At 42.4% G+C, this 144,179-nt stretch overlaps 1 protein-coding gene and 1 long non-coding RNA gene across 5 annotated transcripts; both read left to right on the top strand.

Moving 5' to 3' along the window:
* The first annotated feature begins 65,242 nt into the window (after positions 1-65,242).
* ONECUT1 (one cut homeobox 1) lies at positions 65,243-109,124 on the top strand. 4 transcript variants are annotated; one of them, XM_004755391.2, is made up of 2 exons: positions 65,243-66,820; positions 102,056-109,124. In XM_004755391.2, the coding sequence occupies exons 1-2, from the start codon at positions 65,716-65,718 to the stop codon at positions 102,346-102,348; spliced, it is 1,398 nt and encodes a 465-aa protein (XP_004755448.1). In that variant the 5' UTR covers positions 65,243-65,715; the 3' UTR covers positions 102,349-109,124. The 4 variants fall into 4 exon arrangements, with proteins under 4 accessions (XP_004755448.1, XP_012913116.1, XP_004755452.1 ...); XM_013057662.2 differs by lacking the exon at positions 102,056-109,124 and adding an exon at positions 86,096-87,102; XM_004755395.2 differs by lacking the exon at positions 102,056-109,124 and adding an exon at positions 74,689-76,067.
* Positions 109,125-117,852: 8,728 nt separating this feature from the next.
* On the top strand, positions 117,853-142,012 carry LOC106006086. Its single transcript, XR_001179958.2, has 3 exons — positions 117,853-117,915; positions 118,341-118,536; positions 141,887-142,012. It is a non-coding gene; the product is annotated as an uncharacterized LOC106006086 (long non-coding RNA).
* The last annotated feature ends 2,167 nt before the right edge of the window (positions 142,013-144,179 follow it).

Genomic DNA, 144,179 nt, shown 5'->3' with positions numbered 1-144,179 from the left:
CCATCAATATGCTGCCTACAAGAAACTCATTTTAGACCTGAAGACACCTCCAGATTTAAAGTGAGGGGATGGAAAACAATTTACCATGTTAATGGACATCAGAAGAAAGCTGAGGTGGCAAATCCTTATATTAGATCAATTAGATTTTAAGCCAAAGACTATAATAAGAGATGATGAAGGAAACTATATCATACTCTAAGGGTCTGTCCACCAAGAAGAACTAACAATTTTAAATATCTATGCCCCTAACATGGGAGCAGCCAACTATATAAACCAATTAATAACAAAATCAAAGAAACACATCGACAATAATACATTAACAGTAGGGGATTTTACACTCCCCTCACTGAACTGGACAGATCATCCAAGCAAAAGATCAACAAGGAAATGACACACTGGACCAGATGGACATCACAGATATATTCAGAACATTTTATCCCAAAGCAACAGAATACACATTCTTCTCTAGTGCACACGGAACATTCTCCAGAATAGATCATATCCTCGGTCCTAAATCAGGCCTCAGCCAGTATCAAAGGATTGGGATCATTCCCTGCATATTTTCAGACTACAGTGCTCTGAACCTGAAACTCAATCACAAGAGGAAATTTGGAAAGAACCAAATACATGGAGACTAAACAGCATCCTTCTAAAGAATGAATGGGTCAACCGGAAATTAAAGAAGAATTGAAAAAATTCATGGAAACAAATGATAATGAAAACAAAAGAGTTCAAATTCTGTAGGACACAGCAAAGGCAGTCCTGAGAGGAAAATATATAGCGATACAAGCCTTTCTCAAGAAACAAGAAAGGCCTCAAGTACACAACCCAAACCTACACATAAAGAAGCTGGAGAAAGAACAAGAAAGAAACCCTAAACCCAGCAGGAGAAGAGAAATCATAAAGATCACAGCAGAAATCAATGAAATAGAAACCAAAAAAAAACAATAGAACAAATCAAAGAAACTAGGAGCTGGTTCTTTGAAAGAATCAATAAGATTGATAAACCCCTGGCCAGACTTATCAAAAAGAAAAGAGAAAGGACCCAAACAAATAAAATCATGAATGAAAGAGGAGAGATCACAACCAACACCAAAGAAATACAAACTATTATAAGAACATACTATGAGCAACTCTACGCCAACAAATTTGACAATCTGGAAGAAATGGATGCATTCCTAGAGACATATAAACTACCAGAACAGAACCAGGAAGAAATAGAAAACCTGAACAGACCCATAACCAGTAAGGAGATTGAAACAGTCATCAAAAATCTCCAAACAAACAAAAGCCCAGGCCCAGACGGCTTCCCAGGGGAATTCTACAAAACATTTAAAGAAGAATTAATGCCTATTCTCCTGAAACTGTTCCAAAAAATAGAAATGGAAGGAAAATTTCCAAACTCATTTTATGAAACCAGCATCACCTTGATCCCCAAACCAGACAAGGATCCCATCAAAAAAGAGACCACAGACCAATATCCTTGATGAACACAGATGCGAAAATTTTCACCAAAATACTAGCCAGTAGGATCCAACGGTACATTAAAAGGATTATTCATCACAACCAAATGGGATTTATTCCAGGGCTGCAAGTTTGGTTCAACATCCACAAACCAATCAATGTGATACACATTAATAAAGGAAAGAACAAGAACCATATGATACTCTCAATAGTGCTGAAAAAGCATTTGACAAAGTACAGTGTCCCTTCCTGATCAAAACTCTTCAAAGTGTAGGGATAGAGGGCACATACCTCAATATCATCAAAGCCATCTATGAAAAACCCACCGCATGGGGCGCCTGGGTGGCTCAGTGGGTAAAGCCGCTGCCCTCGGCTCAGGTCATGATCTCAGGGTCCTGGGATTGAGTCCCGCATCGGGCTCTCTGCTCAGCAGGGAGCCTGCTTCCTCCTCTCTCTCTCTGCCTGCCTTTCTGCCTACTTGTGATCTCTCTGTCAAATAAATAAATAAAATCTTAAAAAAAAAAAAAAAAGAAAGAAAGAAAAACCCACCGCAAATATCATTCTCAATAGAGAAAAACTGAAAGTTTTTCTGCTAAGGTCAGGGACACGGCAGGGCTGTCCATTATCACCACTGCTACTCAACATAGTACTAGAAGTCCTAGCCTCAGCAGTCAGACAACAAAAAGAAATTAAAGGCATCCAAATTGGCAAAGAAGTCAAACTATCACTCTTTGCAGATGATATGATACTATATGTGGAAAACCCAAAAGGCTCCACTCCAAAACTGCTAGAACTTGTACAGGAATTCAGTAAAGTGTCAGGATATAAAATCAATGCACAGAAATCAGTTGCATTTCTTTACACCAACAAGAAGACAGAAGAAAGAGAAATTAAGGAGTCCATCCCATTTACAATTGCATCCAAAACCATAAGATACCTAGGAATAAACCTAACCAAAAAGGCAAAGAATCTATACTCAGAAAACTATAAAGTACTCATGAAAGAAATTGAGGAAGACACAAAGAAATGGAAAAATGTTCCATGCTCCTGGATTGGAAGAACAAATATTGTGAAAATGTCTATGGTACCTAAAGCAATCTACACATTTAATGCAATCCCCATCAAAATCCCATCCATTTTTTTTTTCAAAGAAATGGAACAAATAATTCTAAAATTTATATGGAACCAGAAAAGACCTCAAATAGCCAAAGGAATATTGAAAAAGAAAACCAAAGGTGGTGGCATCACAATTCTGGACTTCAAGCTTTATTACAAAGCTGTCGTCATCAAGACAGTATGGTACTGGCACAAAAACAGACACATAGATCAATGGAACAGAATAGAGAGCCCAGAAATAGACCCTCAACTCTTTTTGACAAAGCAGGAAAGAATGTCCAATGGAAAAAAAGAAGTCTCTTCAACAAATGGTGTTGGGAAAATTGGACAGCCACATGCAGAAAAATGAAATTGGACCATTTCCTTACACCACACACAAAAATAGACTCAAAATGGATGAAGGACCTCAATGTGAGAAAGGAATCCATCAAAATCCTAGAGGAGAACACAGGCAGCAACCTCTTCAACCTCAGCCACAGAAACATCTTCCTAGGAACATCGCCAAAGGGAAAGGAAGCAAGGGCAAAAATGAACTATTGGGATTTCATCAAAATCAAAAGCTTTTGCACAGCAAATAAAACAGTTAACAAAACCAAAAGACAACTGACAGAATGGGGGAAGATATTTGCAAACAACATATCAGATAAAGGGCTATTATCCAAAATCTATAAAGAGTTTAGCAAACTCAACACCCAAAGAACAAATAATCCAATCAAGAAATGGACAGAGGACATGGACAGACATTTCTGCAAAGAAGACATCCAGATGGCCAACAGACACATGAAAAAATGCTCCACATCACTCGGCATCAGGGAAATACAAATCAAAACCAATCATTAACGAGCCAGGAAATGACAGATGCTGGCGAGGATGCGGAGAAAGGGGAACCCTCCTACACTGTTGGTGGGAATGCAAACTGGTGCAACCACTCTGGAAAACAGCACGGAGGTTCCTCAAAAAGTTGAAAATAGAGCTATCCTATGACCCAGCAATTGCACTACTAGGTATTTACCCTAAAAATACAAAGGTAGTGATCCAAAGGGGTACATGTACCCAAATATTTATAGCAGCAATGTCCACAATAGCCAAACTATGGAAAGAACCTAGATGTCCATCAACAGATGAATGGACAAAGAAGATGTGAGATATATATATAGATATATATCTATAGATATATATAGACACACACACACACACACACACACACACACACACACTATGGAGCCATCAAAAGAAATGAAATCTTGCCATTTGCAACGACGTGGATGGAACTAGAGGGTATTATGCTGAGTCAATCAGAGAAAGGCAATTATCATATGATCTCCCTGATATGAGGAAGTGGAGAGGCAATGTAGGGGACTTAGGGGGTAAGAAAGGAATAAATGAAACAAGATGGGAATGGGAGGGAGACCAACCATAAGAGACTCTTAATCTCACAAAACAAACTGAGGGTTGCTGTGGGGAGGGGGGTTGGGAAAGGGTGGTGGGGTTATGGACATTGGGGAGGGTATGTGCTATGGTGAGTGCTGTGAAGTGTGTAAACCTGGCGATTCACAGACCTGTACCCCTCAGGATAAAAATACATTATGTTTATAAAAAAATAAAAAAAATTTTTTTAAAGTGTAAAATCCAGTGCAGTGTATAATGTGTAGAAACCATGTTTAAAAGACATTTTGGGGACAACCAGAACAATGTGAATATGTCTAATATTAGAGAATTATTGTTAATTTTGTTGTGTGTAATAATGATATTATGAATGCGTAGAAATACAGTTGTCATCTGGCAGAGATGCATATATGCAGATTAAATGATATGATGAGTGAGATTTTCTTTAAATTACTCCATTAAAAATACAGGAGAGACCTGTACACCTGAAACAATACATTATATTTTTTAAAGGATTTTATTTATTTATTTGACACAGAGAGAGAGAGATCACAAGTAGGTAGAGCGGCAGGCAGAGAGAAAGGGGGAAGCAGGTTCCCCGCTGAGCAGAGAGCCTGATGCAGGGCTCCATCCAAAGGACCCTGAGACCTTGACCTGAGCCAAAGGCGGAGGCTTAACCCACTGAGCTACCCAGACACCCCAATACTTTGTATGTTAATTTTTAAAAAGTCTCTAAGGCTTTATAGCCTTCTTCTTTCACATCTTTTCAAAATAAAAATTTGGCCTTTTCAAAAAAAAAGGCAGGAGAGAGACTGTTTTCAAAATATTGAAAACGGATGATAAGAATATAGATTTTTTTCTACTTACAGTTTTCTCTACTGTTATATTTAAAATTCTCCTTAATAAATACATTTAAGTAAAGAGAATAAGAAAAAGCATCCCCAGGTGATTCTTATGCACCCTAAAGTTCTGCTTTCTGGGTAGTCCTGGGACAAATGGATTATAAAAAAACAGAAATCAATTCAATATTTCAGAAGCCTTCTAACAGTTAAATATATCTGACTCTGGGGGTATTCAGGGAAAGGTCTGGGATAAAAGAAGCTGCAGAGAGATTTTCTTCATTGTTTTGAAAGCTGAGCAATGTCTCTACTGGCCAATAACGTATGCACTCCAATGCTTTCCTCTCATCACTCCTGGCCATCCTGATGTCCAAGGCACATGAAGATTGCCAAGTTCCAGTCACTTGTCCCCACTCTACATAGTTAAAATTCCCAGGTTACAGAATCTCTAATCCCCAGCCCTGCATATGCTGAAGACTCATGAAATCTTTGATAGGACTTCCCATACCACCTGCTTTGAACTTTTAAAGTAGCTGGTGCCAAACAAAGTCAGTGCACCATTCACCTGAACATCTCTCCAGCCAGTAATTTGAAATATTTGACAGGTCTTGCAAATAACCACTTGCTCAGGGCAAGAAACTATTTATTAGGGGCACATAGAAGAGGATATTAATTTCACTTATTGTGCTGCATGTATGTGTCCCTGGAGGGCAAGAAGAGATGTGGTTTAAAAACAACAACAACAAACAAACAAAGCTATTGTGAGCTAAGAGAAAACTACAATTTTTTAAGTAGCTAATTTAAGATTCTAGTCTATTTGAATTTCACAAATTCAAGTGCTAATTATGTAGCTTTCCATTTCAAAGAATGACTTGGAATTGTGAGAGATTTTAAATAACAAAGAAAAATAAGTAATGTCCATTTGTCACCACAGCACTCATGCTGGAGACAGGCTAATGAAGTTGGCTTGTAGAGTGTCGTTTATACTTTGCTCTTAAAGTTATCTGGAGCATTTTATTTCCTTCATTTTTTCTAGCACTTTCACTTGTAATAATCACCTTTGCAAGTAGTGGCACAATTGAACATAGATATGTACTCCTTGTTTCAATTCAGAATCCCACACACACAGTTCTTCAGTGACTTTTCCAATCAGCCATATCCATGATAGCTACGTAGTAAGGGTGCCAACCTACAGTTATTTTCTTCTGCAAATTAATGGTGTTGCATGTCTCTGTTAAAGTAAGTGTGTTTGACTTTTCTATTAAGGTATATTATCCTAAATGGGCTGTCATTCAGATTGCCCTCATTAGAAATTCAAAACTCCAGGTTCATCAGGAAATAGATTTAGAATGGCTAATAATGTTACAAAGCTGCCAACCTTTATTCATAAGAAAAATTAGCTCTGTGTTATTTCGGGAATTATCTCTTCCTTTCTCCTCACACAAAACTTGCTCAAATTCAGGCTCTCCCCGCATCTAGCCTACACAAAAGCCTTCCCTCTTCATTACCACCTACCTCTATGGGCCTACACGTAATGTACACACGTGAGCATGCACACACACACACACAAACACAGAGCTTTGCTCTTCACTCTGACATACAAAGCCCCAAACCAGCACTATTCCTCACTCCCATTCTCCCACCAGCACCCCCACTACCTCCACCAAAATGATGTCTAAACCACAACACACACCTGCTGTGCTCTGAACAGATTTAGCATATCCCTTTCCACTCCTCCCTGCTTAGAGACCCTTAGCCCACATCTGCACCCATCTATCAATTACTCAATACTTTGTTCAAATCTTCCATTTCTAGGAGGAATTCTCATGTCTTCCAAATATAATTAATCTTTTCCTCTTAGATTCATTCTTCCAATTCTGCTTACACTATTCTTATAGCATACCGACAGCCTATATTATTTTATAATTACCCAGGTATATATCTTCTTTTTCAACAGAACATGAACCCTGGGAGACAGAAACATGTCATATTCACCTCTGCCTCCCAGGCAACACCTAGCACATGGTAGCTATTCCACACATTTTGGGGTTACAGTAAAGTGCTAGGCAGCCATTCAAAAAAGATATGAAACCATGACCAAGATATAATATTAATTAAAAAGCAAAAGGAGAAAAATGTTTATACCATACTTCCATTAATATAAAATGAAATCAGATGTGGATAGAGGCATATACAGAAAAAATAGATAGATTGGTCTCGGCTATATCTTTCAAGAGATACACGTGCACATACAATTGATAAAGTGATTGCCATTGAGGAGGCAGCAGATACATAGGGTCAGTGGTGGGACAGAGCCTTACTTTCTCTGTGTACCATTTTATACTGCTTGAATTTTATTACTATTGCATATATTACCTTGTGCATATATTATCCACATTACTTATTCAAAGATAACAATTCAATTCAATTCAATTGAAAGTAATAAAATAAATGTTTGATTTTAATTGAAGCTGAACTGAACAGCCCTGAAATTAATAATAGAACAGGCTGGAGTAGTCAAATTACCCATTCCCAATGAGTTCAGCATTCAGAGAGAGAATTTTATTCCTCTAATTATATGGTGATCTAATGCCAAGTTGAATTCATTAGTTTTAAGAATAGTAATAATAATGAATATGCTTATAAAATTAATAGATCAGATACAATTTTTTATGTTGAGAAATTTTTTCCAAAAGTGTTTAAATTCCATGAACTTAGAAAATCAATTCACTAATAATGTGAGCTCTCAGCAATCATTTTTTTACCCAGTATTATTATTGAAAAATATTGCCAAATATCAAAAGTTGAAACTGCAGTAAATATTTCATTAAATCTTATAACTGAATAAATTATATTGGTAAATCCTTGTTGGAAATGTATGCATAGAAGACATAAAAACTGCCCTTAGAGTTCACAGTATGATATAGCCCGAGAAAGCCTTCTCCATGAAGAACTGTGACATGGTGTTTATAGTGAAGATGTTCCCAGACTGGGCTGTGTGGCCGGGTTTGCACAGATCTGTTTCCTCTTCTAGTTTACTCCATGCATTTAAAGTACCCCCTCTATCATACCAAGTCAAAATACCATGGTTCCCTCTTAGTTAACTTTTATATCCTTCCTTCCTTCATGACCTGTTAGCAAATACATGAACATTCAAAGGAAGATCAGAAAAAATTAAAAGAAATCCTTCCACACCATGCATGGACTGCCAGGTGCCTTTTTCACCCTCTCTGGTGGAAAGACCTTGCTCCAGACCTCAAGGTTTCATTGCTTTCATCATTATCTTAGCCTCTGGAGCTACAAATGTTACACATGGCTGTTAAATTATCCTGCCATCTTTAAGATCCTCTTTTAAAGAGTCACCTGTGATGTATGAGCAGCACTGAAACCCCACTCCTGGAGGCTTTCAGTGGAATGTCGGGGGCAGAATGGAGACCCAAGGTGGCTATGGCAGATCCTGGGGGATACTAATGAGGAGCAGGGCCAATGCTCAAGAGAAGCACTACTTATTATTAAGACATTAGCCCCAGAGGGCACCATGCCAATTTCAAGAAGCAACCCATCTGGCATGCCTACTCAGCTATGAAAGACCTGGAAACTCAGGAGAAAATATCTGCCTACACACCTCATTTCCAGCACTGCCCAGAAAAACACTTATCAAAGCAACAACTCAGGCACTGCTAGTCAGTATGGTGATCTTAAGTGTTATTGCTAATGATAGACATGACTGCCATTACTCCCTATAACCAATGTAGTTATTATAGAGGGCATATACTAAACATACTATTATAGAATTCATTATAACAATAATAAACTATTGTCATATATTTTTTCACCATTGATTGTATCCTAGTCTAGTATATGGCAGGTGCCTGATGTTTGTTGACTCTAATTGAGTATTATATACAATATGATAGATAATATTTTATTTCTAAGTAAAAAAAAATTCTATTTATGACTCCTATATGTTTTTATTTGCAGATTATTATCATTTACTTGACAATTTTTTTAAAAGAAGACAGAGAAGTCAGAGATGGACTGTACCAGATGAAAGACACGAGGAGTAGAAGGGGCCTTTCTCAGCAGCTGTGTAAGGTTAGTCTCTAGCTGCCTTGCTATCCTTCCCATAATCTGTTCTCTCTGGAAAAAATCTGAGGAGCATTCCTCTCCTTTAGACAAGAAACCTTATAATACTTCAGCTTCTCTCTCTTTTCTTTAGTGCACATCTCTTCTATTTGTCCTCTGGTTCAGAACAGACTCTGACTTGCTTGTAGAAAGTATTTGGAACCATTCTCCTCTGAATCAGGAAAAGACATCAGCAGTGCCCTTCAAGTTTCAGGCTCCAAGTGTACACTGCTAGTTGGCAAGAATATTAGTATAAGCCTTTTGAAGAGCAATTTGGCAATGTAGTAGCAAGAACTCTAGAATCATACAACCCATTTGGCCCAATAATTCACCTTCTGGAAAGCCAACCTAAGGAAATCATCTAAAATGCATAAAAGCTTTCTAGTCAAATTTATTCAAAGCTTTATCGACAACAGTGAAAATCTGGATACAACCTGAATTTCTAAAAATAGCAGAATGTTTTATTCTACTTACATGGTGGAACATTATATGACCATTAAAAATTATTTATGAAAAGCATGTAACAAGGAGAAATCCTTATACTTAATTATAGGTGGAAAAGTATGTGTTTATAAGATGTTCTTAATTATATAAAAATATATGCACAAAAATAAGGGACTCAGGGCACCTGGATGGCTCAGTCGGTTGGGCATTCGACTCTTGGATTTGACTCAGGTCATGATCTCAGGGTCATGAGATTGAGCCCCATGTTTGTTCTTCACTCAGCAGAGAGTCTGCTTGAGGATTCTCTCTCTTTCTCTCTGTCTCTGTCTCTCTCTCTCTCCCCACCTTCCTTCCTCCTTCCCTTTCTCCGCCTCACCCCACCCACTCTCCCACTCTTTCTCTCTCTCTCAAATAAATAAGTCTTAGAAGGGGGAGGCTCAATTTCAGTCAGGGAAGTGAAAATAAAAATTACAATGGGATAGCATTTCACACCATTAGGTCCACAGAATTAAAGGTCTGACAATAGTAAGTGTTGATGGAGCTGTGGAACAAGAACCAGTACCATAAATTGGCAGTAACTAGTAAAACTGAAGAATTTCCTCTCCTAGGTATATACCCAAAAGAAACTTTCTGAATGAACATAATGAGATAACCACTGAAAATTTTACTTTTTGTAATAGTGAAACATGAAAACAACTTACTAATTATTAATAAGAGAATGGATGAATAAATGGTAGTCAGTCATACAGAGAAGTACTGTATAGCAATGATTTTAGAAGAACTAGAGACATCAACATACATAATTCTCACAATTATAATATTAAGATCACACACAAATTGTAGAAAAAGTAATTATGAAAATCTTAAAAACATGCAAAGCAATATTTTATATTACTTAATGATAAATGTATATAAATATAATAATATAAAGAGATGCAGTATAACAGTTATCTCTTAAGGATAGGGAAAGAAACATGACAGAAAAAGAGCACAAGGGGACAGATGAATGTTTTATTTCTTAAGCAGAATAGTGGGTACCAGATTGGCTTTATAATTTTTGCATCTTTTGGTATATCTTAAATTGTTCAAAACAATTTTAAAATATGTGATAAATACATGACACAAAAGAGGAGAGAATTAACTACAGCCAATCAATACAGTGGCTACCTCTATGGTATAATAGAGATGAGATTCTTTTTTTTTCCTCCACTTTTCACTATTGCTAAGCAAGTATAACCTGGAAAATAAGAAATTTATTTACAAACAAAGAGGCGCTAATCAGAGCCAGAAACTGTCTATAGACACCATCGGCATATAGAGACGTGTAACCAACATGACAGTGAGATCCTTTCTAGATCCCAATTGGTAAGCCCCTTTCCTCAGAGTGATCCCTGTGCTCAGTCAGCTTGTATTGACTGGGCCCAGAACACCACAACCATTTACTGCAGTTCCTGTGAGTTCAGTTCAATTAGTCACACATATATGGAAGACCTACAGTGTTCCTGTCACAGTAAAGAAGCTTTGTCTGGTCTATTCCCTGTGTCTACCCGTCCTGGACAAAAGGCCCAGTTCTGGCCACTACCAACCTGCCCCACATGCCTTCCAAAACTAATCAGACCCTCTCCTGTCCTGAGTTAGAACCTAGTGAGTTGGAATGTTCTTTACTCTACCTAGTGATATAGAGCATGTAAAGACACACATAGGACTCCATCTCCTATCACCCTACTCTGGGCTCTTTCTCCATGTTCCATTGTTTATGCTGGAGCCATACTGTTTCATATAGATCCAGAGTTTGCCAACCTTAACCTCATAATATGACTCAACTCTACTTCCTATGGAATAGCCAAAGATTTTGAGCCTTACTTGATCTAAAACCACTTACTCACCCTTCCAGAACCCAGCCACCACCACCCCACCATTCACTACCATTTGTTTAAGACAGTGATTCTTGGGGCTAATATTAGGAAAGGAACTCAGTCCTCAGTTCAGGGGTTTCCAAAGGAAACCACAGAGGAGGAAGGGGCTTTTACTGGGAGCTGCAAGTGCTTAATGAAGAAGGTCTTCAAGATTAAAAGTCAATATAATAACAAAATGCCTGTCTTTGAATTTTTACCACAATAGCTAAAGTTTTTCTACCCAACATACATGTATTTTTTATGATGGGTGGGGAAATGGGCATTTTCATACACTGATAGAAAGGATAAATCTATACATTTAGTGTAGGAACTTTTTTTTTTAATTTATTTATTTTCAGCATAACAGTATCATTATTTTTGCACCACACCCAGTGCTGCATGCAATCCGTGCCCTCTATAATACCCACCACCTGGTTCCCCCAACCTCTCACCCCCCGCCACTTCAAACCCCTCGGATTGTTTTTCAGAGCCCATAGTCTCTCATGATTCACCTCCCCTTCCAATTTACCCCAACCCCCTTTTCTCTAACCCCCCTTGTCCCCCATGCTTTTTGTTATGCTCCACAAATAAGTGAAACCATATGATGATTGACTCTCTCTGCTTGACTTATTTCACTCAACAGAATCTCTTCCAGTCCCGTCCATGTTGCTACAAAAGTTGGGTATTCATCCTTTCTCCACATCCCCTCCAACACATGTTGTTTCCTGTCTTGCTAATTTTGGCCATTCTAACTGGTGATATCTCAATGTAGTTTTAATTTGAATCTCCCTGAGGGCTAATGATGACGAACATTTTTTCATGTGTCTGATGGCCATTTGTATGTCTTTATTGGAGAAGTGTCTGTCCATATCTTTTCTGCCCATTTTTTGATATGATTGTCTGTTTTGTGTGTTGAGTTTGAGGAGTTCATTATAGATCCTATGACCCTTCAATTGCACTCCTGGGTATTTACCCCAAAGATACAGATGTAGTGAAAAGAAGGGCCATCTGTACCCCAATGTTTATAGCAGCAATGGCCACGGTCGCCAAACTGTGGAAAGAACCAAGATGCCCTTCAATGGACGAATGGATAAGGAAGATATGGTCCATATACACTCTGGAGTATAGTGTAGGAACATTTTGATAAATCTGTTTGTTTGTTTATTTTAGGAAGGGAGAGATTAGGTGAAGGACAGAGCGAGATGGAGAGAGAGAATCTTAAGCAGGCTCCACACCCAGTACAGAGCACAACACAGAGTTGGATCCCACAACACTGAGATCATGACCTGAGCTGAAATCAGTTAGAGGCCCAGACGCCCCTGGATAAATCTATTTTAAAAGTTGTCAGTGGGGCACCTGGGTGGCTCAGTGGGTAAAAGCCGCTGCCTTTGGCTCGGGTCATGGTCTCAGGGTCCTGGGATCGAGTCCCACATCAGGCTCTCTGCTCAGCAGGGAGCCTGCTTCCTCCTCTCTCTCTCTCTCTCTCTCTGCCTGCCTCTCCATCTACTTGTGATCTCTCTCTGTCAAATAAATAAATAAATAAATAAAAATTTTTGAAAAAATAAATAAATAAAAAGTTGTCAGTGTGCATACTCTTTAACCCTGCAATTCCACTGCTAGGAACAGACACAGACACATACCCACACACAAAAACATATACAAACTCACAAGGCTATGAGCTGCAGTACTGCTTACAATAGCAAAAATATATTTTTATAAAAAACTAAGTATCTATGCTTTAATTTTAGCTATATAAATTATATCTTATCTATACAATGGAATATTTCACAGCCCTGACAAAATTAGGTAAACCTTGTTGAAGTGGAATAGAAATATGTCTAAAATATATTATCAAATGAAACAAAAAAAGGACAGTAGTACATGATGTGTACTCTATTTCTGAAATCTTTATAAAGCTACCATCTGTCTATACTTCTGGTGAGCACAGCATAAGTTATAGAGATGTTGAATCATTATATTGTACACCTGAAACTAATGTAACATTGCATATCAACTGTACTCAAATAAAAATCTTAATAAATAAAAATAAAAATAAATTTTAAAAAGTAAAACATCAAATGAAATTAAAAAGCATATGCCTGCCCACACATGGGGAACTTTAAAAGATTTTTAATGTACAAAAGACTACATGAGAAACTGTTGAAAATGTTCCTTTTCTTACGAATAAATAAATAAATAATTTTTAAAAAGGGGGTGCCTGGGTGGCTCAATGGGTTAAACATCTGCCTTCAGCTCAGCTCATGATCCTAGGGTCTTGGGATCAAGTTCCCATCAGGCTCTCTGCTCCACAGGGAGCTTGCTTCTCCCTCTGCCTCTCTCTCATGAATAAATAAATAATTTTTTTTAAAAAAAGAAAGAAAATGGTTTCTGACAGTGAAGAGTATATGTAGAGTTTTGTCTTTCATTTCATACCCTGTTGTCCTCTGAATTAATGTGTGCATACATTAATGTCAGCTATATTGTTTTTATTTTAAATAAATTTCCTTGACTTGTTGGAAATAAGTAGCTATAATTGTATTTTTCAAATGTGCACATAGGTATACATTTATACATATATATGTGCATATATATGTATGTATGTGTATATGTACATATATATGATGAAACAAAAGAAGCATTACTGGTTCTGTACTAATAGAGACATATAAATACTATACAGCATTATTGTGAACATTAAATGAAACTGACTTTAAAATCTTGAAAATATAATTCTCTTTCTTAAACACTCTTTCCACTTCCATTCCTCCACCTCCATACATTTTATTTGTGCTTTTAATTAGTAGCACAAAATGTTTCTAGTGAATAATATAAAGCCCAGTCCACCTACTACAAATTTCAAATAAATCATCCAAATTAATCTCATCTCACTTAGAATGTTTCCTTCATGACCTCACAAGATATCTATTATTATGGAGGGCTCTTGAAGAATAAGAGTATTCAAAACAATTGATGACTAAGAAGGAAGGCAGTCACAGGAGGAAGAAATAATAGTTAGGCAAGAAGGTGAAAAACTGAAAAGAAAAGCTAGGCAAAACAGGAAAGCATTTCTGTGTCTGCAGGAGAGAAGTAAATGTGATTACAAGGGAAGGGATGTTTCTTTGTAACTGACATTTGGCAGGAAAGACATTAAGATATGACAGAGTTTGAATAGACTGTATTTGAAAAGGTAAAATCATAAAACTGTGAGAAACTCCAAGAGATTCCCCAGGGTCTTGAAAAGAATGGCAGTTATTTGAGGATAAAAGATACTGAAAACATAGGAAGCAAAATTAAACATCATAAGAATATAAATCTATATCCAGTAAAAAGCAATATTAGTTAAAAATGGGCAAAAACAAATGCCTGTCTGCAGGTTTTTTTTTTTAATTTTATTTATTTATTTGACAGAGATCACAAGTAGGCAGAGAAGCAGGCAGAGAGAGAGAGGAGGAAGCAGGCTCCCCGCTAAGCAGAGAGCCCAATGTGGGGCTCTATCCCAGGACCCTGGGATCATGACCTGAGCCGAAGGCAGAGGCTTTAACCCACTGAGCCACCCAGGTGCCCCATGTCTGCAATATTTTTAAAGCTGTCTTAGAATAAGGATAATATGCTGATGCACACACACATACACAAAGTACAGTGACTAGTCATCCCAATTTGCCTGGAACTAAAAGTCTAGGATGCAGGACTTTCAGTGCTGGAAACCAGAATAGTCCCAGGCAAACTGGGAACAAATGGGTCACCCTACCACATTTAGGTAGACAAGATAGCTGGACAGTTGATAGATAGATAGATAGATGGTAGATAGAGGTAGGGAATATGTCTTACATATAAAGTCTCTGAAACATGTGGTGGAGCTTTACCAAAAGAATTTATTGCTCTGGCTCCCATTATTTTTTAAGACTTTATTTTTTAGAACAGTTTAAGATTCACAGCAAAATTGAATGAAAGATACAGAGATTTCCCATATGCTCCCTGCCCCCACACAAGATCCCCAACTAGAGTGGTACATTTGTTACAGCTGAAGAACCTACACTGATGTATCATTATCATCCAAAGTCCATAGTTTACCACCACTCTGGGAGGTGAACATTCTATCTGTTCGGACAAATGTATACTGAAGTGTATCCGTTATTATAGTAACATACAGAGCTATATCACTACCCTAAAAATATACTATGCTCCACCTGTTCATCCTTCTCTCCTCCTGAACTTCTGGCCTTTTTACTGTCTATGTAGTTTTGCCTTTTTGAGAATATCCTACAGTTGGGATCCTATATTATGCAGACTTTTCATATTGGCTTCTTTCCCCTGGTAATATGCATTTAAGTTTCCTCTATGTCTTTTTATGGTTTGATAGCTCATTTCTTTTTAGTGCGGAATAATATTCCATTATCCAGATGTATCAAATTTGATTTACCCATTCATCTACTGAAGGATATCTCAGTTGATTCCAAGTGTCAACCATTATGAATGAAACTGCTATAAACATGTGTGTGCAAGTTTTTGTATGGACATAAGTTTTAACCCTTTCAGGTAACTACCAAGGAGAATGACTGCTGGATCATATGAGAGTATGTTTAGCTTTTTAAGAAACTGCCAAACTCACAAAAACAGACACATAGATGAATGGAACAAAAATAGAGACTCCAGAAATGGACCCTTAACTCTATGGTCAACTAATCTTTGACAAATCAGGAAAAAATATCCAATGGAAAAAGGACAGTCTCTTCAATAAGTGGTGCTGGGAAAATTGGACAGTAACATGCAGAAGAATGAATCCAGACCACTCTCTTATGCCATACAAAAACATAAAGTCAAAATGGATGAAAAACCTCAATGTGAGACAGGAATGCATGAAAATCCTAGAGGAGAACATGGGCACTAACCTCTTCAACATCGGCCACAGCCTCTTCTTTCAAGACATGTCTCCAAAGGCAAGGGAAACAAAAGGAAAAATGAACTTCTGGGACTTCATCAAGATATAAACCTCCTGCACAGCTAAGGAAACAGTCAACAACACTAAGAGGCAACCCACAGAATGGGAGAAGATATTTGTAAATGACATTACAGATAAAGGACTATATCCAGTATCTACAAAGAACTTCTCAAACTCAGCACTCAAAAAACAAATAACCCAGTCAAAAAGTGGACAGAAGACATGAATAGACACTTCTCCAAAGAAGACATACAAATGGCTAGCAGACATGTGAAAAAAATACTCAATAGCATTAACCATCAGGGAACAATAATACAAATCAAAACCACAATGAGGATACCACATTACACCAGTTAGAATGGCAAAAACTACACAAACAACAAATGTCAGCAGGGATGTGGAGAAAGGGGAGCCCTCTTACACTGTTGGTGGGAATGCAAGCTGGTACAGCCACTCTGGAAAACAGTATGGAGGTTCCTCAAAATGTTAAAAAATAGAGCTACCCTACAACCCAGCAATTGCACTATGAGGTATTTACCCCAAAGATAAAGATATAGTCAAAAGAAGGACCACATGCAACCCAATGTTCATAGCTGTAATGTCTACAATAGCCAAACTGTGGAAGGAACCAAGAGGCCCTTCAACAGACAAAAGGATAAAGAAGATGTGGTCCATATATGCAATGGAATATTATTGAGCCATCAGAAAGGATAGATATCCAACATTTGCATCAACATGGATGAAACTGGAGGGGATTATAGTAAATAAAGTAAGTCAAGCAGAGAAAGACAATTATCATAAGACAATTTCACTCAAAGCAATAGCACAGAGGACCATAGGGGAAGGGAGAGAAATCTGAAGGGGTGGAAATCAGAGAGGGAGATGAACCATGAGAGACTGTGGACCCCAGGAAATGAACTGAGGGTCTCAGAACGCAGGAGACTTGGGGGATGAGGTACCTGGGCGATGCGTATTAAGGAAGTCATGTGCACTGGTGTTATACCTAACTAATGAATCATTGAACACTACATCAAAAACTAATGATGTACTATACAGTGGCTAACTGCATATAATAATTTTTTTTAAAAAAAAGGAAAGAAAGAAACTGCCAAACTGTCTTCCAAGTGGCTGTGCCATTTCAGATTACGATTAGCAATGAATGAGAGAGTTGTTATTGCTCTACATCCTCTTCAGCATTTGATTTTGCCAGTGTTCCAGATTTTGGCCATTCTAATGAATGTGTAGTAGTATCTCATTGTTGTGGGGTTTTTTTTAAGATTTTATTTATGTATTTGTCAGAGAGAGAAAGAGAGCACAAGCAGGGGGAGAGGCAGGCAGAGGGAGAAGCAGGCTCCATGCTGAGCAAGGAGCCTGATATGAGACTTGATCCTAGGACCCTGGAATCATGACCTGAGCCAAAGGCAGACACTTAACTGACTGAAACACCCAGGCTTCCCACTCATTGTTGTTTCAGTTTGCATTTCCCTGATGACATATGATGTAGAATATATTTTCATATGCTTATTTGTCATCTGTTACATCATCTTTGGTGAAGTGTCTGTCAAGGTCTTTATCCATTTTTTTACCAGGTTGTTCGTTTTCTTATTATTGAGTTTCTTTGTATATTTTGGATAATAGCCTTTTATCAGATGTGCATTTTGCAAATATTTTCTCTCAGTCTGTCTTACCTTCTCATTCTCTTGACACTGTCTTTCACAGAGCAGAAGTTTTCATTTTTTTTTAAAGATTTTATTTATTTATTTGACAGAGAGAAATCACAAGTAGACGGAGAGGCAGGTAGAGAGAGAGGAAGGGAAGCAGGCTCCCTGCTGAGCAGAGAGCCCGATGCGGGACTCGATCCCAGGACCCTGAGATCATGACCTGAGCCGAAGGCAGCGGCTTAACCCACTGAGCCACCCAGGCGCCCCAGAAGTTTTCATTTTAATGAAGTCCAGCTTATCAATGATTTCTTTCTTGCATCAGTCTTTGGTGGTGTATCTAAAAAGGCAGCACTACACCCAAAGTCATCTAGGTTTCCTCCTATATTATCTTCAAGGGGGTTTATAGCTTTCTATTCTATAGTAGTATATATTTAGGTCTATGACAGATTTTGAATTAATTTTTATGAAGGGTGTAAGGTCTGTGTCTAGATTCATTTTTTTTTGCATGTGGATGTCCAGTCCTTAACAGGACCATTTGTCAAAAAAACTATCTTTGCTCCCTTGTACTGCTTTTGCTTCTTTGTCAAACACCATTGACTGTATTTATGGGGATCTGTTTCTGGACTCTTTATTCTGTTCCATTAATCTATTTCTTATTTTTTCACCAATATTACACTATCTTTATAGGCTTGAAGTAATGTAGTCTTAGTCCTCCAACTTTGTTCTTTGTCAGTATTGTGTTGCCTATTCTGAGTCTTTTGCCTTGCCATTAAACTTCGGAATCAGTTTGTGATTATCCACAAAACAATTTGCTGGGATTTTGATTGGGATTGCAATGAACATATAGATCAAGTTGGGAAGAACTAACATCTTGACAGTGCTGAATCTTTCTAACCACAAATATGGACTATCTGTCCATTTTTTTAGTGTTTTTTTTTTTTTAATTCATCAGGGTTTCATAGTTTTCCTCTTACAGGTCTTATACATATTTTGTTAGATTTAAAAGTAAGTATCCCCGCATCGGGCTCTCTGCTCAGCAGGGAGCCTGCTTCCCTTCCCTCTCTCTCTCTCTCTCTGCCTGCCTCTCCATCTACTTGTGATTTCTCTCTGTAAAATAAATAAATAAAATCTTAAAAAAAAATAAGTATTTCAGTTTGGGGGTTCTAATTAGTTTTAATAAAAGCAATAGAAGTTCACCTCAGTCACTCCTTAGGTCACTCCATTTCTGGCCCCTTAAAGCAAAATGCTATGATTTAGTGAAATTCTGCGTACTCTGCATCCAGAAGAAACATCTTCTAACATGCCAATCAAGATGATTATAGCTGAGCTAATTTAAGATCTGTTTCCATCCAACTTGATAACAGGTTATACCTGATATTTCATAATATTCTTAGATTTTCTTTTTAACTTAGCAGGGCGATTTCTGGAATATGAGAATTATCAGCGTTCATTCACTTATTCAACAAATATTTACTAGGCCTCTAGAGTCTGCTACGTTGTTAGTGTAATGCAACTAAAACTGTTCTCAAAGCCTTTTCTCTAGCCCTACCCTACCAGAGAAAATACTACATTTTCCAGCCCAATTTCACCTCCTCACCAGTCCAAAAGAGGAAAGATTGATCTACATAATAAGGATTTGGGATGTGAAGTGGGAGGGAACAGCACTGAGCTGGACTTAGGAGGCTATTTGAGATAAATTGTAGAGCAAAATGGCCTATAGCAGCTGAAGATTGTGAAGAAATGGGTGGGAAAGGAGTAAAGATTTTAAGAAATGTTCCAGTGGACTATATATGTGAATCTTTTCCATATTTTTTAGAACTACAAAAAAAGGATTTGAGCTATTCTGAACAAGTTTTTGGTTACTAGACTGTTTATTTCTCAGACCCCAAGAATGAGACACATGGGTGCTTGCTCTGTAAGGATTATAGCAGACATAAATACACTTGTGATTCTCAGGGGAAGTAAAAAACTAAGCTGTGTACTGCTATTCCCATGAATAAAAGTTTTCCCATCTGAAAGCTTTGTATCCACTTAAACTTCTCACCTCGTGAATTCCATCATATCCTTTGCCACATTATTTCCATGTTGTAAGCAATGTGATGAAATAAAGTATTACTTGTTTGCATTTTATTGCTGGTTTACATAAAAGGCATTGTGTAAGATGATTGAAGCCCAAATATTTTAAGACCGCAGTGGATATGTGTATGTTTAGGGAGATTAGCTCATCAATGTATCAAGCCACAAGTACACAGGCATTTCAAGTAAATGATTTCCACACAAGTACAAATACTGAAGAGAAATAGTTGAAATGTAAATTGCAGGTTTTACTGATTTTGCATTGACATGGGAAATTTTGCAAGAACAATAGATAGCAAAAGCATTAATGATATAATGGCATTTAAAACAGAAAAATAAGTCTATAATCTAAAAAAACTGTTTACAACTTTTTCACATCAGCAAATTAAATGGATAGACACAAATATGCTCAAATTTTCACAATTTATAATTGCAATCATAAGAATTTAATAATACATATCTGCATAGATTTAAAGATGAGCAGAAGAAATGGAAACTTAGAGATTAGTACAACTCCTTCATTTTAAAAAAGGAAAACTGAGGTCCTGAGAAACTAAGCAACTCCTCTAAAGCCACACAATTCCAGAGGTGAAAGTAGTACTTGGACCCACATCTTACAGCTCAAAATCTATGTTTCACTGTAATATGCTGCAGCTTCACAACACCTGCAATATATTTTTCTAAATGATTATCTACATTCACCTTAGACATTTTTATTATAAGAGTAATTTCTTCATGGTGGAAGTTAAACCAGAGTCTAATTGTTTTATTCTGATAGAAAAAGATAATGACATATCAACTGAAAGTGCATTTTGTCAAAGATAATCTAACTGTGTCTAAGAAAATCTTTTGATGAAGTACTGACAGAGTTCTAAAAAGAAATTAAATCTTTTTTTTTTGTAAGATTTTTATGTATTTAACAGACAGATCACAAGTAGGCAGAGAGGCAGGCAGAGAGAGCGAGGAGGAGGAGGCAGGCTCCCTGCTGAGCAAAGAGCCCAATATGAGGCTCGATCCCAGGCCCCTGGGATCATGACCTGAGCCAAAGGCAGAGGCTTTAACCACTGAGCCACCCAGACGCCCCAAGAAATTAAAATCTTAAGAGGATCTGATAGCATATAAAATTATAAAATTATAAAATCAGAATAAGAAAACCTTTTTGGAAATGCGATAAATTCCAAAAGCCATAAAGAAAAATTAATAAAATTTACTTACATAAAAATGTAAAAAAGACTACTAATGAAACTATTTTTTACATATCAGACCGATAAAGACCATTAAGTTTAAAGAACTATATTTAATTGAAAAGAATGCAGGGCAATCTTTTCAGTAATTTTGATAAGAATGTAAATAATAGGGGCACATTCTTTTTTCTTTAAAAAAAAAGAATGTAAATAATAGTAACCTCTTTTAAGTAAAAATTGACAATTTTCTCGGGGCACCTGGATGGCTCAGTTAAGCATCTGCCTTCAGCTCAGATCATGATCCCAATGTCTTGAGATCAAGCACCACACTGGGCTCCCAGCTCAGCAGCGAGCCTACTTCTCCCTATCCTCTGCTGCTCCCTCTGCTTGTGCTCTCTGTTTCTCTCTGTCAAATAAAGAAATAAATAAAATCTGTTTTTAAAAATTGACAATATCTCAAATTCAATATATTTATAACATTTAACAACAAAATTTTTTAAGTTTCAACTTGATAAAGAGTGTCTAAAATAAACGTACAGCTAATGTACTTAATAGTGGAAGACTGAATCCTTCCTCCATAAGCTCAAGAATAAGGTAAAGATGCCAACTCTCACCACTCTCATTCAACATAGTGCTGGCAGTATAATAGGGTATGAAAAACAGTATAAAAATACAGGTTAGGCCCTGATATGAGGAAGTGGTGATGCAACATGGGGGCTTAAGTGGGTAGGAGAAGAATAAATGAAACAAGATGGGATTGGGAGGGAGACAAACCATAAGTGACTCTTAATCTCACAAAACAAACTGAGGGTTGCTGGGGGGAGGGGGTGTGGGAGAAGGGGGTGGGATTATGGACATTGGGGAGGGTATGTGCTTTGGTGAGTGCTGTGAAGTGTGTAAACCTGGTGATTCACAGACCTGTACCCCTGGGGATAAAAATATATGTTTATAAAAAATAAAAAATGTAAAAAAAAATACAGGTTAGGAAGAGAGAAATAAATCTCCCCCAATTTATACCTGACATAATTGTCTAGATAGAAAATCCAGGGAATGAATATATATAGAGAGAGATAGATATCAATATATCTATATATCGATATCTATAGTGAATCCAGGGAATGAATATATAGAGAGAGATATCGATGTATCATATAGATATATCGATATCTATAGATATTGATATATAGATATATCAATATCTGTAGATATCGATATATAGATCTATATATCTATATATAGATCTATATATTCATTCCCTGGATTTTCTATATATAGATATATATAGAGAGAGAATATATATATATCAATATATCGATATCTATATCAAGATATATATATTCATTCATATATATATTCATTCCCTGGATTTTCAATATCTATCTATATATCTAGATTATATTTTCTAGATAGAAAATATAATATATATAATATATATAATGAATATATATATTCATTCCCTATAGATTCATATCTATATCGAGATATATATATTCATTCATATATATATTCATTCCCTGAATTTTCAATATCTATCTATATATATAGATATATATTTTCTAGATAGAAAATCCAGGGAATGAATATATCTATATATATCTAGAAAATATAATATATATAATGAATATATATATTCATTCCCTGGATTTTCTATCTAGAAAATATAATATATATAATGAATATATATATTCATTCCCTGGATTTTCTATCTAGAAATTATAATATATATAAAATATATATAATTTTTTAGGATTTTACTTCTTCATTTGACAGACAGAGATCACAAGTAGTCAGAGAGGCAGGCAGAGAGAGAGGAAGGGAAACAGGCTCCCTGCTGAGCAGAGAGCCCAATGTGAGGCTCGACCTTGAGATCATGACCTAAGCTGAAGGCAGGGGCTTTAACCCCACTGAGCCACCCAGGCTCCCCAGGAATATATATTTTTAAAAGAAAAACCTGAAACTATTAAGTGAGTTCAGCAAGGTCAGAGGATTCAAGGTCAACAAATAAAAATACTCTGAAGAACACAATAACTGAAATTTAAAATACACCAGAGGGAATAAATACTAAACTAAAGAAGAACAGGTCAGCAGCCTGTGGGTCAGAGTAATGTAAACCAATGAAGCCAAACTAGCCAGAGAAAAAGCATAATAAAAAATGAGAATAGATAACGGGAACTCAACACCACCATCCAATGTAATAACATTTGTATTATAGGGATCCTAAAAGGAGAAAAGAGAGAAAGGGGGCAGAAGATGCATTTGAAGAGTTAATAGTTGAAAACTACAAATCTGGGGAAAGAAACAGAAATCCAGATCAGGAGGCACAGAAATCTCCCAACAAAATGAACCCAAAGACGTCCAAACCAAGACACATATTAATTAAAATGGCAAAAAGTAGTGCTAAAGAGAGACTTTTAAAAGCAGCAAGGGAAAAGAAAACACTTAAAAGGGAAACCCTGTAAGATTATCGGCTGATTTTTTAACAGAAACATTGCTGGCCAGAAGGGCATGGCAATATATTCAAAATGCTAAAAGAAAAAAAACCTGCAACCAAAAATACCATATCCAGCAAGGCTATTATTCAGAATGGAAGGAAAGAGGAAGGGTTTCTCAGACAAACAAAAGTAAAAGGAACACATCACCACTAAACCAGTCTTACAAGAAATGTTAAAAGGGACTGAGTAAAAAGGAAAGACCATAAGCAAGAGTAAGAAAAGTAGGAAGTACAAAAGCAGTAAAATTAAGTATATCTATAAAAATTAGTCAAGAGATTCACAAAATAAAAGGATGTAAAGTATGACACCATATACCTACAATGGGGGAGGAGGAGGTGGGGTAAAAATTTAGTGCTTTTACAATGGATTCAAACTTAAGCAACCATCAACTTAATATATACTGCTATATGCATAAGATATCATATGTAAACCTCATGGTAACCACAAATCAAAATAGATATGCAAAAAAAAAAAAAAAGAAAGAAAGAAAAAGTAATCCAAGTATATCACTAAAAAAAGCTAGCAAATCTTGAGAGAAGAGAGCAAGAGAAGAAAGGAAAACAGAAGAATTATAAAAACAATCATAAAACAAGTAACGAAATAGCAAAAGTACATACCATCAATAATTACTTTAAATGGAAATGGCTTAAATGCTCCAATCAAAGACATAAGGTGACAGAAGGGATTGAAAAAAAAAAAAATCTCATTTCAGACCTAAAAACACATGCAGATTGAAAGTGAAGGGATGAAAAAGCATTAGCATGAAAAGGAAAGTGAAAAGAAAACCAGGGTAGGAATATTTTTATCAGACTAAATAGACTTTAAGAAAAGATTATAGGGGCACCTGGCTGGCTCATTCAGTTAGGCATCTGTTTTCAGCTTAGGTCAGGATCTCCAGATCCTGGGATTGAGCCCCACCTCAGGCTCCCTGCTGAGTGGGGAGTCTGCTTCTCCCTCTCCTTCTTCAACCCTCTCCCCACTTGTGCATTCTCTCTTTCTCAAATAAATAAATAAAAATATTTTTAAAAATAAAAATTTTAAAAGATTATAATAAGTGATAAAAGTGGGACACCTGGGTGGTCAGGTTTGTTAAGCAGCTGCCTTCAGCCCAGGTCATGATCCCAGTGTCCTGGGATTGAGCCCTGCATTGGATTCTCTGCTCATCAGGAGCCTCCTTCTCCATCTCCCTCTGTTTGGCACTCCCCCTGCTTGTTCTCTGTCCCTCTCTCTGTGTCAAATAAATAAATATAATATTTAAAAAAAAAGAAACAAGAGATAAAGGAGGACCCTGTATAATCATAAAGGGACAGCCAAGCAAGCCAAACAAGAAGATAAAACAATTGTTAATATTAATGCAGCCAACATGGGAGCACCAAAAACATTAGGGAAGGAATCAATACAGTAATAGTAGGAGGCATTCATACCCCACTTGATCAATAGATAGATCATTCAAACACAAAATCAACAAAGAAACAGTGGCTTTGAATTGGACCAGTAAGATCTTACCTATATGTTCAGAACTTTTCATTCTAAAACAGTGGAATACACATTCTTTTCAAGTGCACATGAAACATTCTTCAGAATAGATTGCATATTTGGCCACAAAATAAGTCTCAGCAAATTCACAAAGATCAAAGTCATACCGTGCATCTTTTCTGACACAACACTATGAAACCAGAAATCAACAACAACAAAAAAATCTGGAAACCACACAAATACATGGAAGTTAAATAACATGCTACTAAGCAATGAATGGGTCAACTAAGAAATCAAAGAAGAACTTCAAAAATATATGGTGACAAATGAAAATGAAGTACAAATTTCCAAAATCTTCGGGAGACAGCAAAAGCTGCTCTAAGAGGGAAGTCTATAGCAACACAGCCCTACCTTAAAAAGCAAGAAAAATTTCACATAAAAAAATTAACCTTATACGGGCACCTGGGTGGCTCTATTGGTTGAGTGTCTGCCTCCAGCTCAGGTCATGATCTCAGGATCCTGGGATCGAGCCCTGCACAGAGCTCCCTGCTCAGCAGGGAGTCTGCTTCTTCCTCTCCCTCTGCCTCTCCCTGCCCCCCTCCCCTCATGCTGTCTCTCTCTCTCTCAAATAAATAAATTAAATATGTTTTAAAATTAACCATACACCTCAAGGAGATAAAAAAGAACAAACAAAACCCCAAACCAGCAGAAGGAAGGAAATAATAAAGATTAGAGCTGAAATAAAAACTAAATAAACAATAGAACAAGTCAGTGAAACCAGAGCTGGTTCTTGAAAAGATCACCAAAATTGATAAACCTCAAACAAACTCATTTAAAAAAAAAGAGAGCGAGGACTCAAACTAAATCAGGAATACAGAGGAGAAATAACTGACACCACAGAAATACCAAGTGTTAGAATACTATGAAAAATTGTATCTCCAATAGGCTGAACAACCTAGAAGAAATGGATAAATTCCTAGAAACATATACTCTACTGAAACTGAAGCAGGAAGAAATAGAGAATTTGAACAGACTGATTACCAACAATGAAATTGGATCAGTAATCAAAAGCTCCCAACAAACAAAAGTCCAGAATTAGATGGTTTCACAGGTGAATTCTACCAAATATTCATAGAAGAGCTAATACCAATTCTTCTCAAGCTATTCCAAAAAATAGAAGAGAAAGAAAAGTTTGCAAAATCATTCTATGAGGCCAACATTACCCTAATACCAAAACTAGATAAAGACAAGACCAAAAAAAGAAAACTACAGGCCAATATCTCTAATAATCTTAGATGCAAAAATCCTCAAGAAAATTAGCAAACCAAATTCAATGACACAGTTTAAAAATCAGTCACAATGAAGTAGTAGAATGCATTCCTTGGATGCAAGGGTGATTCAATATTCCCAGATCAATGAATGTGATATATAACATCAACAAGAGAAAGCATAAAAACCATATATTTCAATAGATGCAGCAAAAACATTTGACAGAGTACAACATCAATTCATGATGGAAACCATCAACAAAGTAGGTTTAGAGGGAACATACCTCGATATAATAAAGGCCATATATGAAAAACCCACAGCTAACATTCATTCAATGGTGAAAACTGAGAGTGTTTCCCTTTGGATCAAAAAAAGACAAGGATGGGGCACCTGGGTGGCTCAGTGGGTTAAGCTGCTGCCTTCGGCTCGGGTCATGATCTCAGGGTCCTGGGATCGAGTCCTGCATCGGGCTCTCTGCTCGGCAGGGAGCCTGCTTTCCTCTCTCTCTCTCTGCCTGCCTCTCCATCTACTTGTGATTTCTCTCTGTCAAATAAATAAATAAAATCTTAAAAAAAAAAAAAAAAACAAGGATGTCCACACTCACCACTTTTATTCAACAGTACTGGAAGTCCTAGTCACAGCAATCAGAAAGAAAAAGAAGTAAAAGACATTCAAATTGGTAAGGAAAAAGTAAAACTTTCACTATTTGCAAAGGACATGATAATATATACAGAAAACCCTTAAGACTCCACCAAAAACTACTGGAACTAATAGAAGAATTCAGTAAAGTCTCAGGATGCAAAATCAATATAAAGAAATCCATTGCATTTCAAAACACTAATAATGAAGTAGCAGTAAGAGAAATTAAGAAAATAATCCCATTTCCAATTGCACCAAAAATAACAAAATACCTAAGAATAAACATAACCAAGGAGTTGAAAGACATGTACTCTGAGAACTATAAAACACCAATAAAAGAAATGAAGATGACACAAATAAATGGAAATATATTCCATGTTCATGGAATAGAAGAACAAATGTCTATAGTATGCAAAGCAATCTACATATTTAATGCAATCCTTATCAAAATACCAACAACATTTTTTTCACAGAATTAAAACAAATAATTCTAAAATGTGTACAGAACCACAAAAGACTCCAAATAGTCAAAGCAATCTTGAAAATAGTACAAAATGGGAAGCATCACAATCACAGATTGCAAGATATACTACAAAGGTCTAATAATCAAAATAATATGCTAATGGCACAAAAACAGACACATAGATCAGTAGAACAGAATAGAGAACCAAGAAATAAACTCAAGATTATATGGTCAATCTTCAGCAAAGGAGGCAAAAATATGCGTGGGAAAAAGACAGTCTCTCCAACAAATGGTGTTGGGAAAACTGGACAGCTACATGCAAAAGAATAAAACTGAACTACTTTCTTAAACCATACACAATAAACTCAAAATGGATGAAGGATCTAAAGGTGAGACCTGAAACCATAAACATCCTAAAAGAGAACACAAGCAGTGATTTGTCTGGCATCAGCCATGGTAACCTTTTTCTAGATATGTCTCCTGAGGCAAGGGAAATAAAAGGAAAAATAAACAATTAAAACTACATCAAAATAAAATGCTTCTTCACACAAAGGAAACAATCAGGAAAACTAAGACAACCTACTGATTGGGAGAAGACATTTGCAAATCACAAGTCCAATAAAGGGATAGTATTAAAAATATATGAAGATCTTACACAACTCAAAACCATAAAAGCAAATAATCCAAGTTAAAAATGAACAGGACATGAACAAATATTTCTCCAAAGATATCTAGATAGCCAACAGAAACATGAAAAGATGCTCAGTATTATCCATCATCACAAAAATGCAAATCAAAACCACAATGAGGTATTACCTCACACCTATCAGAATGGTGAAAATCAAAAACACAAGAAACAACAAGTGTTGTGAGGATGTGGAGAGAAAGGAACCCTCTTGCACTTTTGGTAAGAATGCAAACTGATGCAGCCATTGTGGAAAACAATATGGAGGTTCCTCAAAAAGTTGAAAATAGAACTACCCTACCATCCAGTAATCACACTACTAGTTATTTACAAAAAAAAAAAAAAAATTCAAAGGAATACATGCACCCCTATGTTTATTGCAGCATTATTTACAATAGCCAAATCATGGGAATAGCCCAACTGTCTGTTGATAGATCCATGGATAAAGAATTTATAGTGTATATATAAATATAATGTGTGTATATATATACACACATATATAGGTATACACACACACATATATGTGATGAATATTATTCAGCCATAAAAAAGAATGAAATCTTGTCATTTGCAACAACATGGATGGATCTAGAAAGTATAATGCTAAGCCAAAATAAGTCAGTCAGAATGACAAATACCAAAGATTTCACTCATATGTGGAATTTAAGGAATAAAACAAAGGGAAAAAAGAGAGAGAGAAACCAAAAAACAGATTCTTTTTTTTTTTTTTTAAGATTTATTTATTTAAGGGGCACCTGGGTGTCTCAGTGGGTTAAGCCTCTGCTTTCGGCTCAGGTCATGATCTCAGGGTCCTGGGATCGAGCCCCACCCACCAGGCTCTCTGCTCAGCAGGGCGCCTGCTTCCCCCCTCTGCCTGCCCCTCTGCCAACTTGTGATTGCTCTGTCGAATAAATAAATAAAATATTTTTTAAAATTTATTTATTTAAGGTGTCTGGGTGGCTCTGATGGTTAAGCATCTGCCTTCAGCTCAGGTTGTGATCTCCAGGTCCTGGCATTGAGTCCCATATCAGGCTCCCTACTCAGCAGGGAGTCTCCTTCTACCTCTGTCTCTCCCCACTGTTTGTGCTTTCTCAAATAATAAATAAAATCTTTTTTTAAATTTATTTATTTATTTATTTTAGGAAGAGAGCACTTGAGCAAGTGCTCAGAGGAAAGGAGCAGAAGGGGAGAGAGAGACAAACTTTAGCAGGCTCTGCACTGAGCTCTGAGCCCAATTCAGGGCTCAATCTCATGATCTTGAGATCACAATCTTGAAATCATGACTGGATCCAAAACCAAGACTCATTTGCTCAAGCGACTGCAGCACCCAGGTGTCACCAGGCTCTTAACCATAGAGAACAAACTGATAGTTACCAGAAGGGTGTTGGGGGAATAGATGGGTGAAATAGGTAAAGGGTATCAGAATGTACTTGTCCTGATAAGCACTGCGTGATGTATAGAATTATTGTTGAATCACTGTATTCTACATCTGCAACTAATATAACACTGTATGTTAACTATACTGGAATTAAAATAGAAATAAAAAGAGAATAAAATTTTGCCATTTGCAACAACATGGACATATCTAAAGAGTATATTGCAAAATGAAATATATCAGTCAGGAAAAGATGAGTATCATATGATTTCACTTACATATGTAATTTGGGAAACAAAACAAATGAACAAAGAAAAACAAGAAACAAATAGAAAACAGACTCTTAAATATATAAGAGAACAAACTGGTAGTTACCAGAGGGGAGGTGGGTGGGGGAAGGGTGAAATAGGTAAAGGGAATTAGGAGCACACTTATCAGGATGAGCACTGAGTAATGTATACAATTGCTATATTGTACATGTGAAACTAATATAACACTGTATATTAAATATGCTGGAATTAAACATTTTTATATCTTTTAAAATAAAAAATGATACATAATATTAAATATTAAGAGTATATGTTATAATTTTAGATGTAACTCATATTCTTAACACTGTAAGAAAAAAAGCCTTGTTTTTAAATATAGTCACAAATTGTTATGTTGTGGGTAATTCATGAAATGTTTGTACCCTAGGTAGAATAATCCGTTGTTTTCTGATTCTAATGTTCATTTTGCCCAGCATGTCTGAATGATAAATATAGCTCCTTTTCTCTCTGTGTGGGAAAAAAATCAATCACATATCTATATTTCACATATTCACAATAGCCAAGATATTAAAACAACCTAAGTGTCCAGCAACAGATGACTGGATAATGAAGATTTTGTATTTATATATACAAGGGAATATTATTCAGCCATGTGAAAGAAGGAAACCCTGTCATTTGTGACAACATGGATAGATCTTAAGGGTATCATGCTAACTGATATAAGCCAAACAGAGAAAGACAAATACTGTATGGTATCACTTACATGTGGAATCTAAAACAAAGGTTGGGGGGTGATGTACCTGGATGGCTCAGAGGGTTAAGCATTTGCCTTCAGCTCAGGTCATGATCTCAGGGTCCTAGAATGGAACCACATCAGGTTCCCTGCTCAGTGAGGAGCCAGCTTCTCCCTCTCCCTCTGATACTCCCCCTGCTTCTCTTTCTCTCTTTTGCTATGTTAAGTAAATAAATAAAATCTTTAAAATAAATAAATTAAATTTAAAAATCCAGGGTGCCTGGGTGGCTCAGTGGGTTAAGCCTCTGCCTTCGGCTCAGGTCATGATCTCAGGGTCCTGGGATCGAGTCCCACATCAGGCTCTCTGCTCAGCAGAGAGCCTGCTTCCTCCTCTCTCTCTCTCTCTCTCTCTCTCTCTACCTGCCTCTCTGCCTACTTGTGATCTCTCTCTGTCAAATGGATGAGTAAAATCTTTAAAAAAAAAAAATCCAAGTCACAGAAACAGAGGTGAAGGGTGCAATAAATAGGGAGAGTTTGGGGAATGGGTTGTAGGGTTATGGACATTGCGGAGGGTATGTGCTATAATGAGTGCTGTGAAATGTGTAAACCTGGCGATTCACAGACCTGTACCCCTGGGGCTAATAATACATTACATGTTTATAAAAAATTTTTAAAAACTTAAAAAAATAAAATAAATTTAAAAATAAGGAGAATTTGGTCATATGATACAAACTTCTCATAGTAAGTTTAAAAAAAAAAGCCTGAGGATTTAATGTATAAGTTGATGACTATAGTTGATAACACTGTATTATATAATTGAAATTTAATAATTAATGTACATGTTTGTGTATGTATGTGGTGATGGATGTGTTAATTAGATGGGAGTAATCCTTTCACACTCTATATGTATATCAAATTATTGTGCTGTACACTTCAAATATCTTACAGTTTTATTTGTTAATTATACCTCAATAAAGCTGAAAAGAAAGAAATGCCATAGTTATGAATTGGAAGACTCAACAAAGTAAAGATGTCAATTCTCCCCAAGTTGTATACAAGTTAATGCAATTACTTTAATAATCCTAACAAGATTTTGAGATTAAGATAGATAAAGACAAGTTTATTCTAAAATTGTTATGGAAGAGGGGCGCCTGGGTGGCTCAGTGGGTTAAGCCTCTGCCTTTGGCTCAGGTCATGATCTCAGGGTTCTGAGATCGAGCCTCACATTGGGCTCTCTGCTCAGTGGGAAACCTGATTCCCTCTCTCTACCTGCCTCTCTGCCTACTTGTGATCTCTCTCTGTCAAATAAATTAAAAATAAATAAATAAATTGTAATAATAATAAAAAAATAAAATACATATGGAAGAACACAGGCCCTAAAATAGTTTCTTTAAAATCTTAACAAGGGCGGGGGCGCCTGGGTGGCTCACTGGGTTAAGGCCTCTGCCTTTGGTTCGGGTCATGGTCCCAGTGTCCTGGGATCGAGCCCCACATCGGGCTCTCTGCTCAGCTCTCTGCTCCTCTCTCTCTCTCTGCCTGCCTCTCTGCCTACTTGTGATCTCTGTCAAATAAGTAAATAAAATCGTTTAAAATAAATAAATAAATAAAATCTAAACAAGGGGCACCTGGGTGGTTCAGTCTGTTGAACATCAAACTCTTCCTTTCCGTTCCAGTTATGATTTTAGGATGCTGAGATTGAGCCCTACTTCGGGCTCCACACTTAGTGGGGAGTCTGCTTGAGATTCTTTCCCTATGCCCCTCCCCTGGTACTCACTCTCTCTCTCTCACAAGTAAGTAAATAATTTTTTTTAATCTTGGAAAAGAAGAATATCATGGGAGAAACTATCCTACCCAATATTAAGACTAACTATATAGCTACTATAATCAAAACAATATGGTATTAGCTGAGGAACAGTACATAGATCAATGAAACAGAATAAAGAACTCAGAAAGACCCAAACAAATATACCCAACTGTTATCTTTTTATATTTCTTTGGCATTCTAACTATGGACAAGGTACATATCATGTGTTCTTTTTAAATTTTTTCTGAAGTACAATTCGTACATCTTAAAATTTATCTTTACATAGTGTGCAAGTCAGTGATTTCTACTGTTTTCAAAAGTTATGTAACCATCACCACTATCTAATTCCAGAATATTTTCATCACCCCAAAAATAAACTCCATAGCCTCCCCAACCCCTCCTACCCCCAGCCTGGAAACCACTAATCTATAGTCTGTCTCTGTGGATTTGTGTATTCTGAACTTTTCATATAAATGGAATCACACAATATGTGACCTTTTGTTTCTGGCTTCTTTGACTTAGCCTACTGCTTCCAAGATTCACCCATGCTGTACTATGTATCTGTGCTTCATTCCTTTTTATTGCTGAATGATAAACCATTGTATAGATATTTTATTTATCCACTACTTAGTTGATAGACATTTGAATTGTTTCTACTTTTTTGCTATTATGAAAAATGCTGCTCCAAACATTCATGTATGAATTTTTTGTGGACATGTGTTTTCAGTTCTTTTGAATAGATAACATAGAATGAAATTGCTGGGTCATGTGTTAACTCTATGCTTGACTCTTTCATGGACCGCCAAACTATTTTCCAAAGGAGCTATACCATTTTGCATTCCCTCCAGCAATGTTTATGAGGGTTCCAATTTCTCCACATGCTCTTCAACACTAGTCCATTTTTTTAAATTATAGCCATCCCAGTGAGTGAAGTGGTGTCTCTTTGCGTTTGGAATTTACTATTCCTTAATGACTGATAATGCTGAAGATTTTTTCATGTGCTTTCTGGGCATTTGTGTATCTTCTTTGGAGAAATGTCTATTTAAGTCCTTTGCCCATTTATTTCAGAAGTAGAATAACCCACACTTGAAGACCAATTAATGTCAGAAGAAAAGAAAAAAAGGAAGGAATTTAAGGTATATATCCTATTTGTTTGAGTAATATGAAATTGCCATTTTTGTAAGTCAAAAATTATTGAAATTCACCAATTTAAAAGTTACAAATAAGAAACTCAGCAAACAGTTATTTTATAAAAACAAAATATGGCAACCAGATGAAAGAGCTTATTCTGGAGTGAAGATAATAATTTTTATTAAACAAAAGAAGTGAAGGATTAATTTCCTATTTTCAAAAGACAGCCTTATAGAGATACTTTGTCAAATGTAAGAGGGAGTGTTCTCTAGCTCCTTTCTTTTAAATCATAGATGGCCTCAATAAAGAGCAAAGGATAAACTTCAAACCCAAGAATACGTCTTTCAGAACCCAAAGACCTGTATTCAGTGATTGCCTTTGTTCTCCTTCCTCCTAGACAAAAAGTTAAATTCCATTCCTCATCAACCCTTGCAGTTAGGTGGCTGACACTGGAATGCAGGTCAAAGTTAAAGTCATTACTGGACATGGCCCATGAGACCTCCATGGGTAGCCTTTATTACCATCCCGCCTCCCAAAACAATGCGCAGCCTCCATAAGAGGGCACCAAGACAGAAGGGGCATATATTCCTTAGTGACCACAGTGAAGGCTCCTCATCAACCAGGAACATCCATATTTCTTGAACAAGAAATAAATATTTATTAGGACAAGCCATTAAAATTTTTTAGGTTAGTTTTTTATCGCAGATGGTCTACTCTAGCTAATAAAAGCTCTTTTATTTAAAAGATTTTATTTATTTATTTAACAGACAGGGATCACAAGTAGGCAGAGAGGCAGGCAGAGAGAGGGAGGGGGAAACAGGCTCCCTGCCCAGCAGAGATCCCAATAGGATAAATACCCAGAAGCAGGATTGCTACATTCTATTTTTAATTCTTTGAGCAACCGTTTTTCATTGCAGATGGACCATTTTTGCATCCCTACCAACAGTGTACAAGAAATCCAAATTTTCCATAATCTTTCCAACACTTCTCTTTTGATTTTTATATAATAGCCACCCAAACAGGTGTAAGGTGATAGATAGCTCATGGTTTTGGTTTGCATTTCCCTGATGGTTAGTAATATTGAGCATCTTTTCGTATACTTGTTGGCCATTTGTCTGTCTTCTTTGGAGAAATATCTGCTTAAATTTTTGGCCTATTTTTAATGTTTTACTATTAAGTTGTATCAGTTCCTTATATATTTTGGAAATGAACCCCTTATAAGATATGGTTTGCAAGTATTTTCTCCCATTCCATAAGTTGTCTTTTCATTCCTGTGATTGTCTTTTTTTGTTGTTTTGGCTTTCTAGTTTGATATAGCATTACTTGTTTATTTTTGCTTTTACCTGTGTTTTTGGTATCTTATCCATGAAAATAATTGTGATGCTCAGAGTCATGAAGATGTCCCCTATGTTTTCTTCTAGGAGTTATACAGTTTCAGGTTTTATATTTATATCTTTAATCCATTTTGAGTTGATTTTTGTGTAAGTGTTAAGAGTCCAGTTTCATTCTTTTGCATGTGGATATACGATTTTCCCAGAGCCATTCATCCAAGAGACTATCTTTTACCCATTGCATATTCTTAGCACCCTTGTCAGACATCAGTAAACCATATAAACATTGATTTATTTCTGAGATATCTATCCTGTTCCTCTGGTCTACATATCTGTCTTTAGGTCATTACCATTTTATCTTATTTACTATAACATACATTGAAATCAGGAAGTGTGATACCTTCAGCTTTGCACTTCTTTTTCAGGACAGATTTGGCTATTTACAGTCTTCTGTGGTTCCATATGATTTCTAGAATTTTTTTTTTGTCTTTCTGAAAAGAAATGCCATTGTGGTTTTGATAGGGATGCATTAAATCACAGATTGCTTTGAGTAATATGGATGTTTTAAGACTATTAAGTCTTCAAAAAAGAAAAGGAATATTGTCTTCCTATCCATGAACATAGGATGTCTTTGCATTTATTTGTGTCTTTAATTTCTTTCATCAGTATTTTGTAGTTTTCTGTATATAATTCCTTCATTTCTTTGGCTTAGTTTATTCCTAAGTATTTTATTCTTTTGATGCTATTCTAAATCAGATTGTTTTACTAATCTCAGTTCTTTTCCATTCATTTGTTTTTAGTGTATAGAGACATAGCTGATTTTTATATGTTGACTTTACATTCTACAACTTTACTGAATGTATTTATTAGTTTTAACAGGTTTCATTTGATGGAGTCTTCAGGGTTTTCTGCATATAAGATCATATCATCTGCAAACCGGGACAATTTTACTTCTTCCATTCCAGTTTGGATGCCTTTTATTTCTTTTTCTAGCCTAATTGTTCTGGCTAGGACTTCCAGTACTATGTATGTTGAATAGAAGTGGTAAGAGTGCACATCCTTTTCCTACTCCTGATATATATATGTATTTTTTTTTTTTTAGATTTTATTTACTTACTTGACACACAGAGAGAGAGATCCCAAGTAGGCAGAGAGGCAGGCAGAGAGAGAGGGGGAAGCAGGCTCCCTGCTGAGCAGAAAGCCCGATGTGGGGCTCAATCCCAGGACCCTGGAATCATGACCTGAGCCGAAGGCTTTAACCCACTGAGCCACCCAGGTGCCCCCCTACTCCTGATCTTACTGGAAAATTTTTCAGTTTTTCACCATTGAGTATGATGTTAGCTATTGGCTTTTTATAAATAACCTTTATTTTGTTAAGGCAATTCCCTCTACTCCTAGTTTGTTGAGAGTTTTTATCATAAAAGGGTGTTGAATATTATCAAATGCTTTATCAATGCATATCGATTGAAATGGTCATGTAATTTTTACCCTTTATTCTGTTAATACGATGTATCCCATTAATTGAGTTTCATATGTTGAACCATCCTTGCATTCCAGGGCTAAATCCCTTTTGGCCATGATATATGATCCTTTTAATATGCCATTAAATTCAGGTTGTTAGTATTTTGTTGAAGATTTTTACATCTACATTTAAAAGATGTCTAGTCACCAAATATCATATGTGGGGAAAGGGTTCCTCCCATATTTCCAACAGGCAATTATTGGATACTAGCTGGGTATCCTACAATTCAAATCAATTCTAATATATACCCAAAGATACTGTCAGATCCCACAGGTGTTTAGGCCTAAAAAACTGTCCCCTCCAACTTCAGATGCCAGTCATAAGTTACCTGTACTTCTGACCAACAGATTATAAATCTGCAGTTCCCATAACCCTCACCTTAGCAGATTAATTTGCTAGAGTGGCTCACAGAACTCAAAGAAACATATTACTGTCTATGTCAGCAGTTTATTAGAAAAGGATACAACTCAGGAGCCGATGAGAGAGATTAAGATAGATCAAGGTATGGAGAAACAATGTGGAGTTTCCGTATCACTCCCCTTGAACCTCCATGTGTTCACCAGCCCAGGACTTCTCCTAACCCTCTTTTTGGAGGCTTATGGAGGCTTATTATGGCATAATTCATTAACTCATTGGTCATGGTCATTGGTTCAACCTCTAGCCCCTTACCCTCACTGGAGGATAGGGCACTATAGGAACTAAAAGTCCCAACCCTCTAATCATCTAGTTAATTCTCCATCCTTAATAAGGATAAGCAAGCCCCCATCCTTAGATGAGATCTGCAAGTCGCCTCATTAACATAACAAAAGATACCTGTACAATTCTCATCACTTAGGAATTCCAAGGGTTTCTGGAACTCTGTGTTAGAAATGGGGACTAAGACTAAATATGTTTCTTATTATAAATCCCAATATCACAAAGTCCATCAGAGATATTTGGCCTATAGTCTTCTTTCTTTTGGGCTTTTTGTGTTTTGTTTTGTTTTTTTTTTAAGATTTTATTTATTTATTTGACAGAGAAAGACAGCAAGAGAGAGAACACAAGCAGGGGAAGTGGGAGAGGGAGAAGCAGTCTTCACACAGCACAGGGAGCCTTATGCAGGGCTCGATCCCACGAGGATCATGACCCGAGCCAAAGGCAGACGCCCAACAACTGAGCCACCCAGGTACTACTTCTTTGGGGTTTTTGTCTGATTTTTATATAGGGGTAATGTTAGTCTTGTAAAATGAGTTTGGAAGTATTCCTTTGGAAGAGTTTGAGAAAAATTGACATTCAAAAGTTCCATTTTTCAAAAAAAAGACTGTCTCTTCAACAAATCGTATTAGGAAAATTGGACAGCCACATGCAGAATGAAACTGGACCATTTCCTTACAACACACATGAAAATAGACTAAAAATGGGTGAAGGACCTCAATGTAAGAAAGGACTCCATCAAAATCCTTGAGGAGAACATAAGCAGCAACCTCTTTGACCTCAGCCGCAGCAACTTCTTCCTAGAAACATCACCAAAGGCAAGGGAAGCAAGGGCAAAAATGAACTATTGGGACTTCATCAAGATCAAAAGCTTTTGCACAGCAAAGGAAACAGTTAACAAAACCAAAAGACAACTGACAGAATGGGAGAAGATATTTGGAAACAACATATCAGATAAGGGGCTAGAATCCAAAATCTACAAAGAACTTATCAAACTGAACACCCAAAGGACAAATAATCCAATCAAGAAATGGGCAGAAGACATGAACAGACATTTCTGCAAAGAAGACATCCAGATGGCCAACAGACACACGAAAAAGTGCTCCACATCACTCAGCATCAGGGAAATACAAATCAAAACCACAATGAGATACCACCTCACACCAGTCAGAATGGCTAAAATTAACAAGCCAGGAAATGACAGATGCTGGCGAGAATGCGGAGAAAAGGGAACCCTCCTACACTGTTGGTGGAAATGCAAGCTGGTGCAACCACTCTGGAAAACAGTATGGAGGTTCCTCAAAAAGTTGAAAATAGAGCTACCCTAAACCCAGCAATCACACTATTTACCCTAAAGATACAATTGTAGTGATCCAAAGGGGCATGTGCACCCAAATGTTTATAGCAGCAATGTCCACAATAGCCAAATTACGCAAAGAACCTAGATGTCCATCAACAGATGAGTGGAAAAAGAAGATTTGGTATATATATATATATATATATATATATATATATATATTTTTATATATGATGGAATACTATGTCACCATCAAAAGAAATGAAATCTTGCCGTTTGGGATGACATGGATGGAACTAGAGGATGTATTACGCTTAGCAAAATAAGTCAATCTGAGAAAGACAATTATTTGATCTCCCTGATATGAGGAATTTGAGAGGCAATGTAGGGGGTTTGGGTGGGTAGGAAAGGAATAAATGAAACTAGATGGAATCGGGAGGGAGACAAACCTGAGAGGCTCTTAATCTCACAAAACAAACTGAGGATTGCCGGGGGAAGGGGGTAGGGAGAGGGTGGTTGGGTTATGGACATTGGGGAAGGTATGTGCTATGGTGAGTGCTGTGAAGTTTGTAAACCTGGCGATTCACAGACCTGTACCCCTGGGGCTAATAATACATTATATGTTAATAAAAAAAATTTTAATAAACTTTTTTAATTAGATAGACAGGGATCACAAGTAGTCAGAGAGGCAGGCAGAGAGAGAGGAGGAAGCAGGCTCCCCACCGAGCAGAGAGCCCGATGCTGGGCTTGATCCCAGGACCCTGAGACCATGACCTGAGCTAAAGGCAGAGGCTTTAACCCACTGAGCCACCCAGGTGCCCCTTAAATAAATTTTTTAAAAAGTTCCATTTTTCTTCCTCTCCATAGCCATGACCTTAGTTCAAACCATCATCTCACCTGAAGCTGCAACATCTTCCTCAACTTCCACTTCTAATTTCAACCTCTATTATTCATTGCCCATACAGCAGCCACAGGAATTTTTTAAAACATGAATTAGATCAGGTCACTCTATTAAAAACTCTTTGATTACTTCCAGTTGCATTTGGAATACGATGCAGATGTCTTTAACATTTGACCCCAAAGGCCTTTTATAGTCCAGTCTGTGACCAAGTCTCCAATCTTGTCTGGTGCCACTGTAGCACTCAACTACTATTCTTTTACTATCAAATTAGTCCATCTTAGCAACATATATTTCAACTTTGTTGGAGTCAGCAGAGGAAAGGTGGCATACCATCTATATCAGCAAACAAAATAAATGATTATCCTGATACTATCTCTGTCCTTTTTCTTTCACATTTAACATTTCCATTGCCTTATTTGTACCTCTCAAATAAAATTTAAAAAAAATAAATAAATAGAGGCACCTGGGTAGCTCAGTTGGTTCAGCATCCAACTCTTGATTTCAGCTCAAGTTGTATTCTCAGGGTTGTGAGATCAAGCCCTACATTAGGCTTCACATTCATCAGAGAGTCCACTTCTCTCTCTTTCTCTCTCTCTCCCTCTCCCTCTGCCCCCTCACACTCTGCCTCTCTGTCAAATAAATCTTTTTTTAAAAAATGAATAAATAGAAATAATTTTTAAAAGTTTAAATTTGAAACAAGTAGGAAAATACTATTGTTCTTCTTTGACCTTAACTTAAATGTGAAATAAATGTTTATGAACTTCAGTCTATAATTCATCCTGCAGAGTAATATTAAGGCAACATCAAATATGCACCCCATATTTCAAAAAGTCTTAAGAACTAGAATGTTACATCTCTAACATTTATACTTAAAGAATCATGTTTTAAACATCTGCATCATTTTCTGTCTCTGAAAATTATGCTATGATTCCAACTCAGATTATCTCTATAGAGCAAAATGGCATTTGTATTGTCACTATGACAAAAAGAAAAAAGTCTTGAAGTATATAGTGTTAATAAGGGATTATCACTAATTTTCTAATGTCAAAAATCTAGTTAGGGATCTTTGATATTTCTTTTCTTTTTAAAGATTTTATGGATTTATTTATTTGAGAGAGAATGAGGGAGAGAGAGAGAAGTGGGAAGGACAGAGGGAGGAGCAGACTCTCCACTGAGCAGGGAGCCCGATGTGAAGCTTGATCCTAGGAACTCCAGAACCACGACCCAAGCTGAAGGCATATGCTTAACCGACTGAGCCACCCAGGCATCCCAGCATCTCTGATATTTCAAAACAAAACTAAAAACTCAGAAAAACATGGAATATCTTTATCAATATGGTTCAAGATTTATTTTTTTTGAATGAGAAAATTTTTAAATGAGAGTTTTTCATTATATGTACTCACTTGTTAGTAATCACAGATTTTCCTAAGAATGAGGAGAAAATATGTTAATTTAAAAAAAAAGAATGAGGAGACTTAAATTACCTAGGGAAGCTGAAAATACTGGTTATGGTTATGCATGCCTACTTAAGGTCAACACAAAGAGTACTAAACAATGCTTTCCCATTGCTTCTATTTTTTTTTAAGATTTTATTTATTTATTTGACAGGCAGAGATCACAAGTAGGCAGAGAGGCAGGTGGAGGGGGGAAGCAGGCTCCCTACTGAGCAGAGAGCCTGATGGGATGCAGGCTTGATGTGGCTCTATCCCAGGACCCTGAGATCATGACCTGAGCCAAAGGCAGAGGCTTAATGCACTGAGCCACCCAGGGACCCCTCCCATTGCTTTTAGAGATGAATTCTTTACCCACACTAATTCATATCCAAATTTTTTTATAAAATGGAGATGCTCCAGTTTGAGTAGGGTTAAAAACCCATAGCTCTACCTGCAGAGCCTCTCCTTTATGCCAGTTTTCCTAAGAAGAACCTAGAGTTTATAGATTTCAGCTTTAAACCCTCAGAAGTTGCTGGAATTTTACTTTTAGTCCTATTGAAAATGATGGATTTTATACCACAAATTTAAGAAGCACGTAGTTTGATTTTATTTCTGACTTGAAGTGTTATTTCTATTTCTATTCCTATTTCAAATTGCCTATTGCTTTTTCTCTCATGTTTCGCTCTGTATTTATTCTGCTTCCAAACACTACACTTGCAGTCACTATGAGTTTTGAACTTTTTAAAAGCAAAGGGGAAGGAACATATATTTTAAGGAATAGATTCAGTATTCTCAATATATCAATAGTTTTTTTTTAGGATCTTTAGGTCAGGTGAGCCACAGGACACTAGCCATTGTGGGGTACCTGGGAGGCTCAGACAGTTAAGCATCTGCCTTTGATTCAGGTCATGATCTCAGGTCCTGGGATCGAGACCTGTGTTAGGCTCCCTGTTCAGTGGGGAGCCTGCTTCCCCCTCTGCCTCTGCTCCTGCCCCAGCTTGTGCTCTCTCTCTCTCTCAAATAAATAAAATCTTTAAAAAAAAATAGACATGGGCTCGGTAATACCAAGAAAAGTCAGTAGTTTGAAGCCAAATGCTCCTGTGCTGAAGTAGAAACAATAACAGAAAAGGCATGTGGACACAGACTTCTACAGACCTAGGGATTTTGCTATTTGTATCAATAAATCTGAATGGAAGTGAGTATATCACAACAGAAAAAATCTCTAAGTTTCAAAGGAGACAGGAATAGATAAGTCAAACTTAAGCACAAGAGAAATTCTTAATTGCATGCCTTGTAGACAATGTCATTTAGGACAGCTTCTCACTAACCAATGTTTCATTCTTTTCAGTAGATGCATAAGTCTCCATCCTTTTAAGCCCCACCTGGATGCAGGCCTTCTTCCAGGACCAGTACATGTCAACCTGGGTAAGCAGACATTTCGTGTAGCATGGGTATAAGAAAGTATTGCTCAATCCAAGTAAACCAAGTACCCCCTAAATGAACAAAGATCTTGTTATGTTTCCTTCACTATTCTGATGTAAAACTAATTAATATAATTTACTCATCTACATATTTCATAAGGCTTCAATAGTAATGTAAAGAAATAAAAATAAGGCAATTTGCCATTTAAGAATATATATTTTAAAATGTGGGGCTGGGATGCCTGGGTGGCTCAGTTGGTTGGACGACTGCCTTCAGCTCAGGTCATGATCCCAGAGTCCCAGGATCGAATCCCACATCGGTCTCCCAGCTCCATGGGGAGTCTGCTTCTCCCTCTGACCTTCTCCTCGCTCATTCTCTCTCTCACTGTCTCTCTCTCTCAAATAAATAAATAAAATCTTTTAAAAAATAATAATAAAATAAAATGTGGGGCTCCTGGGTGGCTCAGTGGGTTAAGTGTCTGCCTTCAGCTCAGGTAGTGATCCCAGGGTCCTGGAATCAAGCCCCCGAGTCAGGCTTCCTGCTCAGCAGGGAGTCTGCTTCTCCCTTTCCCTCTGCACTACCCCCCTTGCTCTCTCAAATAAATAAGTAAAAACTTTTTAAATGAATATATATTTCAAAACATAAATGCTCAGGGGCACCTCAGTGGCTTAGTTAAGCATCTGACTCTTGATTTTGGCTCAGGTCATTATCTTAGGGTTGTGAGTTTGAGCCCTGCAGCAAATTCCACACTTCCAGGTGGAAAAGAAAGATTCTCTTTCTCTCTCTACCTCTGCCCCTCCCTCTCCCTCCCCTCTATATAATGAAATAAATGAAAATAAATCAACAAAAATAATGTAAATGCTCAGAGATGAGTTCCTTGAAGACTAATGAAATAATTGGAAACTTAAACTATCAATAATGAATAAGTCTGAGTTAATATATATAAGAAAGCCATTTCATATGAGAAACAGACAATAATAATAAGAGAAAACATATGAATAGGAAAACATAGAATAAATACTAGTCTTAGGAAAAGTAATAAGAAATCAAAAACAGGGGTGCCTGGGTGGCTCAGTCTGTTAAAAATCTGCCTTCGGCTCAGGTCATGATCTTGGGGTTATAGGATCGAGTCCCGCATCTGGTTCCTTGCTCAGTGGGGAGCCTGCTTCTCCCTCTCTTCCCCGCTTATGCTCTGTGTCACTACCTCTGTCTCTCTCTCTCTCTCTCTCTCAAATAAATAAAATTATAAAAAAGAGGGGCACCTGGGTGGCTCAGTGGGTCAAGCCTCTGCCTTCAGCTCGGGTCATGATCTCAGGGTCCTGAGACAGAGCCCCGCATCGGGCTCTCTGCTTGGCAGGGAGACTGCTTCCTCCTCTCTCTCTCTGCCTGCTTCTCTCCCTACTTGTGATCTCTCTCTGTCCAACAAATAAATCTTTAAAAAAATATATTTTAAAAAATTATAAAAAAGAAATCAAAACATATTTGCATAGCAATAGGACAAAAAGGGAAATAAGCACTATTATCATAGTGAAGAAAATAAGGAAGTATATTTTTCGATTGACAAATAATAATAATTCATGCCAGGATTATCAGATTTTAGAACCTACTTTCTAAATCTGTGTAGGTTGTATCACTTAGAAATACATTCAGCTGCTATTAACACATCTGAAATAACCTTGACTTAAGTAAGATAAAGGCCTATTTCTCTCATGAAAGAAATCCAGAGATACAGAGTTAAGGGCTGGAATGATGACCCCATGATCCTCAGGAACCAGGATCCTTCTACCTTTTTGCCACAGCATCTTTAACACATAGCTCTTACCCTCAAAAATGCCTCATAGTTTCAAGATGATCACTGCAGCTCCAACCATCAAGTCTGTGATCCAGACATCAGGAAAAAGACACAAAATCAAACGTCAAACATCCCAGGTGATTTAGCTTCCTTTAAAGTACTTTTCTGAAAGTCTTACCATAAGACACCTTCCCCACTTAGCTCTTCCTTTTCTGCAAGAGAGATCTGAAGGTACAGTTGAATATAGGGGTACATTGTTATACCCGATGTTATAGGAATTTCATTACTAAAGAAGAGGAGGGAGGCTCCTGGGTGGCTCAGTTAGTTAAGCATCTGCCTTCAGCTCAGGTCATGATCCCAGAGTCCTGGGATCAAGCCTGGCTTCAGGCTCCCTGCTGAGGGTGGGGGTCTGCTCCTTTCTCTCCTTCTGCCCCATCCCTCTGTTCATGAACCCTCTCTCTCTCTCTCTCTCTCTCTGTGTGTGTGTGTGTGTGTGTGTGTCTCACTTGTTCTCCCTTTAATAAATAAATAAAATCTTAAAAAGTAAAAAAATAAAGAGGAAGAACTTTGGGAGGAAGACTAAAGAGATGTCTAAAGAGGAACTTCAGGAAATTTAAGATGTGAAATGCTGTATAAAAAAAGGTCAGTGCAGGTTTTAAGACGCTTCCAAGAAGACAGATAATGAAGATCCACTTTATTCCTCAAAGGTTTTTTGAGTTGCTTTGTGTTTTATTTGAATATGACCAGCTCCATGGCCAATGAAGACAAACTTCCAGTTCAGGAACAATGGTTATCCCCCCCAAAACATGCAAATCAAGTTCAATAGAAAACAAGATTCAAAGGTAAAGCTATGGGGTACTTACAATATTACTTACAAAATTAACCAAAAATAATAGGAAATAGAAAAATAGTTACATTTACACTCCTCAGATAAATTTGATACTAAGATTTCTCTGTGTTAAAAGAAATGGAAATTTGGGAAATTATTTAATGAATTCAGGCTTTATACACACTTTATATGAGTATTATGAGTATTAATTTTGTCTTGGTTTGCTGTTTTTGTCATTTTCTTTAAAGATTTTTTTACTTATTTATTTGACAGACAGAGATCACAAGTAGGCAGAGAGGAGGGCAGAGAGAGAGGAGGAAGCAGGCTCCCTGCTGAGAGAGCCCATATAGGGCTTAATCCCAGGACCCTGGGATCATGACCTGAGCTGAAGGCAGAGGATTTCAACCACTGAGCCACCCAGGTGCCCCTGTTTTTGTCATTTTTGTATTGGCCTTCCTGTCCCCAGTCTCCTTATTCTGCCACCAGTTATTTTCCTAAGCAATAAATCGGATCATCTCATTTGCCTGAATAAAAATTTCATTTGGTTCCCTGTTGAGTAAATTATAAAATCCAAGACCAACTTGGCAACAGGGCCCCTCACAGGCCCCTACTGTCTTTCTTCTTGAGCTGTGTACCATTATGCCTACCAGGCTGAGCATTTGGACTGTGCAACCTTAGCACAAATTATTTCTCTTTGCCTCTGTGTCCCCTACATCCTCATCTTCACCTGCTCAACTCCATCTCCTCTTGAGCTTGAGAGTTTGCCTCCTTGGGTAAAGCCTTCAGTGACAAAACTCCCTGCCCCAAGCAACTACCCATCCTCTCTACTCTCACTGCTTTCTTCAGATCTCTAAAATAGCATCTAGATATCACAACAACCACTTTGTTTCCTCTTGACTCCTATTCCCAGCAAGGTGCCTGGCACACAGTGGGCAGTGGATGGCTGAGCAAACACTACATTTTTGAAACTGCCAATCACTTTCTACCCTATTTCTAAGAGTTTCACGCACAATTCATTGTAGCTTTCTTCCAGCAGGCCCAGTGCCATGACTCAGGAGGCCTAAGAAGTGGATAATGAGAGTACTCTAAGCCCATACCAAGCACTCCCCTAGAAGGAATGATGTCCTCAAGAACTAACACTCTTGGACACACCTCTGGGAACCATTGGTCAAAAACATTCCCCATGGGTACCTCAAAATAAAATAAAATAAAATAAAATTTTTAAATGGGGAGGAGCGTCTGGGTGGCTCAGTAGTTGGGCATCTGCCTTGGGCTCAGGTCATGATCTCAGGATTCTGGCATTGAGCCTGTGGCAGGCTCTTTGCTCAATGGGACTCTGCTTCTGGCTCTCTCTCTCTCTCTGCTCCCCCACCCCCAACTCTCTCTCTTTCACTCTCTCAAATAAATAAATAAAATCTTCAAAAAATAATAATAAAATGTTGGGGAAGGGGGGGTAGATATGCAGAAACATTTCCCTTTCTATTTTATAGAGCTTCACACAGTGTGGAAAGAAAAAATGAGAAAGGAAGACCCAGAGAGCAAGGGAGTGGAAAAGAAGCACAAAGGGGAAAGAGTGAGTTAGCTAATGTCAGACTGCTATGTTGTCTGGGTTATACTTTGTACTACCCTGGTACTTAGGGAGTCATCTTCAGCCAGTCTGTGTCCTTTTACATTGATCTTTCTAAGCCTAACCAAAAATAAAAAGGAAAATTTGGGGGGCGCCTGGGTGGCTCAGTGGTTTAAGCCTCTGCCTTCAGCTCAGGTCATGATCTCAGGGTCCTGGGATGGAGCCCCACATCGGGTTCTCTGCTCAGCAGGGAGCCTGCTTCCCCCTCTCTCTCTGCCTGCCTCTCTGCCTACTTGTGATCTCTCTCTATCAAATAAATAAATAAATAAATATTTAAAAAAAAAGGAAAATGTGGTTTGTACAAAAAGCCAAAATGATGTGATTTTACTAGGATATTTACTTTATCAAAATAAATACCTATAATAATAATAATAATAATAAATGTCTATATTACAATAGGTAGTATTTATTTTGTGCTAGCAAATAACAGTTCAGGGTTTCTATTATCTCTGCCACCAGCAACATTTAACAAGCCAATTCCATTTTCTCCTCAGACTCTTTGAGAAATATTATCAGAATAAGATGGCTTATCTTTCTAACATTTCAAGTTTAAATTGTTTGAAGATTCTCTTCCTTTCTTCAGCTGTTTACCCTCAGTGTTCAGCATCTGCAGAATCAGACCCCAGAGTTAGATTAGTCCAGAGAGTTTCTAATTTCGTGAACTCTCTAGTCTGGCTTGATTCCTGCCCCCTTGGGATATGCAAGGCTGCTTCTGGAGTCTTTCTAAACACACATGGACTGTTGTGTAAGGACATTTCAGTGATCAGAGTTTATGACTCAGAGCTTTTAAAAGTCCGAATTCTGGTATCTGTTTTACACTGCCTGCTGGACAGGGTTTCCGCCTCCTGCTTCTCTCCACTTCACATTGTAGAAACTAGATCCAATAACTGATGAGACAAACATTTGCAAATATTGTGTTACATTATGATAACAAGGTATTTTAAAGAAGACAATAATAAATAAAAGGGACAGAAAGGTTAATGAATATTTGGAAATCATTTATGAATTAACCAATATCAACTATCTACTATAAGCCACAAAATTTCACATTCTTCCATTTAATCTTTAAAGTAATCCTGTGTCATAGACATTAATTACATCCACATTAAAAGAGAAAACTGAGACTCAGAAGGGTTAAATCCAAGAGTCCCACTGCTAGTAACTATCACAGGATTTGAACTTAGATCATTTGACTCCTGGTTCAGAATTCTTTTCACTGCACTACTCTGTAGAAAAGAGTAGTATATTCTCTTGTTTGAAATTTGTCATCCATTGTCTGTGATCCACCTTATAATGTAAGTCTTACTAAAATAAGTTTTTATTATAGTACAATCGCAAAAAATTATATTGTCTAGAAAAATAAAATTGAGACGTTGTACATATTCTTAGGATCATCTCACTTAAGCAACAACTGAGAAAGGTGGGATCTATAGAGACTTGATACTATTCCCAGGTTCCTTTACAAACAGGAATAAACCTCTGTCTAATGCAGACTACTCAGTGCTCCCTCCTTTTGAACTAAATGGGGCCATTTTACCGAGGAAGCTGCTAATATGGCATCAAGCTATTAATGGGAAAAGCATTTACTTTAGATTAAGAACAGTGTAAAGCAGAGCGGAGGCCCACTATGACTGGCTATTAGGGATGTTAATTAAATATTTATAATGTCTAAATTAGCATAGTGAAAGCTCAATTCATCAATTTGTTCTGGTCTGTTTGTAAGGGGAAAAAAATAACTCCAAATGCCCCTGAAGAAAGATGCTTTGTGAGTCAATAGGAAGATGACTGAACAATTTATTATGATTGTGGTAAACTTTTTATTTTGATTTTATTTAAAGTTACTTGTTGCAGCACCTTACCTTAAAGACCATTTACCACAGTCAATATGCTGGAGCGCCATGCATTATTCATTGTTATCCAATGAAAAATTTGCTAAGGTGCTTCAGTGCTGAATGTCTGATTGATTAATTGATTTCTTGATAGTAACTTCCAAAAAGTAGGGGCTGGGGTTTAACATTGAGAACTGGGGCTGGAAGCCAGAAGCCCTGGATCCTTCCTCCATTACTAACAAGCTTTCTGAAGGACCTAGTTTTCCAAGCTTTGAAATGATATCTTGCTAATAGAGTTGTTTTCAGGCTTCATGGTTAATAATTGAGAGGAATAGTTGGATCTTCCACTGAGAATGGTTAAGTATGTGGCTGCTTTTCCTTCTGTCTAGTGTCAGGAAGCCAATAATATTAACACCCAAATGCCCACAGCCTGTGAATGCTTAATGAATGTATTTTCTGAATTCCATTAGCTTTAAAAAAAATTTTTTTTTGCCACATCTTATTATGGGAAAGTCCCAAAAGGGAAAGGCCAACTGTCCAGCCTATTTTCAACTGTAGATGAGACTGACTGGATTGGAGACTTTTCATCACCAACACTTTAAATGGAGTTGTCTGTCGTTGTGTAAAGCTCATCACCATTCACACGTTTGGATAAACATTATTATGGGAGAAAAGTCTGGAGTTTTTACAAACATGTTCTCCCCACACCAGACCAGCGGTTTCATGATCACACTTAAAGAATGTATTTTTTACCCAAAACTAAAAATTTTAAAATAAATCTTTATAAAGATGTTTTAGTTTGTCTTGGCTGTAAGAATCTGTTTTCCCTTCTATCTTGTAGGTTTTCTTTTCCCATAGAGAAGCGACCAGAAATACAGTTTGACCGCTCTTTATATGGGTGCATCTGATCCCTCTCTTTTCTTTCCTCCTTCAGACAAGCTGGCATTCCCTAGAGGGAGAGCTGGCGTGAAAGGGTTAAAGGTTCTCTGGTCAAAATGACCCAACAGAAGGAGCCCGGCCCAGAGCTGAAATCTAAGTGCTAATGACCGCTGCCCTTCACCCGGCTGCTGTCCACCGGCCGGACCTGCGGCCGGGCGGGGGCCAGGGCTGAGAGAGGGCACAATGTTCTGCATTTAACATTTGAACTTCTCCTATGCAAGGCAGCAGGCCGTTTTGTCCTGGGGTCGCTGACCCTGACTCCCCCATCAGCTGCCCTGAAACCTTAATTGAATGACAGATGGTCATCTTCGAGGTCGCCAGAAGCTGCGTGCTGCCAGCCGCGCGGGGGCTGCGGCCCCAGGCCCCAGCGGTCCTGCCCCGACTCTGCCAGCAAGGGGCGGGCGGCAGAAGCAGCAGGCGCCTTGCGGAACACAAACCCTGCCCACGGGCACGGCGGGATAGGTGGGACTGGCCGCGCTCCGGGAGGAAACCAAGGCCTCAAAGGCCCGCGCGGGGCAGGGAGTAAATCGCCCGAGGCTCAGCCAGCCTTGCAGGCCGAACGCCCACGCTAGGCCTACAGCAGGGCGCTCCCGCCCGCAGACGGAAGGCTGGTCCAGCTTAGGGCCCTGGGAAGCGACCACGGGGACAACACCGTTTTCTATGCGGGAAGGCCCAGGTTCCAACATCCTAGGGGCCCCGAGCGTCAAGGTCTGGAGCCTGTGAGGCCTAAGGCCAACAAACCAGTGTCCAAACGCAGGACGCTCATCTCTAGGCCTGACCCGCCCTCCAGGGCCCGCAAGGAGACGAGGAAAAGGCCAGATCCCGCGCAGCCAGCCCTGCCGCAACCTGCCTGCCCTGAGCCGCCAGGAGCACCTTCGCGCTAGAGCCGTTCCTAGCAGGAAACCACCGGAGCCTCGCTGTGTCTGCTGTCCCCCAGCCTCCCAAGCTAATACCTGCGCCCTGGAATCTCAAAATCACCCCACTGCGGGGGCTTTCAGGACTCCAGGGTAAAAGACGGGCACCCAAAAAGGCGCCCGGAGGCACCACGTCTAGCCGCGCTGCCTCAGCAGCCTGCCCGCGCCGTAGTGTCTTTTTTTTTTTTTTTTTTTTTAAATAAAAGCTGCGAGTCCTACAATTACTAGGATTACAGTGAGCGGGTATTGATCTGCAGCCGGCATTGTAGGATCAAGCAGGCGGGCGGAGGCAGACATCTCCGCCCCCACCCCTCGCAGCCACCTAGTCCTGCAAAGCGCTAAAAAAACGTTTCTAAATGTTTGATTTCAGACGCACCAACAACACCTGCTGCAAAAGAATGACCTTCCCCCCTTCTCCTACCCGCCGGAGCGGCCACACCTCCTCCCCTCCACCCGTGGGCCTCCGAGCCCGGAGCCAGCTACGCTGCCAACCTCAGCCCTTTTTTTTCTTTCTTTCTTTCTTTCTTTTCTTTTCTTTTAATTACTGAAGGGAAATATACACATAAGCAAAAAAAAAAAAAAGGCCTCCCCGGCAGGCGCGAGAGGGGGTGGTGAGGAGGCCAGCGAAGGCGGTAATGCAACCCTAATGCACAGATAGCTGACATCAACTTCCGTCAGGCAGCTCCTGAAGATCGAACCTTTCGATTGTAACTGGGACAATTTGCATAGTGATTCCCTTTCAGAGCTTTCCCAGGTCCATAACAAGCCCAGGCAGCTATTCAAATGCAAGTTGCAACCCCAAATGCGAGGCTGGCCTGACCTAAAAGAGCCATCCGGCTGCTGGGAGAAGCGAGACCTGTGCTCTGGTTCTTATCCTTCTCTGTTCTTCCTTTTTCTTCCTCTTCTCCGGTTCCTGATTTAGCTGGGAGCTGTTTATTTATGGCTGCAAATGTGTATGTGCGAGGGAGAGGGAGAATTGATCTTTGCCTGGATTTAAAGATGGAGCCGAAGGCGCTGGAGGGAATTTGGGTTTGTGCGTCTGACTCAGACCCTGCGCGCCAAAGGGGGCCGCTTGGCACCGAGCCCGAGGTCTTTCTTTCTGGCACCCCTCACCTCGCGACCCTGCAGGAATCCGCGGGCCCAGGAGCAGCCTGGCTGACCCACCTGCCCCGGGCCAGGCTGTCAAGAAAGGCTTCATGGAGGGGGCCAACACGTCCCCGTCTTTAAAATGAGCACAATAAAAGGTATCACCTGCGACATGTGCGGATTATTTTTTTCTTGGTGTTCACTGACGCGGGAGCGGGATGGGGCGGCTTATAGTTCTCGCGGAGGGGGGAATCAGGGGGCCTGAAATTAGGCTTCCCAGTTTCCCGGTTTCTTTCACATTTGAAATTATGCAGATTGACTCTCGCTTCCCTCCCTCCTAGGGGGCAAATCCTCCAACACGAACCTGATCGCTTGTCACAGAAGCAACTTGCCATGAAATCCGCTAATGCGCCGCGACTCGCCCACCGGGGTAAGCCAGTCTCACAGGCGCGTGCGGGGGGAGGGGGCTGGGTAGGCCGGAGCTGGGGCTCCAGGGGCCGGGCCGTGCCGGTCCGCTGCTGAGCTTGTAGCCACACAAACAGGGTGGGAGCCGAGGGCGGAGGGCAGAAGCCGCGTCACGGCCCGGGAGCCAAGCGGGGGCGCCCCCCTCCCGCCTGCCATCCCAGCCACTGCCGCTAACGGGTCCTCCTGGCGAGTTTAAAGTAGCAAATGAGGGCTGGGAGGAGGCCTCCCAAGCAGGGTGTAAATATCCCGGCGTGCCCAGCTGGGTGGCCGGTAAGCGAGCGCGTGTCTGCGGCTTGTGCGCGGTTCTGCGAAGCAGCGAACGGCTGCAGAACCGCACCTGCACTGGTGCGCGTTATGGAACTGCGGCCAGTGGAATTCACAAACCGGGGGCAAATCCCCCGAATGGAACTTGTCTACACTTCCCTAGACTGCTTCCCGCTTTCTGGATCTCCCAGGTTGCTCGGTTGTCCCTCCAAAACCAGTCCAAACCTGCTAACGATGATCACAGGCCACTGTTCTTGCAGCACTGACCATTATCTCCGTGGCAGAACCAGCTCCTCTGGTCAGAGAGCAAAAAACGGCAGCTAAATTTGTGTCTTTTCTTTCTTTCGCTTTCTTTCTCTCTGTCTCTCCGTCTCTCTCTCTCTATTTTTAAGTGATGAGAAAATGTAGGCTTCTTAAACCCACAGAAGCAGCCAAACACACATTTGCCAACATTTGCCAATGTTCTCTGCTTATATTGGTTCTGCTGCTGGAAGCCCTCTGTCTATGAGCTTTTTCGTTGTACTTGTTTTACGCAGAGCACTAGGGATATTTTTCTCATTTTTAAAGTCTTTGTTTCTTAAAAAAATATATAGAATGCTTTCCTGATCGTTTCACAATAGGTTTCTTAAAGACCAGATAGGTAGGGGGAGTGTTTGGAATTGAATGGTGAAGAAAAGCAGACTGGAAGATACAAATAAACCCAGTGCAAATTGAAAACAAATTGAACAGATGAAATGATTATGAAAGAAGATGAGGGAATTAACTAGTCTGGAAAGAGCGAGTTTGGGGTCTGAAGTGTCCAGATTTAATGACCATAGGTAACAAATCAAAAAGAATTAAATCTATGCCTTTGCCTGTGTGTGCACCACCAAAGAACACAGGTCCTCCTGGGTATCTTGGTCAAGTGCAGGTTTATTTTGAGACATTTCAAGGGACAGGTCAGTTTGGGGATGTTTCCCAGTTTTTCAGCAAACTATAACCAATTAGGCGACCTTTAGTTCTGGTGGAAAACAATTTAAAATTTATTTCTGTCTGTAGAAAAAAAGTGAAAATTTTAATGCCCTGATAGTTAATAAATTACATGTTTCTAAGGAGTTAATTTGATATAAATAACCTAATCTTCAGTGAGCACAGAGGGAGGAACTTAAAGGCCTTGGCTACAGGAAACCTCTCTGGTGGTGATGGAGCTTTGTGTGTCTGAGGGGAGTGTGAGGAGGCTCTGAACCTAGCTTTGGGTTTGTTGCATCCCTCTCCCTCTCTTAAAACAGTAACTCAAGATGTAAGTAAAAGTGTTTTCATTTTTTATTGATCCTGCTAACATCTTTCATTATCCAGCATGTAGCCACAGCAAATTATTGCTCATTTGATACCGAGAATTCTATTGACCATCGCTTTCATTGGAGAGAATTCTAACTACTCTGCCGCTTTATAGTCAGTCAGAGCTAAGGCTGAGGACATTCCTCTGCTAAAACTGAAGTAAATTGAGCCCTCTGCCTCCAGGAATTGATGGAGATGTGTTCATTACATTGGGCCACGTGAACATGCATAGAAATCTGCTTTTTACTCTGCCGACCTTGCCCCCATTCATGCAAAAGGTCGGCCCCTTTGGAACTGATCTGCCGACTTGGAGAGCTAGGCATTCGTTTGCCTCTCCTGGATCCCTTCTGGCAACTTCCTTCCATCTCTGACCAGGGTTGGGGTGATGGAAATGATGCAGAGGAAGCATGCTCCCCTGGTCGATCCTGTGCTCAAAATCAGCCCAATTTGGACCCACCTACAGAAATCATTAAACCTCCCCGTTCCCCCCCCCCCCCGCCAAAAAAAAAGAAGCCTCATAAAAATATCTGGATGAGTGACTTTGTGGTCTGGATATTATTTCCTAAATTAAACTGACCCCCACACACACACACACCAAGACCCCACCTCATCAGAGAGGGCCAAGTCAGGGAGGTGGGAGCTCTGAGATCAGCCTCTGTTCTCTTTTACTGTTGGCAATGGGCGTCTAGAGGAGAATGTAAAGAGAAGGCAAATCCTGCTCTCACGCCAGCAGCGGTACAAGTGGAAGCTGGAGCCTAGTGAAGGTCTGACCTTTGACCCTCAAACCCGCAGCTCTGGGGCTCTCAATGCTGGAGAGGGAGCCCAGTCGCGAAAAGAGGTTGGAGAGAAGGACGGGGAAGGGAAAGAAGTCGAGTTTGTTGGTGGCTGATTCTGCCTTGACACAGGAAGGAGCTGGAGCTACCACACAGCAGAAGCCACCCGACGCCCCAACCCTCGGTACGCTTTCCTCCTCCGTAACGCTGCTCCTCAGACCCCGCCCGGTCAGGACGCACGCGCCCTCGCCTCTTCCCTTTGGACGTCTCCGGGAAAGGTGCCCTACTTAAGGGTGCGCTGGCCGGGCGGGGCAGGAGCAGAAAGCGACATCGAGCCGGACACCGGGAGAAGGCTGAGCGGGTGGGGCTCGACTTCTAGCCCGGTGACAGCGCCCAGCCCGGACTGTCAGATTTCCAAGGAACACGCAATCCACATCCGCTTCACCTTAAGCCCTCGACCCCAAGAAGAGGCCAGAAGACCTTGGAGAAGCCATGTTCCCGAGGACTTCGTAGAAGAGATGGTTGGGTTGTGTTTCATTTCCGCAACCTCTAGGAGATAAGTCCTCTCGGTTCCAGAACAAAGGAGAGCCAATTAAAGACTTTAACAAACGCATCCGCGGTCTGTGCAGCCGATGAAACAGCGCCAGCTCCAAATCCGAAGGCGCATGGAACTCTAAGGGACCAGGCTTGGTATTTTCCTAATGGTGCTAAGTGCGCGTTAAGCTATTCGCACTCTCTCGCAGGCGGCGCTCCATGAACCCTAGCGCAGTTGGGAGCCACTTTGTTCTAGAACAAGGCAGTGAACGAGTGGGAGCGTGCTCTGGGCACGCTGGTCTCTGACCCAGCAGCAGCTGAGAGACGAGGGTAGATTCTAACTCGGCTACCGGGGATGAGGGGCTGGGGGAGGGAAGTTTAAGCCGAGATTCACATAGTGGATTTTTTTTTTTTTTTTGCATTTTCTTTTTGTTTTTAACGTAGCTAAATAACCCTCCCGCGTTGGTATAACCAAAACACGCCCAACAGAATCGTGTTCCTCGTATGCGCACACCACACCGCCGGCCACATTTGGAGAATCCAGCCCACAGAGGTTTCCAAAACCCCATTTTCCTGATTGCAGCCCAGACTCTGGAAACCCACAAGCCTTCATCGGAAGGGAGCCTGATTCCGGCCAAGCAGAGGGTCAGGCACACACACTCTCCAACCTATACATGCACACAGGACCAGAGGCTGCGCTTACTGGGATGGAAGATCCAGGGTGGCTGGATGGTGATCTGGGAGGCTGTGACTGAGTGAAAGCAGTGTCATCCTTAGAGTTATTTAAGAAAACAAGACCTGGGACCTGGATTTGAGTTAAAGAAGTTAGGGGCATGGGACACTTGGCCCAGCATTTCTTTGGATTCAAGTGGAACTGAGAACTGAGGAAGCCCAGAGCATTGCTGCAAACTGGCGATTAGGAAATATATTATCCTTGCACATACAGCTGCACATATCTTCTCCGATGACGAACTCATCCCTGAGCAGGGGGGGTCTCTGGCACCGTCACTGAGCGTCACAGCTGCCCTTTCGGCCTCTTCCAGGTTTTGCCAGGCAAATGCAATGCGCAGAACTCCATAGTAAATTATTTTGTTCAGCTCTCTGTCTTTTTATGAAAATAAAAGGCAACACTTTGTCATTTTTAATCATATAAGCAGACAATAAACCTAATTTCGTTATTGATTTTTTTTTCCAGAATCAAGTGATTTTGTGCAGTGTCTGTTGTGTTTCCTTTCCAAGGAATGGCCGCTTGCTTGCTGGTAGATTGTGTGGGTATAACGCTAAGTCTATGCAGCCCTCCTGGCGATTATCTGAAACATGCAGTTGATTGTGGACTTTAAAGCTGGGTAGCTGAGAAGCATCTCTTCCTGGATGGCAGGAAGTTTGGTTTTTGTCTAATTATCTAGATAATGGTTTCAACTGGGCTGCCCCTAGAGCCCTGGGATAGATTTAAGGTTCTCATCTGTGCTTTCCGGAGTTTTGGCCTCAGAGATTCACTTTGTTAGTGGTGGTGGTTGTTTTTGTTTTTTCCAAAAAAAAAAAAAAAAGTCAAATAAATAAAAGTAAAAACAACAACCCAAGATTCTTACTACTGTCAGGGGCCCAGAAGGCACTGTGAGGAGCATTGGCAAGGGGAACATACTCTCCCTATTTGCGAAGTTTCAAGTCTGGGAAAGGAATGCCACCTGAGCTTTGGACCACTGCAAAGACTCAGCTGAAAGTGTCAGGGCATGCCAGTTACACCTAAAGGGCCTAGAGAGTGTTCCCTCCGCATCCTGAGCTCACTTGCCTTTTTCCTTTTTCAAAAACAAGATTATTTGATGTCAGAGCAGTTGGCACCTTTTTGGGAAAGTCTTAAGGCACAGAGAGGTGAGCCAGGCCTCCGCCTAACTATAGAAGAAGGAGAAGGAAGGAAATGAGGGGAGAAAGCTGCAGAGAAGAAAATAATAAGAAGTGGAGAGGGAAGAAAAAAGAAAAGGAAGGGAGGAGAAAAATTTTTAAAAGGTGGAGAGAAAAGAATAGAAGAAGGAAAAGGGAAAAGAAATAAAGGAAATGGGAGAAGTAGAAAAGATGGTGAAGGGCAGGAAGGAAGAAAAAAGGAGGAAAAACAATTTAAAAGAACAAAGAAAAAAAAATTACCCCATCCTTCAAAGGGAAACTATCATTGACCTGGAACATATAGTCAGCTCCAGGTGGCTCCTACCCCCTCCTGAAATGGAGAACAAATTACAGTCTCAAGCATAGATTAAAAGCCCCCCAACTTCCTACTCGAACCCAAAAGACTAAACTCAGGACCGCGATGTGAGGGGCGACCCACCCACTACCCTAGCATCTTCTGCTATAAGGAGACCCCTATAATCTGCTGGGAGGGGTCGTCCTTTCCTCCCAAATCCCCACCCCGCCCCTCCTCCGCCTCCGCTTCAAGGGCCTCAGACCCAGCCAGTGGGAGGGAACCTGGCGGCCCTATGCCCCCCACAGGGGGTGGAACCTCGGGCCTGCGAGTGACCCTCGGGCTTTGACCTTTCCAGCCGTCCTCCCGGGTCAGTATTTAACCTTTCGCTCCCGGGTTCCTGGCCCTCGGCTGGGGAGAAAGGGAAAGTGGGTCGATATTTGGGACCAGCGGGGAGGAGGGGGGCGGCGCCTAGGCCGAATTACTCGTGGATGAGGCCCAAACCAGAGCGCTAGCTCCTCTCCCAACGCTTATGAACGAGCCTCCAGGATCCCGCGCTTGCCGGGCGCTGAATGCCAAGGCCCAGTTACACCCGGTGCCTGGTAAAGAGCCTGCTGAGGCACGGAGGAGGAGAATGGGCGTTATTCCCAGTTTTCTTTCCCTGTTTAAGCAGTTTCTCTTTATCCAACCTACTTCCCTCTCAGACAAGAGCCCCTGTTCGCATTTTGGGGATCCGGAGACACTTAGCCGGTTGTACTGGAGGCGACAATGCGGAATCAGACTTCTGAGCCCCCTCAAGCCTCCTCTCTGGCAGTGGGTGCCAAGAAGATCAGTGAAGAAATCGGCCAAAGTCTGGGCTGCCGGGCTCCAACGAAAGCTTCACTGTCCCCTCTGGGAAAGCAGACGTCAGCCTAGCTCCTGCTCCATTCCACTAACTTCCAAAAGCGCCCGCAACCAGAGCCCCAGAGGGCTCTCCCGGCGAGGATGGGGGAAGGTGGGCAGCAAACCGGAGGCTACAGAGGCCAGCGGAGCGCTCCCCACCCTCACCTCCCCGAGGCTTGGGGTTTTCGCGGTCTCCCCAGCTGGAGCCGCGGCCGCCAGGAGCCAGAGCGTTAGGTTCAAATGCATCAAGACTCTGAAGTCATTTATCCGGTTTCATAAATAATTTTCTTATTACACTTAAGCCCGATTCCTGCCCCCTTCCCATTTTTATTGCGGGGTTTCAGCGGCTAAAAAGTTTCTAAGTCGTGTGGGCCGTTGTTTTCCTTTTTCCATCATTAACATCATTAATATACGCTATCAATAACCCTGTCGTTCGGAGCCGAGTTTCACGGTATTGATCCACGCAGCTATTCATCTCTGCCATGCAAGACACGGAATAATTTTCGCATTACAGTAGCTTGGATTTGCTTTTAATTCATATTTAAAGCTGCAACCGGCTCGGTGGAGCGCTCTGCGAAAGACTAGAGGCGCCTAATTAATAATAAGTTAGAAACGAAGGAAGGCACTGGCGAATAAATAATTAATACAGACATCTATGTCTCTTTGAATATTGCTCCTTTAAAAATTTAGACTTACCAGGACCATACTGTAAGTCTGCAATTTATATTATGGGGATGATTTAAGAAAGCTATTTTTTTTCCTTGAAATACAATACTAAATTATTTACAGTGTTTTGCAAACCTAAGTTCCTTCATTAGCTAGTCCCTCCGGTTTGTTCCTTCCAGGTAGAAAACACCCTTAAAAAATAATAATAATAAGCACTGTAAGAATCATTTAAAAAATCTCCCAACAAAAACCGCTGGCTGCGATTAGCTGCGAGTGTCAAGGGTGGGGGCATATTGGCCTGGAGAGTCAGGTATGGACTCTAGTTCTCCAAGGAGTTGGGAGTTGCCATATAGGGGATTTGTTAGGGAAGGTAACAAAATCCAAAGTACTGAGCAGCGACTTTGGGCATCTGCTGGTGCCCATAGGGACAGAGTTTTAAGTAAACTCAGTCCTCAAAGAGCCTATGGAAGGGAGGAGGCTGGGATTTGGAATGTTCCTGGTTCTCCCCCAGTGTAAAATGATAATAATAACAATAATAATATCGGGATTTCTAGGGAAAGATTATTAAAATACAGGACTGGGTTGCAGGTTAGCCAGGAACTACAAAATGTGAGGAGAATCTACAAAATACAAATGGGTAGAAATGACTGAAAATTGGACACAGTTCTTGTGTGAGAGAGACTAGGATTTGTTTGCAATATTGTTAGCAATATTGATTTTTTTTGTTTCTTGGATTAATGTATGTTAAACAGAAAAATACAGGCATTAGTCAAGTACATTATAATCATCTATTGTTGAGAGCAAAATTTCTTCCCCAGGTGAGTGCCAGAGACTTGAGAGGCAGTTGTAGGGACCTCAAGACACTGAGGCTTAGGTTGGGGCAGCCAGAGCCACCAGGGGCTGGCAGTGTGGGGAGAAGGAGGCAGCTTTACCTCCAGCCCACTCTTCTCTCCCTTTTAGAATTACAGCTTTGTATTTAACAAACCCACTACCCAGATGTGTCAGGCTTGACCTCTCTGCTGGGTTAAATGATGATTAGAGAAGATGAGAGGTGGAGGTATTCTTGGCCACCCGGGTCCCCTCAAATTCCTCACCTCCCCCTCATATCTTCCCCACAGCCTCCTAGCCCCACCTCCAGGTGTCTCAGCCTGGTACCCATGGGTACAACACTCTCAGGTCTTGACCCAGGGCTATGGGTTCCCACATCCCAGCACCTGGCAGCCTGAGGTCTGGCAGGCTGGGTGGTGGGGGGTGGGAGGGAGGTCCCTGCACAAATACATGCAGGCACACACAGGTTAGAAAGACACATGAGGTGGAGAGGGAGACACAGGAGCAGCTATTGACAAGCACCTACAGACCTTCCCAACACGGACCCCTGGACCTTGAGTGTCCACAGGCTCAGAGAAGCACACCTCAGAGAGAGGACGCATACACATACACACACACACACACACACACACACACACACACACACAATCCCTTGGGAAGCCACCCCTCGAAGGACCTGCTTCCTCGCCCGGCTTTGGTAGGTTGGGACCCAGGGCTGTGTTCTCAGCTTTCCTTCTCAATGCCTCTCCCAGGCCCTGGGTCACCACATTGATGTGGCAAGATCTTGAGAGGCACGCAGGCCCCCGACGCACAGGTGAAGGTCTTTGTGGAACTCCAGTGAAGCTAAAAGGCAGGGAGGATCAAAGGGGGACGAGAAAGTGAGCTTCAGGATTAAAGGGCAAAGTTCCGAGGGAAATATTTCCGGGCACCTGAGACTTCATAATTCTGTGCCTGGATGGCACTCGGGCCAAAGGCAGACGCGCTCGCCCACAGCACAAGAATTCCCATACTCTGAAGATGGGTTCCCATGCCAGTCACGGAGTGATGGGATCAGGAAGCCGAGACCAGCAAGGCCGACAGGGCCAGATGGGCAAGAAAAGAAAGAACGTGGAAAGTATAAAGGGGAAAAGAGAGACGCAGGAAGGGAGGAAAAGAGGAGACTAGAGAAAACAAAGGACTCGTCGGGGGGCCCAGCAGACAGTGGAGAGAAGCACAAGCAAGGGGTGGGGAGCCCAGAATACCGGCGTTTCATTTTTAAATCTTCTAGGTGTCTGCGGGTCAAATAAAGACAAGGGCAGTAACGATTATTCTGTTAAATCTATGGTACTTGACTGCGCAAACACTAATTGATTAGACACCAAAATGATTTGTTTAAAGAGTTTTCCTTCCCAAGTGCAGCTGTTCTCGGGCCCTGGTGGAGGTTATCCTGTGAGGCTGCGGAAAAGCCCGCCAAGCAGGCTGTATGCCTGACCGCAGAACCCGCAATCTACACGGGGTAGGGGTGGCTGGTCCAAGCCTCTCCTGCCTCAGATGTGTGGCTGGGCCGAGACCCGCAACTTTTGCCTTTTCTGTTCTTCAGGGCTGGAGGATGGAGCGCCCCGAGGCTCTCGTGAACCGACTTTGCCCTCTGCCTGCCTCTCTTTGCTCCGAGTTTTGCCCACTTCGGGCTGCTTTGATCTATCTGCACCGTAAGGGATCCTTCTCCCTTGCTCTCGTCCTCCCTAGCCACTGGCCCTTGTACCTTCTACCCTGGTGTGGCTAATCCAGAACGGAGCCCCAGACGGGTGAGACCGAAGAGAAGCCTCAACCATCGCCCCAGAACTGAAAAAATTCATCGCTCCTCCACAGCCATTATAGGTCTCCTTTGTAATATACTTCAACCGTATAGAGATAAGATCAGGAAAGAAAATCCACTGAAGGGTTAGTGAGAGAAGGCCAACTCTCCCAGAATAGAGCTGACTGCGTCCAACGCGGGGTCCTCTGGCTGGAGCACCTCCCGGAAGCTTTGGACAATATCCTCAGAACACACCATCTCTTCAGCGCTCTGAGCCTGAGGCCTTAAAAAACCCTCACCAATGTGAAATGGATTTAAGCCCGAAAGAAGCCACCTCTAGTTTATAAAATGGCCCAGGAGAAGAAGTAATCAGAGACGCTCAAGGAATGGTCTAACATCCTGAGACTGCTGCCTCTTACATCTCCCAGAAGGCAATCTTCGAGAATCCTCTAGAACCCAGAGTCAGGAGGGGTTGGGTAAGAAACCCAGAGAGCCCTTCACCAGCCATCATCTCTTTGGGATTTAGAGAGGGTGGGTAAGAAATGAAACAAAGAGAGCGCAAAAGTACAGAGTTATATATATGTATATATTTTTCATATACATACATACTTATGTCATGGGCAAAAGCCATAAAAGCTTAACCTAACAGATGAATAAAAACTACACGCTAAATAGAAGATCAGAGATTACCAAAGAGATTACCAAAGAGAGCTAGAATAATTGGTTACCACTTCCTCGGCCCCCAGAGAGTAGGAAGAAGCCATTGACTAATTTAAAAAAAAATTTTTTTTTTCAATAGTGAATCACCAGGGCACTTTGAATTTTATGGGTGTTCTATTCTAAGCTAACAACAATTTTCTGAATAAAATTTTTGCAGAAGTATGAAGAAGGACAGGAGAAGCTGGCAGGAAGCACCCAGGATCAAATCCTTCATCTCACAGTTATCAAGTTCCCTACCATTGCCAGACACCAAAGAAATGATTCCTCACCAGGAGGTTAGTTCTAGACATGCTACAGGCATCAGAAATTCTGGTGAGTTCCATTCTGAGACTCTGGCCGAGGAGTCAGTCTCCCTTTAGAGCCCTGGATGGGGGACTCTGCCCTGACACCAGGTTTGCTGTTTGTGCGGTCAACAAATGGGAAGTAAACATTTCATGGCTCATTTCTTTGGAATAGTCCTGAAAACTGGGACTGGGGGGTATATTACACCTCTATTACCAAAAAAACTAAGGCAGGAACTCTGAAACTGACTGAAGATTCTGAGAGAAACTTGTGTGGCTAGCATTTGGAAAAAAATGGCCTTGTTCTCAGTCTCTATTCTAAATATGGTGGAGTTGCTTGGCAAGCTCTGGTCCACTCAGTAGAGGAAGGATTATACCTGCCCAGGCACCACCACCTGACATTTACAAAATAAGCGGTCTGAAATCCTTGTTTCCACATTAAAAATATTGCCAATAACAAGCATCCAGTCCATAGTCATATTTCCTTTTTTCTTAAATATATACACAAATGTAATTTTGTGGTGGTGATTGACCCTATTTTTCTTTCTTTAATTTTCCTGCAGCTACTCAAAATCTAACCAGCTGAGAGTAAGCCCTCCCCTCAGACATCTTGGCTTTTTTAAAAAATTGAACAGCATCCTGTAATTGCAGACACTGACCAACCAAGTAGTTTTAAAGGACTCCTCCTTGGGCTCTAATTCTCTAATTCCTCATAATGCACCTACTGGATACCAGGCATTGTGCTGGCACTGGAAAGAGGAAAGGAAGGGAGGGACAAAATGATGAAAAGCTATCCCACACCTCCAGCAGTTGGCAATCCACCTACTCTCCTTCCCACACATACACACAAGTACATTCACCTTTAAGTAGGCCTAAGAGCATCCTCCCCACTCAAGGCACAGCCTTAGTAAAGGGAAAATTTTCCAAAAGGTCAAATAAGAATACAATGTTTACTTAAAAATCACTGCAATTTAGTCAACTACAGGTAAACAATGGTAATGAAAGGCATGAAAAGCCAAGAAAGATTAGGGAGATTTACAAACCAAAGCAAGTCCTGCACATATATTAACTTAACATAGATCTTTCCTTTGGCTTCTCCTTTAGGGATCAACACTGAACCAGACCCTCTTTTCATGGGGCTTGTGGGGGCAGTGTTGAACTCACCTGAACTCAGCCGTCTTTAGGTAGGCTCCAGGGGCCCTGCTGGGAACCATACATGAAGGAGGTTTCCAGAATCAAGTCCCTAATAACTTACACAAAGAGAAAACCATGAACAATTTGTGCACTTAGTGGTATTTACTTCTTTCTTTTAACAAACTATCTTTTGGAAAGAGAGTTGTCATAAGGGCAAATCAATCCTTTCAGATGTGATTAAAATGGGGCATGTGGGGGAGACGCGACAGTTTAGCTCAAAGTAGCCTGCTACTGAAACCCACTGTTCGGTCTTATATGAGAGCTACATGCTCTGTGTTAACAAGAAAAGAGAACCAAAAAATAAGAAGGAACCAAGGATGCAGCTTCCCACCAGTATACTGTAATCCACTAGGCAGAAAATATGTTCTATGCTTTTGTGTCTATGTGTATGAATAGTTAGATGTAGATATAAGTTCAATAGAGTAATTTTGTTTTCTGAGCTCCTTTGTGTCAGTGTATTCCACACACACACACACACACACACACACACAATTTTTCTTCTCTGGGGGCCTTAAATTCCTGAATGTTCACTGTGCAGGTAGACACCAAGTCTACAGAGATGGATTCCCATTTCCTGGGCCTCTGTGGGCATTATTTGGACAAGATAGGAGTGCCTCTGGTGATGAAGCCAGCCAGATTAGCCAATCCCAGCACATGGCCACCGCTTTCAAGGAAGTCAGGTTGGACTGTACTCACTGGCCTTGACCTACTTGGATCATGATGTTGCCCTGATTGTGCCAGGGAACTGGATAAAGAGATGAGCCTGCTCATGCTTTAGCTGGTGGGAAATTTCCCCCAAGGATTGGTTGGCCCAAGTGTCTGCCTAGGGTACACAGTCACCACTACTCCCACCACCCCAGCGTTGGCCTTTCCTAGGATCTAAGAACATTTTTAGCAGAGACACTGTTGGTGGGCTCTGATTCAGTACGTGCCCCAGGAAAGGAACATACAGTCTTAAGTTTGGCCCAGCAAAGGCCGCACACACTTTGTTCCACATCAGATCCAGATACCCAGGCTCTGAGAGGCTGTCCCCCATTGTGACCACAGCTCGCCCCGGGCTGAGGCTCTGCGCTGACCCGGTCGTAACTGCCAAGGGCTGGACAATGGGCACATCTGTCCTTTCTCTGAGGGATGAAAGCACCTAAGCAGACAAGGCTCTGCCTTTTGTTACGGATTTTTTTCCCCTTTCTTTTGTAAATGAAAGAAAGCCTCGGCATGTGGTAGCCGGGTGTACGTCCCACACTGGGGGCCTCCCCACGCGTCCCCGCCGAGCCCAAGGACCGGGTTCGATTCCAGATTGGAGCGTGATTGTAGGAAGCGGACAATTATGCCCGAAGCTGAATTGATTTTCAAATCTGGAGGCTTCTCGCGGGGACGCCGGGAAGAGGGCGTCCCTAAGGGCCAAGCGGAGACCGGCGCGCCTGTTCCACTCTGCCGGCGTCAGTCCTTCCCGCAAGCAGCGGCCTCCAGGTGCTTTACCAGGAGGGCCGTAGAGGAACCGCAGGAAGAGCCCAAGACTCGGCAACCCCACCAGCACCCAGAAATTGAAGTGGGAACCCACCAGGGCACTCCCCACCCCCCAACACACACACACACACACACACACACACACAGAGTCATTCGCGGAGCAGCACCCCGTCTTATTATCAGCTGAGATCAAGAAGGACCCAGGCGGCGGGGGACAACGAGGTATGGCCAGGGCCAGAATTCTTGGCTTGAGCGTTCCCTTCTCTGGCCCGAGGAAGAGGAAGGGTGGGCAGAGGGTCAACAGTCACCAAGCTGACCAAGGCATTTAAGATAATTATTCCTCCTCCCTCCAAAACTGCCAAGCACCTGAGGATGGGGAGAAGGCGGGCTCCCAGAAGCCCTCTGGGAAATACAGCTCGGTGGGTCAAAGTGGAAGGAGTAACGACACAGGCTGAGGCTCTGAGGGCAATCTACACCAAGAGGTAGCAGCTGGAGAGAAAGGTGAGGACTTTCCAGTCTTGGCGCACCACCCGGGACGGGAGCCCGACAAGTGCTACTGGGTGAGAGCCCACCCGAGCCTTAGAGCCGAGAGGTGCGCCAAGTCTCCTGGGGCTGCGTTGGCTGCCCCAGGTCGCGCTCCACGCCAGGCCTTCGCACGTGCGCGCCGCTCCAGGGCCATCCGGCGCCGCTGTTAAGGCGCGGCACCCCCCTTCATCATTTGTACAGGGACGTCACGGGCCGCGCGCGCGGGGGCGGAGGGGGCGGGGCCGAGCCGCGCGCTTGCGCGCTGAGCCCGGCGGGAGTGAGGGCGGGCCGCGGCGGCGGCGGCGGCGGCGGCGGCAGCGGCGGCATCGGCGGCGGCGGCGGCGGCGGAACCGCGGCCACAGAGTCTGCAACAGTAAACGAGCCATGGCTGGAGCTGGCCAGCGGCGCGGGCAAGCAGCAGCCGCGGAAGACGCGCGGACTGCGTCAGGGGAGCCGGGGGCCTCAGAATTCTAAGAAGGAGAAGGGCGAGAGGGGCCCAGGGGCGGGCGGGCTGGGGGCTCCGCGCTCGCCCAACGGCACGGATCCTTTTTGGAAATTAATATTTAAAAAAAAGCCGAGGACGCAGAGGGGAAGGTGGGGGCAAGAGGGAAGGCGAGACACACAGAGAGGGAGACAGAACCCCACAGAGAGAGGAAGGAAGGAAGGCAGGCAACAGTCGCCGGCAGCCGATGTGAAGACCGGACTGCGTGCGCCCTTCGCCGCCTCTGCCCGGCCTCATCGATGTTGTGTCCGTCGCCCGCTCGCCCGGATCACGATGAACGCGCAGCTGACCATGGAGGCGATCGGCGAGCTGCACGGGGTGAGCCATGAGCCGGTGCCCGCTCCTGCCGACCTCCTGGGCGGCAGCCCCCACGCGCGAAGCTCCGTGGCGCACCGTGGCAGCCACCTGCCCCCCGCGCACCCGCGTTCCATGGGCATGGCGTCCTTGCTGGACGGCGGTGGCGGCGGCGGCGATTACCACCACCACCACCGGGCCCCCGAGCACAGCCTGGCCGGCCCCCTGCACCCGACCATGACCATGGCCTGCGAGACTCCCCCAGGTATGAGCATGCCCACCACCTACACCACCTTAACCCCTCTGCAGCCGCTGCCGCCCATCTCCACCGTCTCGGACAAGTTCCCTCACCATCACCACCACCACCATCACCACCACCACCCGCACCACCACCAGCGCCTGGCGGGCAATGTGAGCGGTAGCTTCACGCTCATGCGGGACGAGCGCGGGTTGGCCTCCATGAATAACCTGTATACCCCCTACCACAAGGACGTGGCCGGCATGGGCCAGAGCCTCTCGCCCCTCTCCAGCTCCGGTCTCGGCGGCATCCACAACTCCCAGCAAGGGCTCCCTCACTATGCCCACCCGGGCGCCGCCATGCCCACTGACAAGATGCTCACCCCGAACGGCTTTGAAGCCCACCATCCGGCCATGCTCGGCCGCCACGGCGAGCAGCACCTCACGCCCACCTCGGCCGGCATGGTACCCATCAACGGCCTTCCTCCGCACCATCCCCACGCCCACCTGAACGCCCAAGGCCACGGGCAGCTCCTGGGCACAGCCCGGGAGCCCAACCCTTCGGTGACCGGCGCACAGGTCAGCAATGGAAGTAATTCAGGGCAGATGGAAGAGATCAATACCAAAGAGGTGGCGCAGCGTATCACCACCGAGCTCAAGCGCTACAGCATCCCACAGGCCATCTTCGCGCAAAGGGTGCTCTGCCGCTCCCAAGGGACCCTCTCGGACCTGCTGCGCAACCCCAAACCTTGGAGCAAACTCAAGTCCGGCCGGGAGACCTTCCGGAGGATGTGGAAGTGGCTGCAAGAGCCGGAGTTCCAGCGGATGTCTGCACTCCGCTTAGCAGGTGAGCTGGGCGCGTGGGGAGATAAGGGATTGGGGAGGCTAAAGAGACTGCAAGAGAGAAGGAAAAAGAGAGAGCTGGGCACGCATCATCCCATCCTCCTTTCCCCAAGGGGAGGTGGCTAGTTCCCTGGGCCTGGTAGACCTAGCGTCGGCTCCTGGGAGCAGACCGTCTCCTCCAGGATTCTGTACATTGGGCTGTGGTAGGCTCCGGGAGCTCGCCGGTACTGCCTGAGCGAATGCGGGACGCATTTGTGCTCGGAGACTGTGTTGGAAGCGGTTGCCACCAGAGACTAAGAGAAACCCCCGCACCTGGCCGGACACGGTCTGTGCATCGCTTCTCAGTTGGGCACTCCCGGTTTGGGAAGAGGGAGGCGATTCTTGCATGGAACTGTGCGCAGATACTGCCCGCTCCTACCCCCGGCACATTCCCGGGAGTTGGTTTGGAGCGTGCTGGAGCTGCACGCCTATGTTTGGCTGAACTTGGTGCGGTGACACCCCCCCCACACACACACACACACTTTTTTGGCGCGAGGCAATAATGGGAGGGATAGGGAACCTCTCTGAGAGTTCCGTCAGAAGGTTCTGAAGCCCCCGGGAAGGTGTGTGTTTGGCAGCGAAGCTGTTTAAGAGTTAGCAAGCAATCTGCCCTGGTAACCGGCTGTGGAAAAGAGAGGAAGGCAGATGGTGCCGAGGTAAGGGTGAGGGCGGAGAGGCAGCGAGGGAGCTTGCAGCTGAGCCCAAGGACCGCTTTTGCTGCCGACTCATTTACGACTTCATATTTCGTTTTATTTCTCTGCATTATGTTTTGAATGTATCTCCATGTATGGGGGTGGGAGTGTGAACATGACCCCCAAGTCTTGGAGCAGAGGTCTTCTGGCCCCAAAACCCGGGAGTTAAGCTGGAAGGTCTCCGCGGCTCGGCACAGACAGCGCCTATCCTTCTTAGCCTCTCTAAGCCAAGGTGCGTGGAAGGCTCCGGGAAGCTGGTCTAGGGGACAGCTTAGCCCAGTCTGAATCATACCAGATATTTCAAGCTGATTCCGCGACCCCTGAGGGCAAAGGACACACGGGGAGGTAGAGCCAAGGGCAGCTGAGGGCGGACACGGTTTGATGAGACCCTGCCGACTTGATTGACTCCTGGGTCCGTGCTACTCCCCCCCACCCCCCCGCCCCAGTCTCAGCCTGGTGCCCTGGCCTGAGTCCTGGCCAAGAGAAAGGTAAAAGCCGGAATGAGGGTTTGTTAATTAACTGATCGTTCTCCATTAATTCGTCCCTGGAGAATGAGAGACAGTCAATCCGATCAGAGCCGGGGGCACTGAGCCGTTTCACAGTCTAAAATCAAAGCGAAAGGCCGAAACCCCCTCCCCCACCTCATGCGGGCCAATGAGAAGCTAGAGGGAGGCAGGTGCCAGCGTGCCAGGGAGCCTGCCGCTGGATCTGGAACCAAGCCCAAAGCACTCTTTGGGTCTGGGCACTGGTGGCCTCCCTCCCGCGGGTCGAGTTCATGAGCCTCTGCCCGGCCAGGGTTTTCCAGCCCAGCCCTGTGCTCACTGGTTCCAAGCAAAATCCCCAGCAGGCTATTGTAGCTTGTGCCTGAAGTTAGGCGAGGTGGAGATAGGAGGACAGGAAGGCAAGGGAGAGATTGACAAGGTGTCCTCTGGGGCTCCCACAAATCCATTCCCTGCCCTGTGTGCATCCACCATATCGCCTCCCACCCCCGTAAGCTGACAGAGACCAGAGGGCAGCTCAGGTTCAGGAAGGGGTGGAAGAAAGGGATACCCTTCTCCCTGACTGCTCAGCCTCTGCCGGCCCCAAACTAGCGGCTTTTTACAAGCCCATGTCAGCCTCACGCCCAGCTTCAGAATCTTGTGCCCAGGCAGTGCTCACATAGGCCTGTCAGTGGGGTGTGGAGAAATGGAGGAAAGGATTGGAAATGAAAAGCGATCCCCCCAGGGAAGCATGACCCACCCCCCCCGCACCCCGAAGGTGCTTGCTGGAGACTTCAATGACCGCCTCTCCCCAGTGCCCCTGTCGCTCCCTGGAAAATCAGACTGACAGGTTCTGTTCAGAGATGACCCCCAACCCTGGAAACTCGGCCTTGCAGTCTGACCTACACGAGTGGGCACCTTGGTGCTGTTGAAGTGGGAGCACTAGCACTGTGACCCTCCTGTGGGAGGCGTGGGCATGCCAGCCAGTGCTCACCCTAGCCAGGAGGCTATGGAAGGGGTGACAAGTCTGGCACCCAGCCGCCTAAGACTAGTCATGCTTGCCTGAGGCACTCGGCCTTTTTCTTTGGAAAAAAGAAAATAATAATAAAAGGAAAATCGGAGACTCTGGCAGCACAAAACTTGGCACCCACCCCCAGGTGGAGTTGCATCCTAGGACCCAGATGGAGCTTCGAGTGTTTAATTTTCTTCTCTTTAATTAATTAAACGGGTGGGAAAGGCTGGGTTGGGGGCACTTGCAGAGCAAGCCCAACCGGAATCAATCCCATTACACTTCAGGAACCACAACCTATTTTAAAATCACTGAAAAACCATGAGCTGTCCCTTTAATATTTTCATTTCGGAGATGGGGTAAGGAGGGAATCAGGCCATTTCCAGACTCTCCAGATGATCCGAGGAGGCTCGATCGCAGACTTAAACAAACGCATTGCAGGGCACTTTTGCCAAGGCTGTGAGACGTTGCTTGGAGGAGGGGGATTCCCACCACCAGCCTCCATGCACAGAGGTGTCCCTTGCAGTTTGGTTTGCTGCTGCTCTAAAGACCCCTCCACCTTGTCCTTACCCCTCCAGGTGGCTCCTTCGCTCACTGGCAGAGTGGCTTCTCCATGCCCTTCCCTGTACCCGAGATTCCATGAAGTCTGTTGCGGAGAGTCAAAACCTCCACACTTGGCAGCATGTTTGGGGAGGCGCCTTCTCCTTACAAAATTACATCGGCTTGGTGGGAGATGGGAGGAAATTCTCATCAAATTAACTACCTTTAAAAAAATCAATACGTGTTCCCTCAATGTAATCTTGCTGCTGCCCCATTAAAGTACAGTGCAGCTAGGCTGGGGGCCGCATCTCATCTGAGGTGGGGTGGGCGGGCCGCACTCTATGGGTGGGTGGGCTCCTCCGCCTCTGACGTGGGCGCCTATTAAGACTTGAAGAGATTAGTTTCCAATTAAAGATTTCAGAAGGCTTTGGCCCCAGTAGGGGAGCTGTCAGCATCTGAAGAGGCTGCAACACGCACCCACCAGAGGGCAGAGCACCGCATACGGAGGAGGCAAGGCCCAGAGGGTTGGGCAGAGGTGGGTGCTGGGCCCCTCCGACTCTGAGGTACCTGAAGGAAGGGTACCTCCAAACAGCCCTGGGGAGACTGCCCAGTCTCCCACACCCGGGACTTCACCCCTTTCCCATCTAGAATTTGCCCCGGAAAGACCTGGAGGAGAACTGGAGCCTGGGAGAGAGTGGGGGTAGAGGAGGGATGTTCGGCCAGGAGGTGGCCATGAGAAAGTCTCACAGGGACCAACCTGGGTTGTGTTTGCCATAAGTGGCCTTGCGGTCTGGTTGATTGATAACTGGCCTCCACGCAAGTCCATTTGCTTTTTGTTAATATTTATCCCGGCGGGTGACATTTCAACTGCCCCCCCCCCCAATTCCCTGGGCCAAGTTAGCCAAGAAGTAGCAGTGCAGTGTTGGGCATTGGGAACCTCATTTTCTCAAATCTCAAAGACTCCTGGGCCAGGAGGAAAACTGGGACTGGGACTCAGAAACTGGAAGGGTTCCTGGGCCCAAGAGAAGGCCCCAAGCAGACTGGTTGCCTCTCGCCCCACTTCTCACACGGTGCAGCTGCTCCCAGCGGCTCTGGTTCAAACAAAGGGCCTGTGGGGCGCGGCCAACTGCAGCCAGCCTCACAGCCCCTGAGCCAGTGGGACTGACTGGGAGGGGGTTAGAACAGAGGGAAGGGGGTGCCTCCAAAAGGCTTGGTGTGGCCTTCTCCCAACACGCTGTGGTGGGGGTGGCCAGTTGTCAGGAGAAGTCAAAAAGAACCCCCACCCCCTCAGGGTGAATGGTGGCCATGTGCCCAGGGAGTCGGCTGGGGACCCCCCCACCAAACACACACACAGCAGCACAGCAGGAAACCAAAATTTCTCACCCCAGTCACCAAAATGTTCCCCATGGACCTTTGCACCTGCGCCTGATCCCTTGAGGGTTTGGGGATAATTGTTCCTTCTTGCACTCCCCACGAGCTCAAACCCCAGGGAAGGGAGGAAAGGAATGCCTAGTGTTAAGAAGTGTGCATATGGTGAAGATTGGAGCCCACTGTTTGACAACTTGAGGTCGTCTTGTAGTTATTGTGTGGTGACCCTATTGTCAGCACAAGCAGGCTGGCCACCTGAGACAAATAACCCCATTCTGATGGTCCCACCAGTGGGTGCAGCCCCAAGCTACAGGCCCCTTGGAAATGCCCAAAGGGTGATTAGGGTCAGTCAGAGCAACCCGCTGGCCCCAGGGTTGTAGTGGTCACTAAAGACCCAGGCGCTGCCATAGCTATTTGACAACTGGCACTTGGGACAGACTGTGCCAAACATACCAATTTTAGCAACAAAATAACTGAAAGCCCAGGCTGCATCTTACTTCATCTTCATGCTTTGATCCTCAGTGCCCTTCAGGGAGCTGGCATCCTGCCCTCCCAGATTCCCTCCATGGGGAAGCCTGATGGGCTGTGTGGTGCGATAGCTTCGCACGCCCCCTGCAGGCTGCCGCCTGCCACCAGAGAAGCCCTTGGTTCAGTGAGCTGTGGAGAGGAAAGGGATGCTTGCTGTGGCTTTGTTTTTACGTCGCTCTACTGCTGATTTAAAAACAACAATTATTTTCTGGTACGAAAGGGGTGTGGAGGAGGAATATATCTTGGTCTCCAACAATGTCTGGTTATTACCCCAGTGATGAGACAAAATTGCCAACCCCCACATTACACCCCAGCTCTGACTTCTCTAAACAAGATACGTGTTTGGACTTTCTATCCAAATTATACTTTTGCTGGCACGTTTTTATTTGAGGAAAGCAGGGTCAGAGTAGAGAAGGTGACCCTGGTGGGACTCAAGTAGGAGGTTGGGGCTGGAGGATATAGTCCTAGGAGCGTGGATTAGTGGTTCCTTTGTTTTGTTGTTTCCCCTTCTAGCTAACTGACAGGAGTCAGGAGGCAGCCCTGAGGCTTTGAGCTCCGAGGGCTTTGTTTCCTCTTGAGTGGGGTGGGTGAAAGGGCCTGCGGAGGCCGACTGGCCTGGAGCTCTGGTGCAGCGTCAGGACCCTGGACAGGACCCCACCAGCCCGAGGCTGGCCCCGTTTTCCTGCTGGAAAGTGGGTAGAATGCCTTTGAAGAGTTGTAGTAAGGAAGCGAGAACTAATAGCTAATATTCTGAAGTTCATGAGAAATCTCGAGGCCCCGCCAGGAACATTCACCAGCACAGTCAAGTAATCAAAAAGATCAAACCTGTCTTTGTCGATAATTGATCTTTTCCTCCCTCCCCGGCAGCTTTTCTGTGTATGTCTGAGTACACGTGCACACCTGCTTATAAAATCGGAATTTGAGTCCCTATGGGTGTGACAGGGGTTGGATCATTAAGCTAAAACGTTCAATTCAGTCCCTTTGATCCGTGCTGGGGAAAATCTATAGTCATCTCTAATCTATGAGGTCTTTAAGAAGGTTGTTACATGAGCTGTTTTGATGTCATCATTTCCACCTTCGTGGCAAATTCAGCTAATCAAAAGGACATTGCTACTCAAAGTTCTCAGAAAAAATAGTTCTTACAGGGTGTATTGGTAAAATTTATTCTTGATTTCCTGTACAAAAGAAAATCCTCAAATCTGATGGAGTTGGGTAATTTAAAAAATGGTTCTCTCTGTCTTGCTCCTCAAAATCCATTGTTAGAAGCCTTGCCCTTCAATTAAGTGCTCAGTGCTCTTTGTAAACTCTGCATATTAGAATAAACACCAGATTAATGCTTTAATTCAGCCAAGAAGCCTTGATGAGAAATGACTAGTTTCATTTCAGTTAAAACAGCAGAATTTCCACACTCTTGATAAAATGGAATGGTCCCCAGCCTATGGTAGCAATAGAAGAAGGGTCTTATAGAACTCATGGTAGTTAGGATAGATTTCTCATAATTCTGACAAAAGCATTCAACAAGTATTCATTAAATGCTATTTTCTTTATGTCTCTATTTAAATAAGATGAATAAGCACTTTTGGGAGAAGAAAACCACATTATTTCTACATGAGAAGTGTCAGCCTCATAATGTTCAGTAAAACAAAAAAACTGATTTCTTATGTTTGTGAATTTATTGCACAATCATAAATTCCTGTCTTCTATCAATAGATTTTCACAGGTTTTTATTTTGTGACAAATAACTTAATACTAAGAGGTTTAATTTCCTCCTGAAGTGATAGGATTGGATTATGTGACTAGACCAATCACAAGGCAGTCTAATGATTTGATGCAAACATAGGAACTTATGTTTTATTACTGAGTCTTGCTATAGAATCATCTACTTTGTGTTTCTCCCAGAAAGTGTTACATTATCATAAAGTTGGAAAAATACTAGCTTCTAGAATCTTTCTTCTCCTTTAGATGAGACAATCTGGTAAACCTCCCAGCTGAATGGAACCAGTCCCTGAAATACTACCCATCCAGTTTGTCATGGCAATTGATAAGGAAAGAACTTATATCTGTTCTGTACATCCTATTAGTCGGGTACTGTACTGGGACATATATGATCTAATTTAATATTCTATTTCAGTGGCTCCCAAATCTTGCTCCACTTTTGAATCACTTAGGGACCTTTACAAATATGATTTCTAGCTAAAATCCAGGGCCTGACCTAGGCATTGGGATTTTTAAAAGCTCTGAGGTGATTTAATTGAGCAGCAAAGTTGGGGAACCACTAGTTTATGTGGTAGTTACTATTATTTTCCCTCTTTCTATGTTCATTAAGGTTACATAACTTATCTCTGGTAACACAACTGGAAAGCAGTGATATCCTGAAGTCAGCTTGCCCAGCTCAAAGCACAGAACGCTCTTACTTTCCACCCTGTGCCTACTAGTACAGGTCCACCAGGTCAGTGGACCTAGAATGTGGAGGTGTCCGATTTATTGTCATAAACACCTGATCTAGAAAGTGTCTGCATAGTAAAGGTCTTGCTAGTGGAGAGTGTGTATATTCCTTTGCGACTCACAAGGAAGGTTACTTATGGAAACTTATTTGTTTTTTACTCAAGACTCATAAGAGAGAACTTTTATTGCTGTCTTTTGAAGAAGCAGCCAGAGGCAATGTAGGGCAGTATGAGAGCTAGACATGCAACCGAGGTCTCCCTGTCCATTTGTTCACTTAAACAATTATTGGTGGGCAAGACCCAATCATTGGATGTGTTCTCTGGGTAGGACTGGCCCATTGGAACTCCTGCCTGAAGGAGGGCCCAAAGACCCAAACCTCCCATATTTTCAGGCATTGGTGTTCTGAGATCTTCATTTGCACAGCAGTTAGATTTCTTTGCTTCAGATCATTGCCTGTCTTGCTATCCCAAGCTTGCCTGCTACTCACGTTTTAGGACTTTGTACACAAAAAATAATAAATTAACTAAAACTCTGTGTATAAATTGGCAGTCATCCAACTTAGAATTTCCCTCAAACACTAGGTGTTTCCAGTTATCCGGTGTCTCTCATCTTCCTTTGCATATGCCATAGGGTACTCAGAGTGGACAGTTTCTGAAATCACTACTTTCGTTTTTGCATCTGGTGATGATCTCATAGTCCCAAAGAGAGGTTATCAAAAGAACACAATAAACTATGAGATTTTCGCTTTCTTTCCTGTTGTCTCCTGAAACAGATCAATGGCCCTGGAAATTAAATAAATAAACGATCGAAGCGCGCCACCTAGTGACCTCCATGCTCACTGCAGGTGAAGTTCGTGAGAGGAGTGGCTAACGGGATTCAAGTATTGATGGAGTCACAAAAATCGTTCATTAAGGCAATTTAATCTTTGCTATTAAATGTCCTTCCAATTCATTTAGGATAATTAAGATGCAGTTAAAGTGATTAAATTCTAATTACTTATGCTAGACAAAGACATATTTGTCACACTAATGCGGTTAACTAAGGACTCAGAAAGAAAGTTAACATTTACTTCAAATGATGCAACTGGAAAAATCAGTTCCTCTTTTCATCATTAATCCAGCGAGCCGGGTGATTATGTAATGGCATTGCAAGCTCATTAAGTAGGGGAAGTGCTGATTAAAATGACTGCTAGGAGGAAAACCGGAACCAAGATCACCTCAGTAGTTCGGTCTGCAGTCCCAGCAAAATTTCTTGGTCTTCTTTCCTTCTAAGCCCCCCACCCCAAAATAGTAAGCAGCTCCCCCATTTAAAAAGGACACCTCACAGAAAGCCTTTATTGCCAGCCTACAGACATTGTTAAACCAAAAGATATTTTTACGTGGTAAATGGAGTCTCAGCATGAGGAGGAGCTAGGCAGGGTGGGGCTGGGGAGGGAATTCCTGAAGTCAGCAGCTCCAGAATGAAAATGTCTTCTGAAGGATTCTGAGGCCACATCCCTTCACAGAAGCTCCCTTCCAAGTAAGCAGTCCTTCTCCCCTTCCCTAAATCCACTTTTACTGCCTTTGACTCCAGAGGACAAATTCCTCTGCATGGAATCCTGCCACGTTTGATTGTTATGCACACTCTGAAGATTGCTAAGTATACCTCAGATGCAAATCGGCCTTTTTTCAGTATTTTTCTACATTCTCACGTAAAGTCATCTAAGATTATAAACCCTCAAGTTACTAAGGCTATTTTACCATAACGTCCACAAATAATTCCCAGCCTCTTATGGTAGCTTGATTATGAGAGCTCATTAGAGAGAGATGAATTGAAACAACTGGATCTGAAGCTTGCCTTCCTCATAAAAATGGCTTCCTAAGGTGGTGCTCAGCATTTGTCCAGGGTGCGGAGGATGATCAAGGATGAAGATGGTCAGTCATAAAACTGAAGATTATTTTCACCAGGAGATAGGTGTCTTTTAGCCCTGTTAAATTTGCATACTGAAAATCATAATTGTGGAGATTACATCTTTCCCCTATTTATCTCATTGGACTTAAATATTATCCCTGTTTGCCTCATAAGCAAAGACTTTAAAGTTACTATATTCATCAGTTACACAAGTCAAACCACTACGTTTAAAAAATAAATTGGCGGGGCGCCTGGGTGGCTCAGTGGGTTAACCCTCTGACTTCAGCTTAGGTCATGATCTCAGAGTCCTGGGATCGAGTCCCACACCTGGCTCTCTGCTCAGTAAAGAGCCTGCATCCCCTCTCTCTCTGCCTGCCTCTCTGCCTGCTTGTGACCTTTGTCTGTCAAATAAATAAAATATTTTTAAATAAATAAATAAATTGGCAATTACTTGGATACTTACAGTTATTATTAATTTAATCAGGTTATGGCATTTTATATTACTAAAATAAACAAACAAATTAAAGTTAAAAACCCTGGACTAAGAACCAAAAGCCCCAGAGACAAGTTCTCAGACTAATTAGCTCAGAGAACTTGTCATTTACCCTGTCTGGGCCCTTAGTCTCCTTAAATATAGAATGAAGGATTTGGCCTTAGGGCCCTTCCAGGTCCCACATTCTATGATTGATTGCCTTCTGGGATGCCTGTGTATCCACCGCAAAGTCTTTTGTCTCTATTTAGTGCACTGTCCCAAAGTCAGGATTCAATGAAGTGTAAGCTTCAGGGGCTCATCTCTTAGGCAAGGTCTCAGGTCAGGCTCTACTGTCACATGGTCAAGAGAAAGCAGCCCGTCCCGTCAGGAGTGCCACCTTCTGGCACAAAAAATGCTACAGTCTGACATTCCAATTCCCATGTCCTAATAATACAAGCTATTGGTGAGGATTTGAATCAACAGGAATTTGTACACTGCTGGCTGGTTGGGAATGTAAATTTGGACCATTGCTTCAAAAGATAATTCGACATTGTTTCATAACCCTGAACCTACACCTATCCAGTGGTTTTACTCTTTGGCATATACCCTAGGTAAACTCACAGATGCTGCTGGAGATGTGTACAAGACTGTAGCAGAATTGGTCATAAGAGCAAAGAAGCCAGAAACATCCCAAGCATTCACTGACAAGGACATATAAATTGTGATATATTCGTGTAATGCAGTAGTATACTGCAATGCAAATGAATGGACCACAGCTATATACAAGTCTTAGGAACATAGTTGAATTAAAAGAAAAGCCATGGACCGTCACACATCAAAACAATACCACTTTTCCAAAGCTCAAAAGCAAACAGTGCTGAACAATTTATTGTTTGGAGATACTTAAAAATGTGGTAAAGCTATTTTCAAAAAACAAATGAATAATAAACTCAGATTCCAGAGTTATTCCCGGTTGGGGAAGGTTAGAAGATAAGTAGCTTGAAAAGCCAGTGATGTTGCTGTTCTTTTGTTGGATGCTGCCCTCACAAATGTTCATTTTGTTACTAGGCTTCCTATCTTAAATATCCAGTATTGTTCCTGGAGGTAAATATTTTTAATTTTAACATTGGGGAGGAAAAGATTTTTTTTCTTGGCTCTCCAACCCAAACAGCTTGGACCAGACAAACCCAGCAGCATTTGTACACAGTTCCTAGCCACATACTAAACATCAGCCCTCCTAGAAATTATGTTCTGCCAGTTGTGGACAGGACATAAGAAGTGAAAAGAAGAGTTTGTCACAGCACTTTCTACAAGAGCCAAATTATGGAAACAACCCAAGTGTCCATCAACTGATGAATGGACAACAAAGAAGCGACATGAGGGCGCCTGGGTGGCTCAGTTAGTTAAGCATCTGACTCTTGATTTCATCTCAGGTCCATGATCTCAGGATCACGAGATTGAGCCCTGCATCAGGCTCCACACTGGGCATGGAACCTGCTTAGCATACTCTCTCTCCCTCTACCTATCCCCCACCCACTTGCACACTCTTTATCTCTTTCTAAAAATAAATAATAAAATATTTTTTAAAGGAAGATGTGGTACGCACATACAATGGAATATTACTCAGCCATAAAAAAGAATGAAATCTTGCCATTTGCAATGACCTGGTTGGAGCCAGAGCATATTATGCTAAGTGAGATAAGTCAGTCAGAGAAACACAAATACCATATGATTTCACTCCTATGTGGAATTTAAGAAACAAAACAAATGAGCAACGGGGAAAAAAGAGGGACAAATCAAGAAACAGACCCTTAACTATAGAGAACGAACTGCTGGTTATCGGAGGGGAGCGAGCCAGGAAAGGATGAAGTAGGCGATGGGGATGGAGGAGTGCACTTGCCGTGATGAGCACAGGGTGATGTATGCAAGTGTTCAATCACTCTATTGTATACCTGAAACTAGTATTACACTGTATGTAACTAATTGGAATTTAAATAAAAACTTTGAAAAAGAAGTGAGAGAAGAAATTTCATTAGATATGGAAAGAGAGGTTTGTTTTTCATTCGAGTTCCAGCTACAACACTGATGTGCTCAGTACTGGAGAAGGTATATACAGCCGACTTGTCCCTTAAGATTCACTGTCTAGTGGGGAAGAGAGACAAATAGCTGTTCGTTTCCTTCTTGATTGTTTTGTGTGTGTATGTGTGTGTGTGCCAATAAAGAGAATGGGGTGTGACGAAAGGACAGTTTTGAAGATCTGGAAAATGAATAGGACTTGAGTCAGAAATGGAAGAAGAGGTCCACAGACAGAAGGAACAGCAGTATGTGTGGAGGCCCTGGTTGAAATATGTTCTGCTGAAGATTTCTAGAATCTGAATTACTATATAGCTGAAAGCTTGTTTCTTCCCTAGCATAGCTAAGTGACATAATACTTTTCCGTCAATAACAAAGGTGTTCTCAGGCACCTGGGTGGCTCAGTGGGTTAAGTGTCTGCCTTCGGCTCTGTCCCTGATCCCAGGGTCCTGGGATCAAGTCCCTCATTAGGCTCCCTGCTCAATGGAGAGTCTGCTTCTCCCTCTGCCCCTTCCCCTGGCTCATGAGCATGCTCTCTTTCTCTCGAAAATAAATAAAATCTTAAAAACAACAACAGCAAAAGTGTTCTCCAGGGTTTCAGTGCTGGGGAGGAGAGGGAAGAGGGTTTTCTATTCCTCTAAGAGTGCAAATCAGATTGGTGGAGGAAGGGTGGGAAGAAGATTATGTGTTGGTTAAAAAGCTTGCCAGATGAGGGGTGCCTGCATGGCTCAGTCAATTGAGCGTCCAATTCTTGGTTTCAACCCAAGCCATGCTCTCACGGAGCATGAGATTGACAAGCCCCAAGTAAAGCCCAGCATCAAGCCCCCCAGTACCCCCAACGATCCCCCCACATGGAACCCCACCTTCAGCTCCTGGCTTCTTGTTCCTGGGGGAGTCTGCTGAGGATTCTCTCCCGCCCTTCCCCTATCCCACCCCCAATAAGCACAAGCACCTGCAAGCTCTTGCTCTTTCTCTCACATAAACAAATTCCCAGGTGATTCTAATATTACTCCAAGTTGAGAATTAGGACATTGATATTGAGAATTTAAGGGCAGGTGACCTTTATTTTATTTTAGTTATTTTACCATTTTTCTGGAGTAATCTATAGTTCCATAACTTTATAGGTAGAAAAATAGATACATATAGATAGATCCTGATATAATATATAGTGGAATGAAGTTGTCAGATGATGTATGCTTTTGAAAGAAAACTTGAGTGAGATAATAGAAGAGCAATAACAAGAAACTAGCTAGGATGGGGTGGAAATAGATTATGAGAGTCTGATTGCGTGTCATTATCAGAAAAGGTGGAGAAAATGGGTGGGCAAAATTTGAGAGATCTATCTAAAGTAAAATTGGGAAGACATTGTGGAGAACAAAAATGAGAGAGGAACAGACTCCTGTGGTTTTGATTTAGAAAGCTGGGTGCTTGGATATACCTTTAGCCATAAAGGTATATGTGGGGGAGACATGATGTCAGCATCATGCTAATGAGGTGACGATTGTGGGTTCAGTCCATTGGGTCTTGTTTTTAATTCCCAGTGCCGGTGGATAGAGATGAGTGCTTTCATTCCAGCCAGCTGCCTGCATTGGGCCCACATGAGCCTTGAAGAACCAGTGTCCAAGGTTAGCCCAAATCTGTTCCTGCTAGCAGAAAAACAAAAGCAGTCCCCTGTAACAGGAGGGCAGCAAAGCCAATACGCAGGGAATGGAAGCACAAATATGTTGGAGGGCGGGCAGGTGTTGCCAAGTCTTGGATTTTGTCACTTCACATTAGTTTGGGATAAGAAGGAACCCCTCCAATGTCAAATTTTGTTTTTCTCTAATCTAGTTTACATAGTTGTTGCCCCATGAACCCCAATTTTTTAAAGAATTATTTTAAATTAATGTTTATTTTTGAGTATGTGCTATGTGCACATCATGTTTTGAAAGTTAAACAACATAGAATGGTAGATAGAGAAAATGAAGTTCTCATCATCTATTCCTCAGTACCCAGCCCCCCTTTCTAGAGGCAACCCTTCTTACCAGTTTCTTAGGTATTTTTTTTTTCCAAATAAGAACTTCTAGGAAGAAGAGTGAATGCTTCTTGTTTCCTTTATTCTGCTCTGTTTACCGACAGTTGCTTTCCTAGAAACGTATTTACATACTCGGCAAGGTGCTGCCCAGTGAAATTATCTGAATATTGCAATTAAGGAGTAGCACAGGGTGACTACCCTTCCGGGTATGTTGAACGTGGTCTCAAGTGCTTCAGTGGAGGTTCTAGCTCTTTCATGAAAGACAACTTAATGTAGGAAAGTTGTTCAAAATTTAAGCTTATCTACCACCTTGCCTCCCTACTTTAAAATAATACAATACCTGGGCGCCTGGGTGGCTCAGTTGGTTAAATGTCTGCCTTCGGCTTGGGTCATGATCCTGGAGTCCTAGGATCGAGTCCTACATGGGGCTCCCTGCTTGGCAGGGAGTCTGCTTCTCCCGCTGACTTCTCTCTCTCTCTCTCTCAAATATATAAAAGATCTTAAAAAAAAAAATACAATACCCCAATACAACTATTGTATCATTTTAAAACACTACCTTCAACACAATAAATTTTTTTTCAGTGAGTTAGTTATTGTACTATATATGTGTGTATACACACACACACACACACATATATATATAAGAATATATATATATATATATTCTTAGATCCTGCATTTGTCCTGACATAGCTTTAGTAAATATGTTTTTTTAAAGATTTTATTTATTTATTTGACAGATAGAGATCACAAGTAGGCAGAGAGGCAGGCAGAGAGAGAGAAAGAAAGAGGAGGAAAAGGAAGCAGGCTCCCTGCTGAGCAGAGAGCTGGATGTGGGGCTTGATCCCAGGACCCTGAGATCATGACCCGAGCTGAAGGCAGACGCTTTAACCCACTGAGCCACTCAGGTACCCCAGTAAATATGTTTTTTACGATGTGGTGCCTTCCTACTGTGTCCAATCACTCTGTGTCTTATTTTATTTAAAAGATTTTATGTTATTTATTTATTTGAGAGAGACAACAAACACAAGCAGGAAGAGGGTCAGAGGGAGGAGCAGACTCCCTGGTAAGCAGAAGCCTGATGCAGCTCAATCCCAGGATCCTGGGATCATGACTTGAGCTAAAGACAGACACGACTGAGCCACCCAGGCGCTCTGTATCTTATGCTTTTTAATTCCAATTATCTCAAAAAAACAAAATAAAACAAAACTCCTTTGTAAAGTATTAATGTTTGAGCACCTGGGTGGCTGAGTCAGTTAAGCATCTGCCTTCAGCTCAAGTTGTGATCCCAGGGTCCTGGGATTGAGCCCTGAGTTGGGCTCTCAGCTCAGTGGGAAGCCTGCTTCTCCCTCTGCCTGCCACTCCCCCTGTTTGTGCTCTCTCTCCCCCTTTCTGTCAAGTAAATAAATAAAATCTTTTAAAAAATAAAGTATTAATGTTAATCAAGGAAAAGGATGACAAGAATCACCCATAAAACCCCCACTCAGAGATAACCCCCCCTTTTCGTGAATATCCTTCTAATCTTTCCTCAATGGGATGATACATACATACTAATTTATAACTTTTAAATTAAAAATCCCATATTATTAAATTTATGGTAGAACATTTGAAAATACATAAAAGAATAATGGAGACAATAAAAATCCCTGATAATTCTGTCATCCCTCTCCCTCCCAAACAGCTCAGGACCAGCATGCATTCATTTAGCAGATACGAATAGACAAGATGTTGGTGATTTGCAGGACAGAAGAGATGGACAAAGAAGGACAAAGACAGTTCCCTCTGCTCTAATGAATGACACAGCAGTCAGAAGCATCATATAAAAAACATTACTGATTATTTGTTTTACTACTTTAAAAATAATTTTTCTCTAGTTATTAAAGTAATACATGCTAGATGTAGAAGCTTTGGAAAATCTGAAACATTATAAACCATACAACAAACTCAAATTATCCACTCCATAAACCAGAGATGGTACCTGTGATTTTCTGGCTTGTTTCCTTCTTGCTTTTTAAAAGTACAAAGATAGGGGCACCTGGTGGTACAGTTGGTTAAGCACCTGGCTCTTGGTTTCAGCTCAGGTCCTGATCTCAGGATCTTCAGATCAAGTCCCAGGGGGGACTGTGCACTCAGGGTGGAGCCTGCTTGAGTTTCTCTCACCCTTTACCTTTGCCACATGCCCCACTCCCTGCCCCAGCTGCTCACACACACGCATACGCGTGCGCACACACACACACACACACACACACACACTATCCCTCTCTAAAATAAAGATGTTTAAAGAAAAAAAAAATAGGGGAGTGTCTGGGTGGTTCAGTCAGTTAGGCATCTGCCTTCCACTGGGGTCATGATCCCAGGGTCCTGGGATAGAGCCCTGTGTTGGGCTCCCTGCACAGCGGGGAGTCTGCTTCCCCCTCTCTTTCTGCCCCTCCTCCTGCTTGTGCGTTCTCTCTCTCGTGGACACACCAAATAAATAAAATCTTTTAAATAAATACATAAAAGTACAAAGATAGAGATACATGAAATTTTTATTTTTCACAAAATTGAGCTCATAGAGAATTTATAATTGACAGTGTCATTAAATATTTTTTAAAATTTTATTATTTACTTCTTTGACAGAGAGAGAGAGATCACAAGTAGGCAGAGAGGCAGGCAGAGAGAGAGGAAGGGAAGGTGCTCCCTGCTGAGCAGAGAGCCCGATTCGGGGCTTGATCCCAGGACCCTGAGATCATGACCTGAGCCAAAGGCAGAGGCTTAACCAAGTGAGCCACCCAGGTGCCTGACAGTGTCATTAATTATTATCCAAAAGCTTGATTTAAAAAAAAAAATTTTTTTGGAAATTATTTCAAGTTTTTTAAAAAAAATAATCCAAAGAACATCCGTATACCATTTTCCCAACTGTTAACAGGACTGGTTGACCAGCTGTTAGCATTTTACCCCATTTGCTTTATCATACGCGCACACATGGTCATCTGTTCATGCTTGCTCTCTGTCTCTTTCTCATGTACATACACATACACACAGAGAAATTTTTGTCATGGACCATTTGAGGGTAAGCTACATCCATCTGGTCCCTTTGTGTATTTCCAGGAGTAAGGCTATTCCCTTATGCAACTAAAGTTCACTTTCATTAGTTTACCCAGTAATGTCCTATATAGCATTATTCTCCTCCAAGACAGGATCCTGTCCTGAGGTGAGCTGTCATATCTCCTTTCTTCTTTGATCTGAAACAATTCCACAGTCTTTCTTTACCTTTTATAATACCAACATGTTGGCAGCATATGATCCCCACTGTTTATTTTTATTTTTTTATTAACATATATTGTATTATTAGCCCCAGGGGTACAGGTCTGTGAATCAGATCCCTACTTTTTAAAATTTTTATTTATTTACCAGAGAGAGAGAGAAAGAGAGCACACCAGTAGGGGGATCAGCAGGCAAAGGGAGAGAAGCAGGCTTCCCGCTGAGCAGGAAGCCCGACTGGGGCCTCCATCCCAAGGACCCTGAGATATGACTTGACCCGAAGGCAGATGCTTAACCAAAAACCACCCACATGTCCCCAATCCCCACTTTTTGAAGAAAAGATATTTCTCATTTTGTGTTTTTGTTTTGTTTTGTTATATTTTATTTATTTATTTGACAGAGAGAGATCTCAAGTAGGCAGAGAGGCAGGCAGAGAGAGAGGAAGAAGTAGGCTCCCTGCTGAGCAGAGAGTCCGATGCAAGGCTCGATCCAGGGCTTGATCCCAGGACCCTGGGATCATGATCCAAGACAAAGGCAGAGGCTTTGACCCACTGGCCACCCAGGCGCCCCTCTCATTTTGTGTTTGATGGATGTTTCCACATGAAAGGATTGAGGTGATGGTTTCTTACCCAGAAAGCTGCATGGGTGAGGTGTGTCCTTCTCAAGGATCACATCTAGAGGCCCAATGTCTGTCTGTCCCTCCCTTGACTGGTGAGTTCATTTCGATCACCCAGTCAAGCTGTTGCTAAGTTTCTCCGCTGTATAATCACTTGTGAGTTGGTATTTTTTTTCCCTTTCTTACAACTAATAAGCAATTTGTGGGGAGATACTTTAAGGTGCTGCAAAACCCTATTTCTTTTCAAAATTCCCCATGGATTTAGATTTAGATTAGGAATCTACTGATTCTTACCTGATCTAGTCTTTATCACCATGGTTTCAAAATGAGTCTCCATCTCCAGCAGTCCTGCCAGGTTTAGCAGATAGCTCTCAGCTTTCTTCATTGGCAAGACCTCCCTTCCCTTTCATTGATTCTTCCACTTATTATCAGTATAAACTCAGACATTACTTTTTCCCCCCAATGCTTTATAATTCATTACTGTACTCACCTTCTTCAGTGCTCAAATGATCCCAGTGGGGATTTGACCAGTGGGGGCCCCTTTAATCTGGCTCCTGTGTTCTTGGGACATTTTTTTTTTTTTTTTACTTTCTGGTGTTATAATAAGATGTACCAAGCTCATCTGTTACCTGCTCTGTCCAACTCTTCAATCTACCACTTTAATGAGCCCTGATGTATTATGGTGGGGAATGTTGTTAGAGACCAAGAAGTCCTGGGCACTAGGGGTAGCTGCCAGGGTGACTTTGTTTTGGGATCCCCCAGAAAAATCCAGGAAATATATGTGTGCTTATTTATACACATACATACAAATATACATATATATTCACATATATATATAATATATACATAAACATGCTTGTGTACATATTTTTAAAATCATGAGTTCACACGAATACCTCTATCCAATTGCAAACTATACCCACTGAATTTTTTCTTGCCTTCTCCTATTCCATATTTGCACAGGCATACCTTGGAGTTATTGTGAGTTCAGACCCAGACCACTGCAATAAGACAAATATAGCAATAAAGTGAGTCAAATGAATTATTTGGTTTCAGTGCATATAAAAGTTATGTTTATACTACACTATTAAGTGTGGAATACCATTATGTCTATGAAAGGTGCATACCTTAATTAAAAATACTTTATTGCTAGGCGCCTGTGTGGCTCAGTTGGTTAAGCGTCTGCCTTTGGCTCTGGTCATGATCCCAGGGTCCTGGAATCCAGTCCCGCATTGGGGTGGGGGGGGTCCTTGCTCAGCAGGGAGCCTGCTTTTCCCTCTGCTGCTCCTACTACTCGTTCGTTTGTCTAACTTTATTGCAGTATTTGTATCCCCTTTGCTCTACAGTAAGAACCCTGGCATCCGTAACATCTCTCTCTTTCTTTCTTTCTCCACCACCCATACTTACTTTTACTCAATCTTATATCTAAAATAATTTCAAAATTGCTTCACCCATACCCAAAAAATAAACAAACCTGTTATAAAAATTTTTAGGTAAGGTTCATTTGCAATTCTTCCCCCCATACCTATGCCCAATATCACTTGGGAACCTGTTAGAAGTCCTACTGATTCAGAAACTCTGAGGTGGAGCCCAGGAATCTGTATTTTTACAAGCTCTGGAAGTGATTCTAAAGCTGAAGTTTGAGAAGCATAGCCGGAAATTTGCAACATGGGTTTATGATATGTGTATGTGTGTGTACACAGAACAGGCTATTCCCAGGTAAAGTGGCGCTTTAAACGTATTCTAACCCTAACAGCCATGAAGCTGGTCCAGTGCAAACTAATAGGGATTTTTCTGTCACAGCATGGGTATGGAGGTGTAAAGTAAAAGCAAATAAACACCCCAGTTCTATTTTCTCTTCCTGGTGCCAGGAGGATAATCAGGAGCAGAGTGGGCGAGCGTGAAGGACCATCACTTGCCAGAGGGGGCGGCCTGCAGCTCCACATCTGCCCCTCCCCTGCCCCCCTCTGCATTGGACGGTTACCAGTACCCTCAAGATGGAGGAGGTGTCATCTGTGCTGAAAAGCTCACAGCCCTGAATCTGTTCCTTTCTGTTCTCACCCAGCCTTGATTTGTGTCCCTTGATTTGATAGCATCCCTGTATTTGACTGAGCATGTATGGACCAGTCACCACCCAGACTTAGCAAGGACAAACACAGCATCTTTCTGTCCTCTGAAACCCAGCGACCCCACCTACGTACTTCATCTGGGTGAGGCTGACTGCCCTGCCTCCAGCTTGTTTCAGTGTCCCCGCCCAAATTCAGCCCCTCGGCATCTTCTTTTCCACTCTGTTACTTCAGCCTCCTCCCCGAACCCCCTTCCATCTCAACCAGAGGAGCGGTGGCTGCACCAGTTTCCTTTACCAGGGGCTCAGCACCCCCCTTTCACCGACTTCACAGTTACAATTCAGAAACAACCCCTACAGTACCATTAAACTGCTTCAAAACAGTTATCCTGTGGAAAGGATTAAAGAAATCTCATGGAATTTCATTCTCTGTACACACTCAAAGTTTAGTCTTCTGTCTTGGATGTATCCATTTTCTGTGATACAGAAAATGGGCCACATCCAAATTATTTTCTGGGCCACATCCAAATTATTTTTCCAGCAAGGATGCTGAATATGCCAAAGAAATAGTCCACAGCCTACTGTTACGGAACTCTGGGTCTAGTGAGAGAGATGAGCAGGTAAATAATTGTCTGGGGAAATGGTGGGGAGGTGACCTGATCAAAGGAGAAAACAGTTCTGTTTGGATGGGAGAGGGGGTAGAGAAGCCTTACCAGAAAATGAGATATTTGAGCTGGGCTTTGAACACACGGGGAAAGTTTTGTATAGAAAAGAAAGACAGAGGCACCTGGGTGGCTCAGTTGGTCAAGCAGCTGCCTTTGGCTTAGGTCATGATCCCAGGGTCCTGGGATCGAGTTCTGCAGCGGGGTCCCTGCTTGCTCAGTGGGGAGCCTGCTTCTCCCTCTTTCTCTGCCTGCCACTCTGCTTACTTGTGTGCTCTCTCTCTCTCTCTCTCTGTCAAATAAATAAATAAATAAATATTTTTTAAGAAAAGAAAGACAAGGAAGGACATTCTGGGTGAGGGAACAACTTGAGCGAAGGAAATAGAGGTGTGAAAATTCATGGTGGATCTAGGACTGACTTCTGAGCAGTGTGGCTCAGCAGGGGTGGTGGACAGGCAGTAGTAGGTGGTAAGATGGGAAAGGCAGTTGCAGTCAGAGTCAGGGTCCTAGAATAGCCACCAGCTGCTTTCCTTTCAGGCTCTTGAGAGGCCCTTGTGAGACTGATTATACATGCCATTGGGAGAATAACATTTACAATTCGACTCTCTGGACAACCTTCCAGAAGTGCAAATAAGGAAAACCACTAATTTGAAATTTGTAATTAATTATGGAAAATTTCTGGTAATTTTGTGAAAAGTCAAAATTGTAGGTTATTTTTAAAGGAATTCTATTCTGGGCACCTGCACGGCTCAGTGGGTTAAGCCTCTGCTCAGGGTCCTGTGGTTGAGGCCCGCAGCAGGCTCTCTGCTCAGCAGGGAGCCTGCTTCCCCCCCACTCTCTCTGCCTGCCTCTCTGCCTCCTTGTGTTCTCTCTCTCTCTGTCAAATAAATAAATAAAATCTTTAAAAAAATAAAATAAAGGAATTATATTTTATAATTTTCAATTGCTACAAATATTATAAAGTATTATACATGGCTATTATACATGGCGTTATAATTCAAGAAATAGGATCAACAAACTAAGACTTGCAATACACAGTAGGCCCAAATGAGGTAATAGCACATCAAAAGCATGTAATTCATCAGGTCTACCATTTGTTTTGATTTTTTGATGAATCAACATCAAAATCAATATCACACTTCCAATTACTGGGGTCTAAACTATTGAAAGGCTCTTTAAGATGAGGGATACTGATATGATAAAACTCCAAAGGATCAGGCATTAAGAGAAATGTAGGATTTTAAAAATCAGATTTTCTGTGCCAGGCTTTCGAGGACAGCCACATTACCTTTTGTTACTAACTAAACAAGCAGGTGCAAGGCAGTGGCATCTCTTCCCACTGGTTCCTCTGAAGCTGCAGTGCAGGGAAAGAGCTTCATGGAAGGGTGGTTCTGGTAGTGGGTGTTTCTTCCCATGAGCCTCAAAAAGCTTGAGCTTGTGCTCAGGAAAATGTGTGTCTGTGAGTGCGAATGGCCAGCAAGAGGACAATGCAAGTATCCTAGGGATAGGAAAATGTATTCATTCAACGAGGATTCTCAGCTCACCATTCTAGCCCAAGTTCAGCCTATATGAGAAGGAACGCAGAACAAATGAGAGAAGACAAAGTTTGTGGGGAGAAGAACTAAGACAGTCTAGGGTCACAGAGAATAACATAGGATTCTCTGGTGTCCCTCTGGTTTGTGCCCAAGGAATACCTGCGCCACCCTTGTCATCTTCTCCAGAACCATCAGCAGGTATCATCCCAGGGTATCATCCAGGGTATCATCCCAGGTCCACCATTTACTGTCAGGGTGACATTGGGCCAGGCCCTAGACCTTGGAACCCCAGCCTGCCCATCTGCAAACTAGAGGTAACAGTCATATCTAGCTCCCATACTTGTTGAGAGGCTCTGAAAGGTGATAGGCATATGGAGCATAGCACAGGGGGAGCAGCTACACGTTTCAACCGCTCCTGTTCCCGTCCTCCCAAGCACAGGCAGCCTCCGCCCTCTGGATCATAAAGTCCGACAGCCTTACCTCTTGGGCTACAGACTGTTGAGCTCCTTCTCAAACAGGCATTAGAGAAGAGAGGTTGATGGCAATATTTTATATGCTGACTCCAGAAGGAGTCCGGGCAGCAGATGCATGGGAAGGCAGGTCTCTCTGGACGGCTCTGTTGAACAAACCCACAAGGCAGGGTGGTGAGGGGTTCGGGTGACTTTTCCCACCAGAATTTGATGGAGCACACTCTCCCAGCTTTAGCTGCTCCTGTCTTTCTTTTTCCACTTGATCAGCTCAGTTTTGTGTAGCTTCCTCTCCTCAGCACACATCCCCATGAGATATCTGTCTCCTGCTCCTTGGCATCCCCATGGAACTAGCTTCCCTCTCCCAGGTCAGTTGGGGTGTGTGCTGTCCCCCCACTGCCCAAACTCTCTCCGGTTCAATTTCCATGTGCCCACTCTGCTAGACAGTCTCTTGTAACCCTTTCAGCCACAGAGAATCACGGCTGACAACAAGCCTGCTGCCCACTGGCCCTTGTTCCTGCCCTGCTCACTGGGGCTGCAGGTCCCCTGGGCTCCCTTCCCTCCACTGCTCCTGCCCATTTAACCATTTTGAGGATGTGTGTCATGAACGTGTGTCCACTTTGCTGACACCTGCCTCCAGGCACAGCGGGTTGGAGGTCCCCACCCAATCAGCTGTATACCCATAGGCAAGTCACCTAACCTCCCTGACATTGTTTCCTCATCTACAGAGAAAGAAGGAATACCCATTTCTACCTCACCTGAGTTTTGTGGAGACCCCATAGGAAGGTTCAAGGGGGATGCTTTAAGCACTGTAGAGCAAGATACAGGGGTGAGTTGTAGGGATCATTTCTGGCTGGGAATGTTTGTTGGGAGGTTTCTAGCAGGCCTGCCCCATGCATGCCCAGGAGAGTCTCCACGGGGGCTCTGGCTATCCACAAACTCACAGATGTGCACGACGCTAGCTTGTGGCCAGCAGGTTGTACTCTCTCCACTTCCCTCTGCTGGGCTTCGAGGTTTCCAGACAATCTGTGCAGGGGTGCACTCCCAATGCAGAGGCTGCCCTTGACCGTATCACGGGAAACTCACTGGAGTTGCTGTTCAAATGGTACATTGTGTGTTCTACTGTGCCCTCTAAAGCTGCCACTCAGCAACTGCCTCATTCCAGAAGCAACCGGGGGCCTGGCAGATAAACCACAGTGTAGCAAAAGAACGCAAGGCCAAGCAGGTGACATGGACCCAGCACTCCCAGAGTCACAGCTAGAATCCAGAAACTGTTGCAACACACTCAGTAGCTGTCTGATCCCCATGGTGCAGGGGTTGGCCTGTAGAATGGGCTCAGGAGCCTGCCATGGTCACTTCCAGGGTCTTGCTTTTTACGTCTCTCTCAACTACTATCTTTTTTACTGAAATGTGTTTTATTTGCATTCTTGCTCCTCCACAAAGAGTTTGTTTTGAAAGACAGCTTTGGGGCCCCTGGGTGGCTCTGTCAGTTAAGTACCTGCCTTTGGCTAAGGTCATGATCTAGGGTCTTGTGATGGAACTCCCTGTTCAGTGGGGAGTCTGCTTCTCCCTCTCCCTCTGCTCTTCCCTCCTATGCTCTCTCAAATAAATAAAATCTTTTTTTAAGAAGAAAAGAAAAGAAGCTTCAGCTGTCAAGAGGGGGTCTTTGGGGGCTCAGTAGACATGACCAGCCGACCCTTGCTTTTCCTTGGCACAGTTTAGAAGAGGTTTCTTCTCAGTGACAGACTGAGCGATCACTGGGGACTCACCCTGTGTGCATGCCCAGCAACTTCTTCAGTAAACAATTTTATTAAGATATAATTTACCTCTTATACAATTCTCCCATTTAAAGTGTATCATTCACTGGTTTTAGTAGACTCACAGGGCTGTGCAACCTGCACCACAACCAATTTTAGAACCGTTTCATCACCTCATCCCAAAAGAAACCATGTAGCCACAAGGAGTCACTGGCATTTCCTCCCACTGCCCACTCAGTCATAGGTAACCACCAACCTGTTCTCTGTCTCTGTGGATTTACCTATTCTGGCCCAGCTGCCTTTTTATCCTTTCTTCCCTACTCCTGAAGCGAACTACCCTGAGCAGAGTGTGCAGGGATCTCTCTGGCAAGCCCATCAGGAATCTGGGTAGGATTTTAAGGTGTGCCTTTATGTTACCAGTGCACCCCACCTGACCTTGAAGGCATTGGAACAGTAGAGGACCTGAGAGCCTCAGCAGCTGCCTGGACTCTCTTTCTCCCACTCCAGGCTGGACCTTCCCTGAATGACATGGGACATCACCGGCTTACCAACTCAAGAAGATTTCAGCACCAGCATTGGCCTTCCCCCCTCCCCAAGATTTTATTTATTTGAAAAGAGAACGAGCAGGGGGAGGGGCAGAGGGACAGAGAAGCAGGCTCCTCACTGAGCAGGGATCCCGAGGTAGGGCTTGATCCCACAACCCTGAGATCATGACCTGAGCCAAAGGCAGACATTTAACTGACTGAGCCACCCAGGCGTCCCACCAGGACTGGCCTGTAGGGCGAAGACACTGGGTCTCTAGCTGGCCCTATTTAAAATGCCATAGTTTCATGGCCCTCTGGAAATCTCAGCTTTCCCCTTTACTTCTTTCTGAACCACCTCCCCTGGAATCATGTTGAGGCAGCAGACACTTAGGCAGTTGTTTGGAGGAAGAAAATACTTGGCCATAGCATGGGGACTCACAGGGCACAAGCCACCTATGAAGGGGGAAGGTATAGGTTTGTACAGTCCTCTCTCAATCCATTACGTTCAAACCACCAGATGAATCTGATTTGAATCACCCAGGTCTGGTTCTTCCCTGCATCCCTCAGTCATTTTACCCTGCCTCTCTGGGGTTCTCCCTCCAGACATCAAGGCCCAAACTTGCCCACCCCACAGGATATGTCCCTAAATTTCCTTCAGCCCATTAAATGTGGTCCTCACAGAGCAGTTGCTGGATTCAATAATGCCTCTCGAGTGACAGACACAAGTTTTACCCTTCATTTGGCCCCCAAACTGTCTTATTCTATCAGATAGTATGACTGCCTAGAAGTGAGCCCGTTTCCCTGATTTTCACTTGTCTACATATGCATCCACTAGTCCCCTTCACCCCCACCCCCAAAAATCATATAGTCTCCATAGTCCTTCTTAGGGCAAGGAAGTTAAGCTAGAATTTTCTAAAAGATCTTTATAAATTATGACTAAGAATAACACAATTTATGGAGTCCAGCTTTCTGTTCCTACCTAATAATACTGTCTACTGTACACACAGGTGTTTTTCCCCTTCCTACTTCATTGAAAGGTGCCCTGCCCCAAAGATCTTCTCTCTCTAATCCCCCCCCAACCATCTCCTAGGAGTGAGATGGAGGTAGTAGTGGTCCTTGGACAATCTGACAAAAGATGGGTATGTTCTGGAGCCCCTGTGTGGCTCAGTGGGTTAAAGCCTCTGCCTTCGGCTCAGTTCATGATCCCAGGTCCTGGGATTGAGCCCTGAATCGGGCTCTCTGCTCAACAGGGAGCCTGCTTCCCCCCTCTCTCTGCCTGCCTACTTGTGATCTCTGTCTGTCAAATAAATAAATAAAATCTTTAAATAAATAAATAAAAATTTTTAAAGATGGGGTGTGTCCTGGAAGGATTGCCCAGCTGTTCCCTAAAGTAAACAGTCCAACCCTCACACTTGTCCAGGTGCCCATGAATGACGTAGAAACCAGTAGTCCTGAACAGGGTCTGTACTGCCTGCCACTTCTTCCTGGAGTGATGTAGAAATCTGTTTACGCATATCAAGTCATACGGCTACACCTTGAAGGGACTATAAGCTATTTAGTCCAGTTCCTTCATTATACATATACACTAAAGGAACCTGGGTATGGCTTAGTTAAGGAATTTAACCCAGTCCTTCAACTAATCAATGACAGAGTAGGAAACATAACCCAAAACTTCTGACGACCAGTGCAGTGCTTTTTACAATGCCTTCTTCACTGATAGACTGGGAATATCGAGTACACTCTGAGTCTCCCGGATCCTCGGTGTACTCTCAGCAAGCACACAGTGAAACATACCCAGCTTCACTGCCCCCAAGAAGACAGCCTTACTCTCCTCCACATTTCCATTTTATGTGAAGCAGCCAACTCTAGGACAAATGATCCAGAAAGTCAGGAAGCAAGTTAAATAAATCACCCTACAATTTTAATGAAAAGGTAGCAACTCAGTAAAAATATAAACTACAATTGTTTAATGGCTCAGAATCCTAGGTGGCAAATGCTTAACTGTTCTCAGCGTCTGCAGTACTGGTTGTTGTAAACGCTTTAATCTCCAGAGCTCCTGAACTTTAGAAGTTGAAACAACTATGAGGAATGTAATTTTATGTGTATCCTGATCGGGATCAAGATTATTGGCGGCGCTGGCTGATATTCCTGCAGAGCCATTACTCACCTGTTTTGAGATGCCATAAAGTGGGAGAAAAGGGAAGCCAACATGGGGGCATTTGGGTAGCTCAACTGGTTGAGGGTCTGCCTTCAGCTCAGGTCATGATCCTGGTGTCCTGGGATCGAGTCCCATATCAGGCTCCTGGCTTGGCAGGGAGCCTGCTTCTCCCTCTGCCTCTCTCTCTCTCTCTCTGTATCTCTCTGTCTCAAATAAATAAATAAGATCCTTTAAAAAATGTTTAAAAAAAGAAGGAAAGTCAACATCAAGGCTATATACCCTAAATGAGAGTAAGGTTATGTTGGAAGTTTTTTGAGGTGATCATAGACTTTGGAAACCAGGAGGGACACTGCAACTGTGTGTTATTCATTGACTCACAGGACTTTGCATCCATAGGGGCCTTGAAACATAGTCTGCTCATTTAAAGAAGGCAGAAAGGAATGTCAAACGGTGTGTCCAAGTTCATGCCACAGGCTAGAGTCAGAGCAAAGATTATTCCAGCCTACTCTGCGAATCCAGTGTCTATACTTGCATTGTGATCAAAGAAGGGGGGGAGGAGTAAAAAAATTAATTTGCCAACATCTGGAATATTCCCTTAAGGGAATATTAATCACTTCAATATATATGATCACTTCAATAGTTTTAATAATAAAATATTCCTGCAGAGCCATTACTCTGTAGTTTTTATAATCATTTATAATTTTAATATAAAGCCTTTTTAATAATCCCTTGTAGTTTTAATAATCACTTCAATATATATGATCTTCTTTTTATTTTTCTTTTTTAAAAATTTTTATTTATTTGTGAGAGAGAGACAGAGATATGAGAGAGAGAACACAGTGGGTAGAGGGAGAAGTAGACTCCCCAGTGAGCAGGGAGACCGACATGGGGTTCCATCCCAGGACTCTGGGATCATGACCTGAGCTGAAGGCAGACACTTAACCAACTGAGCCATCCAGGAGCCCCCAGATATTATCTTCTTAATGCTTATTATAATCCTGTGATGAAAGAAGACCATTGTCCTCTATTTTGCGGCTGGATGAACTAAGGCTCAAATAAAGTGGGGGACTTGCTCAAGATCACACATCTATTAGGGGCCACAGAGCTGGGACTTGAACTCTTAGCCCAGGTTCATCTATAAAGTTGTCTTATCAATCTATCTGGCTTTATAAATGTCCCCCAAGCCAATATGTCTGTACCCACATGTTCCTAGACCAAGTCTTGGCAGACTTTTGCCTAAATCAATCAGTATTTTAGATGTTATAAAGTCCTTTGTGTCATGAAATCAGGAAAATGGATACAAGCTGATGAAGGAATCTTTGGCTGACAGCTGATTCTTGGATGTTACTGTATGCTATGTTTTATAAAGTATGTTCTAGGATTTTCTTAAACCCTAGGTACAAAAGGACTAGCTGTTTGTTTCTAATTTTCATCTGTCCTGGAAGAGTAGGGTTTTTTTTTTAAAGATTTTATTTATTAGGCACCTGGGTGGCTCAGTCCTTAAGCGTCTGCCTTCAGCTCAAGTCATGATCCCAGGGTCCTGGAATTGAGTCCTGTATCAGGCTCTCTGCTTAGTAGGGAGACTGCTTCTCCCACTCCTACTCCCCCTGCTTGTGTTCCCTCTCTCTCTCTATGTCAAATAAATAAATAAAATCTTTTTCAAAAATTTAGAAAAAAAGGGGCACCTGGGTGGCTCAGTGGGGTAAGCCTCTGCCTTCAGCTCAGGTCATGATCTCAGGGTCCTGGGATCGAGCCTCACATCAGGCTCTCTGCTCAGCAGGGAGCCTGCTTCCCACTCTCTCTCTGCCTACTTGTGATCTCCCACTCTCTGTCAAATAAATAAATAAAATCTTTTTTTAAAATTTAGAAAAAAAAAGATTTTATTTATTTACTTATTTTAGAGAAAGAACACAAGTGGGGGAAGGAACAGAAGGAGAGGGACAAGCAGATTCCACGCTGAGTGCGGAGCCCAATGGGGGCTTGATCTCAACGGGAACTCATGACCCCAAGATCATGACCAGGGCCAAAACCAAGAGTCAGAGGCTCAACCGACCGAGCCACCAGGCACCCCTAGAACAATAGTTTTGATAATGCAGTAAAAAATGTATTATTAGAACAATAATCACACACTTGATTATTACAGAAGTATCTCACTGCCATAAACATTTCTAATTGCTTATTCGCAGTTTTCTGTACTGATCTTACTGCAGGTCAGTTAACAGTTCGCAGACCAGCATGGGTCGGCCAACCACATTTTGAGAAACACTATTCTAAGCAACGCCATTCCTTTGAGAAATTCCCTGAAGAGAGCTCCTTAATCAAAGAAGTTTGGGAGACCCCATAAGTATCAGTGCACATTAGTATATTAAATTTGGGAGACCGTGTTAGTATCAGAGCACCTTAACATATTAAAGGCTTGAGAAGTCCTGCAGTTTCATCATTAATTAACTCAGCATTTCCCAAACTGACCTCAAAACTCATTGTTCATGCAATACCTTTCAATATCCTGCAGAATTCGTATTTCTGGAAATACAGTTGGCTCAGTCTTGCCAGCTATGCGCAAAGCATGGGTCCCAGGCATGCCTAAAAGGAAAGCCTTTTGTCTTTTACCCATCTCCTCATGTGCTTCCTTTTAAAAATAAATAATAATTCTTTACAATCTTTATTCTTTTGGTACACAAAGTCCTAGCTGCCTTTTACTGTCTCCCATGCCTATTTCTACCTCTTGCTTAGCACTCACTCACTGTGGGTGACCTTGTCCACAGAGAAGATCAAAGTCTTGTGTCCGAGATCACCCACTACACTCTGCCACTGCATATTGCAAATGTATCTCTGGCCTATCTTCATAAAGGTGACTCATGACAGGCCGCCATCCTTTTCAGCCCTACCTTCCACAAACAATAAAAATCCTCCTCCTTGGGGCGCCTGGGTGGCTCAGTGGGTTAAGCCGCTGCCTTCGGCTCAGGTCATGATCTCAGGGTCCTGGGATCGAGTCCCGCATCGGGCTCTCTGCTCAGCAGGGAGCCTGCTTCCCTCTCTCTCTCTCGCTGCCTGCCTCTCCATCTACTTGTGATTTCTCTCTGTCAAATAAATAAATAAATAAATCTTTAAAAAAAAAAAATCCTCCTCCTTATATTCTCATTGTATGATAAATATTCCTCTATTTGTAATGGTAACTGTACACCTAAACAGAATGTATAACTTTGACATAAAACACAAGCAGTGTTGTTCCTGTGAGCAGTGGTACCTCATGTGATGCCTCACTCCACTGCCCTACTCCTGCTTTCTACCTTTCACACTACGGCATGGATGGTTCAGCGGTAGAATTCTCGCCTGCGACCTTGCACACTTCGTGGGCTCTCATGACCTCCGGTGGGTGGTCTCCTACCTTCTAATGGGTAATCTCAACCCTGAAATGTATCCCATGGAATTTCCAAAGCATTGCTCTCGTTCATATTCTCTTGACAGTTCTAACCACTGTCATTCTGTGTAAGCTGTGGGTTGTTCCTCCTAACCTCTTTGTTACGGTCACCCATTGACCTTCAACAAGCTCTAATCTACTCTTCATCCTACTGATAGCTCTGCATTCTTCCTCAGCAACTCCAACGTCTGCATAGAGCTGCCTCCAGATAGACCCCAGATACTGAGTCACACCCACCTCTCTATAGTCACCACCAGGTAGTGAGCTCCCCTTATAGCCAGGCACTATGCTAGGATGCCCTGGAGATATGAAGTGAGTCACCCAGGCTTCCTGCTGCTGGAGAATCTCAATTCCCAGGCTCTGACATCATGACATGTGTAAGAACAACTGTTGAGATCTCGGGGCAAAAACTTCCAAACTGCATTTCCCCAATATTAGTATTGCATGAGACATTAATAGAAAGCTCCTGCTAGGGACGCCTGGGTGGCTCAGTTGGTTAAGCAGCTGCCTTCGGCTCAGGTCATGATCCCAGCGTCCTGGGATTGAGTCCCACATTGGGCTCCTTGCTCAGCAGGGAGCCTGCTTCTCCCTCTGCCTCTGCCTGCCATTCTGTGTGCCTGTGCTCGCTCTCTCCGATAAATAAATAAAATCTTAAAAAAAAAAAAAAAAAAAAGCTCCTGCTAAACACAGTTCTAGGGCTAAATAATATTTGGGAAACATAATTATATGTGCTAACACATATTGTGAATTTTGAAGAAGAAGCTATTATATATAGTGGGTTTTGCCAAAGGAAACCATCTTTTCCAGGAACCCATTGGAGACAGTATCATTCCTCTGACACCAGCAGAGGAAATGCTTGTTTGGAAGTAGCTATAGCCCACTCAGTCCTGCCAAATGCCAAGGACCAGACTGAAGTGATTCCAATATACAGCCTGGTTAGGTGGAAAACGGACATCTCTTGGTGATTTCCCTTAGCTCTGTCTTTTGAATAACAAATAAGTTCAGTCTGCATCTATTGCTCAATTACTTACATTTCCATAAGTATATTGTGTAATTTACCATCTAGAGCTCTAATGACTTCCCAGTCTATAGTCCTAGCCCAGACCTCCCTTCCCCCTAACCCAAGAGCTCTAGGGCCCATATATTGTGCTGTCTGCTGGACAACCACCTATTGAAGATCTTTAACAGAATGTCCAACAAGCACTTCAAATGCAATTTGTCCCACATAGAAGTGATTACTGTCCTCATAAAATTCTTTTCTCCATCTGCATTCCCTGATGGCCTCATTACCACCTTCAATCAGAAACCTGGGACTCGTTCAGAATTCTACCCTCTCAGCCAAGTTGTCATTAAGTCCTCCTGATTCTGTCTTCTAAGGAGCTCTTGAATTTGATCCCATATTCCACCCCCAACTGTCATTGTCTAATTTGAGGTCCTCACTATGCTGGTTTTCTTAGGTCAGATTTTCTGGGAAACAGACTCTGGGTTTCTGAGACTTGCATGTAGCCAGAGTATCCGAGGGAGCTATGGACAATAGTCCCTTTTGAGGGAGTAGAGGATGAAAGACCAGGCTGAAGAAGTGGAACTTTTATAGTGGCCATAATAAGCTCAACTAATTCTGTGGGGTGCTATAGAACTGGGTGATCCCTCAGAATTGTCCCAACATGATGCAAGGGGTTGGGGAGGGGTGCATTCCCCTACTCCCCTCACCCCCCACTGGATATAGGCAGCCTCCCACCCCACCTCCAGGGCAATTCCCAGAATGGCCCTCAGCTGAGGGCCACCAGCCACCAACTCTTGCAGCAAGTGGAGGAATGAGTGCCTCACTCCTGAGGGAATTGGGATGGTAACAGCATCCTTGTCCCTAATCTTACTGCTTTCCATTTTATCTCCACACCACCACCAGAGGGGTCTTTCTAGACCCAAATTTAATCACACTCTACCCTTTCTCAAAATCTTTCAGTAATGCTCCTTACCAACAAGATAATTTAGTTGTGATCTTTGTCTACTAACATTTATCAGTCCTTCATGAGCACTGCTCCCCATGCTGGGCATGAGTTTGTCCCATGTCTCTCGTTAGCAAACTCCTACTCACCCTTTCAGGCCCCCTGTAAGCACCCCCTCCTCTATGATACCTTCTTTAATATCCTCATGCAGGAGTAATAATCCTGTATATTCTTTATATAGATACAGTCATTTAATTCTCTGATCATTAGACTGACTTCCTTTAGAGCAAAGCCTATGTCATATTCACTTGTGAAGACAAAGGAATGAATCCATCAGCCATGTACATCAGTATTGTATAAAGCTGGTCTACATGGGCTAATTCAGACTAACTAGAGGTGCCTTTCATCTACTCAGCTGTTCTTTCGGAGACTTAATCTAGTTGCCCATTGAGGACTCTCAGTCCCCACGGGCAGGGATTCTGTTTGGGGAAATTCAGCTGGTTCCATACAGGTAGCTCAATGCTCTGAGGGATTGAGCATTTAATACAATACTTCCCATTATGTTGATGCTGTGTCTCATGTTGAAAAGGGAGATAGCCAGTGACCTACAGGATTTGTTATAAAAGGTACCATATGGTATGACTGGCCTCAAGATCTCTCTTTTACGACTGAGCGCTCCCTTCGTTTCCATTCTGAAATTCTTGCCCTCATAGTTCCCTGTGATTGGAATTGGACCAGTGATACTTTGGTTGGGGTAAATGCATGCTAGGGCCTAGGCAAAGGGATTCATCTGTAGAAGAGAATTTCTGTGTCTATTTTTATTTTTCTCCTTTCCAAAATTTTTATATTTTGTAATGTACATCATATAGTTGTAGGGTAGCACATATATTTAATTTATAAATAAATAATGTTAGGAAGTGTACACTAAAAACATTTTTTTACTAAGTAGCACATGGTTAAAAAAAAAAATTGGAGACCCCTAGATTGGACTCCAAAGCCTGGAGTCTTCTTCAGCCTTCTTTCATTAGCTTTTCAGCTGATCTGACTACTGAGCCAAGGCCCTAGGGAAACTCTAAAATCCAGGAACAATTAAGAATGAAAGATAGGGGCCTACAGGAGAGCACGGCTAGGTGAGGAGAGCACAGAGACTGCATCTACGCAGAGCCAATGAACCACCGTCTAGTAAGACACTGAAAGCCTGGAATACAAAGAGGCTGGAGGTGGAGCAGAGGATATCCCTCCTACCTGACCCCCATTACATAAGGGACCAAACTCTAGCCCAGTCCTGAACTTGGGGCTTGGAGACCAGAGCATCCAGGGTCAACCTCAAACTCTGGACCCAGGGATATTCCCCCACCCCTAACCTGGGACCGATCCATCTCCCATGCTCAGCCCCAAAGCTGGAATCTGGAACCAAGGCATTCTCTTGAACCCTGGACTAAGGCTTTTCCACACCCCACCCCAGCTTTGAACGCAGGTCAGGGCATTGTCAAATCTTGAACCCAGGACGCAAATATTCCCAGCCTCCATCAGGACAGAGGATTCAAGCATCTTGACCCTGCTGAACCTTTGGTTCCAGGTGACCCCTGCATTCACCATTCCCACTTGCCCCTCTCCAGCTCTGTTTAGGGATTCTGCCCTTCCTCTCCAAAGTTTCACATTGATGAGGACCAAGGGGTAGGGTGGGGCAAGGTGGGGGTAGTCCTGATCCAGAATAGAACATCTGTATCAGTGTTACTACTACAGTAAAGGCTGTTTTATCACTCAGGCCAAGAAAGGAAGAGAAGGAAGGAAGGGAAAGAAGGAAGGAAGGGGGAGGCGGGGAAGGGCGAGAGAGAGGAAGAAGGGAAGGGGGGGGGGAGAAAGAGGGAGAGAGGAAAGAAGGAAGAAAGAGTGGGAGGAAGAGAGAGGGAGGTGGAAGATGGATGGAAGGAAGAGTAACAGTCTCTACCTCAACCAAGAAGATGCCCCATCTGCCTCTCACTGGGACTGGAGCTCACGTCAGAGTATAGCCGGCCAGAAATGAAGATAGTACTGGCTGCTCCACAGTGCCTGTGTAGGATGATGAAAGGCAGCAATCTGATTGGAGTCAGGACACAGGCGCTTTGTCTTAAGTTGCATTAGCATAACCAGAGCATCATTTTTACTTAGATTATATGGTTATTTCAGGATGGCCATAGAGATTGATTGATGGGGGAATTGGGAGTGGTCTCTGGTCTCCAAGCCCCAAGTGTACACTCCCTAACATTGGAGACTGTTTGATGTACCGGTATGACAGCATGCTATCTACAGTTTCCTTACATACGGAGTTGCCTGCGAAACAAAAAAGATCAGAAGGAGAACAAATGCGATTCCTTTTTATATTGTTTTCAGACTCTTAGGCTCTTAGTATTCTACCAGGAGCAGACTATAAACCCTTTGAAGCATACAGCCACTTCTGGCTAATTAGATTTTGCATGTAGGGGCGCCTGGGTGGCTCAAGTGGGTTAAGCCGCTGCCTTCGGCTCGGGTCATGATCTCAGGGTCCTGGGATCGAGTCCCGCATTGGGCTCTCTGCTCAGCGGGGAGCCTGCTTCCCTCTCTCTCTCTCTCTGCCTGCCTCTCCATCTACTTGTGATCTCTCTCTATCAAATAAATAAATAAAATCTTTAAAAAAAAAAGATTTTGCATGTGTAAAGCATTTCAGTTAACATAAATTTTGCGTGCACTATTTCATACATCCTTACCACAACCCAGCAAGGAAGGGTTGTTTTTTAAATTTTTTATTTGTTTTTATTTTTTTTGTCAGAGACAGAGAGAGCATAGCAGGGGGAGTGGCAGGCAGAGGGAGAAGCAGGCTTCCTGCTGAACAAGGACCCTGATGCTAGGACCATGACCTGAGCTGAAAGCAGAAACTTAACCAACTAAGCCACCCAGGTGGCCCATTATTCTTATAACCATTTTGCAGAAGGTGATATAAAAATTCAAGCAGCAAGTTTGTTTTGCCAGAACTCTATCTTCTGCAGACGAAGTATCTGAGGCCAAGGTGGAGTTCATTGGTTTATCACTCATGACGGACAAACAGCAGATGCTTACAAAGCCAGGACCCACACCCAAGACTCACAGAACCCCCTCTCCTCCGGACTCTCCATCTTTATATCACGCTTGCCTCTCATCCCACCATGGTGCTAATATTAGAGCTCAGCAACCACAAAGTGGTCCGTGAGTAATGGCAAACAAATGTTACTGGCTCTGCCTTTCTACTCTTGAATCTCCTGGGCAATTTGTTCTAACATCCACTGTGATTTTTTTTACAGCATGCAAAAGGAAAGAACAAGAACATGGGAAGGATAGAGGCAACACACCCAAAAAGCCCAGGTTGGTCTTCACAGATGTCCAGCGTCGAACTCTACATGCAATATTCAAGGAAAATAAGCGCCCATCCAAAGAATTGCAAATCACTATTTCCCAGCAGCTGGGGTTGGAGCTGAGCACCGTCAGCAATTTCTTCATGAACGCAAGGAGGAGGAGTCTGGACAAGTGGCAGGACGAGGGCAGCTCCAATTCAGGCAACTCATCTTCTTCATCAAGCACTTGTACCAAAGCATGAAGGAATAACCACAAACTAAACCTCGGTGGAAAAGCTTTAAATAAAAAAAATTTTTAAAAGACCAGGACCTCAAGATAGCAGGTTTATACTTAGAAATATTTGAAGAAAAAAAAAGTGTTATTTATAGTCCAAAGAAACCAAAGACTTAGCTCACCTGCATTCTGACTTTGTTCGGAGACACACACTTCAGCGGGGCAACGACTTGGCAAGAAAAACCATGAGCAGGAAAGCACCACTGGATCTCACATCTTCAATCCATGATCATTCTCGCTGTGCTTGGCTGTTTCGTGGTTTGGAGCATAGTGATTTTGAGCCATTGAGTGGACCTCTCTTAAGACCAGACTTTCTCATCTGTTCCACCATGCCTCGAAGGTGTATGGTGTCTCAGTACTGTGTGTGGGTACGTGAGTGCATACGTACACACACACACACACACACACACATACACACATGCACACACCACCAGTGGTTAGGGACTTAGGCAGGGCTGGTCTTCAGGAAGGGTTGTGCTATAGGGGTGCAACCAACATAGTGTGGGGTTGTCTGAGTTAATTGGATAGGAGTGTGATTTCGCTCATCTAGCCTAGCGTTTGAACCTGCCAGGCCCACAACCTAAATGCAGATTCAAACCCAGCAAAGAAAATTTGAATGACACCTAAACCAGTGCATTCTCTTTGTTTGTTAAGGAATGTTCAGATATTTTTTAAGAAATGAAACAAGAGTCCATCCATTAAAAAAAAAAATCACCTAGGTACCAAAGAACACACTTAATATTATAGTGCAGGTATTTTATTGCAATGATTTTAATAACCAAAGCTATTTTTACACAAGATACTATGTAAAGTTATACGTATGAACTGATCTAGCTGTAATACACATGCCACATAGGATCATGACTATTATTTATGACTCTTGACGCATTTGAAATATTAGTTTTCAGAACTGGCAAGAAAGAATGTAGCTTCAGGGAAGCAATTAATATCATAAGAGAGAGGTCAGTGTAGTGGACAGGTACAGCCAGATGGCACACTCCCTTGCGGGATCCGTAAATGACACTTAAGTAGACACGTAGACATGATGCCATAATCTGTTTATAGCTGAGAAAACCTGGGGATTCTTCCATAGTAGGACCCCATTTGTAAATTAGAAAACTAAGTTTAGCAGAGCAAGTAATTAAATTAGAAAATTTGTTCTAAGTAATGCTTTTTTAGTAAGAGACCACTGAATAAAGGATATCACATTTAGATTAATTTGACTTAAAGTTGCTTTTTGCATTTGACACCAAATACCTTTTTAAAATACTCTGCAAACACACAAAGTGAGCAGACCAACATTATTATTAAAACGAACTATCCAGTATTTGTAGCCAAATTGATTTCATTGCCAATCACAGATAACGTGTGACTTGGACATCACTAGAAATAGCAGATCCAACTGAGAAATGGTGGAACAGCATAGAAAACACCAGAGTTCTAGTGGAAGATTTTAGGTTGTCTAGGCACAAAGCTATTTATTTCACTAAGCATAGCCTCCAAAGTGTACTACATTCTTTCTTGCTACTGCATTAAGCTGGAAATTTTATGACATGGAGTTCACTCTCTAACAGAGACAGATAGAACCCTAGACCTGAGCTTCTAAATACAAAATTTTCAATTTCTATTATTCCAAATCACTTAACCGCAGCTGGAGAAATCAAGGGGGAAGAAAAAAAGCTGACACAGTTGTAGTAGTAGTACCCAAGTGAATCACTTGCTTCCCAGAAAAATTCTCTCTGAATGCCAATAAATTATAACTTTTCATAGCAGAGGATCCCTTTGTACTATTAGGTAAAGAATTGGGTGCTCTTGGTTAATTACCACACCTAATTAGAAATATAAAATGAAATGTAATCTCCACAACAAGTTGTTGATTGAGAGTCATTAAAATGTTAAAAAGAATTTGAACCATCTTGACACAAAAACCTAACCCCCTAAGGTCAAATCTGAGCATCTTGTCTAGGTCTAGAAGAGACAGACACCTGGAAAGATAAAGCTATACCTACAAGCCATCTGGCTGTCCTTCATATCTGCTATAGAATGAGAAAAGCAAGCCAACACATGCTTCTCTTTTAATGAAACAGCGCATTTGCCTTGACACATTTTGTCTTAGTATTTGTTTTAATCTCACACCAAATTCCAGCTTAAAATTTTCCCTTCCAAACATGGCACAATTACACTTCAGCTATTAAAAGAGACCATTTCAATGGCCTTCCCTAGAGATTTGCTTAACATATAATCTTGTCAATGACATAAACCAAAAGGAGAAAAATGATTAACTTTTTGCCTCACTCCGGAATGGAGGGGGCCAGGAGTACAGCTATATATTTATAATTTAGGAGGGAGGAAAGCCTTATTTATTTAAAACACGAGAATTTTAAATTCAGGGAAACTCAAGCTGTGTCTACACACAATCTTACCAAATTCAGCACCCCAGAAAAAACAAAAGTTGAATTATAACACCATGTTTTTTTGTTTTGTTTTTGCTATATTGCCCCTTCTGATTAATCTAATTGCATTTTACATTTCTGACCAATTATTTTGGTACTGTGTAGACACAGCCTCAAAGAATATTGCTACATTTATAATATTCCCATCATTATGGTTTTTTGAAAAATAATCCAGTGATCCTATTTGCTAACACCAAAGATAATTTTCATACCAGCATTGAATTTGCACCCATTACACAATTTCAGGGCCTAGAGATATATTTTCTCATAAGCAGATGCACAAATCAGAGCCTGAAAAGCAATTTTTTTACTAGACTGTTCAAGCATACTCACAAACTTTGCTTTTCAAAATCATAATAGACAAACTCCGCTTCTCATGAACAATACACTCGTTACGTCGTACATAACCGATGATTGCTTCTAACTTGGCATGTAGCATTGATTTACGGCTCAGGTTTCGTAACCTACCACATTCAGTGGAGCAGATCACGTGCCATTTGCTCACCCATTATTTCTCAGTCCTTTCGCAAAATTCACCCAAAAAGGTACCTCAGTCTTTCATTTGTATGTTTGTTGATTCCAGTGCTACACTCACATGTTTTGGGGGTTTTTTGGTAGAGGAAGTTAGACTATTTTTGACCATCCATCATTCAGGTCCTCTCATGACCAGAAGCATGAGAGAGAGAGAGAGTGGGAGATGTGAAGTCTGGACACTCCCAAGAGCCCAGATTTCAGTAAGTCTTCAGGTAAATGAGGTCTGGATGTCAGGAACTAATGGAAGCAGCTGGCATAGATCCCCAAACACAGAGAGCATGTGGAGGAATTCAGACATTCCAACTGAACATGTCACTCACTCTGCCCCCGAAAAAAGCATAATTACTTTTCCAGGACAAAAATGAAAGTACTGCGCTACTTTTGGACTCCTGCCACTCCCATTGCTACCCCAGGTGAATGATCCGTCTTTGCAGGTTAAATGCAAACTTCGCTATACCAAAGAGTCCTAGGACATTTTCACATGAACTCTAAAGGCATTTTCCCTAAGAAAGGTCCTCCCTTCTTTGTACATAAAGGATGAAAACTATGCATTTAGCAAACAAAGAGAAAGCACTTCTCCCTTTCCTATCTAGTTGTTTAGGGTGCATTCAAACACCAGAGGCCATTTTGAGATGCGATTGGCCTTCTGGATTATTCTTGTGGTGTGGTTAGCTTTACAGTACATTTGGTAACTATTTCCTAAATAGTAAGGACAAAAAAGCAGAAGGTAAGAAATAGCTACTTCCACGTGTTAAAAAAAAAGGAAAAAAAAAGGAAAAAAAGGAAAAAAAAAGAAAAAAAATGTAAAAATCTACTATTTATAGTGTGAACCAAAGACGCTACCTCACTCGATTTCCATTGGTGATTTTAATCACATTGATGATACCAAAGAATACCAAAGATATGTTCATGCACGGCCTTGGTCTGCAGAGGGAACTCCACCTTTTCCCCCTCCCCACCTCCCCTCCCTTTCTCAGTCTTCACTCAGTGTGTAAACTTGTCTTCATTCTTAATAATAATGATACGAAATGATAACAACAATATTAGGAAATACTACTCTTACTACTGCTAGTTCTACTTGTAAATCTCTAGGCAAACATGTTGCAAACTTTGTAAACTCCTAGGACGAGTGCCTTGCTTGAACCAAAGTGTTAAACCGCTGTTGACCTCTCACCTTATACTCTTGGAATACCTCAGCCTCTTAGAAAGGCCACTAATGAAAAAAAAAAAAAAGGAATAATTATTCACCGTGGTGCTTTTTCCGTGCAACCATGCAATGAAACTTTCTTTGATACCAAAGGATGACTTTACCCCCCCCCAATTTCTTGCTGATAAACCAAAGCTCCTCCTCCTCGTTCCCTCTCGAGGTTCCCCAACTTCACCGAGTCCCTTCACCAGGCAGGCCGTGCATCACTTTTACCAATTCCTCCAAATACCTCATAGTAATAAAGTTTTAGGGTTATGTTGTATAGAGAGTCTATGTGATAAGGCAGAACTTACTAGTTTGATAATTGTTAAGGTTACTTTTAAAAAAACTTTATAATTCTTATTTATTTTGTAGTTTGTATGTTTGGGATGTCCCCCGCCCCCCCCTTCGGTTTGGGGTTTATTTTCTTGGCAGAACTGCTCTGTTGCTCAAGGAAGACTTAATTTCCATAAATGTTCCCCCAGGTGGGTTAAGGGTTGTGTAAAAATGCAAGAATGGAATAAGAAATGATTCTCATTTTGATGGTTACTTATGAAGTTTTTGTGTTTCGTAGTAAATTTGTTTCCACAGGGTAAAAAATATATATATATATAATCTCCTTTTTGTGAAACTGGTTCCTATTTTTCTCTATAATGTGCTGTGATTTTTTTAATTTAATTACATTTTATATGAGCTTATTTAATCACTGCTTTAATTTATGACTGTGTAGTTTTTATGGTGTATATAGTAGAATTGAAATGGCCAAAGCTTTACGTTACAATCTTTTTGTTCTTGATGCTAAGATAAGCTGAAGGCAAGAGCTTCTCTTAACTGCAGGGTGTATCTTTAGCTTTTTCTTAGCACGCACTTCAGTGTGTGTTGTGAACACTGCCAGGATCCCCCCTTACAAAACTTGTACATGCCAAAATGAGTGTTTCAAGGTAGACCTTTTTGTCCCTTAGAAAGGAGAAAGGCATTTATTTGTGTTCTTTTAATTTATTAATTTTTTTAAGAAAAGATTATTTTGCAGGTTAGACCTGAAATTCCAAAGAATTTAAGAGTTGTTTCATGTTTCAAAGCACCGGCATTTGTGAGATACTTTGCTACTTTTTTTTTTTTTCTTTAATCATTCACACGGGTATGAGAAGTAAAGGGTGTGAAAAAAAAACTCAAAAGAGGCAAGCTAACTTGAATTTGGAAATCCTCTGAAGTTTCACCAGGTTTCTGAACTGCTTCAAGGCAGGTCAGAGGGGCAGTTCCTCCTGCAGAGCCAAGGAAAGTATAATGGCTTCGTGCCCTAAGAGAAAGTCAAGGCTGAGAGGCAGCTGGCCCATCTCCCCGCCTGGCTGGCAACCCATAGAAGAAGCAACATTTGATTGCTGGGCCCCAGTTATCAAGGAAAATGCTTCACAGTTACATGTTCCTCTCCACATATGTTTCTTGTAATGTGCTACCTAAAATTTCCCCCAACACCGCCTCCCCCCACCCCCGCCCCAACCAAAAGGGCAAGAGTCCCAAGTGAATGTCCCCTAGCCCTGTTAGAGTTGGTCTCTTATCACTCTTCGTCTTCCCACTACTTCTCTTGTCCACACCAGAGATGGGCCCTACCCCAGGCTCCCAGAATCGAGCCTGTTCAGATACTCGGTCCTGCTTTAGGTCAGCACACAGACATAATTCTCAGCCAGCTAGGGGCATCCTCAGAAATGCCGGTGACCACTGCTTTGTTTTACATTGCTGAAATAAGTTGCTTCAACTCCATGGCATAAATCCACAGATGTAAATACTTTTCCTCTCAATACAAGGATTTTATCTTATTTTCTTTTGCAGGGGTCTTAGGGGTGGGGAAAGAAAGGGAGGGCTTAGACTTTGGGTCAAATGTTCCATTTTCTTAGAAACATTTTTATACTTGTTACGTATGTTAGTAGGGCAATAAATCTGCTCTGAGCTGCAGGATGATTGGCGAGCATTGACTAGTTATTGTTTTTAATACAAATGCTGAGCAGCGAGTTACGGAAAGCCCAGGAAAATGGTTGAGGAAGTAGACTTTTACCATCAGCAATGAAACGCTGAACAGAGTTGGATTCACAAGGTCATATTTTCTGTTTCTGTGTTAGTTTTGGTTTTTGGTTTTTTTTTTGTGGTATGTTCTGCATTTATTACATAATCATTGTGGGCTCATTTTAGATTTGCCATCTGAACCAAGTGACAAGTATTTTTTAACAAAATAAACTTTCAAACATTGTCTTCCACTTGCTTGGGTAGTTGTCTTCATATCTTCCTGTGTTTCTTGTCCCTTCAGAACGTAGCCCATCTGTCACTCACTTAGACCTGTCCCTTCCTCCCCTTCTATTTTTAGTACATTTTTGACCTTAGCTATCCTTTGAGTGTGACTCAGTTTCCCTGTTCAAGTTAGCTTGATGGTTTATTATGTAAGGAGGGTGCCTAAGACAATCATCAGGTAAAAAAAAAAAAATTAAAAATTAAATTTTAAAAAGATCAGTAGAGTAGAAAATCTTCCAAGAGCAGAGGGAGTTCTTCCTTAGCAATGAAAAAAAAAAAAAAAAAAAAAGGTAAATACATAATTAAATAATTAATTTTAAAACCTAACCATGAGGGGCTTAGAAGATTTTTGATAAAAGACAAATGTTGCTGTCATTTTCTTTGTCAATTAGAAAGCAGTGGTAGTTTCTACGTTGCATCTACATTTCAGACTAAATGATTATTGTACCCAGTTATGGTTGTTTGCTAATATTTTGTCTCTCTCTCTCTCTCCTTCTCTCTGTCCAATGCTTCTTCTGTATTTTTGTGTGTAGCAACAAAAAAGTGTAATGCATTAGGCATTATTCTGGTTTATGAGTATCTCCTGTACTGCATTAAGGTTTCTTTCATTTTTTTTTTAAGCTTCGCTACTGTTCTCACTTTATGCCGTGCAATATCATCTGCTGTGTTTGCTAAGCAAAAAAGAAAAAAAGAAAAAAAAGCAAGTGATGACGCCATCATGCTTTTCAGTGTTAAAATGTTTCAGCATTTATGTAGTCACCAAAATGTAGTAAAATAAAATGTTGGATTTTCCAGCACTTTAAATTTAGACAATTCTTGCCTTCTTTTGTTTTTATTCTCCGCAATTATCAGCAAGTAGCTGATGGATTTTCTCTGGAGGAAGGATGAAGCTGAGAGTGGGGCGTGTTTGAGAACTCAAGCCAGTGTCCTGGTTTAAAGGATTCATCACAAGAGAAAAAAGAAAATGATGTTCCTCAGTGGAACAGGAAGCTGCTTATTTATTTATTTATTTATTTATTTATTTATTTATTTTAATATTTCATTTCTAAGTAATCTCTACACCCACTGTGGAGCCCAAACTTATAACGCCGAGATCAAGAGTCCCATGCCCCACTGACTAAAGCCGGCCAGGTGCCGCAGGAGGCTGTTTTTAAGTGGAAGTGGGACATTCTATTTGTAGATGTTAGCCATTTATATTAACCTGATTGACTTTCAGAAGAAATAAAAATTGTTATTAGAGAGAATGGCCTTTAAAAGTCCTCACCAGTAAAATACTGTGTGTGTGTGTGTGTGTGTGTGTGTGTGTGTCGCTCAGGAGCTAGGGGAAGACTGAGAAATTAGGATCTTTTTTCTTTAATAGAGTGTAGTGATTGATCAAGAGGACCGGTTCAGGGAAAAAGGAAACTAGTTCTGGAATTCCTGCTGTGCTGATCACTAGATCTGTGACCTTGGGCACATTCTTTAAGGATTTAACTTTCCTAAATTTCAGTTTCCTCATCTAACAAATGGAGATAAGTATCTATATTACAGGGTTGCTGTGAGGATAGGAAATTAAAAGTAAATAAAGCTTAGTATAGTGTCTGACATATGTCAAATCCTTGATATATCTAAGTTATTTTTATTATTGCTAAATATCTTAAAATGCAGATTTTTTTCTAGTTAAATAAACTGAACTTCTAAGTTAGGTTTTCCGGTTTTTTCAGTATAAGAGTAGGACTGTTTTCTTGGCATATTTTAGCAATTACTTTATGTTCTCTAAAATTAGGGGCTATGCAACAAAGATGTAGAATAAAATGTGAAATGGGCTTTGCCAAGTGGTCCAGTGGGTTGACCCTGAAAAGATATCCAGTTTAACACCTAAGTACCAGGACACCAGAAAGGAAAGAAAAACAACTACTGTTTAGAGTGCACCGGTCTAGAAGAAATTTTTGAATGGCAAATGGGCGCTGACCCTGACAAAGAGGAAGAGACTCCTTAAGAGGCATCCCAAACAGTATCTCCTGAAATTCAACTATTAAGAGTCTTTGGCAGAGTGGAGCTAGTTTGGGTAGATTTGGAAAGCTTCACAGGGAGGACCTAGAGGGACTAGGAGCACCTGTGGAAGATCTTGTAAATGAAGCCCAGGGGAAGGGAAGCCAGAAGGAAATTGGAAGTCTTCCAGATGGGGTCAGTGTTTTTCTTCTATTTCATTAAAATGCTGAAAATAGTGTACATACTGAGTGCAGGTGGCAAATAAATATCTATAAAATATAATCAGTTTCAGTTATTTCCAAAGTTTTCTGTATTTCCACCCTACTAGGCAGGGCCCTTACTTTCAGGGACTCCATTCATGGAAACATGATGCATTCTGTATGTTCATGAACATGAAGGAGGTGATGGGAAAGGATTCATCTTATTCTCCTTTCGGGTGTTTAAAACTTTACTCCCACCACCAACCCCCTAATATATTACCACTAGAAGTCTCCACACCGAGGTCATTGACTTCCCCCTCCTTGAATTTTAGTTAAGCTGCCATGGTCGGGACCACATAGTGTTTATGACATCAGCCAATTCCTTAGAAAACATTAAGCAGGAGTATTTTTGTCTTTGGCTTCTTCTTTAAGATTTTTCATTTTGCTGGGAAGACGGTTAGATCTCAAAAGCCAAATCTCCAAAACAACATGGATTTCAATCATAGGATATGGCATCTTTTCTTAACAAGCAGTCTAAGAAAACAGCTGTTGAAAACTGACACCCAGGGAATGACATCAGTAAGTTGGCCAAATAAGATGTTCCTTGCCCCTATCCCCCATCAACAACTTGGTATCCACCCTAGATCACAACTGCCTTCCTGGGAGCTATGGGATCCAGCACTATATGCCAAGGGACTCAGGAGAAGTCTTGCCAACCCTTACAGGGTAGTAAACATACAGACCTCAGTTCCAGTTGTGGACCCTGCAATGGACCAGGAACTGACTCCAGTGCCTTTTGCCCATGGCCCAGGAGCCCCTGGAGAACATTATCTTAGACAATTGCCCATGAACAAGAAATCTTCTGTGCAAGTCCAGGAGTGCAGCTGGGGTTCCAGAACACCACTGGAGAGAAAAGAAAAGAAAAGAAAAGAAAAAAAAGAAAAGAAAAGAAAAGAAAAATATATATGAATTTGGATGCATCGGAGAGGGTAAGAGGAACAGTTTGACCTCACCTACGTTACCCTTTCTCCATGACAGACCTTAGTGCATGATTTCTCCCACAGTGGAAAGTGAAACCAGGTGAGTGAGCGCCCAGCTTCCTCAGTTGTGTAGGACAGGGCCAAAGAAGCCCATTTCTTTTTCACCCCATCTAGAGTAGTGAATTGTAAGCTCACCACTAGGGGACAGGAAGTGGCTGGCACAGTAACAGGACTCTCAGAGGGCACTAAAGGGCCATATCCTAATAAACATGTCATGGACTCCATCAAGGAGCTCATCCATGATCTACTAGGGAATGCTTCAACCACAGACACCCACCCCCAGCTGGCCACAGGCACCCCCAGCACCCTTCGAGTCTTACTCCTTCACTCTTACACACACCCTATGGCCAGTTCCCTACCTGTGGCCCCAGCAGAGATGAGAGAGAGCTTTGGCAGATGGCTAGGGAGCCCTCACAGAAGGCCTGCACCAGCCCAAATCTCTGATTCAGGGTGAGACCACAAACTTGAGCTCTAGCAACCACCCTTGAGGAAGCAAAAGGGAGGCTATCAGCACTCAGCCTTCTATGCTGATGGATAAAGAGAGAGCACAGAGCCCAAGAATTCTGCCACATGAGGAAGCAAGAAGCATGAAGCAGGTGTATCTACAGAAGATGGAGAAAACCTCAAAATCTCTAGCAGAGCTTAGGGAAGGTTTTTCTCTCCCAGTTATTCAGTAAAGACTGGAGGGGGTACTGCAACTTTAAATCTGAAGGCAACAATATCAGACTTAAAGGGAGAAGAAAATTCAAGGAAACAGGACATCATCAAAGGATCAATAAATCTCCAGTAACCTACTGCAAAGACATGGAGATCTGCAATTTACCCAAGACAGAATTTTAAATAGCTGTTTTTAGGAAGCTGTAAGAAAACATAGAAAAACAATTCAGTGTAATCAGGAAAATAATACATGAACAAAATGAGAAGTTTAACAAAGAAATGGAAACCCTACAAAAAAGAAGAACCACGCAGAAATTCTGAAGCTGAATATAATGAATGAAATGAAAAATGCAGTAGAGATCATCAACAGCAGAACAGATCAGACAGAAGAAAAAAATCTGTGAAAAATGCAATAGAGATCATCAACAGCAGAACAGATCAGACAGAAGAAAAAAATCTGTGTGTTTAGAAGACAGGAACTTTTGAAATCATCCAGGGAAAACAGAGAAAAAAGAATGAGGAAAGCTTGTGTGATCTTTGGGATACCATCAAGAGAAACCATCTGGAAATTATTGGAGTTCCAGAAAGAGAAGAGGGGAAGAAGGGGACAGAAAGCTTATTTAAAGAAAAAATGGCTGAGAACTTCCCAAATCTGGGAAAAGATTTAGATATCTAAGTTCATGAAGTTCATAGATACCCAAACAAATTCAGCTTAAAGAGATCACCAAGACACAATAAAATAAAAACTACCAAAAATCAAAGGCAAAGAGAGAAACTTAAAAGCAGCAAGAGAAAAGAAGTAATGTGGGGCACCTGGGTGGCTCAATGGGTTAAAGCCTCTGCTCAGGTCATGATCCATGATCCCAGGGTGCTGGGATCGAGCCCCGAGTCAGGCTCTCTGCTCAGCAGGGAACCTGTTTCCTTCTCTCTCTCTCTCTGCCTGCCTCTCTGCCTACTTGTGATCTCTGTCTGTCAAATAAATAAATAAAAATCTTTAAAGAAAAAGAAAAGAAGTAATGTACAAGGCAACCCCAGAAGGCTATCAGCCAGAGAGGCAGGATCCAGTGAGATGTTATATTCAAAGTGCTGAAAGAAAAAAAATCTGCTAAGCAAGAATGCTCTGTCCAGCAAAGTTGTCCTTCAGAAATGAGAAATAAAAACTTTCCCAGACAAACAAAAGCTGAGAAAAATCAGCACTAGACCTGTCTTACAAGAAATGCTGAAAGGGGTTCTTCAAGCTGGAATGAAAGGGCACTAGTTAGTAACATGAAAACATACGAGAATATATAACACAATGGTGAAGGTAAGTATATATTCAAATTCAGAATGTGTTAATGCTGTCATACAGCAGTGTGTTAATCACTTAACTCTAATATAAAGGTTAAAGGGCAAATGTATCAAAAATAAGTATAGCTATAATAATTTATTAATGAATACACAATATAAAAAGAAGTAAATTGTGACATCAAAAACATAAATACATAGCAGGTAGGAGGCGGGTCCTACTTTTGGCTTTGCTGTCTCTATGACTCTCAATAAGTCTCTCAACCCAGTGCTTTTCAGACCACTTTGTACACAGATCACCTAGAGTTCTTGTTAAAAATGCATATTTAGAGTCAGTAAGTCTAAGGTGAGACCTGAGATTCCAGGCAATGCTGTGATGCTGGTCCACAGACCACACTTTGTACAGCAAGGATTTAACTTCTCTGAGCCTCAGCTTCCTCTTTTGTAAAATCAGAGATTAAGACTCAGAGGCTCTTCCCATTAGAACACATTCTGATAAATCCCTCAGACAGCACTGAAAAGATTATGCTACACCTCCTCCCCACAATACCCCTGATGCAGGATTCAAACTCAAGACAATACTAAACCTGGAGAACATGGAAGGAAGTTAGACAAATTCTGTTTTTCCTGTGATAGCCACTTTAATCCTTTTCTTAATAGATCAAACATCATAGGCTTTCCAAAATTTGTTCTCAAATTTTGGTACCTTCAGTGCATCCTTGGTCCACCTAGTAATAACCCAGCTGAGCCCAGTCAACCCACTGGCTCAGAAGATATCCTGCCATATGCCCAGAACACTCGAGGCACCCGAAAAGTTGCATTATCAGTACATTATCATTCTTTGGGAAGAGCTAAGACCAACCTGGAGCCATCTGATCATAAGAAAGGATTTTTTGTTTCCTTAACTGCAGTTCTACCTTATATGCCAGGTGCCTTCTCGACAAACATTTGAGTGCCTCCTCAGTTTATGCCTAACTCAAGGATTGCCTCATCCTTTCTCAGTTCCATAGCATGTCATATACAGCTCTGCCCCCCAGAAGGAGGGGCCAGGGAGGCTATTTCTGTATATTAAGTCTCCTTCCATCAGACCAATGCACTGGCTACATGAAAAGATGCTCAACATCATTAGTCATTAAGGAAATGAGAATCAAAACCATAAGGAAATATTCCTTTATACCCACTAGGATGGCTATGATAAAGACCAGAACAAGTATTGGTGAGGACGTAGAGAAACCGGAACCCTCACATGTCACTCGTGGGAATGTGAACAGGTGCAGCCACTTTAGAAACAAGTTGGTAATTCCTCCAAAAGTTAGTCATGGCATTACCATTTGATGCAACAATTCCACTCATAGGTATATCACTGAAAGAAGTGAAACCATGTTCACACAAAAATCTGTACATGAATGTTCATAGCAGCATTAGTCATGAGAGCCAAAAAAATGGAAAAAGCTAAGTGTTCGTTAGATAAACAAAATGAGGTGTATCTACAGAATATTCAACTACAAAAAGGAATGGGGAACTGATACCTGCCACAAATTGTAGGAGCCTCAAAAACACGACACTAAGGGAAGGAAGCCAGACACAAAAGGCCACATACCGTATGATTCTGTAGGGCCAGAAAATGTATCCCTTCTCCTCTTCTAAGTTCTTTGGCTGGTCTCATAATTAAATCAACATAAAACAGACGAACAGGAGAAAAAGAAATTTAATTTTGAATGTAAGGGAGCCCCAAAGGTAGGAGATGCAAAGGCAAGTGAGTTTGCAAAGACACGTACACCAGCCTGAGCAAAGGAATGGGATATGGACCTGGGGCTTCCAAGGGGAGGAAGGTAATTCACAGAGCAGATGTTTGGTAATCAGGTGTTTATCCTGCCATACGGATAGGTCTTTCACATACAAGTTGTCTGTGGTGATAGCTCTCTCTCTCTGGGTCAGGCCCTGGATCTAAATTCTCTTCAGTAGTTAAGGGAGAGGTGAAAGTTTTTCTTGAGATTACAGTGTCTTGATTGACTTCAGCTCAGAATAATCAAATAAACCACATGCCAAAGTGACACATTTTCGAGTGTCTGCTCCCCTTTAATTTCATCTGTATGAAATGTCCAGAATAGGCAAGTCCATAGAAAAAAGAAAAGTAGACATTAGTGTTGCCAGGGTCCGAGGGAAAGGGAAATAGGGAATGACTGCTAATAGGTATGACATTCCTTTTGGGAGTGATGGAAATGTTCTAGGATTAGGTAGTAGTGATGCTGCACAATCTTATGAATAAACTAAAAACCATGGGACTGTACACTTTAAAAGCACGAATTTTATGGCAGGTGAATTGTATCTCAGTAATGTTGTTATTTAAAAACTGATGGTACATGCCAAAGAGCAAAGGAGCAGACTTTTAAAAGCTCCCAAAAGGCCTAAGCTTGGACCATATGAACAACAAAATAAAAAATGAGAGCATTGGATTCTAACCTATGGAATAGAATAAATATCCAAGAGTACATACCGATATGCAGGAAGAAAGAAAGAGAGAGAGAGAGAGAGAGAGAGAGGGAAGGAAGGAAGGGAGGTAGAAACAGCCCTACCTTACAGTAGAATTCCAATTTCAAAATGTAGGAATGATGGTAATAGTCCCCGCTAGGCAAAATCACAGTAATAATCCCAAGTGAGAACCACTGATGAATACTAATAGCAGTAGTTGAAAGTATGGTAAACAGGACATGTGCAAAATCTCACAGTATTTGGCACAAGATGCCCATCAACTTAAAAAAGGAAAATAATAACTCTACATCAGAAAAACCTGACAGACACTTCCTTAAGTAAGAAGTCCAAGTTGGCATCACGGGATGGGTGGTGGGGAGGTCACCTGGCTAACTCAGGGAGCAGAATATGTGACTTTTTTTAAAAAAAAATATTTTATTTATTTGTCAGAGAGAGCAAGTGTGCATGAGTGGGGCAGAGGCAGAGGGAGAAACAGGCTCCCCAAGGGCTCCATCCCAGCACCCTGGGATCATGACCTGAGCCAAAGGCAGACACTTAACCAACTGAGCCAGTGGTATCCCAGAACATGTGACTCTTGATCTTAGGGGTCATGAGATTGAACCCCAAGTGGGTATAGAGATTACTTAAAAAAAATTCTTTAAAAAAAAAGTTAACATCACTGTTCATAAGTCATATTAACATCATGTATCCCCTTACATGATGGGCTGACAAAAACATGTTTCTTTGATCTAATCATAAGAAATTGTCAGACAAAATGAGAGACATTATACAACATAACTGACAAGTACTCTTCAAAAATGTTAAGTTTGAGAGGACCTGTCACTATCAGAGAAAACTAAGGAAACGTGACAACATAAGCTCCTGAGTTAGATCCTGGACAAAGAAAGGAACATTCGAGCGGATGTTCAAAAATCAACGTTCAAAAATCAAATTAGGTCTGTAATGTACCTAAAAGTATCATGTCAATATTAGTTCTCTAGTTTCAATAATGGCACTATGGTCAAATGGGCTGTTAAAATTAAGGGAGGCTGGATAAAGGGTGAATGGAACTTTCTGTACTGTTTTATCACTTTTCTGTAAATCTCAAATTATTTCAATATAAAAAGTTAAAAAACTCTGATTTAAGCAGCTATTTCTAAAGTTTTTTTCTCTGAAAGTCAAGTTATTTTTCTCTGAAAGTCAGTTGTGGATTCCTTCTTTGCCTTATAGGTTGCTAACAGAATAATGTGAAAAGCATTAACCCCGTGACATCACAGCGCATTGCTTTGGAAACCTCAGGTTTTTAACATTTTCCTGGTCACAGCTCCTTAGTTATATGCACTTTGGCCAGCAGGTGGCAGCACCCAACCAGGTTCTTTTCCGCAAAACGCCGGAAGAAGCCCGAGATTGCAAAGAGGGAGGGAAAACAGGCCGACCTCCCCGACCCGGGAGCTGAAGGTAACAACGTCATTATTCGATGTACAGTCACTAAAGGGAGATGCCATTTTTAAGGACGCTTAAGTGATGAGGCAGGGAGGAAAGAATTGGTAAACAGTGATGTAAGGCTTGGAGGCAAAATTAACCACCCCGCCCTATCCCCACCCCGCCCCCACCCCAGCCCGGGGCATCAGGAAGGAGCCCAGGGCACTGCTTCCACGGGGTGCTAATGCCACACTGTTGAAAGAATAACCAAGGATGACTTGCAAATTTAAACTTTCAAAAGAATGAATTACAAAGAAACGATAATTATCAATATTATAAGAAGTTTAATAAGGTTTGAATATGACTGTGAGCAACTTGGAGGGCGGAGGGGAGGAACTATAGACCTGGAAGAAACTCCACACGGTTCTCTGTCTCTCTCCTCCTCTGTCTCCCCACCCCAGAACTGCCCCCAGCAAAGTCTGACGTCGGACGCCCTGATCTCAGCCGTCTTTGCGAGCTGCTGAGCGCCAGGGAGAGACATGTTTAAAACAGCACAGCCAGCAAGCGCCGGAGCTAGGAATGAAAGCTAAGACTTGGGATAAGTCCAGTCCTTCCACGGAGCGGAAACCAGGTCTGAGCTCCTGCCTTTTACAGCAAGTGAGTGGGCTCGAAGGGACCTGGGAGGCGGGCTGACTTCGGGAGTGGTGGGCACCAAGGGTGCCCGGAGGAAGGTGAGCTGTGCTAAGCCGAACCCTCCCCCACAGCGGTTCGGTCGTATAAAATATGTATTGTAATGTTTTAGAATTCTGAGTTTCCTAGACTGAGGACTCCTGTTCCTTGTTCCACACCACCCCACCCACCTAACTTTTCCTTCTCCCATTGAAGTGGGAGGGAGGATAATGGTTGTGAAATGTAAAACCCCAAGCTTCTGACCAGAGCTTCCTGCTACTTCTGAAGCTTCTCCCAGAGTGACCTCAATCACTAGGCCTGAAACCAAACAAAACAAAAAAAGAAATCTATTTAAAGATATCCCTTCTACCACTTCTAATCCATAGCCTACTGCTAATGGACAGATGGGCATTGTGGTGTCGGCTCAGAGAGCTCCCCAGCAACATTCAAATACTCAGTTAACACTCAGGGCCTGGCATCCTCAGACATCCCTTCCCCCTTCCCACCCCCCTAGCCCATTCATCAAAGCCGCAGATTGGATGTGTAGAAGGACACGGCCTTCAGCATCAGCCAGGCCCAGCAGGGCTCGTGGGTGCCAGCCTTGAGAAATAGACGACTGACAGAGATGAGCTTAAAAAGTCCCAAGGGGAAGCTGTTCCTGAGGTTCTGGTAGAGGCCCAGGTGGGGGGGGGGGCAGCGAGGGGGGACCACTGCAGGCAGCTATATGAGTGTGCGAGCCACAGGGCCAATCCAAACCAGCCCTCCCAGGGACCCACCGGCTTTGCCTCTGCCTTCCCTCCTAACCCAGAGTCCTTGCAGTTCATCTTGACCCACAGTATATCAGGGTAGGCCTTTCGTGCTGCTTGGAGCTTCTTCCCACATCTGCGGCTGAATGTGACAGGATGTGGGTAAGAAGGCTTAAGTACTGTGATGCAGGAACCCGGAGCTTTACATAACACAGGCGCCGCTCAGCTGACGGAGCAAAACTTCATACAAGAACGCACTGCCCACAAAGAAGCAACTCAGAAAGACCTGCATGGCTGTCGACATTTCCATTTGCTGAAATTTCCTCTCCACACACCTACCCGCCCCCACCCCCCCACCCTCCCAACACACACACTGGTGTCCAGGATGACACTTGGTTTTAACCAGAAGGAAAATAAAAATGTCGCACAGCCTTGCACCCTACCCTGACCTGACAACCTTCATCTTATATCTTAAGAACTCAAAGTTTCGGCGGGCGGGGAGCACAACACAATTTGCTTAACTTCGGGGTACCCTCTTTTTAAAATGGGAACTTTTTTTACAGTCAAAATAACGTTTTCTCATTGAACCAAAGTTAAATTACCTAATTACATGTCTGAATATACAATTCCCAGTTAGAATTTCTCAAATTGTCAGTAACGTCCTTTATAGTTGTTCGTCGAAAGTGGATCCCAGGGTTTCCTGGCTGGCTCAGTCAGTAGAGCATGTGACTTTTGGTCTTGGGGTTTGAGTTCAAGGGGCACGTTGGGTGTACGGATTACTTCAAATCTTTTTTAAAAATAAAGAGAGAAAGAAACTAGGCTCTAATAGCAGGAGCACACATCACACCTTTTTTTTTTTTTAAGTCTTGATTGTCTCTTCATCTGCAACATTCCCTTTTCTCCTGCTACTGGCTCTTTGGGGACTAGGATGGGCTGATTAGTAGAATACCAGCCTCCTGGTGATGACATCCTGTGGATGGAGCTTAGCTCGTTTCTCTGTTCCTTAAGTTTCCTGTAACCTGTATATTAGATCTAAAATAGAGATTTGGGTTAAACATTTTTAAAGTGCCAGAATTCTTAGTGTATTTTATAAAATGGAGAAAGCGTCTCACAGAAAGGCTGAAGGACATAAATGACAATGGCATAGAATATAGCCCACATATCAACTGATTGAACACATGTATCTTAGTCTTATGAAACCCAAAACCCACTTACTTGTTACATGGACCCGAGTCTACTTACAGGTCTACCTTTGGAATCTCATAAGTCACAAACAGGAGCCCTGACACGGCCTGGAAGAAATCCCCATAAAACAAAAATAAAATTAAATTTAAAAAAAGAAATCCCCATAAAAGAAATTAGGATATTTAAGGAAACACCTGTTTTTTTCCTTGGGAGCAAGATCTGTCTGTTTCCACTTTCTGAAGCACAGCGCTAGCCTGTCCCCCACTGCTGGTTCTGATCTCAGTCTACCTGTTCTGCCTGGTCCTTCCCTTTGCCCAAACCCCATAACTGACAAATCAAGAGTAACAACAGAGTATCCAGTTGTAGAAGAAGTAGAAGAAGATGGGACTTTTGAAGTTTTACCTCGTTGTCAAAGTTTATAAGAGCCACTAATTTTAAAACTTGACCCCAAATCCTAAATATTTTACCATGTTTTGTGGAATAAGGAATTTGTTCTATGAACCTGTGACCTACTCAGAGAAGCCCCTTTAAAGTGATCTCAGCTATTTCTTCTGTTCAAGGAAATGCAGAACCTCTGGATCATCTTCCCCACCCCCTCCCAAGTTTTTTGGTAAATTTTTTTTTTAAAGATTTTATTTATTTATTTGACAGAGATCACAAGTAGGCAGAGAGACAGAGAGGGAAGCAGGCTCCCTGCTGAGCAGAGAGCCCGATGCGGGACTCGATTCCAGGACCCTGAGATCATGACCTGAGCCAAAGGCAGCGGCTTAACCCACTGAGCCACCCAGGCGCCAAGTTTTTATTTAAGAAATCTCTTTGCCAGGTGTGGTGCTTGACCTCATGACCCTGGGGTCAAGAATCACATGCTAGTCTAGCATCCTAGTCCCACCTAGTTTCCATCCTAGTCCCACCAGGCCACCCAGCCTCAGGATCATCCATAAGACAGGTTAGCTTTGGCCTGTTGTTAGGATCATGGACTATGGAGCAGCAGCTGGGAAGGAAATGCTCCAAGTGCTAAGTAACCCTCAGATTAAATCAATCTATCGAAAGCAAGGAAGCAAAAAAAAAAAAAAAAAAAATGGGGATTGGAGGGACAGGAGGAGCCACAACTCTAGGTAAGAAACAAAGGGAACCGCTCTAGAGGGACACCCATCTGTCATCTGCCTGACTCTGATAAGTATGACTGCAGAGAGACTGAAGCTATGGGGGAAGAAAACTAATTTTAATGTATAGCCTTGTGTACCATCAGAGCTTTTTTTTTTTTTAAAGCATATGCATGTAGGACTTTCTTTTTTTTTTTTTTTTAAGATTTTATTTATTTATTTGACAGAGAGAGAAATCACAAGCAGGCAAAGAGGCCAGCAGAGATAGAGAAAGGGGGAAGCAGGCTCCCCACTGAGCAGAGAGCTTGACGTGGGGCTCGATTCCAGGACCCTAGGATCATGACCTGAGCTGAAGGCAGAGGCTTAACCACTGAGCCACCTAAGTGCCCTGCACATAGGACTTTTTCAACAACTACAAGGTTTTTGTTGCTGCTGTTTGTTTCACACATTGATGTATGTTACCATTCTTGGGAGGATTTGCATTTTCACTTGTCTTCTTGTCTACTTGTTCACTTGTCTATAGGCATCCACCAGAAAGAGAATTTTAGGTGGCTCTTTGTTAGAATAGGGAATGTATTTTTGCCCAGGAGAAAGCCTTTCTCAATTCGTCTGAAATTTCTATGACAGCTCAAGACTGTCCCCACTATGCTTCTAGGGAAATTGTGTGGTGGGCCACCCTTGTGTTTAAGCAGTTTTCCAGAAGCAGAATGCCCAAGTCAGGCAGCAGTGGCTGTGGCCTTAACTGCTAGTCTTCAAGGTGAAGCCCCACTCTCCCTCAGCCAGAGCAGAGAGAGGTATTTTTAACCTTGGTGTTGGCTTACACAGAGGTTCAGGTATTCTCTGGGGCGTTCTATGAGACAAGAAAGCTGAGCTCCAACGCTTAGACTCATTTGCCCTACCTCAATGTGCTGGTTTTATGCACCTTGGAGGATTGGACTATAAAAGCTGTAATAAGTGAAAACTATTTATTACGGTTCCCCAGAAACCCTTTGGATATCATATTTCTTTTTGTTTCTGACACAGACGTGCATTGTGGGGACAGGCAGCTCACCCCACTACCTCCCCCACCCCCATGGGGAAGGGGATAGAAAAATTACCTCACATCACCTGCCTTAACTAGACCAGGAAGAGAAACCAGTTGTGGGTCTATTACAAAAGAACTAGAATTACAGGTAGGTTATTTAGGTCCTCTTCAGAAGGTGGCGTGCGTTAGTCATAAGATCTAATAGCATGTGCATGAGACAAATCAAGTCAACAGGAAATTGTCGTGTTTTCATGAGGTGAAGACAGATGTTGAAATATGTGTGCGACACAGAAAGATTTGTAGGAAATTCGGGGATTTCGTTTTTTTTTTTTTTTTTTCATGAAATGAGTATAAAGGGATATCGATTTATTAACAAAGACATATCACTTAAGTAAATAGATATCCCTCCATATCACCGGCTATGCGAGTGCTGGGCTAGAAAGCAACTAGTCTGGGCCTGTTTGTGGACAATTGTCCCTTCCCTTAAGAGAAAGGAAGGTAAATGTAAGCAGCCTGTGAGTTTGTTTCAAATACACACAATCACACACACACACACACACACACACACAATAGGAAGACAAGTCTGTAGAGACCATCAAAATTCCGATTACAAGGCTACATCATCTTTTAATGTCATGGCCTTTCAGAAAATGGAGTCCACTGAAGAATCTACATCAAATTTAGTCCAGTTTTTTGGGGGTTTGCACTGACCTAAGAATCAGCTCGCTCCTAGCATTATTCTCTCAGGTCATAGCTAAGGAAGAAGTGGCCGGTCCCGTATCACTAACACAGAACGCCCCCAGTTAAAGACAGGACATGTAACATACAGTTTACAGCTGACCCTCTTGTCCCAGACTCCAAGTGCCTGCTTTGAACCTCTCCAGGAGCACCTCAGAACTGGAAGGGAAGAGACCCACATCCAGATTCCTGAGTCACCCCAAAAGGTGGCCTTGGTTCCTTACTCCTCTCAGCATGCACGTCCCTCCATCCCTCACCCAATTCTCCTTCCCAGCTCCACCTCCCTCTTCTACCTTTGCATCTTTCTTAGCGTTTTAAAAATCAAGACTTAGGGGAGCCTAAGGTGGGCTCATTTGGTAGAGAGTGTGACTCTTGATCTCAGGGTTGTGAGTTTGAGCCCCATGTTGGGTGTAGAGATTACTGTAAGAAAATAATAAAAATCAAACTTTAGAATAACAAAGGATTTGGGAGCATATGGTTATATAGCTATTAAATCTTTATTTTCTGCTTAATCCCTTTTATTAGTATATGACATGGAAATTTTTTAATTTATTTTTTTGTAATCTCTACACCCAACATGGGGCTCAAATTCACGACCCCAAGATCAAGAGTCACACACTCTTTTTACGGAGCCACCCCCCACACACACACAACATGGCACAATCAATAGAAGAAACCTGAAATCTCAGTAAATTTAAAAATCAGAATTCAGGGCAGCTGGGTGCTCATCTGGTTAAGCAGCTGCCTTTGCCTCAGGTCATGATCCCAGAGTCCTGGCATCCTTCTCCCTCTACCCCTGCCCATACTACTCCCCCTCCCTTGTGTGCATGCACATGCCCTGTCTCTCTCACAAAAATAAATAAATACAATCTTTAGAGATCAGAATTTATTTTCAGATTAAATCCCCATATTGTAAGTGCCTCCATGTGGTTGCAGTCTAATATCTGTAGCTACACAGACTTAACTAAACAATCTTAGATCTTCCGTCTTGCTTCTTACTTGGAAGAGGAATCTGGAAATCATTGCCAAACAGGCTGCATGAGTCACAACAGGTGACTGTATTTTCCTTTCTGGTGTGAGGCATTGCCAGATAAATTTAGTTTCTATTATTTTTGCTGTTTCTCAGGAAGAGCAGGGTTTGCAAAGTACATTAGAATGGCTGATCTGATTCACTTCAGTTTTCGTTTCCTTCGGCGGTGTTTTCTGACCAATAATGGAAGGTCTTTTCACTCACTCCTCAAAGGCTGTCTATGAATCTGGCCTCAGACGTGAGGGTTTGGTAGCTAAAGCACATCTGGGTCACTTCCTAGTCGCACTCAACTCCGTGGTTCATGTGGTCTGTTTGGTGTAGTATGGGCAGCTAAAAGAGTTTTGGTCCTTTGTTTTTCATTTTATATACACTCATTTCATAAACATGAAATGTGGGCCTACGGTGCTTTGGGGTGCCTTGTGAGCTGTGTGAGAAGTGTAGGATTTGACCTCTGTTTTCAAGGAAATAGTCGGTGACTAATTCTAAATGAATTACTGAGTGGCAGTAAATGACATCTATATAATGCTAAGGTCTTAAGGAGGGAAAGGATTGCCACAGGAGAAGGTCACTCAGGACAGTGTCATAAAAGAAGAGTTAAAGTGGTACTTAAGGAAGCGGTAGAATATGTAGCATTCCTAACAGCCTGGCTGACCAGAGGCCCTGCCTAGATGCCCCCACAAAACAGCTAGATCTGCAATGAAACGTATTTTCTTTGCATCAATTAGCTTGTAGGAAGTGAGGGACATTTCCCAGGGACAGAGATTAAAATGCGAGTGCTGAAACCAGGGTGATGAATAATCAGCACACAGGAGGCAAGTTGCAGGAGGCAAGTTTACCCTGAGGGCAAATCCTAATGAACTGCACTAGGGAGCTTCTATTAGTCCACTAGGCCGCCATCATGAAATACCACACACTGGCTGGCTAAAACAACAGAATTTCATTTTTTCACAATTCTGAAGTCTAAAATTCCAAGATCAAGGCACCAACAGGGCTGGATCCCTCTGAGGCCACTCTCCTTGGCCTGAGGACTGTCACCATCACACTGCCTCTTCACATGTTCATCTCTGTGCTCTTGCCTCCCTTGGAAGGGATCCAGTCCTATTGGATGAAGGGCTGACCCTGATTGGATTAGGGCTTCTGCCTAATTTTAAAGCTATCACCTTTTTAATGAGCTTATCTCTAAATATGGTTATGGGTTCGATCTGAGGCACTGGGGATTTGGGATTTCATCACGTGAATTTGGGGGAGACAATTCCGCCCATAACAGAGCCTACATCTTGTGTCACAAAAGTGAACCTTAAACTCTAGATTAAGCCAAGGATCCTGGAAGGGGCCAAATGGTCTCTGAAGGCAGTGGCCCCTGCCTGCAGATAAAAATGAAAGTTTCCTCTGAAAAAGCAACTTCAGTTTAGACCCTGAGGGTTCCTATAGGTTAAGATCAAATATTCACTGATTACCAAAAAGATCAATAAGGAAAAAAGGCACCATGAGTGGGAATCAGCAAAAACCTTCCTCGTAAGTCACCACTATGAAGAATGAGGACCCTCCAAACTTTAAATACTAGAATTACCAAATAAAGGCTATAAAATAGTAATATAGGAAACATCTAAGGGCTGTAGGATTTCTTTTCCTTCTTGGTCACGCGGTTCTGAAGAGCGAAGAGGTAGACCAGACGAAGAGTGGTGGGCAGCAAAGCAAAGTTGATCGAGTGATAAAAAGCGACAGTACAAAGCAGAAAGTACAAAGTTTAATGAGTGATAGATACAAAGCTCCCCAAACGGGAGGGACCCTGACAGGGTTGCCACCAAAGTTTCCATGTCTAGGAGTTTGTAATGGGCTTGTGGAGGGAGGGCTATTTTAATCTGACTTACCCTCCCTCACCTGGCATCCAGTTAGGTTGTTATCTGCCTGTCATGTGGGAACGTGTGGAGGGGTCCTTCCAGGGTGGGTGTAAAATCCTTTTAGGGTGGTTTCCCCTTAAGGCAGGGGCCCTCGACTCTGCCTGCCTTTCTTCCAACTATCCTTCATGGTAAATAAATAAATGTTGGAATCACAAAAATGGGTGGAAAAACAATAAAAAATGATGGGGCTGAGTGGAAAAAGAAACACATAGAACTTTTAAAATAAAAAATATAAGTACAGAATTTTTAAAAACTCAATAAAGAGATTAAATAGCAGATTAGAAACAACTGAAGCAAAAATTGGCTAACTGAAAGCAAGAGCGTCAGAAATTAACCAGAATGTAGTGCAGGGAGCAAAGATAAGACAGAAAAGAGGAAAATGTTTAGCATATGCCTAATTAGAGTCTCGAAAGGGGAGGTCTGAGAAAATGCAAGAGAGGCAATATTTAAAGAGATGATTGCTGAGGATTTTTCCAGAATGGTGGAAGACAAGAATTTAAAGATACAGTAAAAGCAATCTATGCCAAGAAAAGTAATTTCTTAAATATCTAAACCTAGTCACATCATAGTGAAATCTGCAGGACACCAGAGATGAAGAAAAAATCTTTTCTCAGAGAGAAAGGGCAGATCACCTACAAAGGAATAATACTTAGAATGACAGGAGACCACAGAATAGCACTTTCAAAGTCCGAGACAAAACAGCTGACAGCCCAGGCCTGTGGATCCATCAAAACCATTTCCCAAGAATAAGAATGCAATGAAGATGTTTTCAGATCAACCAAACTGAATTTGCCATCCTTAAGCCTGCAATAAGAGAATTTCAAAATGATCTTGTCTTCTCTAGGGCTCCCCCAAAGTAAGTCTTATTAAATGAAAGTTGATTTGAGAGGTGATCCCAGGAAATATTTGTAGGCAAGTAGGGAAGTGAGACAGAAAGTAAAGGAGGCCAGAAAAGGTGCATTGTCAAGCAAGTCACCACCATGAGCCACTGAAGCTTCATCCCACTGAGGAACCCCGGGGCCAGTGTCAGATGGAGGAGGCCAAAGGGCAGGAGAGCCGGGGTATCCGCCCGTCCCTTCAGAATGGGGTGCTGCTCCCAGGAGGCATTATTCCTCCACATTCTTGCCTGCACCCGGCAGGAGCAAAGGGCATGCAGTAGGCAGACCTGCAGATGCCAAGGGTTGGAAGCAGGACTGGTTGAGGGGATACCGAAGGGCCACTGGCAAAGCCTACCACCCATGGACTGCAGGAAAACTGCACTACAGTTGTGCAAGGGGAAGTTGTGAAGAATAATGAGCCCCTAGGCTAATGACATGTGGATCCATCTAGACAGATGCTGTTAGCATAAAATGAGAGTATTAGCATCGACATCGTAGTTCGACATGAGACCGAGCAGACATGAGACCGAGCAGACGTGACTGAAATGGTGGCTACTGGTATACATTAGAGTCTGCCTCACTGTTAGGGAGAGGGAATTAAAGGTTAGGAACCCTGAGTTTCCTTAAAAGAATACAATTTAGCCAGTTGTCTTCATGCGAGGAGGATAAAGGTATGTTATCAGAGGTGACCTGATGCAAGGGCAGCTGGGCTTACAGCTTGGAGCAGTGCCAGCTTCCAGAAATGGCTAGCTGGCTGGCAGGGGAGGAGCGATGGCTGAGAATGGCTGGAGGTAAGGCAGGGGAGGATGGCGGCGGGAGAACCCTGAAAACCTAATGTTCTATCCCGCAGGACAGGGGTTCCGGGATTTTTCATCACACACATCATCCATTAGTATTGTTTGAGCTTGTACACCTGTATGTAATATTCATACACTATAAACCATATACTCAAAAGGAATTTTTGATGAGCCAGATAGCACTGATCTAGATGAGTTAAATATGCCTTAAAAATCGTTCTTAATATTTGTTCTTAAAAACAATAATTTAAAAAATTTATGTGAGCGATAAGCTGGACTTACACAAGATGGGTATATTTTGATCTCTGGTTTTAGTGGCTGTCGTGGCTTATAAAAGATACCTGGGGGTGGGGGTGGCGTGCCTGGGTGGCTCAGTGGGTTGGGCCACTGATCACTGATCCAGTCGTGATCCCAGGCTTTCTGCTCAGCGGGGAGCCTGCTTCCTCCTCTATCTCCTCTCTCTCTCTCTCTCTCTCTCTCTGCCTGCCACTCTGCCCACTTGTGATCTCTCTTTCTCTGTCAAATAAATAAATTAATAAAATCTTTTAAAAATTAAAAAAAATTTTTTAATTAAAAAAAATAAAAAAGATACCTCAGGGGCACCTGGTGGCTCTGTCCTTAAGCATCTGCCGTGGCTCAGGTCGTGATCCCAGGGTCCTGGGTTTGAGCCCCACGTCCTGGGGCTCCCTGCTCAGCAGGGAGCCTGCTTCTCCCTCTCCCGCTCCCCCTGCTTGTGCTCCCTCTCTTGTTGGGTCTCTCTCTGTCAGATAAATAAATAAAATCTTAAAAAAAAAAAAAATCCCTCACCAAAGTAAAGCAGACTGAGGAAGAAGTGTGCTTATAAATCACGATAATTATTATTTCTTCAATCCTACACACTCATTATGCAAGCATTTTTATTGAAATTCAGCTAGGAAATTTCCATGTTCTCTGATTTCAATCAGTGGTGATAGCATACTAATCAGAAGGGGCTGATTTACAGGGTTGGGGTTTTTTTGGTTTTGCTTTGTTTTGTTTTTTTTAACAAACAAGTGCTAATCCCATTGAAATTCTTCATCAGAACCATATTTAAACAAATTAGAAAATTATGCTTCTGAATTTTTTAAGCAGGCTGTGCCAGGAGGCCCCTGCAGCCATGTGGGTAGGAGACTTAAGGTGCTGCAGTCAAGAGGTAGGTATGGAGAGAGGGGTCAGAGAACAAATTTGACAGGATTTGGTAATGGCCTATGAAAGGGGAGGGAACAAAGAAAAGTCTGGGATTATGAACCCCTGGATTAGTGGGATTCTTTCAGGTTGCAAAATGCAAGAAAATAATCAAAATACCTCCATGAATGGAATTAGATTATAAGACTACATGGAAACCTGAAGGGGACTAGGAACCAGCTCTGTAACTGCATTCCTGGTTTCACGAAAATGTCACTCATGAGGGCGCCTGGGTGGCTCAGTGGGTTAAGCCGCTGCCTTCGGCTCAGGTCATGATCTCAGGGTCCTGGGATCGAGTCCCGCATCGGGCTCTCTGCTCAGCAGGGAGCCTGCTTCCTTCTCTCTCTCTCTGCCTGCCTCTCAGTGTACTTGTAATTTCTCTCTGTCAAATAAATAAATAAAATCTTTAAAAAAAAAAAAAAATGTCACTCATGACATTTCAAATGTGGCTCTCGTAATCCAGTATCATCTCAGGGCTCAGCTGAAGCCCTCCTCCGTGGCCAAGTTTGCGACAGGTCTCCAGAGCCTGCCATCACTTGTTCTCTCTCTCCCACCCCCAGTGGACTGACCCCCCCCCCCACTTTCCCCATCCACCTCACAGTTCCTGCTTTCTCCTGTTTTTTACCACCTCATGATTCCTCTTTGCTTTTTTCTCCGTTTCTCTGTCTCATTCAACACCAGTTCACTCATTCAGCATCCCCTCTCTGCCTCTCAATTTAAAGTCTCAAAGGGAGAATGTCTGACTGGTCCAGTCACCACAGTGCTGGCCAGAGGTCTCAGGTAAGGCCAGCCATAGGTCACTGGCCAGCCTTCAGATGGCTGTCTTCGAGCAGATGTGCACCTGGGGTGGTGGATCATGTCTCCATGGCACAAATTAAGGCCTCTGATGCAACCTGGGTTTCTGAGGAAGCAGCGGTGGGCGTGCAAATAGGCTGTGGACCTACAAACAAGCTGGGGTTTTGCCTACACGAGATGGTTAATGAGTCCACTGCTGATAGCTTCTGTCCGTTATAGCCTGGGAAGACAGGAAGATGGATGTTCTGGATGTGGCTTATCATGAAACTAAGACCAGGGACTGCATATTTGTATTTCACTTCACGCCTGAAGCTTTACTTCAGGTATAACATAAAATTACCTAACTGATCTGTGCCACAGTTTTCTCATCTGTAAAATGAGTTCAACAAAACCTTATCTCATTGGTAGGCTATGAGAATTGAATCAGTTAATATATTCAAATCATTTAAACAGTACCTGGCATATAATTATCATAACATGAATAGTTGCTATTTTACTTTCAATCATGAGTTAAACTCCAACTACATACCCCCATCCATGCATCGTATCTGCCATTTTGGTCTCTTGATTTTTAAGTTTGGCCTCTGATTAAATATTACCTTGCATTGTTTTTTAATTATTTCCTGTTGCTAGTCTTGGCTCTCTGATATGATTTTTATACTTTAATATGTGCAAAATAAATGTTTCCTTATTCAGAATTTTGAAACTATTCTTTGTTTTTATTTCACAGCCTATTCTAAGACTTCTCTTGTCTGATAAATCAGAGGGTCAAAATTCTGGGAAAGGAAATAATTCTTAGCATAATAAATACTTTTTAAAATTTTCTCCTGTTCTTATTTTTGTTTCAAGATATCTATTATATTGTCATAGTTTTTTTTTTTAAAGATTTTATTTATTTATTTGAGAAAGAGGGAAAGAGAGAGAGAAAATAAGAGCAGGAGGGAGGGGCAGAGGGAGAGGGAGAAGCAGACTTCCCACCAAGCAGGGAGCCCAACATGGGGCTCAATCCTAGGACTCTGGGATCAGGACCTGAGCTGACGGCAGACACTTAACTGACTGAGCCACCCAGGCATCCCATATTGTCATAGTTGTTGTTGTTTTTAAGATTTTATTTATGTATTTATTTCACAGAGAGAGAGAATACAAGCAGGGGGAGCAGCAGAGAGGGAGGGAGATGCAGGCTTCCCACCTGGCATGGAGCCTGATGCAGGGCTCCATCCCAGGACCCCAAGATCATGACCTGAGGCATGACCCAAAGGCAGATGATTAATCCCCGTATTGTCATAGTTTGATTGATTTCCCTCTGAACAAGGTCAGGTTCCCTGGAACATTTGATATTATCATTGAGAGATGAAGTAGGTGTTACATGTTTATTGAAAGTGATACACAAGATTGACTCAGAAACCAGGAGGCATATGTTGATGTTTTTCGCCTCAGTACTCTTACTGGCATTGGTACATACTCGAACTTGATTACTGGCTCAAATGAATCTTTTATGCAATGATCAATAGTTGGTAGGATTTGCTTCAAGTGTTGAAACCGCAGTGCTCCACTCTATTTACAGATGTACATTTAAGCAAATTTTCATGATGTCCTTGTATTTTGAGATTATATACCCCAACTGTGAGACATAATCTACATGGCAACAAGCCAGTGGATACATTAACCAATGGATCCATCCCTCCTGGGACATGACATCCTTGAACTGAACCCCAAATTGTCCCTATCAATATAATGATCTTTCGTTGTTTCACCTTGCAGGACTCTGGTTTGGAGCTTGTGCAGGTCTCTTCTCTTTCTTCTCCCTCAGAGGGCAGTCACTGAGCCAGAGAGTAACCCACAGACCATCCTGCTTCTGCAAAGCCCTGGCAGAGAGAGACAGCATGCATGCCTCCCCACTTTCCCTCTCACATGGCCAAAGTCGCCTGCACAATTGCTAACCCTCGCGGCTCCTTCTTTTTGCCAGAATTATCACTGAGTCAGTCAGAGGGTCAGGTGCTTTCCCTCTTCCCACTAAAGCGGGCACAGGTCAGATGTCACTATTGATGAGAGAGAGGGAGGCAAGGAATTTCAAAGCAGATGGAGGCAGGGCATATGTTTCCAGATTAATATTGCAGGGGCTATGGAGGTGACACATTTAACAGAGATATTTCATTCCTTCCCATCTTGACACCAACCTTAAAGTCCTTTAGATCAGTAATGGTAGCCACCAGTACTGATAATAGTAGAAGGCTTCTTCTCAGTATGTATGCCCCAGGATCTCTAACACCCAAAATAAGGTCAGATGGAATCACAGGGCCATGACACCTTCCAGCAAACTCAAATATCCACAGTCACAGAATGTGCAGAAATATAAACATGTGACCCTCCATGTCATCAATGCAGCATTTTCTAAGCCAAAATTGTGTGTTCAATATAATTCTGGGTGCTGAAGAATTATCAAAATGCACAAGAGATTTTTCCTGTCCTAAAGAAATGTATAATCTCATTATAGAGCTGAGGCAAGCAACAGGAAACAATTTGAAAACCATGCAAGATAACATTTAATCAGAAATTGTAACTTAAATTAGAGAGACCAGAATGGCAGATAATAATACATCTTGGGATATGTGGCCTTGAAAGAAGAATTACTCTCCCTGGACCTCAATTTCTTTATTGGTTTTTGTTTTATTTTGTTTTTAGGTAGGAATAATTAGGAGTAATATTAATCCCTTATTATCTGTTAAATGATTCTGTGATGGACCCATGTAATACAGAATGTGTCAGCACTTTAAAAAATTCCGAGGATTCATGGGGCTCCTGGGTGGCTCAGTGGGTTAAGCTTCTGCCTTCGGCTCAGGTCATGATCTCAGGGTCCTGGGATCGAGTCCTGCATCAGGCTCTCTGCTTGGCAGGGAACCTGCTTCCTCCTCTCTCTCTCTGCCTGCCTCTCTGCCTACTTGTGATCTCTGTCTGTCAAATAAATAAATAAAATCTTAAAAAAAAAATTCCTAGGATTCAAATGTAGGACATCATTATTATTACTGTAATTATTGCCATTATGACTATTCATAGAAGACTTGAAATTCAGGAAGGGAAAGGGATCCTGGTACTCTGGGAAGCATATTCAGAGAAGGAAGTGTCTGAAAACCCGAGCCAGCTCTGAGGGATGAGCAGAATTAAGAAGGGGCGCAAGCAGGATTGGAGGGGTGGCAGGGAGAACAGTGTCTGAGGCAAGGAGAGAAGTGTGAAGGATATGAGGTCAATCAGGTGCCTGTTTGGCTGAACATAAGGACTTATGCTTAGGGTGTGAATAGGACACATCCAGGGCACTGACCCAGGGCAGACCTCACCACCAAGCACAAGTCCCACAGTTAGAAAAGGAATACGTTGGCATTTCCTTTGTTCAAGACTGGGGGTTTAGAAAAGAAATACTTGTGGTTTGCTTAGAAAAAGCAAAGTCTACTTATCAGGGCAGGTGTTCAGAGAAGTAAATGTTTTGTTCTAGACACTACTGGCTGGATTCATGCTACCTGTATCACTGTCCAACATCACTGCTACCGCTGCTCCCCAATTTCTTCCTGCTACCAGTGACCTCATTGATGCCAACCAATGGCCATTTGTCTTTATCCTTCTTGACCTCTGCTGAATCTGTACCTGGTCCTTACTCATGCTACATGTTCACAGAAGGCTGTATTGTCCACTCGGTGCTGGGAACAATTCTATCCCTGATTCCCAGGCAAATAGCTTCAGAATTCTGCCTGAAATTTAAACCACTGAGATATTTATACCTGTAAACCAGTCTTTCCTTTCAAAACACAAATACATCCAAGATGGCTAAGGAGGGCTGAGACTCACACTTCACTGTTAATGATTTTAATAAATTAATTTTCCTCCCACCATCTACCTTCGAGCTGTGCTGAAAGAATGAAGGAATGCTTGCTTGATGAGTTCAGGAGGAAGGAAAGGTCATCTGGAAGACAAGGAAATCATGCAGGAGGGCTTTGGTCAAATTAAAAGCAGAATGAGGATATCTGAAATCAACCTAATTTTCAGACTTCTGCCAAAACTCAACCTTACTCATGTACACATATCTAGGGTCCCCTTCCCGCCCCTCACACCCACCCCAGACTTTTCTTTCCCTGACAGCCCCAGAATGCAGAAGGGAGACACCCTTCTTTCCTCAGAGCAGCTCCAAATAAGAATAAGTATACATTATTTTCTTCCCTCTGAATAAGACCACAGGGTTCTCAGAAGGCAGTCCTTGGCTCCTTTTCAGGACTGATCTCAGCGTTTCAGTTGCAAATGCTTAACTGCAACTTCCATCTGCCTCCCCTGACTCCCCAGCCAGGAGCCACAGGGAGTGAATGTTACCTAGCTATGCCCTGATTAAAACTTGGGTTCATATAAAAATCTAACTTCCAGGACCCAACTGTTCTAGAATGTTCTTCTGCTGGGATAAGGCTGAATCACATTGAGAGCTGGGAGAACACTTCTCTCCTTCTTCTCATGTTCCATCATTGACCCCTAGAATAGTAACTTCTGCCCAGACTTTGTCCTCTCTAGGAAAGTGAGAAAGCACTCCCAGCTCTGCCTTTTGGGGAGGAGTGACTGATATGACCGGGGAGAAGAGTAAAGGTCACATTGCTTGCTCGATCCCTCTGGCTCAGACCTGCTGCACCATCTCTCTGATTTTGTTCCTATGAAGCAAGTGGATCTGGATGGGGGTGCAGGCCTACTATCTGGAGGCTGATGTCTCTCTAGGCCTCCTCCCTGAGTCTGATAGGTAATAAGGGTGGAAACTCCCTTCCCTGTAGAGATAGGTCAAGTATGCTCTGCAGAACAGCTTTTCCTACCCATAGGTAGAGCTGAATTCCTACATGAACCTGGGTAGTAGTGGGGTTGTCTAGTTCAGCTTTACCATTAATTTAAAAATGTGGTTTTGTTCCCATTAGTTTTGCATGTGTATTTCTCAATTGATTCCAAATGAAAGGGGAGAAAGCATGTGATTGATTGGGTCCCTAAGATTTCAGTGGTGTTTCAGGGAGACTTGCTTAGCAAAGCCTTCTACCCCCTTGCTTCTCAGTGCTCTCTGAAGAGCAAGAACCTATTCTGATATACCTTTTTTTTTTTTTTTTAAGATTTTATTTATTTGACAGAGAGAGGAAGAGAGCAATAAGTAGGCAGAGCCCAGAGGGAGAGGGAGAAGCAGGCTCCCCACTGAGCAAGGAGGCAGACATGGGGCTTGATCCCAGGATGCTGGGATCATGACCTGAGCCAAAGGCAGACACCAAACCTACTGAGGCCCCCAGGTGCCCCTGATAGATCTTCTTAGAGATCTAGCCCCCACCTTCACCTCTATCCTAGTCTTCACCTCCATCCCCATTTGAGACCTGGGGTTTGTCAAATGTGCTTGGTGGGCTGGTGCTGGTGATGAGGACCCAGTCACCTTCCAGTTACATCGTGTCCTGCTCCCTGTTCCTCAGGCTCTGATTTGGGGCACACTGGATTACCAAATGCTCTAAGGGCCTGCAACCCAAGATACACTTAAGTCTACATGGTTTCCCTGCATAGTTATCAATATTAAGAAATAGTTGGCCATTTAAAAAATTTACCATTTACTATTCACTCTTTTTTAGGAAGAACAACACTGTGGGAATTCTATAATTTATTATTTATCAGTAGGAACTTTCATAAGAGTAAATATTGTTATCTTTCAATCAAACTTCTGATGGATTACCTTTGAAGAAAGACACATTCTTATATTACAAATGTTTCTTATATTACAAGTTTAGAATAGTAACTCTAGAATTCAATTACATTGTCAGAGTTATTTGGCACAAACCATTATTGCAATGTCTCATAAAAAGCAATGAGATGAAAAAATAACCATTGTTTTTATGACTGGAATATTGGCTGGCTGGTGTCATGGCCATATTCCAATTAGAATAATTATATTCCATCTCTATATTTCTATCTATGAATCAGCTGGAGTGATTTGTAATAGGAAAATTCATGTCTCGGACTTTTGAGGTCTCAGGCTTAGTAAAATCCCACCCCATTCCACTCCAGAAGTGTATTTTAAAAATTAATGATAGGGGCGCCTGGGTGGCTCAGTGGGTTAAGCCGCTGCCTTCGGCTCAGGTCATGATCTCAGGGTCCTGGTATCGAGTCCCGCGTCGGGCTCTCTGCTCAGCGGGGAGCCTGCTTCCCTCTCTCTCTCTCTCTCTGGCTGCCTCTCCATCTACTTGTGATTTCTCTCTGTCAAATTAATAAATAAAAATAAAAATAAAAATTAATGATAAAACATTTTTAATAGCTCTATTTTGCTGCTGACCAAATTCTCCACCTTAAAGGCTACAGAATGACATCTATTTGCATGACTTGAGATAACATAATATTCGAAAAGGTATTACACATTTTTCTAAGCTATGTTGCTAGAAGATATTACTATTAACATTTCTAAGCAAATATGTTCTTATATGTGATGCTTAGAGCAAATGCTTCAGTACCTGCACTATTCTGAACACATAAGAATAGGTGACAATTCTGTCTGAAAATATCTGAGAGTGTTGCTCCGTCATGAAAAATCATACAAGCTAACAGAAATCTGAGATGAACTATGTCAGAAGTTTCCCTCCTGGCCCCACCAATAACCCAGGAGTGAAAAATTTCTTATCTTCTGTTGCCTCCTTTCTTTTTTGTTCTCCCCTATCTCAGTAGTTTCTAAATACCACAGAAACTTCCCTATGTGACCTTCCCAGTTGCTGTCTCCTTTTCATTCCTTTGGTCACAACCTTGTCACCCTTCACTGAATTTTTGTGAGAGACTTCTAATAACCTCAGTGTCCATTAGACCCAGGCATGAGGGGCACATGTCCTTGTCCTCTTCTGGCTGTGCCCTTCTCCACAAAGCGAGCATACTGTAGGGCTAAGGGACATAGAGTGTATGGGCCTCTATTTTTACTCTTGCCTGAGCCTTATTAGCATTAGCAAAAGGCCTGTCTAACTGGCCTCCCTATGTCCAGAATTTTTCAAGATGAACCTTAGAGCCTCTGGCTCCTCAAGCAGAGAGGGGAGACATCAGTGGTATCTTACTTGGGCTTTATTTCTCAGGCTCTTTGGAAATGTGCTTCCAGCTTTTGCCCTCAATTTTGTGGGCAATATTGTTTCATTTGCAAAGAGGTAAAAAAAAGAGAGCAGCTAGTTTAAATGACTAACTGCTTGGGTGAGTCTATCAACATCCCAAACCAATCAGATTACTGAGGAGTCCAGAGTCACACTTCTAGGAACGCAGAGAACTGCATCCCAGCAGAGAGCAAGCAAACCAAACACCACAGACATTTGCGTAAGCCTCCCGTAGTACCTGACCTTTCTTGACCCTCACAACTCCCCTGGTAAGGCAGTAAGGAACAGTATCATTCATTTGACAGAGGAGATAACATGCATGGAGAAGGGGAGTTAGTAAGATGCCTAAAATTAGACAGCTAATAAATGGCAGGGTATCCCAAGGCTTGACTCCAAATTTTTGCCTCTAGGAGGTGCAGGATCCAGACTTACTCTAAGATCATATAGATGTGCTTTTTATACTTGCAAAAACAGCTCTAGGAAAGTACATTTGGCTTCCAGCTCTGGTCTGACACTGGCAAGTGTTTCTTGGGGAAGTTGTTCCAGTAGAAGTAGGCCTAACTTTCCATCTTTAAGATAAAGGTGTTAAAGTGGATGATCTCTAGGACTTCTTCCAGCTCTGTGATTCTTTTAGTCTGTACCTCAGATTGCATTGGACCTTCGTGAAAGTGGCCCTGGAGCCTGCGCCATACCACTGTGTTCTATGAATGAGTCTTTGTCAAGTGGCCCCTGGTGTCCTCCATCCTCCTTGGTTCATCAGATCCTGGGGCACCAATTCAATCAGAAGTTAGACATGAACGCTGGGCATGCAATGGCAAATCAACAGTCCCTTTTTTGTTGCTATTCCCAAACATTAAAAAAAAAAAAAAAAGATTTTATTTATTTATTTGACAGAGACACAGAGAAAGAGGGGAACACAAGCAGGGGGATCAGGAAAGGAGAAGCAGGCTTTCCACTGAGGAGGGAGCCTGATGTGGGGCTCAGTTCCAGGACCCTGGTATCATGATCTGAGCCAAAGGCAGACACTTAATGACTGAGCCACCCAGCCACCCTATTCCCAAATATTTTTAGCGGCAAGACCACAGGCAGTACTTCCCATAGGATGCTTGTTCCAAGGGATATTAATAGGATCTCCTTGAAAAGGGAATCTTCCTGTCACTTGGCTAAACAATATCAACCAGGTTTCCTTTGTAGACACCCTCTAATACTTACAGGGATTATTAATTATTAATCTTCAGGGGGAAGATTTCTCACCTCCAAAAGCTAATGCTTAGAACCTAGCTTTGGAAGACATTTGGGGGAGCACATTTAGGATCCGAGGATTGTTGCTAGCACCTCAGAATTTATACAGACCCAAAGCAAAATGTAGCTTTTGGTGATGACTAAATGAGATGTAAGATGATGAGGTTATCTGTTTGTTCCCTAATAAACCCAAAGGCAGGAATTTACCTGCCTGCATGTCAGTTCTTTGACTACACCCCTAGGAGATGATTTACTTAATGCAATGCCTAATCAGATCTGTCATGGTAATTGGGGGGAATGATGCTGGTTGTTTTAAGAGCTCCACGAGAGGTCTGTTGAAATCGAATTCTGGACTGGATGAGATCCACAGAAGGAAGTGTCCTTATTATTTAATGTTCTTATTATTTACTCCTCATCTTTTGAATCTAAAACAGCTTCACTCATTTACATTTTTTTTTAAAGATTTTATTTGACAGAGAGAGACGGAGAACAAGCAGGGGAACTGCAGGCAGAAAGAGAGAGAGAGAAGCAAGCTCCTGCTGAGCGAGAAGCTCAGTGCAGGGCTGGATCCCAGGACCCTGGCGCCTAAGGCAGAGGCTTAAGCAATTGGGCCACCCAGGCACCCCTTATTTACTTTTTTATTTTTTAAAGTAGGCTCCAGGCCCAACATGGAGCTTGACCTCACAGTCCTGAAATCAAGAGTCTCATGGTCTACTGACTGAGCTAGCCGGGGGGCCCCTCATTTACGTTTTTCAACAAACATGACACCTAAGCACTTCAGCTATTTTTGGAAGTCAACTCTATCCCTGTGGCAGATTGCATTTTCTGAAGATTCCTGCAATAATTCCATCACACATACTCTTCTTACAATGACCCCTTGAGCCAGATTATAAAGATGTTGTGCACCCTTGCTCTCTTCTTTTGCGTTGCTCTCTTGTGACCCTCATTTGTGGAATCCGGCTACCTTGCTGGAAGGACGTCTAGATGAACGTGTGCAGAGAGGCCACACTGAGAGATCACGTGCATGTGTGCCTAGTCAGTTACCCACATCGTCCGCCAGACCTGTGAGTGAAGATGTCTCTATGGGATTCCAGCCTTTAACCCATTGACTCACTCCCCTCTTCTTCCCAGGGGCAAACCTGGAATCACAGAGCGGAGACAAGCTGCCCCCTCTCTGCACAGTCAGAATTCCCAATGCCCAGAATCCATGAGCATTAAAAAATGGTTATTTTTTAACCATTTCAGGGTGGTTTTTAGGCAGTCATAGTAACTAAACAACCACCGAAGGATAAAATGTGTTCCTGCTGAGGAAATTCGAAAGAACATGTCGAAAAAGTTTTATTTCATGAATCTTTAGAATTTGAGATTTATCATCCTTGTGTCTTGGACCTCTTTGTATTAGAGATGTTTGGATTCGGTACCAAATCACCAGCATTTTAGCATTTGAGTTTCTCCAAATCAGAATTTGTTTGTCCGAAAATGCCCAGGAATCCTAAAATTGTTAGTATATGCAACCCGATGTCTGGATGCCTTCAGGGGCCTAGCAAGTGAAAGAAATAAACCAAGTAGAGACTTGGCCGAAGGGAAACAGGAGGGTTCCAACCAAATTACTATGGTGTGATTTGTGATATTCACAATATCACAATATTCACCAGCAAGTGACCTGGTCCCAACTTCCCTTCTGAAACTTTTGAGGAAGCCCTGTTGGCCTGTTGCAATCCCTGACTTACGCCAGATCTCTTTTTCAAGCTCCAAAGGACACTGAGAGTCCTAGGACACCCCCAGAATCTGAATTCTTTTGATGTTGAAACATGGATTCAAAGGTCATTCTCGAATTAAACTCACTGAGCGTGATAAATATGCTAGTGCCACAGGGCAGTCTTGATTAAACTCCTCAGCAAAAAAATTAGTCTGAGAACTAGAAATGGGTCATTTGCTCCAAGGGATCCCATCAAGTTTCTAGGAATAAATCATTTTATCAATTTATAAATGTGGCTTGGAGTCTTGAGAACTCTGGGCTCTGTGACTGACAGTTTATCTCCCCCACCAACATTTCTGAAATGCACATTTATAGCCAAACTGTGAAAAATAACAATTTTTTTTATGTGTTTATTCTTTTAAGATGCATTTTCAATCAAGTGAATGTGACTTTAAGGACTGTCTTCCCTTCTAGACAGGAAGCCTCCTGAGGGGAGGCTTTGCCTGTCTTGTTTGTCATATTGCCCACATTCAGCACCGTGCCTGGCACATGTCAGCTACACAATAATACATAGTCAATGATTGAACTGTATCCCATTTATTTAGTCCATGCACATACAGTAAGCACCCACTGTGCGTAAAGTGTTAATCTTGGAGGTGGGGTAATGTTATGAGCAGTACAGGCTCAACTTTGCCTTGGGACACTTAGAATTTAGTGAGGGGAGGGAACTGGAGAAATACCCAAGTAAACAAATAAACTCAATAATTTCAGGTATTGCTAATAGTTATGAAGAAGACAAAACAGTGTTCTGGTGATTGAGGGGGAAGTCAGGGTTATCCCTTAGAAAGACTCTTTTTATTTTTTTTTAGATTTTATTTATTTATTTGAGAGAGGGAAAGAGAATGAGCAATGGGGAGGTCAAGGAATGAGAGAAGCAGACTCCCTGTTGCGCAGGAAGCCGAATGAATGCGGGCTTAGTTTCCAGGACCTGGAAACAAAGCTGAAGGCAGACAGACACCCAGTGGACTAAGCCATCCAGGCACCCGCCCCTACATCCCCCACCTCCACCACTAACACCCTTAGAAAGGCTCTTATCAGTGAGCTGACTCATGGATAATGGGGAGCCAGATATTTATATAAGGGAAGAACAGTAATAGTGGGATGAGTGTTCCAGTAGCAGATATAATCAGTGCAAATGTCCTGGGGTGGAATTTGTTTGGCTTTTTTAAAGGATATGTTACATTGAAAACACAGTATAGCTGGACCATAGTGGAAAAGGGTCACATGGTAGAGGATAAGGTGGAGATGCTGGCAGGGGCCAAGCAGGGAAGGCCTTAGAAACAACAATAGAGAGGGATTCCAGGGGGTGCAAAGCAGCAAGCTGTAACAAGAGCCCAAGGAGCCTGTCTGTAGTGGACCTAAAGGAACATGTAAATAACACCTACCTCAGGAACAGAAACCTCACTAGCTACAGCTGCAATCTTACAGGTGCTCTTCTCAGCCCAGGACTCTGAACTTGAGGACACCTGACCTCACTGCTGCCTTTCTTTGGGATCAGCTGCCAGCAATATAGCACACCAGAGCCTGATGGGCCACTCACTAGGTCTAGAAATTTGGAGTTCTGAGTTCTTGTGCGCCAAATATCACTCTGATTCAACATCATTATCATGATCACAATAATAAACAGCCCCAAATGCTTTACTCCAGATAGAATGAATCAGACCACAGTATCAGGAACCAGCCTTAACAACAAAGTTATTTGGGGTCGGCCAGGTTGGGACAGTCCAAGGGCCCCCTCCTTCAACAAACCAGTCCTCAGGCATCCCCCCTTTAAGGACTTCCCTCTTGGCTACTCCTCCCACAGACTCCTCCCTCTGCTTATTTATGCCAGAAGCAGCAACCCCTTCGGGTCCTCACTGCTGTCTCCAGACCCAGACCCTCATTTGGTCTTCATGGCAGAGAATGCTTCTGGCCCCGTGGGACAGACTTAGGAGGTATGTGTCTGGAGGAAACGGGGCGTGGAAGGGGGATGAAGGTGTATGGGGGCACACGGTGGGGTGAAGAGGTTGAAGAGATTAAGCAGGACAGAGGGCTCAGATAGTTTTGTAATCGGGTGAGGTAAGCGAGCTCTGGAATATTCAAGGGAGAGAAAGCAGAAATCAGGTGCAACCTTGGGAGAGGTGAACCGGGCCTGTCTACATTGTGATGTGAAAAGGTCACATGAAAAATAATCCATACCTTGTCATTTTGTAATCAGTAGTTTGGTCCTTTAAGAGAGACCAGAGAATTTGAGCCTTGGGGCAAAGTTCAGCAAATACATGAAAAATGTTATGTGAACTTTTCAATTCAAGTAGTAACTGCTTGGCTACGTGAAGTCTGATGATTTTGCAACGATAGGAGACCAGCAAGAGGCATGCAGGTTAATAAATACTGGAAAAGGAGCTCCAAGCGAGTTCCCATGCCAGATGTGAAATTTCAAAATAATCAGTCACAGGGTTTGGGAGCTCAAAGGGAATTTAGACATCCTCTAATCTAGAGGAGGCAAAACTGACCCACTTGCCTAGACAGGTTTTGTGTCATGAAGGCCAACAGGTAGGACATGCTGTAGAGACAGTCCTCCCCACTCCTGGACGCTCACGTCCTGTCAGCCAGCTCTACGGGATTGTGTGACGTGGTTGAGCCCCGGAGAACTTGAGGTTGTAACCCCTGTGAACTAACAAACCTCTTTTTGTCAGGGAGAAAAGAAGGCTCCTCTATGATATATATTTTTTAAGATTTAATTTTTTATTAATGAAGTGAGAGAGAGGGGGAGAGTATAGAGGAAGAGAGAGAAAGAAGCAGACTCCTCACTGAGCAGAGAGCCCCACATGGGGCTTGATCCCAGGACCCTGAGATCGCAACCTGAGCCAAAGCTAGAGGCTTAACCATCTAAACCACCCAGGCACCCCCCTCTATGATACGTTAACACAACTGGATAATACTGGGGTAAGTGGCCTAAGGTTTAAAGTGACAGGCTCAAGCAGCATTTGCTCAGACGACTGGAATAGGGGGGAAAAAAACGTATCATTTTAAATTGGTGCCACATTATTTCTTTCCAAAACAGTTCAACAGAAACTGTCTCTTCAATCCCGACAATGCTGTGGGGTGGATTTTATAAATATAACTATTCCCACTTTACAGATTGAGAAACAGAGTCCATTTTAACACCCACACCTTGATTCAGAAAAATCCTCCGAGCCCTGAGGTGTGTTATGAAGTTAGTGTGATAAGCTAACATCACAAATCCTGAACTGCAAGCACAGGTGTCCCTGTGGTTAAAAACAAGATCTCCTAAGATCTCGTGGCGCCTGGGTGGCTCAGTTGTCAAGCATCTGCTTTTGGCCCCACCTCTGGGCTCCCTGCTCGGTGGGAAGCCTGCTTCTCCCCTTCTCACTCCTCCTGCTTGGGTTCCCCCTCAGCTGTGTCTCTCTCTGTCAAATAAATAGATAAAATCTTAAAAACAACAACAACAAACAAGATCTCCTCACGTGCTTTAGTTCACCAGGAATCATGCTTTGGTTCACCAGGAATCGGAGGTTTAACTTTCTGGCAAATGATACAAGTTCTAAGGACCTCTTCTCCTCTCTCTTCCCTGTCTTTACATCCCAGGAATGTCTTCCTTTTTCTCAATTCCTCTTTTTTTTTCAAAACAAGAAAATTAGTTCCTTTTCTGTTTTTGATTTTGTTTGTCCTTTATAATTATGGATTGTACTGATTAGTTAGCTGATTATACTTTAGCATACATACATTTGCATGTTTCTGTGCCGCCTGGCCAACTATTTGCATTTGAAGACTTTATCATAAATGAAATGCTTGGCTGTTTAAACAATTAAAACTCTCAGTGAGGAATTTATTTTGGGTGGGAAGTGGGACTCTGCCAGCTTTGACTCCCAAGGCTAGATGGAAAGTATACTTGGCTTAGCTTTTGGAACCTAAAAGTCCTTCTCCCTTCTCCCCACCCATTTTCTGTTGAGGAAGAGGGGATTGGAATTCCCTCTCCTGCAGTGAAAGGTGAAGATTTTGGAAGGAGTCCCATTCCCCCAAGCTGCGGAAAGCAGGATTGATCTTGAGCCTAGGCTCTGGGCTCCCAGCCGAGCAAGGAGCCCAACAGGAGACTCAATCCCAACACCCTGAGATCATGACCT

This window comes from Mustela putorius, unplaced genomic scaffold (genome assembly GCF_011764305.1).
Source record: "Mustela putorius furo isolate JIRA1106 unplaced genomic scaffold, ASM1176430v1.1 tig00003898_pilon_pilon_pilon, whole genome shotgun sequence".
Lineage (NCBI taxonomy): Eukaryota > Metazoa > Chordata > Mammalia > Carnivora > Mustelidae > Mustela > Mustela putorius.
Note: the sequence above shows the minus strand (reverse complement) of the source record. Positions and strands in the feature narration are given on the sequence as shown.

Bases quoted from the DNA above. Each gene is read 5' to 3' on its own strand.
- ONECUT1 (XM_004755391.2), top strand. From the start codon at position 65,716: ATGAACGCGCAGCTGACCATGGAGGCGATCGGCGAGCTGCACGGGGTG. The intron at 66,821-102,055 runs GTGAGCTGGGCG...TTTTTTTTACAG, and splicing joins GTCTGCACTCCGCTTAGCAG to CATGCAAAAGGAAAGAACAA.